The following is a 140,883-nucleotide window of genomic DNA, read 5'->3' as shown; positions in this document are numbered from 1 at the left end:
TTCAGGCATGAATTACAGCCCTGTTCTTCTACTTGCTGCACAAGTACAGACCAGAAAGGATTCTGCTCAGAAACATCAGTACAGATGTTCACTTTGAGAATAAGGCAAGCGGAGCAGACAGACAAACAAGGGGAAACAAGGAAGCAATGAGTCAATAAAAGGGGGAGTTTATGTCTTTTTGATACTGTGTTGAGTGCCTATCTACGTCACAGAATCCTACCTAACTTTCAAGTACCTGTAGGTTTAGGTTGATTCTTTAGCAGCCTTGTCACCCAACTAACCAAACCCAGCTCCCTCCATTGCCCTTCACATTCCATATGTTCAGGCCCACCTTGAATCCCGTTTATTACACTCTCCCCAGTTCCCAGTTTTTCATACTGGGATCCACACACGTGTGGATGCACATGAGATGCAGTGCTGGACAGAAGGGTGTGCTGCCTGCCTTGGACTTGCTGACAGTACTCCTGCTAAAGCAGCCTGGGCTGTGGGGGCTGTCTATCCAGAGCTCCAGGTCTGTGAAAAATGATGGTTGTACAGACACACGGTGACTTAGAAAAATTGTTGTCACATCTCAACTGGATAAGAAGGAGCTACAAGCAGGTCACACCCAGTTTGGGCAGAGAAGGTGTGACGAGGCCTGGCAAACAGCACAGAGCTCAGGGCATGTTATTAGCAAAAGCAATACCATGTTACAGGGCTACATGGTTATAATATGACACACATGTTGATATGAAATTTCCTTTCTTCCTTCCCATCCATCTCCACCTTTCTCAGTCCCGTGACTCTCCCCCAGCAGGATAGTTTTGGAGGGAAAGATGTTAGAAAATGTTTAGACAAATATTTCAGAGGGAAAGCTGTATGTGTTTTTGTGACATTGATTTTCTTGCTGTTTCGTACCTGAACCAAAGTGAGAGTACAGGTGTAATGGGCACTAGGCGAAGCCTTTAGTCAGCAGAGTCTGACAGGTGACCTGGTCACTGCCACGATGTGTGCTTTGTCATGTATTCAAAATACCTTTGACATTGATGACCCTGCAACACAGGAAATCTGCACATTTGTTTTGCAAAACTAAATAACAGCTATGAGTCTTGTCTCCAGCATGTTTTACTGAAGCCATAAAATGCTGCGACAGTCTGCTTCAGAGCAAACGCGAGGTAACACCAAATACCCTTTACACCGCAGAGCCCGAGCCATGAGCACAACCATGCCAGGCAGCCGCAGCGCAGGATTGCCATCTGCAGGGCAGCCTGGCATCGGGCTCTCTGGAGGCTGGCAGGCTTCTGATCCCCATGGATCTCAGAAATACTTATCTTGCTCTTGCAGTGTCTAGGTGTTCAGATACCTGGAGGGATTCCCAGGTTTTGTGCCTGTACTGTTCCTATAAAAATACTTGTATTTACTGCCCTGGAGCTGCAAGTGACATAAAATCAAAGAATTGTTTGTGTGGGAAGGGACCTTCCAGATGACCTAGTTCCAACCCCTCTGCCATGGGCAGGGGTCCCACTGTCCCAGGCTGCTCCAAGCCCCATCCAGCCTGGCCTTGGACACTTCCAGGGATGAGACAGTCACAGCTTCTCTGGGCAACCTGTGCCAGGGCCTCCTCACCCTCACAGGGAAGAATTTCGCCCCACCATCTCATAGGCCACATGCAAAAACACACATAGACTTTACAGCCATAAATGTACATGACACTATTAGCATATCTAACATGGAAAACAGACTTCTTACTTTTTAAGGCTTCAGTGACTCTTATTTGAGTGCATAGCCTTCTTTCAGCTGAAAATGCATGCAAGGGAAGCATTAGAAGAAGACAGTAAATGCAAAGGAATCTGCAAAATCATTAATGTTCTGAAGAGCTCAGGTACTCATTGTTGAAAAATAGATGGAGATAATGACGAATTATTATGAGATTATTATAGGCCATTTTCCCCACTTGGTCTTTACCATTAAATGCACTTACATGAGCACACCCAGCATCACAGACCCACACTGGTGAGAGACCAGCTATCAGGCAATACAAAACCTCACAGAGGTATTCCAGTTCCTCTCTGATGAAGTCAACAAGAAAAAGAACATGACATCAGTGAGTTTTGAAGTTTCTTTTATATTTACTTTTTATTAGCACCTGCAACGTGAAACAGGATGAGAAAAATGGGGACAGAATTTTTCAGTGCTGGAAGGAGAAGATGGAAGTAAAAATCACTGCATGAAGAAATAAAGAGAAAAGCAGAAAGTGCTGGAATGGAGGACAAAAATTAAACAAGCAGTAGTTGTACTTGAGAGGTGGCAAAAATGACCACGCATATGGTGTGCTATCTTCACACAGAGGTCAGCATTCCACAAAAAAAAAATAAGATCTATTAATGCAGAAACCAAATTCAGGAACATGTTACTTAGAAGCAATTGCACATCCCTACAGAAAAACACACTCATGCAAACTGGTGAGTAACAATAGCAGGGAGTGGCAGTGATTTTACATTGCACCTCTCAACCCATGAACTTCTCTGTTTTGTTCTAGATTTTTCAATATGAAGATGCTGGTCATATGATTGCTCTGTACTGCACCTATGTCCATCACATGCAGAAAGCCCAACTTCACACAGTGTGATGGGCAAAAGCCACTGTGGTTGTCTAGCACCAACTACCACAGGCTGCTCCTTTGCAATCATGAGTCAATTACTCCCCACTCAGGTGGACCTCACCCACTACTTCAGCCTCATCGTTTTCACTCCACCTTGTTCCCCCATTTTTTCCATGTGAAGAAGCCAGTTGTGACCAGTTCCCTGGGGCAGATTCCTGTGTGGTCTCAGTCAGAGCTGGCAGGCTGATGTCTGAGCAATCTGCTGAGAGGGACAGTGGAAGCTGCCTCCTGTCAGCATGGGTGCCCAGCAGCCCTGCATCATTTTGCTCATGTACTGAGAACCCAGGGCATACCACAAAATAGGAGACATTTCTCAAGAGACAACAGAAGTAGGCTAGAAGTAGAGCAAGGAACCTGACTGAAGTTCTCTGAGTCAGTGATAACCATACTAAAGATCAGGCAAACTCGACAGGCAGAGCGCACGAACTGGAAAGCCCAATGGAACGCTGTAGTGCACTGCATGGCCAAACATTCCTTTGCTGTCAGATCATGTCAGAGCAGAGGCAAACCCCCCCTGACGACTATGAAAATGCTTCTCTTCTTTCCCCAGTCTATTTCTTGAAAGGAGGAGCATCAAAGCTGCACAGTCTGAGCCTGCTTAATCTTGCAGCACGCCACTGTACTGCATGTCTGAGGCATCTGTCTCAGCAAAACCCTGCCAGTGCTCTGCATCCTGGGGAAGCTGGACCGTAGACAAGTTACAGGTGGCACCAGGCTCTGTTGTATCACCTCACACTCTCTTCCCCACTTGGACTGCTTTCCTAATGTCCTGTGACTCAGAGTTGCTCAGCCTTATTAAATCACAGAGAACTGAAGATATTTATAAACTGACCTACCTCATTGCAAAGCGAATACTGGCCATAAATTATTCTGCACTCCCTTAGCTAAACTGCATGCAAAACCTCACAATGAATTTTACAGTTGCAAGTGCTGGAAAATATCCACGTCCTTCTTGTGCAGGGGTCCCAAAGCTGGATGCAGGACTCCAGGTGGGACCTCACCTGAACAGAGAGAGCAGTAGAATCCCGCCCTCTCGTGCCCACGCTGTGGGGATGCAGTCCATGTCACGGTTGGCTTCTGGGCCACGAAGGCACGCAGCTGGGACACATTCACCCTCAAGCCCACCATCACCTTCAAGTCTTTCTCCTCCTCTGCAAACCTCTGTGGCAGCGATCTGCGTTACTCAGCACCTGGCTTCCTCCAGCACTATACAAACTGGCTGAGCACCGAGCCACATCCTGGGAGCAAAGCAGCACATTCTACTGCAGCCGAGCCTCTGCTGCTCCCCGCGGCGTCCAGAGGCTGCTGCAGGGGCTCTCTCTGCACACTCGTGGGGTTTGACTGGATCTGCAGGAAGGACAGCAGGGCTACACAATGCCCAAGAGGCAGTGGGAAACTTGGCTCTGGCTCTGGTTATCTCCTGCTGACCATGTCAGTCCTTGACTCTGAGTTGCAGGGAGGGGTTGAAACATCAAGGGCTGGGATTCTGGTGAACTGCTCTGCGTTCTTTATTGCTTTCATCTTAATGAATACTGTTTCTCTTTTCCCTGTTTTGTACAGAGGATAAAAAAAGTTAATACTAGTAATAATATATACAACATTATATTTATGAATATATGAATTATGAAAAATAATTCATTTTTTCAGCCAATGTTAATTGAACAAGAATCATAAATATAGATAATATATGTAGCTGAATAATTTAGAAATGCTTGCCATTGTCACTGGTGGCAATCAAGGTGTGTGTCTATGAATATTCATATGGTATCGAGAAAAAATGACGAATAATGAAAATGTTACACTTTGAATGTTAATGACAGAGTCTAATTCTTAGTTTCTAAGGCCTTTATAACTGTGTTGTTAGCCTGGAAATGTCATCATATCCACAGTGCTTAATCTGATAATGTATATTTTTATTTTTACAATGTAATACTGGTCATAAGATAGAACTTTCCAGTGATTTTTATTGTCTTTACTAAAGGGTTAAAGTACAGAGATGATTGTTTAAATGCTGACTTTTGGAATGCATAAACTATTAACAATATTTCCGTAAGATAAAGTTACCATAACATGTTAAAAAAGAAATCTTTTGTATTTTATTTTCAATTCTGTTCAATCTAGATAAATTTAATATGCCTTTTTCTCATCTCTCTGTCACAAGGGATAATGAAGTATTAACTTTGTACATTTTTTGCTCCTTTTAATGAGCTAAAGTGTTTGTCTTCTCTGGTAAAAAGGAGGCTGAAGGCAACCTCATGGCTCCCTACAGCTTTCTGAGAGGGACACATGGAGAGAGAGGGGCTGAACTCTTCCCTCTGCAATTCAGGGACTGGATGCCTGGGAATGGCTCAAAACTGCATGAAGGGAAGCTCAGACCAGACATTAGAAAGCATTTCTTTACTGGGAGAGTGGGTCAAACACTGGAACAGGCTTCCTGGAGAGGCAGTTGATGTTCCAAGCCTGCCCATGCTGAAGAAGCATTTGGACAATATCCTTAACAGCATGCTTAATTTCTGGTCTGCCCTAAAGTGATCAGGCAGTTGGGCCAGATGATCATGGTAGGTTCCTTTCAACTGACCTATCCTATCCTATCCTATCCTATCCTATCCTATCCTATCCTATCCTATCCTATTCTAACAAGGTACACCTTTCTGTCTACACAGGGGAACAGTGGTTGTTCACCTGGACTTCAGCAAAACATTCAACACCATTTTCCACAGATAGCTCCTGGACAAACGGACAAGACATAGGTTGCATGGTTGGTCTCTGAGATGGGTGAGAAATTGCCAAACAGTCTGCACCCAGAGCACTGACCAATGTGTTTTACTCAGGCTGGCAGCCTGTCAGAGGTGAGCTCCCCCAGGGTCTGGTTCTGGGTCCCACATAGCTCAACATCATCATAAATGATTTGGGATGGAAAACACTCTCACCAAGTGTGCTGACACTACACTGTTTGGTGAGGAAGACACATGAGAAGGCAGAGCAGCTCACACAGAGACCTGGACAGGATGGAACACTGGGCTAGCAAGAACTGTGTGAGGTCTAACAAAGTCAGGTGCAAAATTCTCCACCTGGGATCGAATAACACTAGAACCCAGTATAGATGAAGGCCTGAGAGGAGTCTTGATGAAAGGGGTGGTGAGAAGGATCATTCACTGGAACAACCTCCCCAGGGACAGGTTGAGTCCCCATTGTTGGAGGGTTCAACATGCAGCTGGACAGGGTATGGGAAAATGTTTCCAGGCTCCCTTTCCACAAAAGGATGGAGCAAATGATCTTTCATCATCCTTTCCAGCCCAGGATGCTCTGTGATTCTACCCTGCTAAAGTCTTGAATCCCTTCCCTGTTTTTCCAGGAAAATTATGATAAAGCGTAAAGAGCCCTAAAGCTGAAAGATGGGCACAAAGAGCCCAATGGCCATGGTTCTTCACACTGTGGTTCTTTTCCATAATCCAGTATTTTTTAACCTTTTTAACAGCCCTTGCTAACAGAAATGAAACCATTAAAGACATCTTGCCTTTCTTGCATACTTTCTTTTATCAGTGCTAAGTTGTAATTCATGTATTTTTACTAAAAGGCAATTTGGGAGTTAATTCTTCAATGTACTAAATGATAGTTTTCTATCTAAAGTGGACAGTGGCACCACTTCCTTTCTAGTAAGATTTTTAGACTACAACTTCTGGAATATCTAGTATTCTTGAAGTTTGGCTTCCACTTAGGATAAACATATATTAAAAAAACACATGAGTCACAGCAAATCTGCTCTTTGATTTTATGTATTTGAGAGCAGGAAAATGGTTTCACATGAGGTTAAGTGTAGCATCCCATAATAAGCCAAAACACAAATAAGGCAACAAGCTAGAAGTTGATTAATTTGTCATCTGGCACAATAGTCCAAAGCTTAAGCACTCCTTCATTTAGAGGGGAAAAACCCATATGTCTTCCAGAAGGATTGTCCCCTAAGTGAGGAGTAAGAATATCAAATTATTTGCTTCAGTGATAAAAGGTTGCCAAGGAATCCAATCAGAGATCTTTTCAGGAAAAGATCCAGAATTAATTCAAAAGAAAACATGTCAGCTTGTCCCCCTGCTGCATTTTTCAACATCCCTATTTGAATTTGAAGGACATATAGAAGTTATTCTCTCTGCAGCTGTCCCTGAAACAACTGGAGTTCATTTTCAACCACAAACACAGTTTTCACGTCAGGAAGCAGTTTTTACACTTTTTGCAGCTTCATATTAAGTTCACCCAAATGAAGCAAGATATAATCCAAAAATGCTCTGAAATTTGTAGTGGTTTATTAGTTCAGAGGGTTCTCCGTTTGCCTTTAACAAATAGTTGTATGCCTTTAACAGTTTTTAAAATAAGCCAATTTTTAATGACATAAGAGCTGTCAGACACTGAGTGCAGTGAAATACCACTTCACAAGAGCTCTTTGATAAGGTTTTCAGGTGGTCTGTGCATGCGTATGAACACACCTAACAATTTCCCGGACGATTTTTATAATGCAGTCTGCACTCATCTGTTTCCATATTAGCAACACACAATCTAATAGTGCAGTCAAGTATCCAAAATTCAAGAAAACAAGGGTCAGCTGTAAAAAATTCCACATTTTCACAACCACTTGGATACAGTGCAGCCCCTGGCCCTGGACAACCCTGAGACATGCTGTTGGTCCTGCTCAGGAGCAGGCTGCAAGTGTTTCTGTGGAGACCAAACACCCTTTGCCCTGCAGCCACAGCAGTTAGTGGAGGTTTAGTCCTTCATTTTCTTTGTCAATCTTGTGCAACTTTGCAATAAAAGGAGGTCCTTTGTAAGCAGGTGTTTCTGTTTGCCACTTTCAAAACAAGTAATCATATCTAATTTATATATACACTTTTGGAGAGAGAGAGTGTAGACATGTTCTGACCCTGAAGGATGCTCAAGAACACAAAGACATTAAGTATTTTCAGTGTGGTTACAAGAGTAATATTTTGTATCATCTTGAGCAATTGAATTTCCAAGTAAGATAGTATTTATGCCTTGGAATTTTTAAAATCCTGGTGCAACTGACCATAAATAATAGGATAAAATGTCTGTTTTTTAAAATTAAAACAGTAATAGACTATGAGGGAGCCTGGTAGAAGAATGCCAACAGCCCTCGATTGTAACTCATGCCCCGGGGCCGTTGGACAAAGTACTTCTCACAAAACCAGGCACCACTGAGGAAGGTGAGGCTGCATTCTGCTGCTACTGGAGTCACAGTGGGAGGGAAAACTCACACGGAGGAAGGTCCCACATTTGGGAAGTTCAAGAATATGCATGCAGGAGTGGGAAGAAGATTCTTTGGGTGCTGCAGGGTTAGGGTTAATGCAATGTTGGTAATCATGAAAATCTAGCATCTTCCCCTGAGCAACGACTGACACTAGTAAATGCAAACCTACTTGGACTGGCTTGCAGGTAAATATAGGAAGCTATTGCACTCCAGCAGGGCATCTTACTCCCCACGAAAACTTCTTTTTTTTTTTTTTTTTTTTTCTTTTTTCTTTTTTTTTTTTTTTTTTTTTAACAAACCTATTGTTTGTTAACCAGTCAGATCACTCAAGCAGGACAAGTTGTCTTGTAGTGACACTCACTTTTTAGTGAGTCACTTTGGCACCATTTTGGCACCAGGGTTGACACTGGTCTGGCATCTCTCAACTACCAAAAAACATCTTACTTTGAAGTGAGATCTGGAAGATAAGTTCAAGTTCTGAGTGACAGCCATTTACTTTACAGCTATAAAAGCCACAGCACACTTCCACAAAGCAGAAATCTTCCATACATTTTCCTGGAAACCCATGGAGTTTCTTCCATGAGTAGGGACAATCGTTTCACAGTTACTCGCCAGGGGCTGAGTGAAGGAATCAGTGCACATCACGGCCATTTTGGCAGGAAGTTACATTCCACTCCTAATCAGTATTACTTTTTTTCCTAGCTTTAATATGGGTACCTTGATACAGTGCACTGTTCTAAGCGATGCTATGATCTGCTAATAGTTATTTTAGTTTTATACTGTAATATATATAGTAATTTTGATTAAGATCTTTTGCCTGTTTTGTCTGTGAATTTGTTTTAATAAATAATTCATTTTTATATCAATATATCTGATTTGGCATCATCAGAACTTGTGGGACAAAGTGTTTCCTTAAATTTAAACTGTTGCCAAAATCTGAGGCTAAGGAAAGATTTACCTTCATTTAAACCCTTTTCAGTGAAGGAGGTTAAATACACAAAGGAGTTCTTTCTGCCCCTCAGACAAACTTCTCAGACAGCAAAGCTTCTTTAGTAAACTTTGTCTGCAACTCCCACTCTCCCTTTGACATGCACTATTTCAAGTTTTCACATTTGCAGTATTCATCGAGATACAGTGTGGAAATGTGTCAAATATTCTCTCCACCCCATCAGTAAACTGTTCTGCATTGAATTTCTGAAGAGCTGCATAATTGGAATTAATATGACACAAAATATTCTAGCATAAACAATGTACTTCTGAGATAGTCACAACTTGTTCTCCCAGCACCAGTCAGAGAAAAAAAAAAAAAAAAAAGCTCATGCAAAATGAATTCTTTGACAGAAATGTCATTGGAGTCTGGTCAGGATAAATCAAGAAATCTTAGTTTTCTTTTTCATCTCATTTTGTTAAATGGGGATATATAAACAAAATCAGTGTTTGTGTGTGCTATGTAAATAAAGCTGATAAGGTAGTCTTAGTACACTCCATAATCCTGTTTAAACTACCTCATTTTATATTACTTTAAATTCTATTACTTTTCAAAGGAATACAGGAGAACTAGCTCTGATATTTAATAACTGCACTAATATTTGAAACTAGCAACAATATTTAATGACACTTTGAGTATAACATTACCCAGTGGGAAGCATTTTTGTCACACTGGATTACTCAACAGAACAAGTAACACAGGTCTTCAATTAATCACTGTTGAGTTACTACCTAACAGTTTCTCAGTGAGATATTTATACTCTGATTGTTACACTGAAATTGTTATGCAAATTTCTCCATTTGTAAGAGTAAAATGAACACTTGCAGCTCTATCTACTGCCAGCAGAAGCTTTAAACAGAATTTAGCAAGGCCACTCATGTGTTTTCTATTATTCAGATTGACTTCTTTACCAACAGTCACTGTATGAGCATTTCACACTATTAGAAATTTATTTTATTATACAGATTATTACTACACATAATACATACAGATTGTACATAATGTACGTATAAATAATGTCTGTAATATATGATAAAATATAATTAACATTATAATAATGCAATCATATTTTAATGGATTAAATACATGATAGATACTAATTCTCATAATTTATTATTCAAATACAGTTAAACAATATGCTCTCTGGATCTTTGGCTGGGTAAGGGTTTATACTCAGCAGACCAAGACTACAGTGGGCTCATTGATTTCCGGGGATCTCTCCAGCCCTTTTTTGGTTTTTTCCCTCCCTAGAATTCTCTAATATCGTCCTTTCACATGGTCCTGTAAAGCTTATGGTGTTTCTCTTTTGGCTACAACCATATTATTCATTTCTAAATGAACAAATGTCAGGAGTTATCACTGTATATTAAATTAAGATGTAAGAAAACAAATTACATCATATTTTATTTCCTTGGGTTTTTTTCCCTTAGTAAGCTATCTCCTACTTATTTCCAATTTCTGGTCTTCTCTTTTTGATGTTACAGATCTGGTTTTAATTCTAGCAAGGTCTGTAACATGAAAACCAGTCCAAAATAGAGGTGCTTACATTGCAAATGACCAGGATCTGTGAGTTATCCAAGGCAAGTCATGCCTGAGCAGTCTGACTGCTCTCTGTGCTGAGGTCCCTGGCTCTGTGCTGAGCAGTGGACTTTACTAGTTTTGATCTTAGCAAGTCATCTGACATAGCCTCCCATGAAATCCAAATTGTCAAACTGGTAAGAAATGGAAACATTCTGTTCTCATGAACTAGGGAAACACAAATTTAGAGCCAGAATGCTGAGAATAAATAACATTTCAGATTTATCAACTGTACTAATCTAGGAAGGATGGCTCTATGTCAGTTTGCAGAGCTGCCATATGACTAGTTACAATTCTGACCTCTTTTGGTAAGAAGCAGGTACTATATAGTACCTGCTTAAAGAAGCAGATGCAGAAAGAGGAATTAAGGTCCAAAATGTCCGTTTTAAAATGCTGGGATTCAATTTCCTACAGAGAAGAGGGCAGGGTCCTGATAAAATAATGAACTGAAAAGTCTTTGCATTTCCCCTCCCTGCTTTGTCTCATATTCCTGACTGCTGATGGGGTGTGCTGGCATTAGTGCATGCAGCATTTATTTCTTTTACATTAAATATGACAAAGGAAAAATTTTATAGAATGCTTTAATAAGACTGAAAAGGCTGTCTAAGTTTATGTGCAGACTGACAGAAAGAAACCCAATAAAATGTAGTTTGGCTTTGAAGTAACGTCTGTAGATCAGCCGGCACATTTCTGTGACAGAGTTTCATTATTTATTACTGCTGACTGTTACAAAATCTTGAGAGAGATACAGAATTATATGAATGAGATTTTTTTTCTTCAGGTCTCCATTGAAATAAAATGAGTTGAACATAGACTTTGGAAGGAGCACTGAAAAGCAAATTATGTGTTTAGGGATTAAGATATTTTAAGTAGATGGCAAGTCAACAGCAAGCCACCAAAGCAACATGTAGGACATCTGGCAACAGAGCACCAGCCCCAAATTCCAGGTTTGCTGCAAGGCTGTTGTCACCACAAGCAGCAGAAATACCTGTAAATGGCTGGTAGCCTTTGACTAAATCTACTTTATGACTGATAGGGATCAGACACAGAAGACAATCAAACATTAGGATTTCTTCTGTGAGTAACCTGGGCTTTAAAAAGGTTTGACTTTGTGAGAATTTACATTTTCTGCAAACTGTTTTTTAACAGACATGGATTAATGTGCCAGCACTGACTTCATTTCATGTGGATTTGTGAAGCACTTTCATATAAATACTGGAATTCCCATAAGAATCCAAATGCAAGTTACAGACTTTAAAGTAAGTAAAGTTACACATTTATCAATGACTGTTCAGGTTTTTTCCCCTTCTTGGGCTTTTGTTTTCCATCAGTCTACCACCAGTCTCCCAAGGTCCTTTTGTTTCTTATGAAGTTCCTCCTGTTTGGACATTCAGGATTTTGAAGGACAACATCAAATGAAGCCGTTTTTTTCCTAGGTGTCAGCTCTTTCCCCAGACTGTAACAGAATTGTGAGACATAGTTTCTCTCTAAAGGAAGCTTTGTTGCCTCCACTGCTTTATAGTCTGTTCATCCATAGGTGGTGCCATTATTTATTATAATCCCTCTTTACATGGAAGTTAGACTGTCAGGCTTTGACCCTGTCTTTTAAAAAACAGTTTGCAGAAAATGTAAATTCTCACAAAGTCAAATCTTTTTAAAAGCCAGGTAACTCACAGAAGAAATCGTAATGTTTGACTGCCTTCCTCTCTCCTTTCACAATGTGACTAGGCTGCATTTTAGGAATTAGAGGCACTTAATGTCAAAGTGAATAGTGCAAAAGAATGCATCTAGAGAAGGGCAAAACAAATTTCAATTCCTTCAATGCTTTGCAATCAAGTTACCTTCCTGTAGCCTAGCTAGGAGATACTAAATGGTCTAACCACAAACACAATTGCCATGAGGCACTTTGCCATCACTTTCCCTACAAACTGCACCAAGTTCATGCAAAATATCCAAGTTCTTAAACTTCTCTTCTGTGGTAAGGACAGGCTATCATTTTACATTGTTGGTTTTTCTTATATTTGTTATATTTGTTGCCAAAAGCATTTGTTCATGAAGAAAAAAAATCTGCTCGAGAGAAAGAACTAGATTTTTATATTGTCCTGCCAAGTATTTGTAATTAGTTTTAAAAGTATTCTGAGTTTAAAGTAATTAGAACAAATCTTTTAAACTGTCAAAAGGAAGAGCTGGAAGAAGAAGGTAGGAGAGGATGACAAGTCTGAGGATGGACAATGCTTTCAGATATAGGGTTTCACTTCTGTGTTGCCCTCTACGGAGTCAGGAGCGGGACCCCACGATCCTCGCGAGTCCTTCCCAACTTGGGATATTCTATGATGTAAAGTAGCAGCTCACCTGGTAGTTCCCAGGACTGCATCCTCCAACAAGTGGGGAAAAGGGCCCAGGGAAAGCCAAAGGTCACTTAAGCCAGAACAGTAGTTGAGCGTACGTCTTAACCCAACCTTTCCTTGGATTTTGTATCAGCTGAGACACTGCTGGAACCCAGGAGTGACAGCTATATTTGCCCCTTTCTGTATCTTTTCTCTCCTTCTCTCTCTTCTAATTTCCTCTTCTCAGAGTTTTGAGTAACTTAAAATAGGATAGGCTTGGAGTTTGCTAAGTTGAATGGACTAAATTAATGCTCCATTAAGTGTTTTATGTTGATTGAATGCTACTCTAAACCTTTTGTCAAAGTTGTCTGGTTTTCTGAAGTTGCCAGTAAAGTTTTTTGTTGTTTGACTTCTTGAGAATAGCTTGTCAGTATTTTTCCTGTGTGTCTAACTCAGAGTATATTTTTTAAAAAGCCATAAGCCCTTTAAAGAGGCTCTTCGAACCATGTTTTGGTTTTGGGGCCTTACACACTCCAGGTCCCTTTGTTGGATATCTTTGAGGCATATGTCAAAGCATCAGGGGAGGCAGAAGTGGACAGGGCTTGGACACAAGAAAAAGCTGTGAAAGAGGTGATGAATGAAAGTGAAAAGTGATCTCCCTTGTCTAAAAAACAGTTCTTTGGCCAGAGATTTCTCTTTGGAAGGGGCTGCATATCACACTCCATGTTTGTCTGCTCTGGGATGACCAGGAGAAGGATCAGGTACCAGATCAAGCAGGACACACCTGGCCTTCCCAAGGCACCAGTGGTGCTCTCTGCTCCTGCAAGCATAAAGCCATCAAGAGGTTGCCTTCAGAACCATCCTGCACAACGTGCACAACATGCATGCAAAGCTGCAGGAGAGCATCAGCTGCACAACAGCAGCAGCTGCACTGTTCATAGCAGGATGCTGAGCAGCCACCCTAGGATGTCAAGGCTGAATTTAGGCAGTGTTTGAGATGTGTGTTTGGGGCAGTTTGAATAAACAGAATGTATTTTCCAGGAAAAACAAGACAACCATCATATCTCTTAACAGAATGATACTCTCAAAAGCAGCAGAAAGAAAAACTTCACAAAGCTTCAAGAGCCTTATCAAAATGTGAGTGGTGGCAGGTTGAAGCACCACGAAACACAATATGAAAACCCTTTTAATCTTTCTCCCTGTTTCCATGGACAAAAGAAACACTGTTTGTCTAATAGTTGCTAAGCTTATACACTTACGGTCTCACCTGCATTAGAGAAAAATGTTTTTTAAAATAGCATCTCTTTTTGTGAAATGCACCAAAATTGATCAAGGCAATTGGTAAGTTCTCAGCCATTGTTTTGTATTTATTATGTGCATAAAACATTGTAAGCCTAATTTTATACAAGATTTTCTCTGCTTTCTCTCAAAGAAATACCTTGATCACAAAAATGAAATGTTTTTGAAAAATGTTAGTTATTTGAAATAATTGTTTTTTAAGGGCAACAACCTAATTGCCATTCACTCTTTAATGTATTTAGAAATCCTCATGTTCTGATGGTAGACAAGTTATACAAGCTCTCTAAAATGCATTTCAATATTAATTTGAAAAAGCAGTTTATACAACTGAAGTGTACACTTTAGATTTATCTATCACTGAAAGATAAAAAGCAATCTCTTTTATCTCACCCAATCCAACAAAATAATATGTAAACTCTCCTTTCCCCTATTTTTTAAAACCAAAAGTAACCACTTTAGTGACTTCTTTTGGTGGGACAAAAAAAGAGAGGAAGACAAATCAGTTTAAGCAATGCAGTAAATGCAGGCAAATCAACTGCAAAAATGCAAGAAAATGATCCAGATATGCAAATGAAAAATACAAAATGAAGGTAGGTTACTTAAGAAAAATTGTTTGGTCTTGTAATATTATAGTAATTCAATACAGTTTGCACTATTTAGAGTTTGACACAAGCTTTTGCAATTATGTTCTTTGAGCCACAATGTTTGTATTCATTTTACTCAAGGTAGTCTCATTTAAACTGTAAAATCCCTCACTGCCTTTACAATAACGTTAGAACAGGGTGCCCCAAGTTGGATTTGCTGCCATACAGAACCTGGTAGGTTACTGCACACCTTGGAAAGCTGGTGTGCGCACCTGACTCAGAGGACACTGGATCAACACGTATCTCATCTGCAGAAGGCTCTTACACATTTGCTGCAATACTTTCTGTCAGGCTGCTTGGACAAAGTGGGACCTGTGGGGGAGGAGATAGGAGAAGGTGCCATTTCAACTCACAACCCACAGGGATAGAGTTGGATGCTAAAGCCTCTATGATGACCAGTTCACAGTTATTTCTGGGCACTCAGAGGGAGCTCTGCTGTGTCAGATGCCTGCAGATACTGGGACCCCTTTTTAGTGTACAGAGGGAATCAGGCATCACACCAAAGGGCCCCTGAGCAAAAGTGTTGAACCAGGTGGCAGGAATTTGCACAGTGAATTGGAGAGGATTCACTATGCTGGACAGAAGGTGTAAGAGGAAAGCCAGCTGAGAGCTCTAGTGGATATTACCTTAAATAGTGCCAAGATAGTTTAGGAATTTATCAAACAACCCAGAAGAGGATTTTGCAGTATGGAATTGTTGCCAGCCTTGTTAGAATTGCCAGGCAATTCTAACAAGGCTGAGACAGACAGACAAATACAGTATGGGTCAAGGAGGGATAGAGTTGCAAACAGCATCCTCCCCTTTCCAGAACTACCAAAATGTAAGCATTTGGTATCTAGCCCAGATTTTGTTCACGGAGGTCATATGTTTTTCACAATGCACCATAATACTTTTTTTTAAATGCTGTGGATTTTCAGTGAGTAAATAGGACTTAGGACTCAAAAGTCTTGACTGTCTCTCATCAGCTGGATATCCATTGAAAGATCTGTTGATCAGTCCCTACGAAAATCATGAAAACTGCATGAAAGTTTCAGGAAGCAAAATCCAATTTCCACAGTTTAACAGTAAGCAGCTGATACAAAAGTTGTTATAGAAATAACACAGTGCTTACAAATACACTTTTACTTTTGATCTATGAGTCCCTGACAGCATTTAAAAAAAAAGCAGAAATCTAAATTAATGCTGCTTATATTGGCTTAGAATGCACTATGTAAAAATCACAACAGAATTTTAAAATCTCAGGGGAAAACGTACTCTTGCTAATCTCCCATTTAATTAAACTGATCCTTTAGGTTGCAATTGGATCTAGCAGTCAGAAGCCAATTAGCCATGGTTTAGGCTGCACAGGGTGCTCAGGAGGACATGATGTAGCCCTGTAGCTCTCTCAGCCCTATTTTATAATTAGATGTGTGAAAAAAGTGAAGCTGACAACAGTACCCAGAACAGCCTTCTGTTTCTCTTCTCCCGAGAACAAGCATCCACCATAAGGATAAGCAGATGTGGTGGGAGCTATGCCATGAGGGAAAGGCAGTGGCTCAAGGTGTTCAAACTATGGATCTCTCCTTTGATTCCTTGCTGGAGTTAAATAACTCGCACTAGAAATTTACAAACCCTGTCAGGAAAAGTCTAGATACATTTGATTCTCAGCTAATAAAGGCTGCTGCAGATGGTGTCTTACCATCTTTTTTAACTTAAGTGAAATCTCGGCCTACTATAAAGGTAAAAGGACTATATCATTTTTTAGAAACAAGCTAAATTGTTCTTAAATCTTTCCTTTAAACTATCAGCTATTAGAAAACTTAGCCACAGAACAAGAAATCTCAGATGCAAAACAGAATTATGCAATGCTGAAGCACAAGTCCTTTAATTTAATTTAATAATAGTCCTCTTGGGAATGAGAATCTGAACATTTTTCTTGATGGTTAAGTAATCCTATCAGGGAGCTGAGGTTGTCAAAAACTATTTTTGTTTGGCCAGTTGGTCACAGTGGGACCACACTTGCTCTCCCTAAGACCTTGCCCTATCTTCAGCTTGCATTTCCAGTACAATGGTACTTCTTTCTCTTCATACTATGGGAATGAAAGGTTTTGATAGTTGTGCATGATGATCCTACGTTTAGGGTCTGTTTTTCTTAGATGATTAATTAATAACTTCAAATGTATTTTACAACTACGCAGAAACCCATCCCTATCACCACCAACATAAAAGCATCTGTAACATTTTGTCTCAAAGCTTCATCCCATGTATCTCTGGCAGGGACTTAAGTTCTGTCTTACCAGGAATTTAGAAAGCATGGGAATATATGCCTTTCCTAAGTACTTTCACAGCTTTCAGCAATTTGTAGCACAGAGGCTTCTGAGATAGGTTTGGTTAAATATATTACTCAGGGTAAAATTAAATCGTCCAGACTGACAAAGTTGGTTGCTGTTATAACAGCCCTTATTTGAAAGCTTGACTATATCTCCTCCAGAAGCCATCATCATGCTCCTCCACCACATCCTGTCCCACCTCAGTCACAGCAGTAGTAGAAGCAGACTCCTTCCCCTTCAAACACCTGAGCTCCTGCAAAACAAAAGGAAATCACAGACCCTAGTTCAGGACACTGAGTAGGACTTGTCTGAACCCTTGTGATACAAAAAATTTCTATTTGTCCCTTTCCGTTGTGTAGCAGTTGTATAGATATGCTTTTAGATACCCTGGTTATGCCACAACAAATATTTTTATCCCTCTCTAAAGCCTTGATATACACATAAAAAGACAAGAGCAAATGCTGCACTCAGACCAATGTTATGTCAACTTGATCAATCAGGATGCAATATTTTTTGCAATACAACCAATTCTTTTTCTGAGGATCTTACAAGGAGGTGGCTCTTTTTCCTAGTTCTGGTGAAATCAACTCACACCACCTCCTTGTTCCAACTGCTGCTTTATGCTGTAGTCAGAACTATCTCCTTAAATACAAAGAAAATGTTGGTTCCCTTTGTAGAGACAGGGCCATAATACAAACAGGAATCCTCATTCCAGTTATTTTTAGATAGGTTTCATAGAAGGAACTTCCTGTTCTGTTTGCAAGGGTTCAACATTCAGTCTGAATTCACATAAATATTTCCATCATGACCTGTCCTAGGAGTTTTAAAATGTAGGCAAACGATGCAGGTATGAAAGGTGCAATATCCAGCACACAGCACTGAGCTGTGCTCTGCACCAGACAGCCAATGGTTCCTGGCCTATTCCTGGTGGTTCCTGGCCTATCAGAGCAGAATTATAACTGGCACAGTTTGTACTATGTTCCTTCATTGCCCGGTCTTCGGTAGCAAGGACAGGGCAGCATACAATCATATTGCTCCAACTCATGTTTATGCTTTCTTTTAATATTTTTACCATTCTCAAATAAAAGCAAAACAAGGATTAATATGTGTGCATTTTCTCACTTAGCCAGGCATTAATGAAAGGGTCTATCAACAGACCGTGGTTTTGAAGCACTGCTCTATTCCTGTGCATCCATGTCAGCTGCTCTGAGCCATAGAGGAGAACTGAAATAGCTGACTCAGATGGGAAGACTCAGAGGAATGGAGGATCACCCCAATTTGCCATTAGCATGAGAACTTACTTTTATTTGAGTTGAGTCCTGTCTGCAGGGCTGGATCTGCCTGGAAGAAGAAAACAACTTGAAGATACAAATCGCTGACTGTTGGTACACAAATAGGTTTTGCTTGCACAATAAAGATAATAGAACATCTGAGAAATAGAACAGATAAATGTTACAAACATCTGGCAAGCACTGGAACCTCAGGCTTTCAGTTTTGTGCTTTTAGCAAGCAAGTGACTAGAAGGGTGAAAAACACATGAAGCAAATCCCTCTGTCTCTTGCAGGGCAGATGGTAGCCTGGGGAACAGCTGACTTCAGTTTTTCCACCTAATTGAATTCTGGCCTGCCTAGTGCTACTCATTTGTGTTCAAACTAGTGTTTCTCTCCTCTCTCCACCATGCAGCTGCAAGTTGGCATTGCCAGGCTGCAGCAACCACGAGAGTTATTTCACCACTGTTTGTCTGGACTGCAGTAAATGGTGACCACCTCCAGCTGCTCTGGAGATTGAAGATTCCTCCTCCTGCTATCCCTTTCCCCTGTCTTCTCACAGAGGACTTTGAGCCTACCCAAGGTCTCCAGGGCATGGCTTGCTGAGGTGTCCTGCACCTGCCACAATTGGAGTAGTTTGCTATTTATACAGAATACAAAAAATACTATTCTTAACAAGCATTGGTTTAAAACAAAATATTTTTGCTATGCAATAACAGAGGGAATCAAATTGCAGTCATTTTCCACCTTACTGAGGTAATTTTAGAATAATTGAAAATATTAAAGTCATAAAGCCTTTCATGAAAATTCTTTCTTCCTCATGTTTCACAATATTCAGTTGCATTTTGGGTCTAACTTGGAACCAAGAGGTAGACATGACCAGCTGTTATTCATCCCAAGTAACATACTAGACTCTCTAGAGTCCTCAGTCCACAGAATCTTTGACAATGTGCTGCCACTTCCATCCCAATAGAATCAAAAGTTTACTTCTCCTCAGTTCTTTTTCCATTGTATCTTTTATCTCCATTTGTCTCAAAATTCCTTTACAAATTCATTTTAACTAACTCCACCACTTATCTTAGTTTTTATTCTATTATTTTAAATAGTTTTTATTTAAAATAAGAGATAAAATATCTCTTATTTTACTATTTATAATAATAAGAATTATTATTAATAATAATTCTTACTATTAATAATAATATTAATTATTTTATAATTAAAGAATTAATTTAATTCTTATTAATAAAGAATAATAATTCTTTATTATTTATCTTGTTTTGATCAAGAATAAAAAGAAAAAAAAAAAGGGAAACAAACCCACAGATTAAAGTAACAATTTTTGAAGATATACGCTTGTAAAAGAAAGGTTAGAAAATACAAGGTCATGATAGCTGGTTAGAATGCTTATCACTAAGTGAACCATTTTTCCCCTAGTGGCCTGAAGAAGGTACCAGTAACTTACTGATAATTTCATAAAACTTACTGATAACAATCTATTTTTTAAAAAATTACTCCAGTATGCAAATAGAATTATTTCAATAATAATCCAGCCAAAATCAGGATTAGATGTAAAGACAGAAAAGAATTCTTTCAATAATTTAATTCTTTTCCATCCTTATGACAAGAGTCTTCAGCATTTTATGAATAAGTTGAATGGAGTAACTGAAGTTTTTTAATCAATGCTTTGATTACCTTTAGTAGAAAGGATAATTGTGCAGTGTACTCACAGCTGAGGGCACGGGTAACTGCAAACACTCATTCCTCCAGGGAAGCACTAGAATAAGCAATACACAGCTCCGTGGCAATGAGAAGATCCCTGCTCAAAGGTGCAGATGTAGCACTGGATCTGTCCCAGATTGTAGAAGGCACCTGAATAGAAAAAAAAAAAAAAAAAAAGCCAAAAAAAAAAAAAAAAAAAAAAAAAAAAAAGCCAAAAAAAAAAAAAAAAAATCCTGTGGTAGTTAGAGAATCATTCCCATTCATTCCTAAAACCTGCACCACACTGTCCAGCCCTGCACACAGTCACTGGCTACAGCATCCATTTGTTCTATGCTGCCGGTAAGATAATAATCCGCACCAAGAGTTACCACTACAGTCCATTGCACCTGCACAGATGCTCACCCCTCAGCACTTCTGGGCTATGGAAAGCACTTTCCAGACTCTCAGGTCTCTCCCTGGGCCTGTGGCTCATCCAGTGCTGCTTCTCCAACAGCAACAGAGCAACTGCTGCAGCGAGCCCCTTGGGCTGTGCCTGCCTTCCTGCACGTTCCATGTGTTCCCAGGGGCTGCTGGAGCACAGGGAGGTACAGCCATCCCTGGCTCAGCAACCGGGCAACCCGACTTCCTTCTGCCTTGCCCATGTAGATCAGCACACACAGATCAGCGTGCACAGAAAGCAGTCAGTAACCAAACAAGAGCTGTCAGACATCCAGCACGGCTGCGTTCCCTCAGACCGTATCCCTCCCGCTACCCCGGCACGGTGTTTTACACACTGACCGCTTCACTAAGGGTCTCACAAAACACCACGAAAACACTCCTGGCTCCCTGAAGAAATAGGACAACTGTGTGATTCAAATCAAGTTGTACTTTATAAGGCACAGCATGAGAATAATATAAATGATATCCAGGTTTCATTCTTTATCAACTGTAGTTCAGTTGGTTAGAGCAAGGTGCTGATAATGCCAAGGTCACGGATTCAGTCCACGTGTGGGCAATTCACTTCAGAGCTGGGCTTTGACGATCCTTGTCAGTCCATTCCAACTCAAAATATTCCATGAATACATTAATCAGGTTCTTAAGTTTTCCTATTAATGGAAAGAATATTCATCAGCAAAGTTAAGCAAGCTTTTTTTGGCAAATGATACTCACCTACTGAGGTAAGCTTGAAGGAAGTAAAACAAGAGGCATTGGAAGTAAAACAAGAGGCATTGAGATCGCCTAGGTTTATTATCAGTAAAACTGATGAGGCCTTGCACATCTTGAAATAGGATTTTTTGAAAATTTTCAACTGACTTTAGCAGGTCCTTTTTCCTCCTTTCCTTCTTTCACTCATTGCTCCATCCTAAAACTTTTCTTAAAGCTTGTGCAAAAGAGTGTGAAGACCTTTTAGATACTCATTTTTTATTAGGCTAATCAAACAACCTGAAGCAGAATATTTTCACTCATATGCAAGAATTCCAAGCTGGTTTTAGTAAACAAATAGCCAAATTATTATTAGCGTAAAAAATGTTTTTAATATGTAACATTAAACTCAAGTACATGCTTTTATTATAGTTATGTTTGTATTTTACTGGAAGTTCTTCTCAGCAGTATAAGTAAAGGCTTGAAAAGGTTGCCTCTAACATCTTTGAAGTCTGCAACAGAGTTTAGTGTGAGCTGGCTCAAGAATAATCATATTTTATTTAATTTTATTTCTTTTTAAGTCTGACTTTAAAATGCAACTTTTTAAGTTATTTTTTTAAAGAACTTTTGCTTCTTTTTTCAATTTTCTGCTTCTGTTCTAAAACTTTCACACTTGCAAGCCCTCTCAAGACACCATGTCGATTTGCTTTCGAGCAGCAGTTTTCCTGGGAACTGAAGTTCACTGGTCCGTATTTCCATACTCTGTATTTCACCAATTTAGAGTGGCCACAAAGTTAGCTAGGGAAATGAGCCAGAATAAAAACACATGGAGTTTCATGTCAGACCATTCTTAAACTCACTTTCACAGTTATTATTCCTAAACAAACAAACAAACAAACAAAACCAAGAAAACCTAAACAAAAACAAACAAACAAAACCAGATAGAAGAGGACATGGTACATTGAATACTCTCCATGGAAGGAAAGACAGACAAATCAGGGAAAGCATCCTGTGCATCTCCATAAACAAAGTGAAATAAGAATGTCCGGTTTTCTGAACAGCAGAACATTCAGGGGAAGGAAAAAAAAAGATGCTGGAGAGAGGAAAGAAAAGGTTCTATTAGACCTTCCTGGTTTCAACTAAAAAGAAACATGCTGTCCTGAAATGCCACTGTGGATGTTTCTTGCTCAGTTGCCTGGATAACAATAAACAATTGCAAATGGGTCCTGATAAACTTGTCATTACTGAACCATGGCCCGGGAGCCAGCCATGTTTTGAGGACCCACAGCACTTACCAGGAAGTACAAAACATTTTATAGTGCTCAAATAAATGCTTGATGAAAGCAGCACATGCTGTTCAATGGGACACTGAGTGAGCATGTTCTTAACTTCCCATTTCACAAAGGAATTCAGCTGAAGTTTGGAGCCAGACACTCCTCCCTTCTGTCCATGTTCATCCCTTTCAACTCCAATTTTGCTGAGACAATCCCAGAGGTTCTCTGACGATGACACCTGTCCTATGTCTGTGCTAGGCTGGACAGACAGCGGCAGCACATGCAGAGCTGTGTGCATGGTCCCAGACATTCAGGAAAGGAAAAGTACTGGTGTTTCCTTTAAAATGGGTCCTCTCAGGCAACGAGGCCACTATTCCTTCTGTGCTGTGCTGCACACAGGGCATCGAGACAGCCAGGCCCTACAGGGACAGTGATAGTCTCAGTGCTCAGGGTAGTATGCCCCTGACCCTGGCAAGGATCCAGGAAGTCAGAAAGCTTTGCTCTGATCCTCAATCCTTTTGATCAATCTGTATTTTATTAACAATGAATTCTTTATGCCATCCATGGGAAAAAAGAAAACAAAATTCAGTTTTGTGGAGTGCTTGTTTTCAAAAAGAGTGATGGGAGTTTTGTTCCTTTTTTCTTTAAATCAGTCAGCAGTAACTTCAACATGGGCTCTGTGTGCACACCAGGCCCTTCTTGGGGTGCAGCCAGAGAATTTATGGCCCGTGTCTGTAGTTGGTGTGTACCTGAGGATAGAAAGCATGGAAGTCACGTGTGACAACACACAACATGTAGATACAACTGTGGCACAGCAGCTGCCAGTCCTGGGGGCCAGTACAAAATTGCCACTACATAGTGACAGTGCTGGTGACAGCAGGGATGACTGCAGACACAGCGACCACATTGGCCTTTATGCCAGAGGCCACCTCTCTATGAGAGAACCACATTGACTGCCCACTGCTAATTGTCACTTAATTGCAAGAGCCACATTAACCTTCTCCAGGTGCTGGTGATGTGAGATCGGGATGCGTGTGAGCCACGGCAGTTGCCACTGTCACCTAGGTCGTCCTCTCAAAGCAAGGACAAGCAGCTGGCACAAGAGGAAGGGTGATAGCATTGCAGGACTCATGAGTCAACCCCAGAACAAAAACAGTTTTGGCAGGTACCTATTTCCAGTAAGAATACTTATCAGACTCTGCCCATGTGCTTTTCTTTGCTGTTCGTGACTACTGCTGTGAGTAAGACTCATGCACTTTTTGGCCAATATTCCAGAATACTTACCTTTAGCACTCAGTATTCAAACATAAATGTAATCAGTAGCCTTTAAGCAGAGTGCTTTCTATTGTTCTATTTACATGTTTCCTTTGCCATACTCAAGCAAAAAAAAGAGCTCATTAATGACTGAAATAAACCATCAACAATACTAAATAGTAAGAATCAAACTCTTCACACGGACACTAAAATTTGTTCCTGCAAATTGATCATATAATATCTAAATAGATATATTTGTTTGCTTATTAATAGTCAGAAAACTGACAAAAAATGTTAAGCAACTATTTATTCACTGTAAAATATGTACAGTACATTGTTTCCAGGCAATTCCCTAAATGGGAATGACATAGCTCAGAAGCACCATTAATATCTTCTGCAGTTACAACAAGAGAGGAAATTTTATTTAGAAATAACAGTCTGAACTTGTCAGAATGCATATCTATCATCAACCAAACAAACCAAACCAAAATACACAGCAGTGTAAACTCTGAGATCAATTTTCACATTGATGATTTCCCATTAATTTCCCATTAATCTACATGGTTTGCCTGGTCTCTAGTAAATGCATCTTTCCATCTTCCCATAGAGAAGCTGAGTTTACACGTAAGGACTGACTACATGAAAGATGAGCCAAGTATTAGACATGAAACAACCTCTCCTGGCAGGGGAAGGAAGCAAAGCAGCACCACTCCTCTATTAGATTCCCAAGAGTGCTTTCTATTACGTTACAGCTGCATTTGATGGGCATTATTGACTTAAAGTGACTGAGAGTGCAAGCATGACTCAGATGACGCAAGAAGGACTGACATCGATAAAGGCAGATCACAGGCATGCTGCCCAGGCAAAACCGGCAGCAGGGCACTACATTTCCCAGTATTATCTCTATGCTGGCATGCATTTGAATTTAAACCCTGCCCTGCGGCGGCTGAAACATCGAAGTGTTGTACTGGTGACGCTGCCCAGCAGCCACACACAAGCGAGATCTTAAAAAAAACCCACAAAACTCTCAGACTGCAGGAAACCATAAACAAATGCGAGAGCAGCCCAATTTTGCGTGCTAAGGCTCGGGAAAACGCAAGAAGGAGGATTGCTCCGGAGCGCCCGGAGCGGGGCTTTCCGCCCTCCCTTCCCGGCAGCTCCCCGACCCCCGGAGCGGACACGCACGGCCTCTCGGTCCCGCTCCGGCCGAGCCCCGGCCCCGTCGCGCCCGGGAAGGCTCAGGGCACGGCCGAGCCGCAGGGCTCGCAGGGCCGGGCCGCCGCATTCCCGCACGGCGCACCGGGACGGCCTGGCAGCGCCCGCCCCATCCCGCCTGCCGCCCGGGCCCCTGCGGGCCCCCCGAGCCCCGGGCCGGCCCCGCGGTACCGCCATGCTGGCGGGATCCGCCGGGATCCGCTTCCTCCCGGCCCCGCGTCCTTCCGCACTGCGCCGCCCGCCCCGGAGGGGAGGTGCCGGGGGGCGGGCGCTGGGCCGAGGTGGGACGGAGCTGCGGTTTAAACAAACCGAGCCGTGTGCTAAGCGCAGCCAGGCCCAGGTCCCGCTGAGCCGCCTCGCTGGGCAAAGGGCTGCGATACTCACAGCCCTCGGGTCGGGGGGGAGACGTCTGAAGCCGGCGTCTTCCCAGCAGCAGTCACGGAATAGAACCGTGGAACATCCCGAGCTGAAAGGGACCCACAAGGATCATCGGGTCCGGCCCCTGTCCCTGTGGATATTCTCAGTTCAGTCAGAAAAAGAGAGGGTTTTTCTAACCAGGCGAGAGCCTGGGAAGCAGTTGGGAAAGAATGTAAGTAATTCTCTAATCTATCTTGTTCACATTGTTTAGAGATATGTTCTGCCACCGTGCGTCATTCACTGCACACCAATGGTGTGAGATGTTTTTACTCTAAGACCAATGAAATTAGTCTGCACGATGTTCTCTATATATAGAGTGGTGCATTTGAAATAAATCAGAGTTCATTCTCTTTGCCTTCTAACTTGGAGTCATTTCATTCCCGTCCTGCTCAACAGCGACAGTCCCTGCACAGACACCCCAACAATCCCACCCTGTGCATCTCTGACATCACTGTCCAAATGCTCCTGGAGCTCGGGCAGCCTCGGAGCCATTGTCCTGAGGAGCCTGGTCAGTGTCCAGCACCCTCTGGGGGAATAACTTTTCCTGATACTCAGCCTAACCCTCCCTTGACAGAGCTCCAGCCGTTCCCTGGGTTCTACCACTGCTCACAGAGAGCAGAGATCAGAGCTGGCCCTGATCTGCAGACCCCTAGAGTTCTCAGCTCAATCTCTTCTCCAGAGGAACAAGCCCACTACCCTCAGCCGCTCGTGTGGCTCAACAGGGTCTTAGTGAAGAGTGCGCAGTTTCGGAGGCTGACTCCACAGCTGCGCAAGCCAAGGGGGTTTTCCCCGTTCCTGGCACAGCTGCCGCTGGCACGGCAGGACCAGGGCGGCCGAAGAGAGCGACCCCGCGTTCTGCGCTGCAGGCCGCGCTCCGGCGGACACGGGGGCGGGCAGGGGCGGAACCGCAGCCCGCGGTGCCGCGGCGGTCCCGGGGCCCCGCCCGGCGGGTACCGCCCGCAGCTCCCACTCCATGATGCCCGCAATTTCAATTTCATCCTGCACCCCATTCTTCCTTTTCTTCCTGTGTCCTCTCTGTTCCACTCCCTCTTTCTGCCCCTTCCCCTGTGACAGCGAGGCTGGGCAGGAGCTTCAACCCTTCTGGGGGCTGCCCCCCTTTCTTGTTGCGGCAGAGTCCCTTTCGGGGGGATGTACATGTGGAAAGGGATGGAAGCAAGTGCTGGGCTGCTGTCCGGGGCAGTTAGACTCGTTCTGTGCCTTCTTTGGGGGCCAGGAAAAAGGGGTGAAGACTCGGGGCTCTGGTGTCATTTGGGGCACCCTAAGGTCCCTAGGAGAGGGACGCACGCTGCGGCGGAGGAGCAGGTGGGTGGTGAATGAGGGGGGGTCCTGCCGGGTGCCGTCCCCCCGAGGGACCCAAAGCTGCCCCAAAATGCACAGGAAGGGGGGTGTGTAGAATACTACTAAATCCTGACAAATGTTTCGTTTTTATAGGTATTGCTAAAGAATAGGAATTTATTGCTAAATTCATTTGGAAAGAAACCCAGAGCAGCCCCAGGTGTGAGCTTTGAGGATGAGGACGGGGGCGGCTCCTGCCGGCGGCTATTTTAGGGAAAGGGTTTGCCTCAGTTCCCTTTTGCATGGAGCTGCTGGAGCAGAGGGGTTTATGGGGAGCTCCCGGTGCTGTCTCATGGAAGGACGGTGGGAGCTTCTGACAGGGTCTGGGGGATCCCCTGGATACGCACTTGGATACGTGGAGCGTTGCTTAAGGGAGGTGCCGAGAGACAAAGCTTTGTGCCGGGTAGCGGCAGCCAAACAGGTGAGCCCATGTGCATTTGTAGCGGGGACTTTTCTCCTTTCCCTTTCAAATTTCATCTTGCCAATCCTTCCCCGGTGCTCCCAGAAAAAAAAAAAATGGTGTTTATGAGGACAAACGAAATTCAAAGTTCCATTATTGTCTATGTTTGAGCTGGGAGGGATCCCCCTTCACTTGTGGCTTTGAGGGTACTGATTGAAGGCAAACCTGCCTTTTCCACGGTGTTAGGGGTATCACAGGGGTGACTGGGAATCCCTGTCTTCTATTTTAAATGGAAGGGGAAAAATATTGTTGTCGTATGATGGGTTTAATCTGAGGCTAGCCCCTCCATTTTCATCTGCCTAAGTTTTCAACTGAGGGGGCAGCCCTGTTGTCCGTCCTTGTGAAGGGTTTGGATTGAGGTAAAAATCCCCCTTTTACCATCATTTGAGGAAAACCCCTTTTCCTGCTATTCTAGGGAATGAAGTTGAAGGGGAGAACACATTTATTTGCCCTTGTTGAAGTGAGGCGAGCACCTGAGTGTGGCGTAAGTTCCGGGGGTTGAATTGAAGGAGGCTGCAGCTCTCGCAGCGTTTGAAGGGTTGGAATCGGGCTGTGCCGCTGCATTGGAGGGCGCTTCTTCTGCCCCTGGCCCGGCAGCCAAGGCTGTGGCGCGGGAGCTGCTGGCGTTGCCTGGGGAGCTGCCGAGGTGGAAGGGGACTTGGGCGCGGCCGGGCTGGCGCGGGACTGCCGGAGCCGCGCCGGAGCGAGGCGTGCGGAGCCGCGGGGAGCTTTGCCGGGCCGGCGGGCGGGAGAGGCGGCGCGGGCGCTGCGCCGGTGCCGGCCGGTGCCGGCCGCCCCGTCCGCTCCGGGCGCGGGGCTCGGGCGCCGCCGGGGCCCCCTGGGCCCGGTGCCGGCCCCGCCGGGCAGGGGGAGCGGGCGGGGGGCTCCCGGCGCGGCGCCGCCTCTGCCTGCCGCAGGAGCCGCTTTCCTGCCGGGAGCCGCGCTCCGCCCGGTGCCGGCAGCGCGGCTTTTCATTTTCCGAAGGTCCTTGGTGTAGCGGTTTGGAGGTGGTTCTTAGGAATTGGTTGTATCGTTTTATTTTGTTCGTGGTTGGTGTATGCTAAGGGACATGGTGTACTTCTTGAATGTTATGGTTCTTGGTTCAGGTGCTGATGGCAAGGATTTATTTGGATTGAGTTTTGTTGTTGGATTTTATTTTTGTGGAATTTGTTGGATTTTTTTTTTTTTGTTTTGATTTGTTTTGATTTTTTTTGTTGGATTTTTAAATAATATTTTTATATTATAAAAAGATAATTTAAAATTATATATTTTAAGGTTTACAATGTTTTTTATGGGTCGTGGCATGAAGTAGCGGTTAGGTTTTTAATTGGATTGTGGTGGCTTTTATTAGCGTGAGTATGTAGTGTTCGTTTTGGTGGGTTTGAGGCAGTGTCCTGTAGTTAATTAGTGAGGTTTTTGTAATATTGATCATTGCATTATTGTTTATTGTATTATAGAGGTTTTATTCATTTGGTATGTTTGATTGTCGTGTATGTTTTGTTGTTGCAGAGAATCTGGGAGATATTGTTTATGGTTACATTTATCTTTTGGCTTGGTGTTTATTTCCAGGTGGTATTTTAGTTTTGATGATGGTTTGAGGCATTATGGGTTTATTGAGTTAGGAATCATTTTTTTGTTGTTGTTAATTTAAGTTTTTCTATTTTTTTTGTAGTTTGATGTATTTGGTTGCTGGTTTTTATTCGTTTTATTTTTGGGAACATGGTTGTTTATATGGTGGATTTTTTTGGGTACTTATTTTATTTGGGTGGTGATTTTTTTGTTTCTTAGTGGTTTAGATTTTTTTATATCGGTAATTGGTTTGGTGGTTTTTTAAGTTTATTTTATAGCGTATTGGGTTCTCTTTATGAGTTAGTGTTGAGGTAGAGTTTTGGGGTTTGGTTTTTTTTTTGGTTTTTTTTTTTTTTAGTAACGTTCAGGGTCTGTTGTAGGGTTTGGAGTTTAGTAAGTTAGTTGGATTTTTTTTTTTTTTCTTTTTAGTGGTTTTTGTGATTTGCTGTGTGGGATTCTATAGGGTTCTTTTTTCATTTTTGTTTAATTTTTGTGATGTGATAAGAACTGTTAGTGAAAAGAGTGTAGTGTGGGTTTTTTTTGCTGGTAGTTGTTTGGCTGGTGGAGCCATTCTAATATTTTTGGACGGTATGGGTGGGAATTTGTTGCTGTTTGTATTGGCATTTTAGTTTTAGGTATTGGATCTTAAATGCAAAATTATAACTATAACTATAATGTAAGAAAACAAATCTAGAAATATAAAAATGAGAATATAAAACTTCCATTTTAAATATAAATAGAATACATATAAATAGAACATGTAACATAAATAATATTATCTATCACCGTAAGATGTTATAATGTTTGATATAGAGTATTTTATACTCTATAGAGTATTTTAGAGTATGTTTCTATAAGTACATATGAATATAGATTATAAATATAAATCAAATCCATATAAAATATCAATATAGAAATGTATAATTAATACATGTAGATAGATATAAAATACAAAATCATAGAAATTGATACAATACATAATGGATATTATACTGTATATGTCTTATTATACCACGTGACATGTCATATATTTTATATATCTAAATATAGTACATCAATATACTGTAATATAATATGTAAGAAACTATAAATGTAAATATCAAAAGCATAAATAGAAAAATATTCAAATATAGTTTAAAATAAAGGGGTTTTTTAAATTTTCTATTTGGTAGTAGGGAGGGCTTTTATTATAAAAATTAAAAATATAAATAAAATAAATTAGAAAGGGCTTCTTTGGTTTTTATTTGGTTAGAGGCAGGGTTTTTATTTTAAAAAAATATGAATATACATTTTATTTTGATATAATTCTAAAAATAGAAATAGATAATCAATGTATAAAGATAGATAAAAAATAGAAAGTGTAAATAAAAATAAGTAATAGGAAGAGATAGAATATAAATAACACCATACATCAATCTACATTTACAATGCAAATTTCAATATAAATGCGAAAAACATAGATAAATTTAAACACAGTTTAGAAGAAAGGGTTTTTTTTTTTAGGTTTTGACTTGGGTAGAGGCAGGGGTTTTATTATAAACAATATAAACCTTTTAGAAATATTAATCTAAATATAGAAATATGTAATCAATATCTTAAGATATGTATAAAATATAAAATAAAATAAATTATAAGCAATAGGAATGAATGTAAGAAATTATAAAATTATCGTTATACATGAATATACATTCTAAATCAAACTGTGAATATAAATATGAAACATAAGAATAAAATAGATTGAAATATAGCTTAAAAGAAAAGATTTTTTATTTTGGTTATTATTGGGTTAGAGGCAGTTTTTTTTGTTTTTGTTTTTTTTTTTTTTTTTTTGTCGGTGTTTTTTGGTTTCGTGCGGGCTGTTTAGGGGCATTTATTGCAGAGGATGTTTTGAAGGGGGTCGCGCCTGTTCTTCTTTGCGCGCCTTCCCCGCCTGCAGCCCCAGGGCGGGCGGCAGTGCCGCCGCCTTGTGGCCAGAGTGCGGTACTGCAGCCGTCGCCCGAGGTCCTCCCGCGGCCGCCATCTTGGGAGTGGGTTGTCGCGGACTCGCTTGACCTTCCCAATATGGCGGCAAAAAAGGCGGGAAAAACGAGGACCACGGTCTGTTTACTGCACTGCCTGCACGCCACCCTGACGCCGGCGCCGCCCCGCGGGATTTTTTTCGCTTTTTCCCGTGTCGTGGCCACGGACTGTGAGCTCAGCGGCTGCGCGGGCGGTCAGGTTGTGAGCGGGCGCCGACAGGCATCGGCAAAAACGCCTCTCCGTTCCGAGGGCCTCACGCGGCCGCCATCATGAAGGTGTCGCGGCGGCCGGGACACTCTTGACCTTCTCAATATGGCGGATAAAAAAAAAAAAAAAAAAAAAAAAAAAAAAAAGCGCGGGAAAATCGTGGTCCGCGTGCTGCACTGCCCGCGCGCCACGCAGGCGCCGCCCCGCCGGGATTTCCCGCGGCCTTGCCAGTACTGCGGACACGGGCTGTTGCCACACTTGCGCCGCGGGCGGGTGGGTTTCAGGCAGCATTTTTCTTTTAAATAAGAGATCGTTAATATTAATATCATAGAGCTAGAATTTGGTTACAGGCAGGGCTTTTATTTTAAATAACAGAACTATTTTTGCAATAGAAATATAGAAACGTATCATATATATATCTAGATCTATAAAAAGATAAAATAGAAATAAATAGAAGTCATAGGAAGATATTTAATATAGAATCGAAATAACATCATGCATCAATATACATGATAAATGGGAATGTGAAAAGTATAAATATGAAAGATAGTTAGAGAGAGTTTAAAAGAAAAGGATTTTGGAGGGGTTGTATTGGGTTAGAGGCAGTGTGTTTTAGTTTGTGTGCGGATGTTTTTTGGGCCCTTTATTTTTCAGGATTTTTCCAAGGGGATCGCCCCCGTTCTTTTCTGCCTCCCTTCCCTCCGGGCGAGCGGCAGCCCCCGGCTGTGGCCGCCGGCGGTGCTGCCGCCTTGTGGACAGAGAGCGGTACTGCAGCCGCCCCCAGCCAGCGCCCTGCCCCTCGCCGCTGGGTGCCGGCTGAGGGGGGAAGGACGGCTGCCGAGCGTGGGAAGGGCGAGGCGCGGGAGCGAGCGGCAAGCGGGGCGGTGTCTGTAAATAGAGGGGAGGGGTGAAGGAGATTCGGGAGAGCAAAGGGACCCGATGACCGAGAAGAACGGCAGCGGCGAGGGCGGCCCGGCGGGGCCGCTTTCGGCGGGCGGCGGAGGCGCGGTCGCAGCGCTCACGGGCCGGGGGCGGCGGGCGGGGGGCGAGCGGCGTCGGAACAGGGCTGCACTCCCCTTTCCCGATCCCCGCGCGCGTCCCTCTCTAGACGCTGGAAGCGACCGCGTGCCGGAAAATGCCGCCGGGGCGGCGCGCGGGCGGCGGAGCGGGGCCCCGGCTTTCCCCGCCCCTCCTGCCGCCATCTTTGGAAGGTCAAGCGAGTCGTCGCCGTCCCGCCGCGTCCCTGTCTCGTCCCGCCGCGTTCCCGCCGCCTCCCCGTGCTTCCCCGCCGTCTCCACTCTGACACGATCCGCCCCCGTCCCGGACCCCCTCCGCTGCAGGGAAATGCAGGAGAACGCGAAAGCATCGGGGCAGAGCAGCCGCTGGAGGTGCCCGAGCCGTCTCCCCCTTGCCCGCAGGGCCGGAGTTGCCCACCGCCGGGAGCTGACAGGTACGCTGACAGCACGGGCGGCTCCGGCACGCTTTGCCTCGCTGTGTTCCGGTGCCGTGCTGCTGCGGGAGGACGGGGCCAGCGCTCCAAAGGCCAGAGCAGAGCGCTGGCGAATGGGAGGCGAGGAAGGCTTGGGCTAAGGATGGATTGAAACCGGGCTGCCTGTAAGTGCGCAGAGAGACCTTTGTCATCCACGCTGCCAAAAGGAGCACCTGGTACACCCTATAGGTGTGCCTTGTGTTGCACGTGTTTTCATTTCCTGTTTGTGTCATCCCAAAAAGCAGGGACGGAGCAAATGGGACTGGTTCCCACTGTTGCTGTGTGAAGGCTTTTTACAGGCTGCTGTATTGATGTCATCTTTTTTTCACCCCAAGCTTGGCTTCTCCCATCCTTTTCCCGTGGCTGCTGAATTGGGTGTTCCCAGGAGGGCTGGGTTCCTCAGCAGGGGTCTTAGGAGTTGCTGTGGATTCTGATTTTTCTGAAGCTGTATGGAGGCGTGCTAGCGAATCAGCTCTTTTCTCTCCTGAAAAGCTTTCCATCTATGTCCACCCGTGCGTCTCTGTGTTTTAATCACGTAGCCGGACGCACTGAGGTTTTTACTTTCTAAGCCAAAAGCTGAGGCAGATGAGTGTTTGCTTTGTGTGTGTGAGGAGTGGCATTTGTGCTGGAGAGCTGCGGTTGGGAACAAAAGATGGACTTAATGTGCTCTGGGGACGGGCACGGGAGGAAACGCACAGAAAGGCAAGCAGTGATGATTGCGGAGGAGAAATGAGAGGTTGTTGCTTCCGATCCGTGGGGACTTTCCTTGGGAATGATCGATCAGAGAGCATATGGAAGTAGAGAGCATCTTCTGGCTGCTTCTGTTCTGTAAACTTCTCCCTGGCTTCACAGGTCCGTGCTGGAGAGTGGGAGAAAGGTCCCTGCTGTTTGCCGTGTCCTGGGTGGGCACAGAGCTCTGACCTTGGCCAGATGGGCTGGTGAGTATTGAATCAATCCCTGCCTCCTCGTGAACAAGTTGTTTGAAGGAGTTTGAGGCAGGGACGGCTTTTAGCCGGGTGCAGTTCGGTTTCTTTCTCACAGGTTTCCGGGTGTTTTGATCCTGATGTCACCAAACCCTCAGATTTGCTGAACTGGGGCTCTTACCTGTGTGACCCGTGAAATGTCCCGGAAGCTGATCGATGTCTTTGTGCTCCTGCTGTGTTCATTTGGGCTGTGCTTCAGGCTTCTCTCCCGGGGCCCTTGCCGTTGCTGTATCTCTTGGATGCCGTGCAGAACGGAATCAGGCAGCCAAGCCTCAGGTTCACCTTCTCCCTCACCCTCTGCGCTGCTCGTGTGGCACAGCAGATCCTGAAGCCAGGTACTGGAACGTGCTGCGTGGGTCACTGCTGGAGTGAAAAACAGAGCCCTGGGGAGTGTCGATCCCCTCACCTGCTCTGTGCTCGTGCGCTCTTGCCTGAGCTTTTCCTCCTGGGCAAGAGAAGGGGAGGGTGGGCAGCAATGGGAACGCGCCTCAGAGCAAAGGCCTTCTGCAGTTGCCGGGCTGTTCTCCCAGCTCGGAGCGCTGCACGCTCACTGACTGCAGCTTCCACAAATTGTCATCCGTGCTTGTGGATTGGGAGCGCTGTCCTCCTCCACCATGCCAGCTTTTTCTCTTTACAGAGGAGCACGTGTACATAAGGGTAAAGAGATTCCTTCTGTCGCACCGGTATTTGGACCTGAGAAAGGTACCGGGTTTTCTCCAGCTTTTCTACAGTTTTGATCTTGAGGTGAGAGTCCCATTTTAGGTATCCAGTAATTCTTCAGAAATGTATTAAAAGCAGCCATAAAAATACGACGAGACCTCATTCTCCCACGGGTAGTTAATTAGAAGCGTCTTTCTTCTGTTTCATATAGGAATTCAAAATGTTATTTCTGTGGGGTCTTGGTTGTTTTCGTGACACTAACACACAAGGAGTTGTGCTGCGTATGCTCTGTGAGCACGAGAAGAGAATGTTCTGCCCCGGCTAGCTACAGTTCCTCTTTGAGTTTAGGTTAGTAACTTGGAGTTCAACTGAAGTATTTTAGAAACAGCAACTTCTAAAATTCCATTTCCACTGCATGTTTGGGCTGCAGACTGACTGTTCCCAGTGGATGTTAGCGATTAAATTTGGTAGGAATGGAAATGGAGAAGTCCAGAAGAAGCTGTGGTGAGCCCTGAGCTGGCACTCGGAGGGAACCGGGGTTTTGTGCTCTTAGGAGCAGGTATCCTTTGGAAATGTCGGAATGTCCGACAGTGGTGTTTTTCTTTGTGGCTACCCATAGAAAACAGAGCGTGAGTGGATCCTCAGATTTCTTGGGGAAGGGCTGCGTGACAAACATTGCTGTGAGCTTTATGTCTACCAGAGGATTTTCCGGGTCATTCTTGCCTTTTTCAGCAGTCCTTTGTGTGACCAGGGCTCCCAGGTAAGAATTGAAAAAGAACAGTTCCCAAATACCCCAAAACCACAAAAGCTTGTATTGGCCTCGAGATCTCAAGTACCAAACAGAAAGGAATAGCTGATTCTGCCTTGGTCCTCTTGAAAATCTGTTCCTTGTTGGTTTTGTGGATGTGTGGATGGGGAAATAATTTTGCTTGTGTCTAAACCAGTCCCATCCTTATCCCCTGAAACTGGGACCGGTTCCTGCCGTCGTGGAGCCTCACGGGGGTGCCGTGGTTTTGCTCCTGCAGTCGGGGCCTTTTCTTTTTGGGGTCTCTATTTCCCCAGCCAGCACGTTTGTCACCTGCACAGTGCTTCGGCAGGAGGGAACCTCGCCTGCCGGGAGCTCTCAGGTTTGGGAGCATCCACCCTGAGGATTTCAGGTATCAAAACCTCGGACAAAAAGAGAAAATTGTCTTGCTACCTGAATACTTCTTGTAAGAGCAGCACCTGTGGTGCGAAGCGTTGAAGGGAGAATGTCTTTCCTTCTCTGGAGTTGCTGAGAACAGGCGGTGTTCATTTTAGCTGGAAGTTGATGGGGTACCAGCCAAATTGCTCATTTTATTTTAGATAATCAGATCTTGGCTGTAAAAGAACAAGTTGCATTCTCTGTTTCAGCGCCGTATTCTGGAGATATGACAGAGTGCTGCCCGTGTCACCTCTAGAGCTGCCCATGAGCTGATAGAGGATCACAGCCTCCTCTCGGGGGTCCTGCACGGCTTAGAGAAAAGGTAACCAGGGAAGTACGGGAGAAATGGGGACAATTTCCTGTCCACGGCTGAAGAATGACGTGGCTGAGGATGAAAGCAAGGGGGACAGACCTGGAGACGGGGGCACCGAGGGCTGCACTGGCAGAACTTGCTGAACTCTGAGGTGTCCCTTGTGTTTTTGAGAAGAGAATCAAGAGGCTTTCAGGTGGTGGTAGGAGGGACGATGGTGGGGGGGCTGTGTGATTTGGGAATCACTTCCTTGACAAAGCAAAAGGACACCTTGTGCTGGTGTCTTTAGCTTTTAAATTTCAAGCAGCCTCAGTTCCCATCCTGTCACAGGACCTGCTGCACAGGAAGTGGCACAGTAATGGATTTGAGCTGTCTCGAACGTTATTTCTCCTCCCCTTGCCTCTCCCTGACAAAAAAAAAATCTCTTCTGCAGGCACAGAGTGCCCTGACAGGTTCAGGCAAGTGCACCAAAAGTGCCCTAGAATATGGTCCCCTGTAGGAGATGGACCAGCTGCTGGTGAGGATCTGCCTTTCAAATGTGGTTTTCTTTTTTTTTTTTTTTTTTTTTCTTTTTGTTCTGTTTTATTTTGTTTTTCAGGTTTCTGGAGAACAAGGTGATAAATAAAATGATTTCCTTACTCCATCCTCTATGGCTAATAAATTTAGGAGACAAGAGAGAAAACAGGAATCGGTCCCAGATGCTGCTGTTGAGATGGATATATGATCTATCTATCTGTAGATAGATATATGTATATACGTATATCTGTGTAGTGATAATAATGGGATTTTTTATGATACGTTGCTTCACCGTTGTATATTTTTAATAAAGTGAGATTTTAAGTTATTAGTTATGATATTTTATTATAGTTATTGGCTAAAGTAACATTTTCTTGTATTTTATTGGTATCAAGTAATTAATGTTAATCGTTAATTGGTAAGAGTTTGTAATGAATTATTAAGCTATGAATATTGTTCATTAAGGTACGTCTTTTTTAACTGTAGGTATTTTCATGTGTTTATATGGGTTTTTATGTTAATGATTTGGGGTTTTGATGTTATGAATATATTAGTATTTTATTAGGTTTTTCTTGTTAGTTTAGTTGTTTGGTGTGTAGATTATTCATGAAGTATGTTTATCTATAAATGTTTTAAATTTAAGTTATAAATCTACTTGTTAAGGATTTTTGTAGAGTTCTATGTAAAAATTTAAATCGGTAGGGGAGATAAAAAGCGGTAATTATTAATAAGATGAGTATTTTAGTTTTTAATAATGATTTAAGTTATTTAGTGATGTTTTAATTCTTGAAAATATTATTTCGTTATTTTTTATTTATGTGTGATTGATTAATTTAAAATGTTTGTAATGTTTTTGTAAATTGATTTCTTGTGATTTCATCAATTTATATATTTTTTAAATGTTTTATATTTATGATTGTGTGTGAATAATAAAAAATGAACAGTTGTTTTATTTTGTAAGGTAGTATGTTTAAAGATGTTCCTATTTGGCAGTAATTTATTTAATGTTATAGATGTGTTATTGTTTCATTTGGCTAGTTAATAAGTAAGTTCATTTAATGTGGTTCAAGTGTGAGTTGTAGTTATTTTAGGTGTTAAAAGAGATGCAGAAATAATAGAATTAGGTTATTAAAAGGTCGTACTGTTTTGATACTGAGAAGTAAATTTGTGTTGGAGCGATTGGGTATTTTTGGGTGGGTGTTCTTTTTTTTGTTGGTTGTTTGTTTTTTGTTTTTTTTTTGTTTTTTTTTTGTTTTTTTGTTTTTTTTGGTGGTTTTTTATGTCTTATTGTTAAGTTTGGTCTTAGTGGATTAATTGTTTTAAATTGTAGGTTTGCTGTTTTGAGGTAACTTCTTTGTGGTTTTGTGTGGTTTGGGGGTTGTTTTGTAACTAAATATTGTACAAGTATTTGTTTGTAATGATTTGAGTAATTTTACTTTTGGTGGTTTACCTGTAATTTGGGGTATGAGTGTATCAATGTTATTTGAAGAGTTTATGTTATGTGTAAGTTTTTTGATTTGCAATTTAGTGTTTGTAAAGGATAAGGTTAGTTGTGAGGAGGTATACAAACGAGACACGTTGAAAAGAGATTTTTCGGGTTGGTGACTGATAAACAGTGTATTTGGATGCGTGGTTTTAGTTAGTGTTACTTGTTTGTTCTGTTTTGGTTGTGGAACTATTTCTTTTAGGGGGTTTTTTTGTGTGTTTTAAATAAGGCTTGACACAGTGAGTAGGACTCGTGTGTGATTTTTCTTTTTTTAAGTGTGGAAACTTAAGTATAACGTGTTCTTTAGGTTCTGAAATTGACGGGACTACTTTCTCGGCTACTTACTGAGTCTTGTAGTTGAGTAGGTTTTTGTAACTCTGATTTTGAAATCAAAGAAGAAAACTGAGGAGACGAAGGAGGTAGAGAAGTTTATCTCCTTCTAGGACAGAAAGGGTTTAGCGCAGAAACTGCTGGGTCTGATGTGGCGCGGGGGTTTCCGTGCGCCGGCCGGGCCGGGCGCGGGGCTCGGCGGCAGGAGAGCGGCGAGCTGTGCGCGTGCGCGGGAGGCGCGCTGCCGCGGGGAGCCGAGCGGAGCCGAGCGGAGCCGAGCGGAGCCGAGCGGCTCCGAGTTGAGGCGAGCCGAGCTGCGCCGAAGAGGCGAATCCAGCCGAGTCTAGCGGAGAACAGCCCGAGTGTAGGCGAGGAGCCGAGTGGGGCCGAACCGAGCCGAGCTCCGCCGAGCGCAGCATCCCGAGCAGGGCGGACCGCCGGGGCGGGCTCGGGGTGGATCGGCGCTCTCTGAGGCTCCCCCTCTTGTCCCTCTCTCTACCAATCCTTCTTCCTTTCTTCCTCCTTCCCGTATTCCCCTTCTTTCTCTCTCTATCCCTTAGTTCCCTCTCTCCCCAAAGCCGACCCCTTTCTCTCCCTTTTCGGTCTCCCCTCCCGTCCCCCCCTCTACCCTTCCTTCCTCCTCCCCGTATTCCTGTTCTTTGTCCGCGGACCCTCCCCTCCTCTCCCTCGCAAACCCGACCCCCACTGCCCTGTCCCTATCCCGCTCCTCCGTTCTATTCCTCTTCTCTCCCTCCTCTGTGCACCGTCCCTCTTCCCCGCTCCCGGCCTTTCCCTTGCCCTCCCGCTTTCCTCCACAGCCCGACCTCCCTCCCTCCATACGCTGTCTCACGCCCTGCTAGCCCTCCTCTCTTGCCGTCGCCCCGTTCCTTCTTTCCCCGCAGCCGCGGGGCCGGGGGCGCCGGAGAATAAAGCCCAGAGGGCCGGAGCCCGGCGGCCCCGGGCCCTTGCGGGAGTCCCCGCACGGGGCCGGAGGCTCTCGGCGGATCCCCCCGTGCCGGTCAAACCCCGCCCGGCCCCGCCGGACCTGCGGCTTTGCCGGCATCGCGCTGAGAGCGGCCCCCGCTCGGTGCCGCGCCGTCCGTGCCGCGTCCCCGCCGTCTCTGCCGCTCCCTCTCTCTGCCCCTCGCCCGTGACAGCGAGGCTGGGCAGGAGCTTCGACCCTTCTGGGGGCTGCCCCCCTTTCTTGTTGCGGCAGAGTCCCTTTCGGGGGGGATGTACATGTGGAAAGGGATGGAAGCAAGTGCTGGGCTGCTGTCCGGGGCAGTTAGACTCGTTCTGTGCCTTCTTTGGGGGCCAGGAAAAAGGGGTGAAGACTCGGGGCTCTGGTGTCATTTGGGGCACCCTAAGGTCCCTAGGAGAGGGACGCACGCTGCGGCGGAGGAGCAGGTGGGTGGCGAATGAGGGGGGGTCCTGCCGGGTGCCGTCCCCCCGAGGGACCCAAAGCTGCCCCCAAAATGCACAGGAAGGGGGGTGTGTAGAATACTACTAAATCCTGGCAAATGTTTCGTTTTTATAGGTATTGGTAAAAATAGGAACGTATTGCTAAGTTCATTTGGAAAGAAAGCCAGAACAGCCCCAGGTATGCGCTGTGAGGATGTAATGTATAATTAATATACGTGTATATAGAAATAGAAATAGAAAATAGAAAAAAAATACAAAATCACAGAAATCGATACAATACCTAATAGATATTCTAGTGTATATGTCTTATTATACCACATTACATGTAATATATTATATATATCTAAATATAGTACGTCAATATACTGTAATATAATATACAAGAGCATATAGATGTAAATATCAAAAGCATGAATATAGAAATATTCAAATATAGTTTAAAATAAAAGGATTTTTAAAATTTTGTATTTGTTAGTAGGCAGGGTTTTTATTGTAAAAATTAGAAATAGAAATAAATTAGAAATCTATGTATAGAAGTATATCATACGTACATTAAAATCTATATAAAAATTAAAATGTAAGTAAATAGAAGTATTAGCAGTATGTATGAAATATAATATATATAATGTTTTATCTATCTTGTTATCTTATTATATATATTATATACATTTATAAATATAATCCATCCATAGAAAATATAAATGCAAATGTGATTATAATGATGAAAATATGATATAAATATTTAAATATTGTTTAAAGAAAGGGCTTTTTTGGTTTTTATTTGGTTCGAGGCAGGGTTTTTATTTAAAATAATATGAATATACATTTTATTTTGATAGACTTCTAAATATAAAAATATATAATCAATGTATAAAGATAGATATAAAAATATAAAATATAAGTAAAAATAAGTAATAGGAAGAGATAGAATATAAATAACGACATATATCAATCTACCTTTAAAATGCAAATTTGAATATAAATGCGAAAAATATATAGATAAATTTACAAACAGTTTAAAAGAGGTTTTTTTTTTTTAGGTTTTTACTTGGATAGATGCAGGGATTTTATTTTTAAAAATATAAACCTTTTAGAAATATCAATCTAAATATAGAAATATGTAATCAATATATTAAGACATGCATAAAAATATAAAATAAAATAAACTTTAAGTAATATGAATGAATGTAAGAAATTATGAAATGATCATTATACATCAGTATACATTTTAAATCAAAATGTGAATATAAATATAAAAAATATAAAAATAATATAGATTGAAATATAGCTTAAAAGAAAAGATTTTTTATTTTGGTTATTATTGGGTTAGAGGCAGTTTTTTTGGTTTTTTTTTTTTTTTTTTTTTTTGTCGGTGTTTTTTGGTTTCGTGCGGGCTGTTTAGGGGCATTTATTGCAGAGGATGTTTTGAAGGGGGTCGCGCCTGTTCTTCTTTGCGCGCCTTCCCCGCCTGCAGCCCCAGGGCGGGCGGCAGTGCCGCCGCCTTGTGGCCAGAGTGCGGTACTGCAACCCTCGCCCGAGGTCCTCCCGCGGCCGCCATCTTGGGAGTGGGTTGTCGCGGACTCGCTTGACCTTCCCAATATGGCGGCAAAAAAGGCGGGAAAAAGGAGGACCACGGTCTGTTTACTGCACTGCCTGCACGCCACCCTGACGCCGGCGCCGCCCCGCGGGATTTTTTTCGCTTTTTCCCGTGTCGTGGCCACGGACTGTGAGCTCAGTGGCTGCGCGGGCGGTCAGGTTGTGAGCGGGCGCCGACAGGCATCGGCAAAAACGCCTCTCCCTTCCGAGGGCCTCACGCGGCCGCCATCTTGAAAGTGTCGCGGCGGCCGGGACACTCTTGACCTTCTCAATATGGCGGATAAAAAAAAAAAAAAAAAAAAAAAGCGCGGGAAAATCGTGGTCCGCGTGCTGCACTGCCCGCGCGCCACGCAGGCGCCGCCCCGCCGGGATTTCCCGCGGCCTTGCCAGTACTGCGGACACGGGCTGTTGCCACACTTGCGCCGCGGGCGGGTGGGTTTCAGGCAGCATTTTTCTTTTAAATAAGAGATCGTTAATATTAATATCATAGAGCTAGAATTTGGTTACAGGCAGGGCTTTTATTTTAAATAACAGAACTATTTTTGCAATAGAAATATAGAAACGTATCATATATATATCTAGATCTATAAAAAGATAAAATAGAAATAAATAGAAGTCATAGGAAGATATTTAATATAGAATCGAAATAACATCATGCATCAATATACATGATAAATGGGAATGTGAAAAGTATAAATATGAAAGATAGTTAGAGAGAGTTTAAAAGAAAAGGATTTTGGAGGGGTTGTATTGGGTTAGAGGCAGTGTGTTTTAGTTTGTGTGCGGATGTTTTTTGGGCCCTTTATTTTTCAGGATTTTTCCAAGGGGATCGCCCCCGTTCTTTTCTGCCTCCCTTCCCTCCGGGCGAGCGGCAGCCCCCGGCTGTGGCCGCCGGCGGTGCTGCCGCCTTGTGGACAGAGAGCGGTACTGCAGCCGCCCCCAGCCAGCGCCCTGCCCCTCGCCGCTGGGTGCCGGCTGAGGGGGGAAGGACGGCTGCCGAGCGTGGGAAGGGCGAGGCGCGGGAGCGAGCGGCAAGCGGGGCGGTGTCTGTAAATAGAGGGGAGGGGTGAAGGAGATTCGGGAGAGCAAAGGGACCCGATGACCGAGAAGAACGGCAGCGGCGAGGGCGGCCCGGCGGGGCCGCTTTCGGCGGGCGGCGGAGGCGCGGTCGCAGCGCTCACGGGCCGGGGGCGGCGGGCGGGGGGCGAGCGGCGTCGGAACAGGGCTGCACTCCCCTTTCCCGATCCCCGCGCGCGTCCCTCTCTAGACGCTGGAAGCGACCGCGTGCCGGAAAATGCCGCCGGGGCGGCGCGCGGGCGGCGGAGCGGGGCCCCGGCTTTCCCCGCCCCTCCTGCCGCCATCTTTGGAAGGTCAAGCGAGTCGTCGCCGTCCCGCCGCGTCCCTGTCTCGTCCCGCCGCGTTCCCGCCGCCTCCCCGTGCTTCCCCGCCGTCTCCACTCTGACACGATCCGCCCCCGTCCCGGACCCCCTCCGCTGCAGGGAAATGCAGGAGAACGCGAAAGCATCGGGGCAGAGCAGCCGCTGGAGGTGCCCGAGCCGTCTCCCCCTTGCCCGCAGGGCCGGAGTTGCCCACCGCCGGGAGCTGACAGGTACGCTGACAGCACGGGCGGCTCCGGCACGCTTTGCCTCGCTGTGTTCCGGTGCCGTGCTGCTGCGGGAGGACGGGGCCAGCGCTCCAAAGGCCAGAGCAGAGCGCTGGCGAATGGGAGGCGAGGAAGGCTTGGGCTAAGGATGGATTGAAACCGGGCTGCCTGTAAGTGCGCAGAGAGAGACCTTTGTCATCCACGCTGCCAAAAGGAGCACCTGGTACACCCTATAGGTGTGCCTTGTGTTGCACGTGTTTTCATTTCCTGTTTGTGTCATCCCAAAAAGCAGGGACGGAGCAAATGGGACTGGTTCCCACTGTTGCTGTGTGAAGGCTTTTTACAGGCTGCTGTATTGATGTCATCTTTTTTTCACCCCAAGCTTGGCTTCTCCCATCCTTTTCCCGTGGCTGCTGAATTGGGTGTTCCCAGGAGGGCTGGGTTCCTCAGCAGGGGTCTTAGGAGTTGCTGTGGATTCTGATTTTTCTGAAGCTGTATGGAGGCGTGCTAGCGAATCAGCTCTTTTCTCTCCTGAAAAGCTTTCCATCTATGTCCACCCGTGCGTCTCTGTGTTTTAATCACGTAGCCGGACGCGCTGAGGTTTTTACTTTCTAAGCCAAAAGCTGAGGCAGATGAGTGTTTGCTTTGTGTGTGTGAGGAGTGGCATTTGTGCTGGAGAGCTGCGGTTGGGAACAAAAGATGGACTTAATGTGCTCGCACAGAAAGGCAAGCAGTGATGATTGCGGAGGAGAAATGAGAGGTTGTTGCTTCCGATCCGTGGGACTTTCCTTGGGAATGATCGATCAGAGAGCATATGGAAGTAGAGAGCATCTTCTGGCTGCTTCTGTTCTGTAAACTTCTCCCTGGCTTCACAGGTCCGTGCTGGAGAGTGGGAGAAAGGTCCCTGCTGTTTGCCGTGTCCTGGGTGGGCACAGAGCTCTGACCTTGGCCAGATGGGCTGGTGAGTATTGAATCAATCCCTGCCTCCTCGTGAACAAGTTGTTTGAAGGAGTTTGAGGCAGGGGACGGCTTTTAGCCGGGTGCAGTTCAGTTTCTTTCTCACAGGTTTCCGGGTGTTTTGATCCTGATGTCACCAAACCCTCAGATTTGCTGAACTGGGGCTCTTACCTGTGTGACCCGTGAAATGTCCCGGAAGCTGATCGATGTCTTTGTGCTCCTGCTGTGTTCATTTGGGCTGTGCTTCAGGCTTCTCTCCCGGGGCCCTTGCCGTTGCTGTATCTCTTGGATGCCGTGCAGAACGGAATCAGGCAGCCAAGCCTCAGGTTCACCTTCTCCCTCCCCTCTGCGCTGCTCGTGTGGCACAGCAGATCCTGAAGCCAGGTACTGGAACGTGCTGCGTGGGTCACTGCTGGGGTGAAAAAACAGAGCCCTGGGGAGTGTCGATCCCCTCACCTGCTCTGTGCTCGTGCGCTCTTGCCTGAGCTTTTCCTCCTGGGCAAGAGAAGGGGAGGGTGGGCAGCAATGGGAACGCGCCTCAGAGCAAAGGCCTTCTGCAGTTGCCGGGCTGTTCTCCCAGCTCGGAGCGCTGCACGCTCACTGACTGCAGCTTCCACAAATTGTCATCCGTGCTTGTGGATTGGGAGCGCTGTCCTCCTCCACCATGCCAGCTTTTTCTCTTTACAGAGGAGCACGTGTACATAAGGGTAAAGAGATTCCTTCTGTCGCACCGGTATTTGGACCTGAGAAAGGTACCGGGTTTTCTCCAGCTCTTCTACAGTTTTGATCTTGAGGTGAGAGTCCATTTTAGGTATCCAGTAATTCTTCAGAAATGTATTAAAAGCAGCCATAAAATACGACGAGACCTCATTCTCCCACGGGTAGTTAATTAGAAGCGTCTTTCTTCTGTTTCATATAGGAATTCAAAATGTTATTTTCTGTGGGGTCTTGGTTGTTTTCGTGACACTAACACACAAGGAGTTGTGCTGCGTATGCTCTGTGAGCACGAGAAGAGAATGTTTCTGCCCCGGCTAGCTACAGTTTCCTCTTTGAGTTTAGGTTAGTAACTTGGAGTTCAACTGAAGTATTTTAGAAACAGCAACTTCTAAAATTCCATTTCCACTGCATGTTTGGGCTGCAGACTGACTGTTCCCAGTGGATGTTAGCGATTAAATTTGGTAGGAATGGAAATGGAGAAGTCCAGAAGAAGCTGTGGTGAGCCCTGAGCTGGCACTCGGAGGGAACCGGGGTTTTGTGCTCTTAGGAGCAGGTATCCTTTGGAAATGTCGGAATGTCCGACAGTGGTGTTTTTCTTTGTGGCTACCCATAGAAAAACAGAGCGTGAGTGGATCCTCAGATTTCTTGGGGAAGGGCTGCGTGACAAACATTGCTGTGAGCTTTATGTCTACCAGAGGATTTTCCGGGTCATCTTGCCTTTTTCAGCAGTCCTTTGTGTGACCAGGGCTCCCAGGTAAGAATTGAAAAAGAACAGTTCCCAATACCCCAAAACCACAAAAGCTTGTATTGGCCTCGAGATCTCAGTACCAAACAGAAAGGAATAGCTGATTCTGCCTTGGTCCTCTTGAAAATCTGTTCCTTGTTGGTTTTGTGGATGTGTGGATGGGGAAATAATTTTGCTTGTGTCTAAACCAGTCCATCCTTATCCCCTGAAACTGGGACCGGTTCCTGCCGTCGTGGAGCCTCACGGGGGTGCCGTGGTTTTGCTCCTGCAGTCGGGGCCTTTTCTTTTTGGGGTCTCTATTTCCCCAGCCAGCACGTTTGTCACCTGCACAGTGCTTCGGCAGGAGGGAACCTCGCCTGCCGGGAGCTCTCAGGTTTGGGAGCATCCACCCTGAGGATTTCAGGTATCAAAACCTCTGGACAAAAAGAGAAAATTGTCTTGCTACCTGAATACTTCTTGTAAGAGCAGCACTGTGGTGCGAAGCGTTGAAGGGAGAATGTCTTTCCTTCTCTGGAGTTGCTGAGAACAGGCGGTGTTCATTTTAGCTGGAAGTTGATGGGGTACCAGCCAAATTGCTCATTTTATTTTAGATAATCAGATCTTGGCTGTAAAAGAAACAAGTTGCATTCTCTGTTTCAGCGCCGTATTCTGGAGATATGACAGAGTGCTGCCCGTGTCACCTCTAGAGCTGCCCATGAGCTGATAGAGGATCACAGCCTCCTCTCGGGGGTCCTGCACGGCTTAGAGAAAAGGTAACCAGGGAAGTACGGGAGAAATGGGGACAATTTCCTGTCCACGGCTGAAGAATGACGTGGCTGAGGATGGAAAGCAAGGGGGACAGACCTGGAGACGGGGGCACCGAGGGCTGCACTGGCAGAACTTGCTGAACTCTGAGGTGTCCCTTGTGTTTTTGAGAAGAGAATCAAGAGGCTTTCAGGTGGTGGTAGGAGGGACGATGGTGGGGGGGCTGTGTGATTTGGGAATCACTTCCTTGACAAAGCAAAAGGACACCTTGTGCTGGTGTCTTTAGCTTTTAAATTTCAAGCAGCCTCAGTTCCCATCCTGTCACAGGACCTGCTGCACAGGAAGTGGCACAGTAATGGATTTGAGCTGTCTCGAACGTTATTTCTCCTCCCCTTGCCTCTCCCTGACAAAAAAAAAATCTCTTCTGCAGGCACAGAGTGCCCTGACAGGTTCAGGCAAGTGCACCAAAAGTGCCCTAGAATATGGTCCCCTGTAGGAGATGGACCAGCTGCTGGTGAGGATCTGCCTTTCAAATGTGGTTTTCTTTTTTTTTTTTTTTTTTTTTTTCTTTTTGTTCTGTTTTATTTTGTTTTTCAGGTTTCTGGAGAACAAGGTGATAAATAAAATGATTTCCTTACTCCATCCTCTATGGCTAATAAATTTAGGAGACAAGAGAGAAAACAGGAATCGGTCCCAGATGCTGCTGTTGAGATGGATATATGATCTATCTATCTGTAGATAGATATATGTATATACGTATATCTGTGTAGTGATAATAATGGGATTTTTTATGATACGTTGCTTCACCGTTGTATATTTTTAATAAAGTGAGATTTTAAGTTATTAGTTATGATATTTTATTATAGTTATTGGCTAAAGTAACATTTTCTTGTATTTTATTGGTATCAAGTAATTAATGTTAATCGTTAATTGGTAAGAGTTTGTAATGAATTATTAAGCTATGAATATGTTCATTAAGGTACGTCTTTTTTAACTGTAGGTATTTTCATGTGTTTATATGGGTTTTTATGTTAATGATTTGGGGTTTTGATGTTATGAAATATATTAGTATTTTATTAGGTTTTTCTTGTTAGTTTAGTTGTTTGGTGTGTAGATTATTCATGAAGTATGTTTATCTATAAATGTTTTAAATTTAAGTTATAAATCTACTTGTTAAGGATTTTTGTAGAGTTCTATGTAAAAATTTAAATCGGTAGGGGAGATAAAAAGCGGTAATTATTAATAAGATGAGTATTTTAGTTTTTAATAATGATTTAAGTTATTTAGTGATGTTTTAATTCTTGAAAATATTATTTCGTTATTTTTTATTTATGTGTGATTGATTAATTTAAAATGTTTGTAATGTTTTTGTAAATTGATTTCTTGTGATTTCATCAATTTATATATTTTTTAAATGTTTTATATTTATGATTGTGTGTGAATAATAAAAAATGAACAGTTGTTTTATTTTGTAAGGTAGTATGTTTAAAGATGTTCCTATTTGGCAGTAATTTATTTAATGTTATAGATGTGTTATTGTTTCATTTGGCTAGTTAATAAGTAAGTTCATTTAATGTGGTTCAAGTGTGAGTTGTAGTTATTTTAGGTGTTAAAAGAGATGCAGAAATAATAGAATTAGGTTATTAAAAGGTCGTACTGTTTTGATACTGAGAAGTAAATTTGTGTTGGAGCGATTGGGTATTTTTGGGTGGGTGTTCTTTTTTTTGTTGGTTGTTTGTTTTTTTTTTTTTGTTTTTTTTTTGTTTTGTTTTGTTTTTTTTGGTGGTTTTTTATGTCTTATTGTTAAGTTTGGTCTTAGTGGATTAATTGTTTTAAATTGTAGGTTTGCTGTTTTGAGGTAACTTCTTTGTGGTTTTGTGTGGTTTGGGGGTTGTTTTGTAACTAAATATTGTACAAGTATTTGTTTGTAATGATTTGAGTAATTTTACTTTTGGTGGTTTACCTGTAATTTGGGGTATGAGTGTATCAATGTTATTTGAAGAGTTTATGTTATGTGTAAGTTTTTTGATTTGCAATTTAGTGTTTGTAAAGGATAAGGTTAGTTGTGAGGAGGTATACAAACGAGACACGTTGAAAAGAGATTTTTCGGGTTGGTGACTGATAAACAGTGTATTTGGATGCGTGGTTTTAGTTAGTGTTACTTGTTTGTTCTGTTTTGGTTGTGGAACTATTTCTTTTAGGGGTTTTTTTTGTGTGTTTTAAATAAGGCTTGACACAGTGAGTAGGACTCGTGTGTGATTTTTCTTTTTTTAAGTGTGGAAACTTAAGTATAACGTGTTCTTTAGGTTCTGAAATTGACGGGACTACTTTCTCGGCTACTTACTGAGTCTTGTAGTTGAGTAGGTTTTTGTAACTCTGATTTTGAAATCAAAGAAGAAAACTGAGGAGACGAAGGAGGTAGAGAAGTTTATCTCCTTCTAGGACAGAAAGGCTTTAGCGCAGAAACTGCTGGCTCTGATGTGGCGCGGGGGTTTCCGTGCGCCGGCCGGGCCGGGCGCGGGGCTCGGCGGCAGGAGAGCGGCGAGCTGTGCGCGCCGCGCGGGAGGCGCGCTGCCGCGGGGAGCCGAGCGGAGCCGAACGGAGCCGAGCGGAGCCGAGCGGCTCCGAGTTGAGGCGAGCCGAGCTGCGCCGAAGAGGCGAATCCAGCCGAGTCTAGCGGAGAACAGCCCGAGTGTAGGCGAGGAGCCGAGTGGGGCCGAACCGAGCCGAGCTCCGCCGAGCGCAGCATCCCGAGCAGGGCGGGCCGCCGGGGCGGGCTCGGGGTGGATCGGCGCTCTCTGAGGCTCCCCCTCTTGTCCCTCTCTCTACCAATCCTTCTTCCTTTCTTCCTCCTTCCCGTATTCCCCTTCTTTCTCTCTCTATCCCTTAGTTCCCTCTCTCCCCAAAGCCGACCCCTTTCTCTCCCTTTTCGGTCTCCCCTCCCGTCCCCCCCTCTACCCTTCCTTCCTCCTCCCCGTATTCCTGTTCTTTGTCCGCGGACCCTCCCCTCCTCTCCCTCGCAAACCCGACCCCCACTGCCCTGTCCCTATCCCGCTCCTCCGTTCTATTCCTCTTCTCTCCCTCCTCTGTGCACCGTCCCTCTTCCCCGCTCCCGGCCTTTCCCTTGCCCTCCCGCTTTCCTCCACAGCCCGACCTCCCTCCCTCCATACGCTGTCTCACGCCCTGCTAGCCCTCCTCTCTTGCCGTCGCCCCGTTCCTTCTTTCCCCGCAGCCGCGGGGCCGGGGGCGCCGGAGAATAAAGCCCAGAGGGCCGGAGCCCGGCGCCCCCGGGCCCTTGCGGGAGTCCCCGCACGGGGCCGGAGGCTCTCGGCGGATCCCCCCGTGCCGGTCAAACCCCGCCCGGCCCCGCCGGACCTGCGGCTTTGCCGGCATCGCGCTGAGAGCGGCCCCCGCTCGGTGCCGCGCCGTCCGTGCCGCGTCCCCGCCGTCTCTGCCGCTCCCTCTCTCTGCCCCTCGCCCGTGACAGCGAGGCTGGGCAGGAGCTTCGACCCTTCTGGGGGCTGCCCCCCTTTCTCGTTGCGGCAGAGTCCCTTTCGGGGGGGATGTACATGTGGAAAGGGATGGAAGCAAGTGCTGGGCTGCTGTCCGGGGCAGTTAGACTCGTTCTGTGCCTTCTTTGGGGGCCAGGAAAAAGGGGTGAAGACTCGGGGCTCTGGTGTCATTTGGGGCACCCTAAGGTCCCTAGGAGAGGGACGCACGCTGCGGCGGAGGAGCAGGTGGGTGGCGAATGAGGGGGGGTCCTGCCGGGTGCCGTCCCCCCGAGGGACCCAAAGCTGCCCCAAAATGCACAGGGAAGGGGGTGTGTAGAATACTACTAAATCCCGGCAAATGTTTCGTTTTTATAGGTCTTGGTAAAAATAGGAACGTATTGCTAAATTCATTTGGAAAGAAAGCCAGAACAGCCCCAGGTATGCGCTGTGAGGATGTAATGTATAATTAATATACGTGTATATAGAAATAGAAAATAGAAAAAAAATACAAAATCACAGAAATCGATACAATACCTAATAGATATTCTAGTGTATATGTCTTATTATACCACATTACATGTAATATATTATATATATCTAAATATAGTACGTCAATATACTGTAATATAATATACAAGAGCATATAGATGTAAATATCAAAAGCATGAATATAGAAATATTCAAATATAGTTTAAAATAAAAGGATTTTTAAAATTTTGTATTTGTTAGTAGGCAGGGTTTTTATTGTAAAAATTAGAAATAGAAATAAATTAGAAATCTATGTATAGAAGTATATCATACGTACATTAAAATCTATATAAAAATTAAAATGTAAGTAAATAGAAGTATTAGCAGTATGTATGAAATATAATATATATAATGTTTTATCTATCTTGTTATCTTATTATATATATTATATACATTTATAAATATAATCCATCCATAGAAAGTATAAATGCAAATGTGATTATAATGATGAAAATATGATATAAATATTTAAATATTGTTTAAAGAAAGGGCTTTTTTGGTTTTTATTTGGTTCGAGGCAGGGTTTTTATTTAAAATAATATGAATATACATTTTATTTTGATAGACTTCTAAATATAAAAATATATAATCAATGTATAAAGATAGATATAAAAATATAAAATATAAGTAAAAATAAGTAATAGGAAGAGATAGAATATAAATAACGACATATATCAATCTACCTTTAAAATGCAAATTTGAATATAAATGCGAAAAATATATAGATAAATTTACAAACAGTTTAAAAGAGGTTTTTTTTTTTTAGGTTTTTACTTGGATAGATGCAGGGATTTTATTTTTAAAAATATAAACCTTTTAGAAATCTCAATCTAAATATAGAAATATGTAATCAATATATTAAGACATGCATAAAAATATAAAATAAAATAAACTTTAAGTAATATGAATGAATGTAAGAAATTATGAAATGATCATTATACATCAGTATACATTTTAAATCAAAATGTGAATATAAATATAAAAAATATAAAAATAATATAGATTGAAATATAGCTTAAAAGAAAAGATTTTTTATTTTGGTTATTATTGGGTTAGAGGCAGGTTTTTTTGGTTTTTTTTTTTTTTTTTTTTTTTTTTTTTTTTGTCGGTGTTTTTTGGTTTCGTGCGGGCTGTTTAGGGGCATTTATTGCAGAGGATGTTTTGAAGGGGGTCGCGCCTGTTCTTCTTTGCGCGCCTTCCCCGCCTGCAGCCCCAGGGCGGGCGGCAGTGCCGCCGCCTTGTGGCCAGAGTGCGGTACTGCAGCCGTCGCCCGAGGTCCTCCCGCGGCCGCCATCTTGGGAGTGGGTTGTCGCGGACTCGCTTGACCTTCCCAATATGGCGGCAAAAAAGGCGGGAAAAACGAGGACCACGGTCTGTTTACTGCACTGCCTGCACGCCACCCTGACGCCGGCGCCGCCCCGCGGGATTTTTTTCGCTTTTTCCCGTGTCGTGGCCACGGACTGTGAGCTCAGCGGCTGCGCGGGCGGTCAGGTTGTGAGCGGGCGCCGACAGGCATCGGCAAAAACGCCTCTCCCTTCCGAGGGCCTCACGCGGCCGCCATCTTGAAAGTGTCGCGGCGGCCGGGACACTCTTGACCTTCTCAATATGGCGGATAAAAAAAAAAAAAAAAAAAAAAAAAAAAAAAAAAAAAAAAAAAGCGCGGGAAAATCGTGGTCCGCGTGCTGCACTGCCCGCGCGCCACGCAGGCGCCGCCCCGCCGGGATTTCCCGCGGCCTTGCCAGTACTGCGGACACGGGCTGTTGCCACACTTGCGCCGCGGGCGGGTGGGTTTCAGGCAGCATTTTTCTTTTAAATAAGAGATCGTTAATATTAATATCATAGAGCTAGAATTTGGTTACAGGCAGGGCTTTTATTTTAAATAACAGAACTATTTTTGCAATAGAAATATAGAAATGTATCATATATATATCTAGATCTATAAAAAGATAAAATAGAAATAAATAGAAGTCATAGGAAGATATTTAATATAGAATCGAAATAACATCATGCATCAATATACATGATAAATGGGAATGTGAAAAGTATAAATATGAAAGATAGTTAGAGAGAGTTTAAAAGAAAAGGATTTTGGAGGGGTTGTATTGGGTTAGAGGCAGTGTGTTTTAGTTTGTGTGCGGATGTTTTTTGGGCCCTTTATTTTTCAGGATTTTTCCAAGGGGATCGCCCCCGTTCTTTTCTGCCTCCCTTCCCTCCGGGCGAGCGGCAGCCCCCGGCTGTGGCCGCCGGCGGTGCTGCCGCCTTGTGGACAGAGAGCGGTACTGCAGCCCCCCCCCAGCCAGCGCCCTGCCCCTCGCCGCTGGGTGCCGGCTGAGGGGGGAAGGACGGCTGCCGAGCGTGGGAAGGGCGAGGCGCGGGAGCGAGCGGCAAGCGGGGCGGTGTCTGTAAATAGAGGGGAGGGGTGAAGGAGATTCGGGAGAGCAAAGGGACCCGATGACCGAGAAGAACGGCAGCGGCGAGGGCGGCCCGGCGGGGCCGCTTTCGGCGGGCGGCGGAGGCGCGGTCGCAGCGCTCACGGGCCGGGGGCGGCGGGCGGGGGGCGAGCGGCGTCGGAACAGGGCTGCACTCCCCTTTCCCGATCCCCGCGCGCGTCCCTCTCTAGACGCTGGAAGCGACCGCGTGCCGGAAAATGCCGCCGGGGCGGCGCGCGGGCGGCGGAGCGGGGCCCCGGCTTTCCCCGCCCCTCCTGCCGCCATCTTTGGAAGGTCAAGCGAGTCGTCGCCGTCCCGCCGCGTCCCTGTCTCGTCCCGCCGCGTTCCCGCCGCCTCCCCGTGCTTCCCCGCCGTCTCCACTCTGACACGATCCGCCCCCGTCCCGGACCCCCTCCGCTGCAGGGAAATGCAGGAGAACGCGAAAGCATCGGGGCAGAGCAGCCGCTGGAGGTGCCCGAGCCGTCTCCCCCTTGCCCGCAGGGCCGGAGTTGCCCACCGCCGGGAGCTGACAGGTACGCTGACAGCACGGGCGGCTCCGGCACGCTTTGCCTCGCTGTGTTCCGGTGCCGTGCTGCTGCGGGAGGACGGGGCCAGCGCTCCAAAGGCCAGCGCAGAGCGCTGGCGAATGGGAGGCGAGGAAGGCTTGGGCTAAGGATGGATTGAAACCGGGCTGCCTGTAAGTGCGCAGAGAGACCTTTGTCGTCCACGCTGCCAAAAGGAGCACCTGGTACACCCTATAGGTGTGCCTTGTGTTGCACGTGTTTTCATTTCCTGTTTGTGTCATCGCAAAAAGCAGGGACGGAGCAAATGGGACTGGTTCCCACTGTTGCTGTGTGAAGGCTTTTTACAGGCTGCTGTATTGATGTCATCTTTTTTTCACCCCAAGCTTGGCTTCTCCCATCCTTTTCCCGTGGCTGCTGAATTGGGTGTTCCCAGGAGGGCTGGGTTCCTCAGCAGGGGGTCTTAGGAGTTGCTGTGGATTCTGATTTTTCTGAAGCTGTATGGAGGCGTGCTAGCGAATCATCTCTTTTCTCTCCTGAAAAGCTTTCCATCTATGTCCACCCGTGCGTCTCTGTGTTTTAATCACGTAGGCGGACGCGTTGAGGTTTTTGCTTTCTAGGCCAAAAGCTGAGGCAGATGAGTGTTTGCTTTGTGTGTGTGAGGAGTGGCATTTGTGCTGGAGAGCTGCGGTTGGGAACAAAAGATGGACTTAATGTGCTCTGGGGACGGGCACGGGAGGAAACGCACAGAAAGGCAAGCAGTGATGATTGCGGAGGAGAAATGAGAGGTTGTTGCTTCCGATCCGTGGGGACTTTCCTTGGGAATGATCGATCAGAGAGCATATGGAAGTAGAGAGCATCTTCTGGCTGCTTCTGTTCTGTAAACTTCTCCCTGGCTTCACAGGTCCGTGCTGGAGAGTGGGAGAAAGGTCCCTGCTGTTTGCCGTGTCCTGGGTGGGCACAGAGCTCTGACCTTGGCCAGATGGGCTGGTGAGTATTGAATCAATCCCTGCCTCCTCGTGAACAAGTTGTTTGAAGGAGTTTGAGGCAGGGACGGCTTTTAGCCGGGTGCAGTTCAGTTTCTTTCTCACAGGTTTCCGGGTGTTTTGATCCTGATGTCACCAAACCCTCAGATTTGCTGAACTGGGGCTCTTACCTGTGTGACCCGTGAAATGTCCCGGAAGCTGATCGATGTCTTTGTGCTCCTGCTGTGTTCATTTGGGCTGTGCTTCAGGCTTCTCTCCCGGGGCCCTTGCCGTTGCTGTATCTCTTGGATGCCGTGCAGAACGGAATCAGGCAGCCAAGCCTCAGGTTCACCTTCTCCCTCACCCTCTGCGCTGCTCGTGTGGCACAGCAGATCCTGAAGCCAGGTACTGGAACGTGCTGCGTGGGTCACTGCTGGGGTGAAAAACAGAGCCCTGGGGAGTGTCGATCCCCTCACCTGCTCTGTGCTCGTGCGCTCTTGCCTGAGCTTTTCCTCCTGGGCAAGAGAAGGGGAGGGTGGGCAGCAATGGGAACGCGCCTCAGAGCAAAGGCCTTCTGCAGTTGCCGGGCTGTTCTCCCAGCTCGGAGCGCTGCACGCTCACTGACTGCAGCTTCCACAAATTGTCATCCGTGCTTGTGGATTGGGAGCGCTGTCCTCCTCCACCATGCCAGCTTTTTCTCTTTACAGAGGAGCACGTGTACATAAGGGTAAAGAGATTCCTTCTGTCGCACCGGTATTTGGACCTGAGAAAGGTACCGGGTTTTCTCCAGCTTTTCTACAGTTTTGATCTTGAGGTGAGAGTCCCATTTTAGGTATCCAGTAATTCTTCAGAAATGTATTAAAAGCAGCCATAAAAATACGACGAGACCTCATTCTCCCACGGGTAGTTAATTAGAAGCGTCTTTCTTCTGTTTCATATAGGAATTCAAAATGTTATTTCTGTGGGGTCTTGGTTGTTTTCGTGACACTAACACACAAGGAGTTGTGCTGCGTATGCTCTGTGAGCACGAGAAGAGAATGTTCTGCCCCGGCTAGCTACAGTTCCTCTTTGAGTTTAGGTTAGTAACTTGGAGTTCAACTGAAGTATTTTAGAAACAGCAACTTCTAAAATTCCATTTCCACTGCATGTTTGGGCTGCAGACTGACTGTTCCCAGTGGATGTTAGCGATTAAATTTGGTAGGAATGGAAATGGAGAAGTCCAGAAGAAGCTGTGGTGAGCCCTGAGCTGGCACTCGGAGGGAACCGGGGTTTTGTGCTCTTAGGAGCAGGTATCCTTTGGAAATGTCGGAATGTCCGACAGTGGTGTTTTTCTTTGTGGCTACCCATAGAAAACAGAGCGTGAGTGGATCCTCAGATTTCTTGGGGAAGGGCTGCGTGACAAACATTGCTGTGAGCTTTATGTCTACCAGAGGATTTTCCGGGTCATTCTTGCCTTTTTCAGCAGTCCTTTGTGTGACCAGGGCTCCCAGGTAAGAATTGAAAAAGAACAGTTCCCAAATACCCCAAAACCACAAAAGCTTGTATTGGCCTCGAGATCTCAAGTACCAAACAGAAAGGAATAGCTGATTCTGCCTTGGTCCTCTTGAAAATCTGTTCCTTGTTGGTTTTGTGGATGTGTGGATGGGGAAATAATTTTGCTTGTGTCTAAACCAGTCCCATCCTTATCCCCTGAAACTGGGACCGGTTCCTGCCGTCGTGGAGCCTCACGGGGGTGCCGTGGTTTTGCTCCTGCAGTCGGGGCCTTTTCTTTTTGGGGTCTCTATTTCCCCAGCCAGCACGTTTGTCACCTGCACAGTGCTTCGGCAGGAGGGAACCTCGCCTGCCGGGAGCTCTCAGGTTTGGGAGCATCCACCCTGAGGATTTCAGGTATCAAAACCTCGGACAAAAAGAGAAAATTGTCTTGCTACCTGAATACTTCTTGTAAGAGCAGCACCTGTGGTGCGAAGCGTTGAAGGGAGAATGTCTTTCCTTCTCTGGAGTTGCTGAGAACAGGCGGTGTTCATTTTAGCTGGAAGTTGATGGGGTACCAGCCAAATTGCTCATTTTATTTTAGATAATCAGATCTTGGCTGTAAAAGAACAAGTTGCATTCTCTGTTTCAGCGCCGTATTCTGGAGATATGACAGAGTGCTGCCCGTGTCACCTCTAGAGCTGCCCATGAGCTGATAGAGGATCACAGCCTCCTCTCGGGGGTCCTGCACGGCTTAGAGAAAAGGTAACCAGGGAAGTACGGGAGAAATGGGGACAATTTCCTGTCCACGGCTGAAGAATGACGTGGCTGAGGATGAAAGCAAGGGGGACAGACCTGGAGACGGGGGCACCGAGGGCTGCACTGGCAGAACTTGCTGAACTCTGAGGTGTCCCTTGTGTTTTTGAGAAGAGAATCAAGAGGCTTTCAGGTGGTGGTAGGAGGGACGATGGTGGGGGGGCTGTGTGATTTGGGAATCACTTCCTTGACAAAGCAAAAGGACACCTTGTGCTGGTGTCTTTAGCTTTTAAATTTCAAGCAGCCTCAGTTCCCATCCTGTCACAGGACCTGCTGCACAGGAAGTGGCACAGTAATGGATTTGAGCTGTCTCGAACGTTATTTCTCCTCCCCTTGCCTCTCCCTGACAAAAAAAAAATCTCTTCTGCAGGCACAGAGTGCCCTGACAGGTTCAGGCAAGTGCACCAAAAGTGCCCTAGAATATGGTCCCCTGTAGGAGATGGACCAGCTGCTGGTGAGGATCTGCCTTTCAAATGTGGTTTTCTTTTTTTTTTTTTTTTTTTTTTTTCTTTTTGTTCTGTTTTATTTTGTTTTTCAGGTTTCTGGAGAACAAGGTGATAAATAAAATGATTTCCTTACTCCATCCTCTATGGCTAATAAATTTAGGAGACAAGAGAGAAAACAGGAATCGGTCCCAGATGCTGCTGTTGAGATGGATATATGATCTATCTATCTGTAGATAGATATATGTATATACGTATATCTGTGTAGTGATAATAATGGGATTTTTTATGATACGTTGCTTCACCGTTGTATATTTTTAATAAAGTGAGATTTTAAGTTATTAGTTATGATATTTTATTATAGTTATTGGCTAAAGTAACATTTTCTTGTATTTTATTGGTATCAAGTAATTAATGTTAATCGTTAATTGGTAAGAGTTTGTAATGAATTATTAAGCTATGAATATTGTTCATTAAGGTACGTCTTTTTTAACTGTAGGTATTTTCATGTGTTTATATGGGTTTTTATGTTAATGATTTGGGGTTTTGATGTTATGAATATATTAGTATTTTATTAGGTTTTTCTTGTTAGTTTAGTTGTTTGGTGTGTAGATTATTCATGAAGTATGTTTATCTATAAATGTTTTAAATTTAAGTTATAAATCTACTTGTTAAGGATTTTTGTAGAGTTCTATGTAAAAATTTAAATCGGTAGGGGAGATAAAAAGCGGTAATTATTAATAAGATGAGTATTTTAGTTTTTAATAATGATTTAAGTTATTTAGTGATGTTTTAATTCTTGAAAATATTATTTCGTTATTTTTTATTTATGTGTGATTGATTAATTTAAAATGTTTGTAATGTTTTTGTAAATTGATTTCTTGTGATTTCATCAATTTATATATTTTTTAAATGTTTTATATTTATGATTGTGTGTGAATAATAAAAAATGAACAGTTGTTTTATTTTGTAAGGTAGTATGTTTAAAGATGTTCCTATTTGGCAGTAATTTATTTAATGTTATAGATGTGTTATTGTTTCATTTGGCTAGTTAATAAGTAAGTTCATTTAATGTGGTTCAAGTGTGAGTTGTAGTTATTTTAGGTGTTAAAAGAGATGCAGAAATAATAGAATTAGGTTATTAAAAGGTCGTACTGTTTTGATACTGAGAAGTAAATTTGTGTTGGAGCGATTGGGTATTTTTGGGTGGGTGTTCTTTTTTTTGTTGGTTGTTTGTTTTTTTTTTTTTGTTTTTTTTTTGTTTTGTTTTGTTTTTTTTGGTGGTTTTTTATGTCTTATTGTTAAGTTTGGTCTTAGTGGATTAATTGTTTTAAATTGTAGGTTTGCTGTTTTGAGGTAACTTCTTTGTGGTTTTGTGTGGTTTGGGGGTTGTTTTGTAACTAAATATTGTACAAGTATTTGTTTGTAATGATTTGAGTAATTTTACTTTTGGTGGTTTACCTGTAATTTGGGGTATGAGTGTATCAATGTTATTTGAAGAGTTTATGTTATGTGTAAGTTTTTTGATTTGCAATTTAGTGTTTGTAAAGGATAAGGTTAGTTGTGAGGAGGTATACAAACGAGACACGTTGAAAAGAGATTTTTCGGGTTGGTGACTGATAAACAGTGTATTTGGATGCGTGGTTTTAGTTAGTGTTACTTGTTTGTTCTGTTTTGGTTGTGGAACTATTTCTTTTAGGGGTTTTTTTTGTGTGTTTTAAATAAGGCTTGACACAGTGAGTAGGACTCGTGTGTGATTTTTCTTTTTTTAAGTGTGGAAACTTAAGTATAACGTGTTCTTTAGGTTCTGAAATTGACGGGACTACTTTCTCGGCTACTTACTGAGTCTTGTAGTTGAGTAGGTTTTTGTAACTCTGATTTTGAAATCAAAGAAGAAAACTGAGGAGACGAAGGAGGTAGAGAAGTTTATCTCCTTCTAGGACAGAAAGGCTTTAGCGCAGAAACTGCTGGCTCTGATGTGGCGCGGGGGTTTCCGTGCGCCGGCCGGGCCGGGCCGGGCGCGGGGCTCGGCGGCAGGAGAGCGGCGAGCTGTGCGCGCCGCGCGGGAGGCGCGCTGCCGCGGGGAGCCGAGCGAAGCCGAACGGAGCCGAGCGGAGCCGAGCGGCTCCGAGTTGAGGCGAGCCGAGCTGCGCCGAAGAGGCGAATCCAGCCGAGTCTAGCGGAGAACAGCCCGAGTGTAGGCGAGGAGCCGAGTGGGGCCGAACCGAGCCGAGCTCCGCCGAGCGCAGCATCCCGAGCAGGGCGGGCCGCCGGGGCGGGCTCGGGGTGGATCGGCGCTCTCTGAGGCTCCCCCTCTTGTCCCTCTCTCTACCAATCCTTCTTCCTTTCTTCCTCCTTCCCGTATTCCCCTTCTTTCTCTCTCTATCCCTTAGTTCCCTCTCTCCCCAAAGCCGACCCCTTTCTCTCCCTTTTCGGTCTCCCCTCCCGTCCCCCCCTCTACCCTTCCTTCCTCCTCCCCGTATTCCTGTTCTTTGTCCGCGGACCCTCCCCTCCTCTCCCTCGCAAACCCGACCCCCACTGCCCTGTCCCTATCCCGCTCCTCCGTTCTATTCCTCTTCTCTCCCTCCTCTGTGCACCGTCCCTCTTCCCCGCTCCCGGCCTTTCCCTTGCCCTCCCGCTTTCCTCCACAGCCCGACCTCCCTCCCTCCATACGCTGTCTCACGCCCTGCTAGCCCTCCTCTCTTGCCGTCGCCCCGTTCCTTCTTTCCCCGCAGCCGCGGGGCCGGGGGCGCCGGAGAATAAAGCCCAGAGGGCCGGAGCCCGGCGCCCCCGGGCCCTTGCGGGAGTCCCCGCACGGGGCCGGAGGCTCTCGGCGGATCCCCCCGTGCCGGTCAAACCCCGCCCGGCCCCGCCGGACCTGCGGCTTTGCCGGCATCGCGCTGAGAGCGGCCCCCGCTCGGTGCCGCGCCGTCCGTGCCGCGTCCCCGCCGTCTCTGCCGCTCCCTCTCTCTGCCCCTCGCCCGTGACAGCGAGGCTGGGCAGGAGCTTCGACCCTTCTGGGGGCTGCCCCCCTTTCTCGTTGCGGCAGAGTCCCTTTCGGGGGGGATGTACATGTGGAAAGGGATGGAAGCAAGTGCTGGGCTGCTGTCCGGGGCAGTTAGACTCGTTCTGTGCCTTCTTTGGGGGCCAGGAAAAAGGGGTGAAGACTCGGGGCTCTGGTGTCATTTGGGGCACCCTAAGGTCCCTAGGAGAGGGACGCACGCTGCGGCGGAGGAGCAGGTGGGTGGCGAATGAGGGGGGGTCCTGCCGGGTGCCGTCCCCCCGAGGGACCCAAAGCTGCCCCAAAATGCACAGGGAAGGGGGTGTGTAGAATACTACTAAATCCCGGCAAATGTTTCGTTTTTATAGGTCTTGGTAAAAATAGGAACGTATTGCTAAATTCATTTGGAAAGAAAGCCAGAACAGCCCCAGGTATGCGCTGTGAGGATGTAATGTATAATTAATATACGTGTATATAGAAATAGAAAATAGAAAAAAAATACAAAATCACAGAAATCGATACAATACCTAATAGATATTCTAGTGTATATGTCTTATTATACCACATTACATGTAATATATTATATATATCTAAATATAGTACGTCAATATACTGTAATATAATATACAAGAGCATATAGATGTAAATATCAAAAGCATGAATATAGAAATATTCAAATATAGTTTAAAATAAAAGGATTTTTAAAATTTTGTATTTGTTAGTAGGCAGGGTTTTTATTGTAAAAATTAGAAATAGAAATAAATTAGAAATCTATGTATAGAAGTATATCATACGTACATTAAAATCTATATAAAAATTAAAATGTAAGTAAATAGAAGTATTAGCAGTATGTATGAAATATAATATATATAATGTTTTATCTATCTTGTTATCTTATTATATATATTATATACATTTATAAATATAATCCATCCATAGAAAGTATAAATGCAAATGTGATTATAATGATGAAAATATGATATAAATATTTAAATATTGTTTAAAGAAAGGGCTTTTTTGGTTTTTATTTGGTTCGAGGCAGGGTTTTTATTTAAAATAATATGAATATACATTTTATTTTGATAGACTTCTAAATATAAAAATATATAATCAATGTATAAAGATAGATATAAAAATATAAAATATAAGTAAAAATAAGTAATAGGAAGAGATAGAATATAAATAACGACATATATCAATCTACCTTTAAAATGCAAATTTGAATATAAATGCGAAAAATATATAGATAAATTTACAAACAGTTTAAAAGAGGTTTTTTTTTTTTAGGTTTTTACTTGGATAGATGCAGGGATTTTATTTTTAAAAATATAAACCTTTTAGAAATCTCAATCTAAATATAGAAATATGTAATCAATATATTAAGACATGCATAAAAATATAAAATAAAATAAACTTTAAGTAATATGAATGAATGTAAGAAATTATGAAATGATCATTATACATCAGTATACATTTTAAATCAAAATGTGAATATAAATATAAAAAATATAAAAATAATATAGATTGAAATATAGCTTAAAAGAAAAGATTTTTTATTTTGGTTATTATTGGGTTAGAGGCAGGTTTTTTTGGTTTTTTTTTTTTTTTTTTTTTTTTTTTTTTGTCGGTGTTTTTTGGTTTCGTGCGGGCTGTTTAGGGGCATTTATTGCAGAGGATGTTTTGAAGGGGGTCGCGCCTGTTCTTCTTTGCGCGCCTTCCCCGCCTGCAGCCCCAGGGCGGGCGGCAGTGCCGCCGCCTTGTGGCCAGAGTGCGGTACTGCAGCCGTCGCCCGAGGTCCTCCCGCGGCCGCCATCTTGGGAGTGGGTTGTCGCGGACTCGCTTGACCTTCCCAATATGGCGGCAAAAAAGGCGGGAAAAACGAGGACCACGGTCTGTTTACTGCACTGCCTGCACGCCACCCTGACGCCGGCGCCGCCCCGCGGGATTTTTTTCGCTTTTTCCCGTGTCGTGGCCACGGACTGTGAGCTCAGCGGCTGCGCGGGCGGTCAGGTTGTGAGCGGGCGCCGACAGGCATCGGCAAAAACGCCTCTCCCTTCCGAGGGCCTCACGCGGCCGCCATCTTGAAAGTGTCGCGGCGGCCGGGACACTCTTGACCTTCTCAATATGGCGGATAAAAAAAAAAAAAAAAAAAAAAAAAAAAAAAAGCGCGGGAAAATCGTGGTCCGCGTGCTGCACTGCCCGCGCGCCACGCAGGCGCCGCCCCGCCGGGATTTCCCGCGGCCTTGCCAGTACTGCGGACACGGGCTGTTGCCACACTTGCGCCGCGGGCGGGTGGGTTTCAGGCAGCATTTTTCTTTTAAATAAGAGATCGTTAATATTAATATCATAGAGCTAGAATTTGGTTACAGGCAGGGCTTTTATTTTAAATAACAGAACTATTTTTGCAATAGAAATATAGAAATGTATCATATATATATCTAGATCTATAAAAAGATAAAATAGAAATAAATAGAAGTCATAGGAAGATATTTAATATAGAATCGAAATAACATCATGCATCAATATACATGATAAATGGGAATGTGAAAAGTATAAATATGAAAGATAGTTAGAGAGAGTTTAAAAGAAAAGGATTTTGGAGGGGTTGTATTGGGTTAGAGGCAGTGTGTTTTAGTTTGTGTGCGGATGTTTTTTGGGCCCTTTATTTTTCAGGATTTTTCCAAGGGGATCGCCCCCGTTCTTTTCTGCCTCCCTTCCCTCCGGGCGAGCGGCAGCCCCCGGCTGTGGCCGCCGGCGGTGCTGCCGCCTTGTGGACAGAGAGCGGTACTGCAGCCCCCCCCCAGCCAGCGCCCTGCCCCTCGCCGCTGGGTGCCGGCTGAGGGGGGAAGGACGGCTGCCGAGCGTGGGAAGGGCGAGGCGCGGGAGCGAGCGGCAAGCGGGGCGGTGTCTGTAAATAGAGGGGAGGGGTGAAGGAGATTCGGGAGAGCAAAGGGACCCGATGACCGAGAAGAACGGCAGCGGCGAGGGCGGCCCGGCGGGGCCGCTTTCGGCGGGCGGCGGAGGCGCGGTCGCAGCGCTCACGGGCCGGGGGCGGCGGGCGGGGGGCGAGCGGCGTCGGAACAGGGCTGCACTCCCCTTTCCCGATCCCCGCGCGCGTCCCTCTCTAGACGCTGGAAGCGACCGCGTGCCGGAAAATGCCGCCGGGGCGGCGCGCGGGCGGCGGAGCGGGGCCCCGGCTTTCCCCGCCCCTCCTGCCGCCATCTTTGGAAGGTCAAGCGAGTCGTCGCCGTCCCGCCGCGTCCCTGTCTCGTCCCGCCGCGTTCCCGCCGCCTCCCCGAGCTTCCCCGCCGTCTCCACTCTGACACGATCCGCCCCCGTCCCGGACCCCCTCCGCTGCAGGGAAATGCAGGAGAACGCGAAAGCATCGGGGCAGAGCAGCCGCTGGAGGTGCCCGAGCCGTCTCCCCCTTGCCCGCAGGGCCGGAGTTGCCCACCGCCGGGAGCTGACAGGTACGCTGACAGCACGGGCGGCTCCGGCACGCTTTGCCTCGCTGTGTTCCGGTGCCGTGCTGCTGCGGGAGGACGGGGCCAGCGCTCCAAAGGCCAGCGCAGAGCGCTGGCGAATGGGAGGCGAGGAAGGCTTGGGCTAAGGATGGATTGAAACCGGGCTGCCTGTAAGTGCGCAGAGAGACCTTTGTCGTCCACGCTGCCAAAAGGAGCACCTGGTACACCCTATAGGTGTGCCTTGTGTTGCACGTGTTTTCATTTCCTGTTTGTGTCATCGCAAAAAGCAGGGACGGAGCAAATGGGACTGGTTCCCACTGTTGCTGTGTGAAGGCTTTTTACAGGCTGCTGTATTGATGTCATCTTTTTTTCACCCCAAGCTTGGCTTCTCCCATCCTTTTCCCGTGGCTGCTGAATTGGGTGTTCCCAGGAGGGCTGGGTTCCTCAGCAGGGGGTCTTAGGAGTTGCTGTGGATTCTGATTTTTCTGAAGCTGTATGGAGGCGTGCTAGCGAATCATCTCTTTTCTCTCCTGAAAAGCTTTCCATCTATGTCCACCCGTGCGTCTCTGTGTTTTAATCACGTAGGCGGACGCGTTGAGGTTTTTGCTTTCTAGGCCAAAAGCTGAGGCAGATGAGTGTTTGCTTTGTGTGTGTGAGGAGTGGCATTTGTGCTGGAGAGCTGCGGTTGGGAACAAAAGATGGACTTAATGTGCTCTGGGGACGGGCACGGGAGGAAACGCACAGAAAGGCAAGCAGTGATGATTGCGGAGGAGAAATGAGAGGTTGTTGCTTCCGATCCGTGGGGACTTTCCTTGGGAATGATCGATCAGAGAGCATATGGAAGTAGAGAGCATCTTCTGGCTGCTTCTGTTCTGTAAACTTCTCCCTGGCTTCACAGGTCCGTGCTGGAGAGTGGGAGAAAGGTCCCTGCTGTTTGCCGTGTCCTGGGTGGGCACAGAGCTCTGACCTTGGCCAGATGGGCTGGTGAGTATTGAATCAATCCCTGCCTCCTCGTGAACAAGTTGTTTGAAGGAGTTTGAGGCAGGGACGGCTTTTAGCCGGGTGCAGTTCAGTTTCTTTCTCACAGGTTTCCGGGTGTTTTGATCCTGATGTCACCAAACCCTCAGATTTGCTGAACTGGGGCTCTTACCTGTGTGACCCGTGAAATGTCCCGGAAGCTGATCGATGTCTTTGTGCTCCTGCTGTGTTCATTTGGGCTGTGCTTCAGGCTTCTCTCCCGGGGCCCTTGCCGTTGCTGTATCTCTTGGATGCCGTGCAGAACGGAATCAGGCAGCCAAGCCTCAGGTTCACCTTCTCCCTCACCCTCTGCGCTGCTCGTGTGGCACAGCAGATCCTGAAGCCAGGTACTGGAACGTGCTGCGTGGGTCACTGCTGGGGTGAAAAACAGAGCCCTGGGGAGTGTCGATCCCCTCACCTGCTCTGTGCTCGTGCGCTCTTGCCTGAGCTTTTCCTCCTGGGCAAGAGAAGGGGAGGGTGGGCAGCAATGGGAACGCGCCTCAGAGCAAAGGCCTTCTGCAGTTGCCGGGCTGTTCTCCCAGCTCGGAGCGCTGCACGCTCACTGACTGCAGCTTCCACAAATTGTCATCCGTGCTTGTGGATTGGGAGCGCTGTCCTCCTCCACCATGCCAGCTTTTTCTCTTTACAGAGGGGCACGTGTACATAAGGGTAAAGAGATTCCTTCTGTCGCACCGGTATTTGGACCTGAGAAAGGTACCGGGTTTTCTCCAGCTTTTCTACAGTTTTGATCTTGAGGTGAGAGTCCCATTTTAGGTATCCAGTAATTCTTCAGAAATGTATTAAAAGCAGCCATAAAAATACGACGAGACCTCATTCTCCCACGGGTAGTTAATTAGAAGCGTCTTTCTTCTGTTTCATATAGGAATTCAAAATGTTATTTCTGTGGGGTCTTGGTTGTTTTCGTGACACTAACACACAAGGAGTTGTGCTGCGTATGCTCTGTGAGCACGAGAAGAGAATGTTCTGCCCCGGCTAGCTACAGTTCCTCTTTGAGTTTAGGTTAGTAACTTGGAGTTCAACTGAAGTATTTTAGAAACAGCAACTTCTAAAATTCCATTTCCACTGCATGTTTGGGCTGCAGACTGACTGTTCCCAGTGGATGTTAGCGATTAAATTTGGTAGGAATGGAAATGGAGAAGTCCAGAAGAAGCTGTGGTGAGCCCTGAGCTGGCACTCGGAGGGAACCGGGGTTTTGTGCTCTTAGGAGCAGGTATCCTTTGGAAATGTCGGAATGTCTGACAGTGGTGTTTTTCTTTGTGGCTACCCATAGAAAACAGAGCGTGAGTGGATCCTCAGATTTCTTGGGGAAGGGCTGCGTGACAAACATTGCTGTGAGCTTTATGTCTACCAGAGGATTTTCCGGGTCATTCTTGCCTTTTTCAGCAGTCCTTTGTGTGACCAGGGCTCCCAGGTAAGAATTGAAAAAGAACAGTTCCCAAATACCCCAAAACCACAAAAGCTTGTATTGGCCTCGAGATCTCAAGTACCAAACAGAAAGGAATAGCTGATTCTGCCTTGGTCCTCTTGAAAATCTGTTCCTTGTTGGTTTTGTGGATGTGTGGATGGGGAAATAATTTTGCTTGTGTCTAAACCAGTCCCATCCTTATCCCCTGAAACTGGGACCGGTTCCTGCCGTCGTGGAGCCTCACGGGGGTGCCGTGGTTTTGCTCCTGCAGTCGGGGCCTTTTCTTTTTGGGGTCTCTATTTCCCCAGCCAGCACGTTTGTCACCTGCACAGTGCTTCGGCAGGAGGGAACCTCGCCTGCCGGGAGCTCTCAGGTTTGGGAGCATCCACCCTGAGGATTTCAGGTATCAAAACCTCGGACAAAAAGAGAAAATTGTCTTGCTACCTGAATACTTCTTGTAAGAGCAGCACCTGTGGTGCGAAGCGTTGAAGGGAGAATGTCTTTCCTTCTCTGGAGTTGCTGAGAACAGGCGGTGTTCATTTTAGCTGGAAGTTGATGGGGTACCAGCCAAATTGCTCATTTTATTTTAGATAATCAGATCTTGGCTGTAAAAGAACAAGTTGCATTCTCTGTTTCAGCGCCGTATTCTGGAGATATGACAGAGTGCTGCCCGTGTCACCTCTAGAGCTGCCCATGAGCTGATAGAGGATCACAGCCTCCTCTCGGGGGTCCTGCACGGCTTAGAGAAAAGGTAACCAGGGAAGTACGGGAGAAATGGGGACAATTTCCTGTCCACGGCTGAAGAATGACGTGGCTGAGGATGAAAGCAAGGGGGACAGACCTGGAGACGGGGGCACCGAGGGCTGCACTGGCAGAACTTGCTGAACTCTGAGGTGTCCCTTGTGTTTTTGAGAAGAGAATCAAGAGGCTTTCAGGTGGTGGTAGGAGGGACGATGGTGGGGGGGCTGTGTGATTTGGGAATCACTTCCTTGACAAAGCAAAAGGACACCTTGTGCTGGTGTCTTTAGCTTTTAAATTTCAAGCAGCCTCAGTTCCCATCCTGTCACAGGACCTGCTGCACAGGAAGTGGCACAGTAATGGATTTGAGCTGTCTCGAACGTTATTTCTCCTCCCCTTGCCTCTCCCTGACAAAAAAAAAATCTCTTCTGCAGGCACAGAGTGCCCTGACAGGTTCAGGCAAGTGCACCAAAAGTGCCCTAGAATATGGTCCCCTGTAGGAGATGGACCAGCTGCTGGTGAGGATCTGCCTTTCAAATGTGGTTTTCTTTTTTTTTTTTTTTTTTTTTTTCTTTTTGTTCTGTTTTATTTTGTTTTTCAGGTTTCTGGAGAACAAGGTGATAAATAAAATGATTTCCTTACTCCATCCTCTATGGCTAATAAATTTAGGAGACAAGAGAGAAAACAGGAATCGGTCCCAGATGCTGCTGTTGAGATGGATATATGATCTATCTATCTGTAGATAGATATATGTATATACGTATATCTGTGTAGTGATAATAATGGGATTTTTTATGATACGTTGCTTCACCGTTGTATATTTTTAATAAAGTGAGATTTTAAGTTATTAGTTATGATATTTTATTATAGTTATTGGCTAAAGTAACATTTTCTTGTATTTTATTGGTATCAAGTAATTAATGTTAATCGTTAATTGGTAAGAGTTTGTAATGAATTATTAAGCTATGAATATTGTTCATTAAGGTACGTCTTTTTTAACTGTAGGTATTTTCATGTGTTTATATGGGTTTTTATGTTAATGATTTGGGGTTTTGATGTTATGAATATATTAGTATTTTATTAGGTTTTTCTTGTTAGTTTAGTTGTTTGGTGTGTAGATTATTCATGAAGTATGTTTATCTATAAATGTTTTAAATTTAAGTTATAAATCTACTTGTTAAGGATTTTTGTAGAGTTCTATGTAAAAATTTAAATCGGTAGGGGAGATAAAAAGCGGTAATTATTAATAAGATGAGTATTTTAGTTTTTAATAATGATTTAAGTTATTTAGTGATGTTTTAATTCTTGAAAATATTATTTCGTTATTTTTTATTTATGTGTGATTGATTAATTTAAAATGTTTGTAATGTTTTTGTAAATTGATTTCTTGTGATTTCATCAATTTATATATTTTTTAAATGTTTTATATTTATGATTGTGTGTGAATAATAAAAAATGAACAGTTGTTTTATTTTGTAAGGTAGTATGTTTAAAGATGTTCCTATTTGGCAGTAATTTATTTAATGTTATAGATGTGTTATTGTTTCATTTGGCTAGTTAATAAGTAAGTTCATTTAATGTGGTTCAAGTGTGAGTTGTAGTTATTTTAGGTGTTAAAAGAGATGCAGAAATAATAGAATTAGGTTATTAAAAGGTCGTACTGTTTTGATACTGAGAAGTAAATTTGTGTTGGAGCGATTGGGTATTTTTGGGTGGGTGTTCTTTTTTTTGTTGGTTGTTTGTTTTTTGTTTTTTTTTGTTTTTTTTTTTTGTTTTTTTGGTTTTTTTGGTGGTTTTTTATGTCTTATTGTTAAGTTTGGTCTTAGTGGATTAATTGTTTTAAATTGTAGGTTTGCTGTTTTGAGGTAACTTCTTTGTGGTTTTGTGTGGTTTGGGGGTTGTTTTGTAACTAAATATTGTACAAGTATTTGTTTGTAATGATTTGAGTAATTTTACTTTTGGTGGTTTACCTGTAATTTGGGGTATGAGTGTATCAATGTTATTTGAAGAGTTTATGTTATGTGTAAGTTTTTTGATTTGCAATTTAGTGTTTGTAAAGGATAAGGTTAGTTGTGAGGAGGTATACAAACGAGACACGTTGAAAAGAGATTTTTCGGGTTGGTGACTGATAAACAGTGTATTTGGATGCGTGGTTTTAGTTAGTGTTACTTGTTTGTTCTGTTTTGGTTGTGGAACTATTTCTTTTAGGGGTTTTTTTTGTGTGTTTTAAATAAGGCTTGACACAGTGAGTAGGACTCGTGTGTGATTTTTCTTTTTTTAAGTGTGGAAACTTAAGTATAACGTGTTCTTTAGGTTCTGAAATTGACGGGACTACTTTCTCGGCTACTTACTGAGTCTTGTAGTTGAGTAGGTTTTTGTAACTCTGATTTTGAAATCAAAGAAGAAAACTGAGGAGACGAAGGAGGTAGAGAAGTTTATCTCCTTCTAGGACAGAAAGGCTTTAGCGCAGAAACTGCTGGCTCTGATGTGGCGCGGGGGTTTCCGTGCGCCGGCCGGGCCGGGCCGGGCGCGGGGCTCGGCGGCAGGAGAGCGGCGAGCTGTGCGCGCCGCGCGGGAGGCGCGCTGCCGCGGGGAGCCGAACGGAGCCGAGCGGAGCCGAGCGGAGCCGAGCGGCTCCGAGTTGAGGCGAGCCGAGCTGCGCCGAAGAGGCGAATCCAGCCGAGTCTAGCGGAGAACAGCCCGAGTGTAGGCGAGGAGCCGAGTGGGGCCGGACCGAGCCGAGCTCCGCCGAGCGCAGCATCCCGAGCAGGGCGGACCGCCGGGGCGGGCTCGGGGTGGATCGGCGCTCTCTGAGGCTCCCCCTCTTGTCCCTCTCTCTACCAATCCTTCTTCCTTTCTTCCTCCTTCCCGTATTCCCCTTCTTTCTCTCTCTATCCCTTAGTTCCCTCTCTCCCCAAAGCCGACCCCTTTCTCTCCCTTTTCGGTCTCCCCTCCCGTCCCCCCCTCTACCCTTCCTTCCTCCTCCCCGTATTCCTGTTCTTTGTCCGCGGACCCTCCCCTCCTCTCCCTCGCAAACCCGACCCCCACTGCCCTGTCCCTATCCCGCTCCTCCGTTCTATTCCTCTTCTCTCCCTCCTCTGTGCACCGTCCCTCTTCCCCGCTCCCGGCCTTTCCCTTGCCCTCCCGCTTTCCTCCACAGCCCGACCTCCCTCCCTCCATACGCTGTCTCACGCCCTGCTAGCCCTCCTCTCTTGCCGTCGCCCCGTTCCTTCTTTCCCCGCAGCCGCGGGGCCGGGGGCGCCGGAGAATAAAGCCCAGAGGGCCGGAGCCCGGCGCCCCCGGGCCCTTGCGGGAGTCCCCGCACGGGGCCGGAGGCTCTCGGCGGATCCCCCCGTGCCGGTCAAACCCCGCCCGGCCCCGCCGGACCTGCGGCTTTGCCGGCATCGCGCTGAGAGCGGCCCCCGCTCGGTGCCGCGCCGTCCGTGCCGCGTCCCCGCCGTCTCTGCCGCTCCCTCTCTCTGCCCCTCGCCCGTGACAGCGAGGCTGGGCAGGAGCTTCGACCCTTCTGGGGGCTGCCCCCCTTTCTCGTTGCGGCAGAGTCCCTTTCGGGGGGGATGTACATGTGGAAAGGGATGGAAGCAAGTGCTGGGCTGCTGTCCGGGGCAGTTAGACTCGTTCTGTGCCTTCTTTGGGGGCCAGGAAAAAGGGGTGAAGACTCGGGGCTCTGGTGTCATTTGGGGCACCCTAAGGTCCCTAGGAGAGGGACGCACGCTGCGGCGGAGGAGCAGGTGGGTGGCGAATGAGGGGGGGTCCTGCCGGGTGCCGTCCCCCCGAGGGACCCAAAGCTGCCCCAAAATGCACAGGGAAGGGGGTGTGTAGAATACTACTAAATCCCGGCAAATGTTTCGTTTTTATAGGTCTTGGTAAAAATAGGAACGTATTGCTAAATTCATTTGGAAAGAAAGCCAGAACAGCCCCAGGTATGCGCTGTGAGGATGTAATGTATAATTAATATACGTGTATATAGAAATAGAAATAGAAAATAGAAAAAAAATACAAAATCACAGAAATCGATACAATACCTAATAGATATTCTAGTGTATATGTCTTATTATACCACATTACATGTAATATATTATATATATCTAAATATAGTACGTCAATATACTGTAATATAATATACAAGAGCATATAGATGTAAATATCAAAAGCATGAATATAGAAATATTCAAATATAGTTTAAAATAAAAGGATTTTTAAAATTTTGTATTTGTTAGTAGGCAGGGTTTTTATTGTAAAAATTAGAAATAGAAATAAATTAGAAATCTATGTATAGAAGTATATCATACGTACATTAAAATCTATATAAAAATTAAAATGTAAGTAAATAGAAGTATTAGCAGTATGTATGAAATATAATATATATAATGTTTTATCTATCTTGTTATCTTATTATATATATTATATACATTTATAAATATAATCCATCCATAGAAAGTATAAATGCAAATGTGATTATAATGATGAAAATATGATATAAATATTTAAATATTGTTTAAAGAAAGGGCTTTTTTGGTTTTTATTTGGTTCGAGGCAGGGTTTTTATTTAAAATAATATGAATATACATTTTATTTTGATAGACTTCTAAATATAAAAATATATAATCAATGTATAAAGATAGATATAAAAATATAAAATATAAGTAAAAATAAGTAATAGGAAGAGATAGAATATAAATAACGACATATATCAATCTACCTTTAAAATGCAAATTTGAATATAAATGCGAAAAATATATAGATAAATTTACAAACAGTTTAAAAGAGGTTTTTTTTTTTTAGGTTTTTACTTGGATAGATGCAGGGATTTTATTTTTAAAAATATAAACCTTTTAGAAATCTCAATCTAAATATAGAAATATGTAATCAATATATTAAGACATGCATAAAAATATAAAATAAAATAAACTTTAAGTAATATGAATGAATGTAAGAAATTATGAAATGATCATTATACATCAGTATACATTTTAAATCAAAATGTGAATATAAATATAAAAAATATAAAAATAATATAGATTGAAATATAGCTTAAAAGAAAAGATTTTTTATTTTGGTTATTATTGGGTTAGAGGCAGGTTTTTTTGGTTTTTTTTTTTTTTTTTTTTTTTGTCGGTGTTTTTTGGTTTCGTGCGGGCTGTTTAGGGGCATTTATTGCAGAGGATGTTTTGAAGGGGGTCGCGCCTGTTCTTCTTTGCGCGCCTTCCCCGCCTGCAGCCCCAGGGCGGGCGGCAGTGCCGCCGCCTTGTGGCCAGAGTGCGGTACTGCAACCCTCGCCCGAGGTCCTCCCGCGGCCGCCATCTTGGGAGTGGGTTGTCGCGGACTCGCTTGACCTTCCCAATATGGCGGCAAAAAAGGCGGGAAAAACGAGGACCACGGTCTGTTTACTGCACTGCCTGCACGCCACCCTGACGCCGGCGCCGCCCCGCGGGATTTTTTTCGCTTTTTCCCGTGTCGTGGCCACGGACTGTGAGCTCAGTGGCTGCGCGGGCGGTCAGGTTGTGAGCGGGCGCCGACAGGCATCGGCAAAAACGCCTCTCCCTTCCGAGGGCCTCACGCGGCCGCCATCTTGAAAGTGTCGCGGCGGCCGGGACACTCTTGACCTTCTCAATATGGCGGATTAAAAAAAAAAAAAAAAAAAAAAAAAGCGCGGGAAAATCGTGGTCCGCGTGCTGCACTGCCCGCGCGCCACGCAGGCGCCGCCCCGCCGGGATTTCCCGCGGCCTTGCCAGTACTGCGGACACGGGCTGTTGCCACACTTGCGCCGCGGGCGGGTGGGTTTCAGGCAGCATTTTTCTTTTAAATAAGAGATCGTTAATATTAATATCATAGAGCTAGAATTTGGTTACAGGCAGGGCTTTTATTTTAAATAACAGAACTATTTTTGCAATAGAAATATAGAAACGTATCATATATATATCTAGATCTATAAAAAGATAAAATAGAAATAAATAGAAGTCATAGGAAGATATTTAATATAGAATCGAAATAACATCATGCATCAATATACATGATAAATGGGAATGTGAAAAGTATAAATATGAAAGATAGTTAGAGAGAGTTTAAAAGAAAAGGATTTTGGAGGGGTTGTATTGGGTTAGAGGCAGTGTGTTTTAGTTTGTGTGCGGATGTTTTTTGGGCCCTTTATTTTTCAGGATTTTTCCAAGGGGATCGCCCCCGTTCTTTTCTGCCTCCCTTCCCTCCGGGCGAGCGGCAGCCCCCGGCTGTGGCCGCCGGCGGTGCTGCCGCCTTGTGGACAGAGAGCGGTACTGCAGCCGCCCCCAGCCAGCGCCCTGCCCCTCGCCGCTGGGTGCCGGCTGAGGGGGGAAGGACGGCTGCCGAGCGTGGGAAGGGCGAGGCGCGGGAGCGAGCGGCAAGCGGGGCGGTGTCTGTAAATAGAGGGGAGGGGTGAAGGAGATTCGGGAGAGCAAAGGGACCCGATGACCGAGAAGAACGGCAGCGGCGAGGGCGGCCCGGCGGGGCCGCTTTCGGCGGGCGGCGGAGGCGCGGTCGCAGCGCTCACGGGCCGGGGGCGGCGGGCGGGGGGCGAGCGGCGTCGGAACAGGGCTGCACTCCCCTTTCCCGATCCCCGCGCGCGTCCCTCTCTAGACGCTGGAAGCGACCGCGTGCCGGAAAATGCCGCCGGGGCGGCGCGCGGGCGGCGGAGCGGGGCCCCGGCTTTCCCCGCCCCTCCTGCCGCCATCTTTGGAAGGTCAAGCGAGTCGTCGCCGTCCCGCCGCGTCCCTGTCTCGTCCCGCCGCGTTCCCGCCGCCTCCCCGAGCTTCCCCGCCGTCTCCACTCTGACACGATCCGCCCCCGTCCCGGACCCCCTCCGCTGCAGGGAAATGCAGGAGAACGCGAAAGCATCGGGGCAGAGCAGCCGCTGGAGGTGCCCGAGCCGTCTCCCCCTTGCCCGCAGGGCCGGAGTTGCCCACCGCCGGGAGCTGACAGGTACGCTGACAGCACGGGCTTGTGGATTGGGAGCGCTGTCCTCCTCCACCATGCCAGCCTTTTCTCTTTACAGAGGAGCACGTGTACATAAGGGTAAAGAGATTCCTTCTGTCGCACCGGTGTTTGGACCTGAGGAAGGTACCGGGTTTTCTCCAGCTTTTCTACAGTTTTGATTTTGAGGTGAGAGTCCCATTTTAGGTACCCCGTAATTCTTCAGAAATGTATTAGAAACAGCCGCAAAAATACAATGAGACCTCATTCTCCCACAGGTAGTTAATTAGAAGCGTCTTTCTTATGTTTCATGTAGGAATTCAAAATGTTATTATTTCTGTGAGGTTTTTGTTGTCTTCTTAATACTAAACGCACAAGGAGTTGTGCTGCGTATGCTCTGTGAGCACGAGAAGAGAATGTTCTGCCCCGGCTAGCTACAATTCCTCTTTGAGTTTAGGTTAGTAACTTTGAGTTCAACTGAAGTATTTTAGAAACAGCAACTTCTAAAATTCCATTTCCACTGCATGTTTGGGCTGCAGACTGACTGTTCCCAATGGATGTTAGCGATTAAATTTGATAGGAATGGAAAATTGAGAAGTCCAGAACAAGCTGTGGTAATTCCTGAGCTGGCACTCGGAGGGAACCGGGGTTTTGTGCTCTTAGGAGCAGGTATCCTTAGGAAATGTCGGAATGTCTGACGGTGGTATTTTTCTTTGTGGCTTCCAGTACAAAACAGCACGAGTGGATCCTCAGATTTCTTGGGGAAGGGCTGCGTGACAAACATTGCTGTGAGCTCTATGTCTACCAGAGGATTTTCCGGGTCATTCTTGCCTTTCTCAGCAGTCCTTTGTGTGACCAGGGCTCCCAGGTAAGAATTGAAAAAGAACAGTTCCCAAATACCCCAAAACCACAACAGCTTGTATTGGCCTCGAGATCTCAAGTACCAAACAGAAAGGAATAGCTGATTCTGCCTTGGTCCTCTTGAAAATCTGTTCCTTGTTGGTTTTGTGGATGTGTGGATGGGGAAATAATTTTGCTTGTGTCTAAACCAGTCCCATCCTTATCCCCTGAAACTGGGACCGGTTCCTGCCGTCGTGGAGCCTCACGGGGGTGCCGTGGTTTTGCTCCTGCAGTCGGGGCCTTTTCTTTTTGGGGTCTCTATTCCTCCAGCCAGCACGTTTGTCACCTGCACAGTGCTTCGGCAGGAGGGAACCTCGCCTGCCGGGAACTCTCAGGTTTGGGAGCATCCACCCTGAGGATTTCAGGTATCAAAACCTCGGACAAAAAGAGAAAACTGTCTTGCTACCTGAATACTTCTTGTAAGAGCAGCACCTGTGGTGCGAAGCGTTGAAGGGAGAATGTCTTTCCTTCTCTGGAGTTGCTGAGAACAGGCGGTGTTCGTTTTAGCTGGAAGTTGATGGGGTACCAGCCAAATTGCTCATTTTATTTTAGATAATCAGATCTTGGCTGTAAAAGAACAAGTTGCATTGTCTGTTTCAGAGTCGTATTCTGGAGGTACGACAGAGTGCTGCCCGTGTCACCTCTAGAGCTGCCCATGAGCTGATAGAGGATCACAGCCTCCACTCGTGGGTCCTGCACGGCTTAGAGAAAAGGTAACCAGGGAAGTACGGGAGAAATGGGGACAATTTCCTGTCCACGGCTGAAGAATGACGTGGCTGAGGATGAAAGCAAGGGGGACAGACCTGGAGACGGGGGCACCCCGAGGGCTGCACTGGCAGAACTTGCTGAACTCTGAGGTGTCCCTTGTGTTTTTGAGAAGAGAATCAAGAGGCTTTCAGGTGGTGGTGGGAGGGACGATGGTGGGGGGGCTGTGTGATTTGGGAATCACTTCCTTGACAAAGCAAAAGGACACCTTGTGCTGATGTCTTTAGCTTTTAAATTTCAAGCAGCCTCAGTTCCCATCCTGTCACAGGACCTGCTGCACAGGAAGTGGCACAGTAATGGATTTGAGCTGTCTCGAACGTTATTTCTCCTCCCCTTGCCTCTCCCTGACAAAAAAAATCTCTTCTGCAGGCACAGAGTGCCCTGACAGGTTCAGGCAAGTGCACCAAAAGTGCCCTAGAATATGGTCCCCCGTAGGAGATGGACCAGCTGCTGGTGAGGATCTGCCTTTCAAATGTGGTTTTCTTTTTTTTCTTTTTGTTCTGTTTTCTTTTGTTTTTCAGGTTTCTGGAGAACAAGGTGATAAATAAAATGATTTCCTTACTCCATCCTCTATGGCTAATAAATTTAGGAGACAAGAGAGAAAACAGGAATCGGTCCCAGATGCTGCTGTTGAGATGGATATATGATCTATCTATCTGTATATAGATATATGTATATACGTATATCTGTGTAGTGATAATAATGGGATTTTTTATGATACGTTGCTTCACCGTTTTATATTTTTAATAAAGTGTGATTTTAAGTTATTAGTTATGATATTTTATTATAGTTATTGGCTAAAGTAACATTTTCTTGTATTTTATTGGTATCAAGTAATTAATGTTAATCATTAATTGGTTGGTAAGAGTTTGTAATGAATTATTAAGGTGTGAATATGTTCATTAAGGTACGTCTTTTTTAACTGTAGGTATTTTCATGTGTTTATATGGGTTTTTATGTTAATGATTTGGGGTTTTGATGTTATGAATATATTAGTATTTTATTAGGTTTTTCTTGTTAGTTTAGTTGTTTGGTGTGTAGATTATTCATGAAGTATGTTTATCTATAAATGTTTTAAGTTATAAATCTACTTGTTAAGGATTTTTGTAGAGTTCTATGTAAAAATTTAAATCGGTAGGGGAGATAAAAAGCGGTAATTATTAATAAGATGAGTATTTTAGTTTTTAATAATGATTTAAGTTATTTAGTGATGTTTTAATTCTTGAAAATATTATTTCGTTATTTTTTATTTATGTGTGATTGATTAATTTAAAATTTTTGTAATGTTTTTGTAAATTGATTTCTTGTGATTTCATCAATTTATATATTTTTTAAATGTTTTATATTTATGATTGTGTGTGAATAATCCAAAATGAACAGTTGTTTTATTTTGTAAGGTAGTATGTTTAAAGATGTTCCTATTTGGCAGTAATTTATTTAATGTTATAGATGTGTTATTGTTTCATTTGGCTAGTTAATAAGTAAGTTCATTTAATGTGGTTCAAGTGTGAGTTGTAGTTATTTTAGGTGTTAAAAGAGATGCAGAAATAATAGAATTAGGTTATTAAAAGGTCGTACTGTTTTGATACTGAGAAGTAAATTTGTGTTGGAGCGATTGGGTATTTTTGGGTGGGTGTTCTTTTTTTTTGGGTTTTTTTTTTTTTTTTGGGGTTTTTTTTTTTTTGTTTTTTTTGGTGTTTTTTTAATGTATTATTGTTAAGTTTGGTCTTAGTGGATTAATTGTTTTAAATTGTAGGTTTGCTGTTTTGAGGTAACTTCTTTGTGGTTTTGTGTGGTTTGGGGGTTGTTTTGTAACTAAATATTGTACAAGTATTTGTTTGTAATGATTTGAGTAATTTTACTTTTGGTGGTTTACCTGTCATTTGGGGTATGAGTGTATAAATGTTATTTGAAGAGTTTATGTTACGTGTAAGTTTTTTGATTTGCAATTTAGTGTTTGTAAAGGATAAGGTTAGTTGTGAGGAGGTATACAAACGAGACACGTTGAAAAGAGATTTTTCGGGTTGGTGACTGATAAACAGTGTATTTGGATGCGTGGTTTTAGTTAGTGTTACTTGTTTGTTCTGTTTTGATTGTGGAACTATTTCTTTTAGGTGTGTTTTAAATAAGGCTTGACACAGTGAGTAGGACTCGTGTGTGATTTTTCTTTTTTTGAAGTGTGGAAACTTAAGTATAACGTGTTCTTTAGGTTATGAAATTGACGGGACTACTTTATCGGCTACTTACTGAGTCTTGAGTAGGTTTTTGTAACTCTGATTTTGAAATCAAAGAAGAAAACTGAGGATACGAAGGAGGTAGAGAAGTTGATCTCCTTCTAGGACAGAAAGGGTTTAGCGCAGAAAGTGCTGGGTCTGATGTGGCGCGGGGGTTTCCGTGCGCCGGCCGGGCCGGGCGCGGGGCTCGGCGGCAGGAGAGCGGCGAGCTGTGCGCGTGCGCGGGAGGCGCGCTGCCGCGGGGAGCCGAGCGGAGCCGAACGGAGCCGAGCGGAGCGAGCGGCTCCGAGTTGAGGCGAGCCGAGCTGCGCCGAAGAGGCGAATCCAGCCGAGTCTAGCGGAGAACAGCCCGAGTGTAGGCGAGGAGCCGAGTGGGGCCGAACCGAGCCGAGCTCCGCCGAGCGCAGCATCCCGAGCAGGGCGGGCCGCCGGGGCGGGCTCGGGGTGGATCGGCGCTCTCTGAGGCTCCCCCTCTTGTCCCTCTCTCTACCAATCCTTCTTCCTTTCTTCCTCCTTCCCGTATTCCCCTTCTTTCTCTCTCTATCCCTTAGTTCCCTCTCTCCCCAAAGCCGACCCCTTTCTCTCCCTTTTCGGTCTCCCCTCCCGTCCCCCCCTCTACCCTTCCTTCCTCCTCCCCGTATTCCTGTTCTTTGTCCCCCAGACCCTCCCCTCCCTCGCAAACCCGACCCCCACTGCCCTGTCCCTATCCCGCTCCTCCGTTCTATTCCTCTTCTCTCCCTCCTCTGTGCACCGTCCCTCTTCCCCGCTCCCGGCCTTTCCCTTGCCCTCCCGCTTTCCTCCACAGCCCGACCTCCCTCCCTCCATACGCTGTCTCACGCCCTGCTAGCCCTCCTCTCTTGCCGTCGCCCCGTTCCTTCTTTGCCCGCAGCCGCGGGGCCGGGGGCGCCGGAGAATAAAGCCCAGAGGGCCGGAGCCCGGCGGCCCCGGGCCCTTGCGGGAGTCCCCCCGCACGGGGCCGGAGGCTCTCGGCGGATCCCCCCGTGCCGGTCAAACCCCGCCCGGCCCCGCCGGACCTGCGGCTTTGCCGGCATCGCGCTGAGAGCGGCCCCCGCTCGGTGCCGTGCCGTCCGTGCCGCGTCCCCGCCGTCTCTGCCGCTCCCTCTCTCTGCCCCTCGCCCGTGACAGCGAGGCTGGGCAGGAGCTTCGACCCTTCTGGGGGCTGCCCCCCTTTCTTGTTGCGGCAGAGTCCCTTTCGGGGAGGATGTACATGTGGAAAGGGATGGAAGCAAGTGCTGGGCTGCTGGCCGGGGCAGTTAGACTCCTTCTGTGCCTTCTTTGGGGGCCAGGAAAAAGGGGTGAAGACTCGGGGCTCTGGTGTCATTTGGGGCACCCCAAGGTCCCTAGGAGAGGGACGCACGCTGCGGCGGAGGAGCAGGTGGGTGGCGAATGAGGGGGGGTCCTGCCGGGTGCCGTCCCCCCGAGGGACCCAAAGCTGCCCCCAAAATGCACAGGAAGGGGGGTGTGTGTAGAATACTACTAAATCCTGGCAAATGTTTCGTTTTTATAGGTATTGGTAAAAATAGGAAAGTATTGCTAAATTCATTTGGAAAGAAAGCCAGAACAGCCCCAGGTATGCGCTGTGAGGATGTAATGTATAATTAATATACGTGTATATATAAATATAAAATAGAAAAAAATACAAAATCACAGAAATCGATACAATACCTAATAGATATTCTAGTGTATATGTCTTATTATACCACATTACATGTAATATATTATATATATCTAAATATAGTACGTCAATATACTGTAATATAATATACAAGAGCATATAAATGTAAATATCAAAAGCATGAATATAGAAACATTCAAATATAGTTTAAAATAAAAGGATTTTTAAAATTTTGTATTTGTTAGTAGGCAGGGTTTTTATTGTAAAAATTAGAAATAGAAATAAATTAGAAATCTATGTATAGACGTATATCATACGTACATTAAAATCTATATAAAAATTAAAATGTAAGTAAATAGAAGTATTAGCAGTATGTATGAAATATAATATATATAATATTTTATCTATCTTGTTATCTTATTATATATATTATATAGATTTATAAATATAATCCATCCATAGAAAGTATAAATGCAAATGTGATTATAATGATGAAAATATGCTATAAATATTTAAATATTGTTTAAAGAAAGGGCTTTTTTGGTTTTTATTTGGTTCGAGGCAGGGTTTTTATTTAAAAAAATATGAATATACATTTTATTTTGATAGACTTCTAAATATAAAAATATATAATCAATGTATAAAGATAGATATAAAAATATAAAATATAAGTAAAAATAAGTAATAGGAAGAGATAGAATATAAATAACGACATCTATCAATCTACCTTTAAAATGCAAATTTGAATATAAATGCGAAAAATATATAGATAAATTTACAAACAGTTTAAAAGAAAGTGGGGTTTTTTTTAGGTTTTTACTTGGATAGATGCAGGGATTTTATTTTTAAAAATATAAACCTTTTAGAAATATCAATCTAAATATAGAAATATGTAATCAATATATTAAGACATGCATAAAAATATAAAATAAAATAAACTTTAAGTAATATGAATGAATGTAAGAAATTATAAAATTATCATTATACATCAGTATACATTTTAAATCAAAATGTGAATATAAATATAAAAAATATAAAAATAATATAGATTGAAATATAGCTTAAAAGAAAAGATTTTTTTATTTTGGTTATTATTGGGTTAGAGGCAGGTGTTTTTTTTTTTTTTTTGTCGGTGTTTTTTGGTTTCGTGCGGGCTGTTTAGGGGCATTTATTGCAGAGGATGTTTTGAAGGGGGTCGCGCCTGTTCTTCTTTGCGCGCCTTCCCCGCCTGCAGCCCCAGGGCGGGCGGCAGTGCCGCCGCCTTGTGGCCAGAGTGCGGGACTGCAGCCCTCGCCCGAGGTCCTCCCGCGGCCGCCATCTTGGGAGTGGGTTGTCGCGGACTCGCTTGACCTTCCCAATATGGCGGCAAAAAGGCGGGAAAAACGAGGACCACGGTCTGTTTACTGCACAGCCTGCACGCCACCCTGACGCCGGCGCCGCCCCGCGGGATTTTTTTCGCTTTTTCCCGTGTCGTGGCCACGGACCGTGAGCTCAGCGGCTGCGCGGGCGGTCAGGTTGTGAGCGGGCACCGACAGGCATCGGCAAAATCGCCTCTCCCTTCCGAGGGCCTCACCCGGCCGCCATCTTGGAAGTGTCGCGGCGGCCGGGACATTCTTGACCTTCTCAATATGGCGGATAGAAAAAAAAAAAAAAAAAAAAAAAAAAGCGCGGGAAAATCGTGGTCCGCGTGCTGCACTGCCCGCGCGCCACGCAGGCGCCGCCCCGCCGGGATTTCCCGCGGCCTTGACCGAGAAGAACCGAGAAGAACCGAGAAGAACCGAGAAGAACGGCAGCGGCGAGGGCGGCCCGGACCGAGAAGAACCGAGAAGAACGGCAGCGGCGAGGGCGGCCCGGCGGGGCCGGTTTCGGCGGGCGGCGGAGGCGCGGTCGCAGCGCTCACGGGCCGGGGGCGGCGGGCGGGGGGCGAGCGGCGTCGGAACAGGGCTGCACTCCCCTTTCCCGATCCCCGCGCGCGTCCCTCTCTAGACGCTGGAAGCGACCGCGTGCCGGAAAATGCCGCCGGGGCGGCGCGCGGGCGGCGGAGCGGGGCCCCGGCTTTCCCCGCCCCTCCTGCCGCCATCTTTGGAAGGTCAAGCGAGTCGTCGCCGTCCCGCCGCGTCCCTGTCTCGTCCCGCCGCGTTCCCGCCGCCTCCCCGTGCTTCCCCGCCGTCTCCACTCTGACACGATCCGCCCCCGTCCCGGACCCCCTCCGCTGCAGGGAAATGCAGGAGAACGCGAAAGCATCGGGGCAGAGCAGCCGCTGGAGGTGCCCGAGCCGTCTCCCCCTTGCCCGCAGGGCCGGAGTTGCCCACCGCCGGGAGCTGACAGGTACGCTGACAGCACGGGCGGCTCCGGCACGCTTTGCCTCGCTGTGTTCCGGTGCCGTGCTGCTGCGGGAGGACGGGGCCAGCGCTCCAAAGGCCAGAGCAGAGCGCTGGCGAATGGGAGGCGAGGAAGGCTTGGGCTAAGGATGGATTGCAACCGGGCTGCCTGTAAGTGCGCAGAGAGACCTTTGTCATCCACGCTGCCAAAAGGAGCACCTGGTACGCCCTATAGGTGTGCCTTGTGTTGCACGTGTTTTCATTTCCTGTTTGTGTCATCCCAAAAAGCAGGGACGGAGCAAATGGGACTGGTTCCCACTGTTGCTGTGTGAAGGCTTTTTACAGGCTGCTGTATTGATGTCATCTTTTTTTCACCCCAAGCTTGGCTTCTCCCATGCTTTTCCCGTGGCTGCTGAATTGGGTGTTCCCAGGAGGGCTGGGTTCCTCAGCAGGGGTCTTAGGAGTTGCTGTGGATTCTGATTTTTCTGAAGCTGTATGGAGGCGTGCTAGCGAATCAGCTCTTTTCTCTCCTGAAAAGCTTTCCATCTATGTCCACCCGTGCGTCTCTGTGTTTTAATCACGTAGGCGGAGGCGTTGAGGTTTTTACTTTCTAGGCCAAAAGCTGAGGCAGATGAGTGTTTGCTTTGTCTGTGTGAGGAGTGGCATTTGTGCTGGAGAGCTGCGGTTGGGAGGAAAAGATGGACTAAAGGTGCTCTGGGGACGGGCACGGGAGGAAACGCTTGCAGAGAAAGGCAAGGCAGTGATGATTGCGGAGGAGAAATGAGAGGTGGTTGCTTCCGATCCGTGGGGACTTTCCTTGGGAGTGATGGATCAGAGAGCGTACGGAAGCAGAGAGCATCTTCTGGCTGTTGCTGCTCCGTAAACTTCTCCCTGGCTTCACAGGTCCGTGCTGGAGAGTGGGAGAAGGGTCCCTGCTGGCTGCCGTGTCCTGGGTGGGCACAGAGCTCTGACCTTGGCCAGATGGGCTGGTGAGTATTGAATCAATCCCTGCCTCCTCGTGAACAAGTTGTTTGAAGGAGTTTAGGTTAGTAACTTTGAGATCAACTGAAGTATTTTAGAAACAGGTACTTCTAAAATTCCATTTCCACTGCATGTTTGGGCTGCAGACTGACTGTTCCCAGTGGATGTTAGCGATTAAATTTGGTAGGAATGGAAATGGAGAAGTCCAGAAGAAGCTGTGGTGAGCCCTGAGCTGGCACTCGGAGGGAACCGGGGTTTTGTGCTCTTAGGAGCAGGTATCCTTTGGAAATGTCGGAATGTCTGACAGTGGTGTTTTTCTTTGTGGCTTCCCGTAGAAAACAGAGCGCGAGTGGATCCTCAGATTTCTTGGGGAAGGGCTGCGTGACAAACATTGCTGTGAGCTTTATGTCTACCAGAGGATTTTCCGGGTCATTCTTGCCTTTTTCAGCAGTCCTTTGTGTGACCAGGGCTCCCAGGTAAGAATTGAAAAAGAACAGTTCCCAAATACCCCAAAACCACAAAAGCTTGTATTGGCCTCGAGATCTCAAGTACCAAACAGAAAGGAATAGCTGATTCTGCCTTGGTCCTCTTGAAAATCTGTTCCTTGTTGGTTTTGTGGATGTGTGGATGGGGAAATAATTTTGCTTGTGTCTAAACCGGTCCCATCCTTATCCCCTGAAACTGGGACCGGTTCCTGCCGTCGTGGAGCCTCACGGGGGTGCCGTGGTTTTGCTCCTGCAGTCGGGGCCTTTTCTTTTTGGGGTCTCTATTTCCCCAGCCAGCACGTTTGTCACCTGCACAGTGCTTCGGCAGGAGGGAAACTCGCCTGCCGGGAGCTCTCAGGTTTGGGAGCATCCACCCTGAGGATTTCAGGTATCAAAACCTCGGACAAAAAGAGAAAATTGTCTTGCTACCTGAATACTTCTTGTAAGAGCAGCACCTGTGGTGCGAAGCGTTGAAGGGAGAATGTCTTTCCTTCTCTGGAGTTGCTGAGAACAGGCGGTGTTCATTTTAGCTGGAAGTTGATCGGGTACCAGCCAAATTGCTCATTTTATTTTAGATAATCAGATCTTGGCTGTAAAAGAACAAGTTGCATTCTCTGTTTCAGCGTCGTATTCTGGAGATATGACAGAGTGCTGCCCGTGTCACCTCTAGAGCTGCCCATGAGCTGATAGAGGATCACAGCCTCCTCTCGTGGGTCCTGCACGGCTTAGAGAAAAGGTAACCAGGGAAGTACGGGAGAAATGGGGACAATTTCCTGTCCACGGCTGAAGAATGACGTGGCAGAGGATGAAAGCAAGGGGGACAGACCTGGAGACGGGGGCACCGAGGGCTGCACTGGCAGAACTTGCTGAACTCTGAGGTGTCCCTTGTGTTTTTGAGAAGAGAATCAAGAGGCTTTCAGGTGGTGGTAGGAGGGACGATGGTGGGGGGGCTGTGTGATTTGGGAATCACTTCCTTGACAAAGCAAAAGGACACCTTGTGCTGGTGTCTTTAGCTTTTAAATTTCAAGCAGCCTCAGTTCCCATCCTGTCACAGGACCTGCTGCACAGGAAGTGGCACAGTAATGGATTTGAGCTGTCTAGAACGTTATTTCTCCTCCCCTTGCCTCTCCCTGACAAAAAAAAATCTCTTCTGCAGGCACAGAGTGCCCTGACAGGTTCAGGCAAGTGCACCAAAAGTGCCCTAGAATATGGTCCCCTGTAGGAGATGGACCAGCTGCTGGTGAGGATCTGCCTTTCAAATGTGGTTTTCTTTTATTTTTTTTCTTTTTGTTCTGTTTTATTTTGTTTTTCAGGTTTCTGGAGAACAAGGTGATAAATAAAATGATTTCCTTACTCCATCCTCTATGGCTAATAAATTTAGGAGACAAGAGAGAAAACAGGAATCGGTCCCAGATGCTGCTGTTGAGATGGATATATGATCTATCTATCTGTATATAGATATATGTATATACGTATAGCTGTGTAGTGATAATAATGGGATTTTTGATGATACGTTGCTTCACCGTTTTATATTTTTAATAAAGTGAGATTTTAAGTTATTAGTTTTGAGATTTTATTATAGTTATTGGCTAAAGTAACATTTTCTTGTATTTTATTGGTATCAAGTAATTAATGTTAATCGTTAATTGGTAAGAGTTTGTAATGAATTATTAAGCTATGAATATTGTTCATTAAGGTACGTCTTTTTTAACTGTAGGTATTTTCATGTGTTTATATGGGGTTTTATGTTAATGATTTGGGGTTTTGATGTTATGAATATATTAGTATTTTATTAGGTTTTTCTTGTTAGTTTAGTTGTTTGGTGTGTAGATTATTCATGAAGTATGTTTATCTATAAATGTTTTAAATTTAAGTTATAAATCTACTTGTTAAGGATTTTTGTAGAGTTCTATGTAAAAATTTAAATCGGTAGGGGAGATAAAAAGCGGTAATTATTAATAAGATTAGTATTTTAGTTTTTAATAATGATTTAAGTTATTTAGTGATGTTTTAATTCTTGAAAATATTATTTCGTTATTTTTTATTTATGTGTGATTGATTAATTTAAAATTTTTGTAATGTTTTTGTAAATTGATTTCTTGTGATTTCATCAATTTATATATTTTTTAAATGTTTTATATTTATGATTGTGTGTGAATAATCAAAAATGAACAGTTGTTTTATTTTGTAAGGTAGTATGTTTAAAGATGTTCCTATTTGGCAGTAATTTATTTAATGTTATAGATGTGTTATTGTTTCATTTGGCTAGTTAATAAGTAAGTTCATTTAATGTGGTTCAAGTGTGAGTTGTAGTTATTTTAGGTGTTAAAAGAGATGCAGAAATAATAGAATTAGGTTATTAAAAGGTCGTACTGTTTTGATACTGAGAAGTAAATTTGTGTTGGAGCGATTGGGTATTTTTGGGTGGGTGTTCTTTTTTTTTTGGTTGTTTGTGGTTTTTTTGGGGTTTTTTTTGGTGTTTTTTTAATGTATTATTGTTAAGTTTGGTCTTAGTGGATTAATTGTTTTAAATTGTAGGTTTGCTGTTTTGAGGTAACTTCTTTGTGGTTTTGTGTGGTTTGGGGGTTGTTTTGTAACTAAATATTGTACAAGTATTTGTTTGTAATGATTTGAGTAATTTTACTTTTGGTGGTTTACCTGTAATTTGGGGTATGAGTGTATAAATGTTATTTGAAGAGTTTATGTTATGTGTAAGTTTTTTGATTTGCAATTTAGTGTTTGTAAAGGATAAGGTTAGTTGTGAGGAGGTATACAAACGAGACACGTTGAAAAGAGATTTTTCGGGTTGGTGACTGATAAACAGTGTATTTGGATGCGTGGTTTTAGTTAGTGTTACTTGTTCTGTTTTGGTTGTGGAACTATTTCTTTTAGGGGTTTTTTTGTGTGTTTTAAATAAGGCTTGACACAGTGAGTAGGACTCGTGTGTGATTTTTCTTTTTTGAAGTGTGGAAACTTAAGTATAACGTGTTCTTTAGGTTCTGAAATTGACGGGACTACTTTCTCGGCTACTTACTGAGTCTTGTAGTTGAGTAGGTTTTTGTAACTCTGCTTTTGAAATCAAAGAAGAAAACTGAGGAGACGAAGGAGGTAGAGGAGTTGATCTCCTTCTAGGACAGAAAGGGTTTAGCGCAGAAACTGCTGGCTCTGATGTGGCGCGGGGGTTTCCGTGCGCCGGCCGGGCCGGGCGCGGGGCTCGGCGGCAGGAGAGCGGCGAGCTGTGCGCGTGCGCGGGAGGCGCGCTGCCGCGGGGAGCCGAGCGGAGCCGAACGGAGCCGAGCGGAGCGAGCGGCTCCGAGTTGAGGCGAGCCGAGCTGCGCCGAAGAGGCGAATCCAGCCGAGTCTAGCGGAGAACAGCCCGAGTGTAGGCGAGGAGCCGAGTGGGGCCGAACCGAGCCGAGCTCCGCCGAGCGCAGCATCCCGAGCAGGGCGGGCCGCCGGGGCGGGCTCGGGGTGGATCGGCGCTCTCTGAGGCTCCCCCTCTTGTCCCTCTCTCTACCAATCCTTCTTCCTTTCTTCCTCCTTCCCGTATTCCCCTTCTTTCTCTCTCTATCCCTTAGTTCCCTCTCTCCCCAAAGCCGACCCCTTTCTCTCCCTTTTCGGTCTCCCCTCCCGTCCCCCCCTCTACCCTTCCTTCCTCCTCCCCGTATTCCTGTTCTTTGTCCCCCAGACCCTCCCCTCCCTCGCAAACCCGACCCCCACTGCCCTGTCCCTATCCCGCTCCTCCGTTCTATTCCTCTTCTCTCCCTCCTCTGTGCACCGTCCCTCTTCCCCGCTCCCGGCCTTTCCCTTGCCCTCCCGCTTTCCTCCACAGCCCGACCTCCCTCCCTCCATACGCTGTCTCACGCCCTGCTAGCCCTCCTCTCTTGCCGTCGCCCCGTTCCTTCTTTGCCCGCAGCCGCGGGGCCGGGGGCGCCGGAGAATAAAGCCCAGAGGGCCGGAGCCCGGCGCCCCCGGGCCCTTGCGGGAGTCCCCGCACGGGGCCGGAGGCTCTCGGCGGATCCCCCCGTGCCGGTCAAACCCCGCCCGGCCCCGCCGGACCTGCGGCTTTGCCGGCATCGCGCTGAGAGCGGCCCCCGCTCGGTGCCGTGCCGTCCGTGCCGCGTCCCCGCCGTCTCTGCCGCTCTCTCTCTCTGCCCCTCGCCCGTGACAGCGAGGCTGGGCAGGAGCTTCGACCCTTCTGGGGGCTGCCCCCCTTTCTTGTTGCGGCAGAGTCCCTTTCGGGGGGGATGTACATGTGGAAAGGGATGGAAGCAAGTGCTGGGCTGCTGTCCGGGGCAGTTAAGACTCGTTCTGTGCCTTCTTTGGGGGCCAGGAAAAAGGGGTGAAGACTCGGGGCTCTGGTGTCATTTGGGGCACCCCAAGGTCCCTAGGAGAGGGACGCACGCTGCGGCGGAGGAGCAGGTGGGTGGTGAATGAGGGGGGGTCCTGCCGGGTGCCGTCCTCCCGAGGGACCCAAAGCTGCCCCAAAATGCACAGGGAGGGGGGTGTGTAGAATACTACTAAATCCTGGCAAATGTTTCTATAGGTATTGGTAAAAATAGGAAAGTATTGATAAATTCATTTGGAAAGAAACCCTCTCTCTATCCACTCATTTGTATCCAGGAATGTAGGAAACTCTGACTGGGCATGGGTAGTAGTTTTGAAAATAATGCCATAACGTTTTGATCTAGGAATGAACCAAGCAAGTGCCCTGAAACCATCAGAACAGCTGCAGGGGCTGAAGGGAATAGAAAGGGCGCTCTGGCACCTTTTGCCTCCATTCTCTGCCAGTCCCCAAAACGTGTCGCAGTCCCGTAAGAGGCGTTTGTCATCCAGACTGCCAAAATGAAGACCTGTAAAATCCTAGCTCTGCCTTTTGTTTAACGTGTTTTTACTTCATATTTATGTCATCACAGAAAGCAAGGAAAGGAGAAATGTGACTGGTTCCCACTATTGCTGTGTGCAGGCATTTTGAAAGGCTGGTGTACTTATGTTCTCTTTTTCCACTCCAAGCTTGACTTTTCCCCTCCTTTTTCGAGGTCTGCTGCTTTGGGTGTCCCAAGGAGGGCTGGGTTCCTCAGCAAGGGTCTTAGGAGCTGGTGCTGATTCTGCTTTTTCTGAAGGTGTATCAAAGTGTGCTTCCAAAATGACTATTTTGTCCACTGGAAAGCTTTCCCTCAATGACCATCAATGCATGTGCGTGTTTTAATCGTCTAACCAGACGGACTAAGAAAAGCCAACACCCCTAGTGGATTTCTGCTTGGTGTGTGTCTGTGAGAAGTGGGCTGTGTGCTGGACAGGGAGAGGCGCTGTTGGAGAGTGGCAACAGCGCCAGGTGTGAGCTGTGAGGATGATGAGGGCTCAGAGCAGCCCCAGGTGTGAGCTGTGAGGATGATGAGGGCTCAGAGCAGCCCCAGGTGTGAGCTGTGAGGATGATGAGGGCTCAGAGCAGCCCCAGGTGTGAGCTGTGAGGATGATGAGGGGGCGGCTCCTGCCGGCGGCTGTTTTAGGGGGTTTGCCTCAGCTCACTCTTGCATGGAGCTGTTGGGGAAGAGGAGTTTGGGGGGGGGGGCTCCCGGGGTTGTCTCATGGAAGGACGGTGAGAGCTTCAGACAGGGTCTGGGGGATCGCTTGGATACCTGGAGCATTGCTCAAAGGAGGTGCCGAGGGACAAACCTTTGTGCCGGGAAACAGCAGCCAAACAGGTGAGACGGTGTGCCTTTGTAGCAGGGACTTTTCTCCTTTCCCTTTTAAATTTCGTTTTGCCAATCCCTCCCCATTGCTCCCCGAAAAAAAAAAAAAAACAAAAAAACAAAAAAACCAAAAAACCCCAAAACCAAAAAAAAAACCAAAAAAAAAAACAAAAAACAAAAAAAAACCCAAAAACCCAAACAAACTAGGGTTTATTAAGACAAAAGAAATTCAAAATGAGGGAAGCAACTTCTCTTCCGTTATTGCCTGTGTTTGAACTGGGTGGGATTCCCGTGCACTCGTGGTTTTGAGGGTCTTGATTGAAGGAAAACATGCCTTTTCCAGGGTGTTAGGGGTATCCCGGGGTGGCAGCGAATCCCTGTGTTCTATTTCAAATAGAAGGGGAAAAATATTGTTGTTGTATGCTGGGTTTTGACTTGAGGGTAGCCCCCCCCCCATTTTCATCATCCTGAGGTTTAAATGGAGGGGGTAGTTGGTAGGGGACGTGTTGTCCGTCCTTGTAAAGGGTTTGGATTGCGGTAAAAATCCCCCTTTTACCATCATTTGAGGAAAGTACTTTCTTTTCTGCTCTTACAGGGGATGAAACTGAAGGGGAGAACACATTTATTTGCCCTTGTTGAAGTGAGGCGAGCACCTGAGTGTGGCGTAAGTTCCGGGGGTTGAATTGAAGGAGGCTGCAGCTCTCGCAGCGTTTGAAGGGTTGGAATCGGGCTGTGCCGCTGCATTGGAGGGCGCTTCTTCTGCCCCTGGCCCGGCAGCCAAGGCTGTGGCGCGGGAGCTGCTGGCGTTGCCTGGGGAGCTGCCGAGGTGGAAGGGGACTTGGGCGCGGCCGGGCTGGCGCGGGACTGCCGGAGCCGCGCCGGAGCGAGGCGTGCGGAGCCGCGGGGAGCTTTGCCGGGCCGGCGGGCGGGAGAGGCGGCGCGGGCGCTGCGCCGGTGCCGGCCGGTGCCGGCCGCTCCGTCCGCTCCGGGCGCGGGGCTCGGGCGCCGCCGGGGCCCCCTGCAGCCCTCAGGAGCCGCCGGAGGAGCCGCTTTCTTACCGGAAGCCGCCTTCCGCCCGGTGCTGGGACCGCGGCTTTTAATTTTCCAAAGTTCCTTGATGTTGTGACTTTGAGGTGGTTTTTAGGAATTGATTGTATCGTTTTATTTCGTTCGTAGTTGATGTATGATAACGGACATGGTGTACTTCTTGAATGTTATGGTTCTTGTTTCAGGTGCTGATGGCAAGGGTTTTTTGGGATTGAGTTTTGTTGAATATTTTTTGTTGTGGAATTTGCTAGATTTTTTTGTTTTAATTTTTTTTTTTTTACTATGTAGTAATATTTTTATGCTATAAAAATATAATTAAAACAGTACAATTTTAAGAGGATCTGTTGTTTAAGGTCTACAAAAGTCTATATGGGTCATACCATGAAGTAGAGGGTAGGTTTATAATTCTGCTGGAGTGGGTTTTATAAGTGTGAGTATGTAGTGTTCATTTTGATGGGTTTTAGGTACTGTCCTGTAGTTAATCAGTGAGGTATTTATAATATTGGAAATTGCATTATTATTTATTGTATAATAGAGGTTTTATTCATTTAGTTTGTTTGATTGTCGTGTATGTTTTGTTTGTTGTTGCAGAGAATCTGTGAAATACTGATTATGGTAACAGGTTTCTTTGGTGTTCTTGATTGTAGCTGAGCAAGGGGCCACAGTCGGTGAGTCTAGGAAACTGCCAGCGGGCGAGGCGACCTTCCTCGGCACCGGACGTGGATTCTCGTCCCCGGACATCCGAGAGATAAGTCGAGGGCTGGGACCCTGAGAGGGGATGGGAGCGAGGCGCTGGGAGGGCTTTTGGAGGCAGCTTTGGAGATGGGGGTGGCCCTTTAGGCCACATAAAGGAAAAGCCTCACAGTGCTGAAGTGCTCAGGGCAGAGCAGTGCCGGTGCACGGTGTGTCACTTGTCTGTCGTGCCTTCTGTGTCTTTTGCCTTAGTCCTTTGAGGGGCTTATCGGAAGCCCGGGCGTCCATCTTTGCATCTTTCATCTCTGTGTTCCTCGGCCCCGTGCTGATTCCTTCTTGCCTTTGGCTCGGGAGCCCGGACAGGCATCAGAGTAGCATCCGGTCAGATGTCTTTTGAGGTCTTGTTCTGGGCTGTTCTCGACAGCTGTGATTTGTGACAATAGTGACGGCAAGGATGCGTTCTAGCAGATTAGGACTCGTAGCGATGCGGAGATCCGTAGAGCATTCTGACGCTAGGGTTCTCGGGCATCCTTCTCTGCCTTGCTTGGAATAGGTCATTCAGTTAGCATCTTGTTCCTGCAGGGTTCTCTGAGCCTTAGAGGCTCGCCATCAGTCTCAGCTAGGTCATCTCATTCTGCAGTCTCTGGCTCCCTGAGGGCATTCTTCTCGCTCAGAGCTTTCTCCCCGTGTTGTGTCCCCTTGTTTGTCTTGTTCTGTGTCACGGGTGTCTGGGTATTTGGCCTGGAGCTGCTCTGCCCTGCTGCATAGCCTGGTGTAGGTCTAGAATGGGGCGTGTCCTGGGGCCTGGAAATTTGTAATGTGGGGTGTATTTGGACTCTAGATGGGATCTGTAGATTGATGAAGGCTATCTGGAGCTGTTAAGTTATCCTGCAGTGCTCTGACTTTTGTGCTAACGTTCTTTCAGACGCAGCCAGATGGAATCCGTGGCAGAGGGCCCCGTCCCGGGTGAGGGGGGTCCCCCGAGAAGGTCAGTCACCGTTTGTCTTTGCAGGGGGAGTAGAAATGGTGCCTCTGTATTACAGCTATTTTCTTTGTTGTTATTTTTAGGAACTAAAGCCAGATACTAGCAGTCAAGGTAAGTGGGTAAGGTGAGCAGTGAGCGGTGGCAGGCAGCAGTTGTTCTTGCTCCGGTCTCAATTCCCGGTGCAGCTCTTAGGCTCCGTTCTTGTTTGCGTGCTCTAGGCGGTCCGCTCGTATTACGCCGAGACCCCCCTCAGCAACGGGGCCGCAGACCCCCGCTTGGTCACTCTCGTGGGAATTCGGGAAGCAGTGCACGGAACTGTAATGAAGCCTTGATCTTTGTCATTTGAAGGTGTCACCTGGGGAGCCTTCAGGAGCGGCCGAGGAGTTGCTGTAAGTCGGGGAGCTAGGGAGGAGGAGCCAGGGTCCACTCGAGTTTCAGCAATGCCACGTCACCTCGTCTCCTCTTCACCCAGGCAGACCCTGCCGCGAGGGCATCGGCCTCCGGGCGCGGCCAGATGAGGCGGACGTTCTTAGGAGAACGGTGAGTAGCAGAATTGTTATTGGTTATTGGCCGCTGTGCAGCTAAGATCCTGCAGTGATGTTTGGTGTTCTTGATTGTAGCTGAGCAAGGGGCCACAGTCGCTGACTCTAGGAGACTGCCAGCGGGCGAGGCGGCCTTCCTCGGCACCGGACGTGGATTCTCGTCCCCGGACGTCCGAGAGATAAGTCGAGGGCTGGGACCCTGAGAGGGGATGGAAGCGAGGCGCTGGGAGGGCTTTTGGAGGCAGCTTTGGAGATGGGGGTGGCCCTTTAGGCCACATAAAGGAAAAGCCTCACAGTGCTGAAGTGCTCAGGGCAGAGCAGTGCCGGTGCACGGTGTGTCACTTGTCTGTCGTGCCTTCTGTGTCTTTTGCCTTAGTCCTTTGAGGGGCTTATCGGAAGCCCGGGCGTCCATCTTTGCATCTTTCATCTCTGTGTTCCTCGGCCCCGTGCCGATTCCTTCTTGCCTTTGGCTCGGGAGCCCGGACAGGCATCAGAGTAGCATCCGGTCAGATGTCTTTTGAGGTCTTGTTCTGGGCTGTTCTCGACAGCTGTGGTTTGTGACAATAGTGACGGCAAGGATGCGTTCTAGCAGATTAGGACTCGTAGCGATGCGGAGATCCGTAGAGCATTCTGACGCTAGGGTTCTCGGGCATCCTTCTCTGCCTTGCTTGGAATAGGTCATTCAGTTAGCATCTTGTTCCTGCAGGGTTCTCTGAGCCTTAGAGGCTCGCCATCAGTCTCAGCTAGGTCATCTCATTCTGCAGTCTCTGGCTCCCTGAGGGCATTCTTCTCGCTCAGAGCTTTCTCCCCCTGTTGTGTCCCCTTGTTTGTCTTGTTCTGTGTCACGGGTGTCTGGGTATTTGGCCTGGAGCTGCTCTGCCCTGCTGCATAGCCTGGTGTAGGTCTAGAATGGGGCGTGTCCTGGGGCCTGGAAATTTGTAATGTGGGGTGTATTTGGACTCTAGATGGGATCTGTAGATTGATCAAGGCTATCTGGAGCTGTTAAGTTACCCTGCAGTGCTCTGACTTTTGTGCTAACGTTCTTTCAGACGCAGCCAGATGGAATCCGTGGCAGAGGGCCCCGTCCCGGGTGAGGGGGGTCCCCCGAGAAGGTCAGTCACCGTTTGTCTTTGCAGGGGGAGTAGAAATGGTGCCTCTGTATTACAGCTATTTTCTTTGTTGTTATTTTTAGGAACTAAAGCCAGATACTAGCGGTCAAGGTAAGTGGGTAAGGTGAGCAGTGAGCGGTGGCAGGCAGCAGTTGTTCTTGCTCCGGTCTCAATTCCCGGTGCAGCTCTTAGGCTCCGTTCTTGTTTGCGTGCTCTAGGCGGTCCGCTCGTATTACGCCGAGACCCCCCTCAGCAACGGGGCCGCAGACCCCCGCTTCGTCACTCTCGTGGGAATTCGGGAAGCAGTGCACGGAACTGTAATGAAGCCTTGATCTTTGTCATTTGAAGGTGTCACCCGGGGAGCCTTCAGGAGCGGCCGAGGAGTTGCTGTAAGTCGGGGAGCTAGGGAGGAGGAGCCGGGGTCCACTCGAGTTTCAGCAATGCCACGTCACCTCGTCTCCTCTTCACCCAGGCAGACCCTGCCGCGAGGGCATCGGCCTCCGGGCGCGGCCAGATGAGGCGGATGTTCTTAGGAGAATGGTGAGTAGCAGAATTGTTATTGGTTATTGGCCGCTGTGCAGCTAAGATCCTGCAGTGATGTTTGGTGTTCTTGATTGTAGCTGAGCAAGGGGCCACAGTCGCTGACTCTAGGAGACTGCCAGCGGGCGAGGCGGCCTTCCTCGGCACCGGACGTGGATTCTCGTCCCCGGACGTCCGAGAGATAAGTCGAGGGCTGGGACCCTGAGAGGGGATGGAAGCGAGGCGCTGGGAGGGCTTTTGGAGGCAGCTTTGGAGATGGGGGTGGCCCTTTAGGCCACATAAAGGAAAAGCCTCACAGTGCTGAAGTGCTCAGGGCAGAGCAGTGCCGGTGCACGGTGTGTCACTTGTCTGTCGTGCCTTCTGTGTCTTTTGCCTTAGTCCTTTGAGGGGCTTATCGGAAGCCCGGGCGTCCATCTTTGCATCTTTCATCTCTGTGTTCCTCGGCCCCGTGCTGATTCCTTCTTGCCTTTGGCTCGGGAGCCCGGACAGGCATCAGAGTAGCATCCGGTCAGATGTCTTTTGAGGTCTTGTTCTGGGCTGTTCTCGACAGCTGTGATTTGTGACAATAGTGACTGCAAGGATGCGTTCTAGCAGATTAGGACTCGTAGCGATGCGGAGATCCGTAGAGCATTCTGACGCTAGGGTTCTCGGGCATCCTTCTCTGCCTTGCTTGGAATAGGTCATTCAGTTAGCATCTTGTTCCTGCAGGGTTCTCTGAGCCTTAGAGGCTCGCCATCAGTCTCAGCTAGGTCATCTCATTCTGCAGTCTCTGGCTCCCTGAGGGCATTCTTCTCGCTCAGAGCTTTCTCCCCCTGTTGTGTCCCCTTGTTTGTCTTGTTCTGTGTCACGGGTGTCTGGGTATTTGGCCTGGAGCTGCTCTGCCCTGCTGCATAGCCTGGTGTAGGTCTAGAATGGGGCGTGTCCTGGGGCCTGGAAATTTGTAATGTGGGGTGTATTTGGACTCTAGATGGGATCTGTAGATTGATCAAGGCTATCTGGAGCTGTTAAGTTACCCTGCAGTGCTCTGACTTTTGTGCTAACGTTCTTTCAGACGCAGCCAGATGGAATCCGTGGCAGAGGGCCCCGTCCCGGGTGAGGGGGGTCCCCCGAGAAGGTCAGTCACCATTTGTCTTTGCAGGGGGAGTAGAAATGGTGCCTCTGTATTACAGCTATTTTCTTTGTTGTTATTTTTAGGAACTAAAGCCAGATACTAGCAGTCAAGGTAAGTGGGCAAGGTGAGCAGTGAGCGGTGGCAGGCAGCAGTTGTTCTTGCTCCGGTCTCAATTCCCGGTGCAGCTCTTAGGCTCCGTTCTTGTTTGCGTGCTCTAGGCGGTCCGCTCGTATTACGCCGAGACCCCCCTCAGCAACGGGGCCGCAGACCCCCGCTTCGTCACTCTCGTGGGAATTCGGGAAGCAGTGCACGGATCTGTGATGAAGGCTTGATCTTTGTCATTTGAAGGTGTCACCTGGGGAGCCTTCAGGAGCGGCCGAGGAGTTGCTGTAAGTCGGGGAGCTAGGGAGGAGGAGCCGGGGTCCACTCGAGTTTCAGCAATGCCACGTCACCTCGTCTCCTCTTCACCCAGGCAGACCCTGCCGCGAGGGCATCGGCCTCCGGGCGCGGCCAGATGAGGCGGACGTTCTTAGGAGAACGGTGAGTAGCAGAATTGTTATTGGTTATTGGCCGCTGTGCAGCTAAGATCCTGCAGTGATGTTTGGTGTTCTTGATTGTAGCTGAGCAAGGGGCCACAGTCGCTGACTCTAGGAGACTGCCAGCGGGCGAGGCGGCCTTCCTCGGCACCGGACGTGGATTCTCGTCCCCGGACGTCCGAGAGATAAGTCGAGGGCTGGGACCCTGAGAGGGGATGGAAGCGAGGCGCTGGGAGGGCTTTTGGAGGCAGCTTTGGAGATGGGGGTGGCCCTTTAGGCCACATAAAGGAAAAGCCTCACAGTGCTGAAGTGCTCAGGGCAGAGCAGTGCCGGTGCACGGTGTGTCACTTGTCTGTCGTGCCTTCTGTGTCTTTTGCCTTAGTCCTTTGAGGGGCTTATCGGAAGCCCGGGCGTCCATCTTTGCATCTTTCATCTCTGTGTTCCTCGGCCCCGTGCCGATTCCTTCTTGCCTTTGGCTCGGGAGCCCGGACAGGCATCAGAGTAGCATCCGGTCAGATGTCTTTTGAGGTCTTGTTCTGGGCTGTTCTCGACAGCTGTGGTTTGTGACAATAGTGACGGCAAGGATGCGTTCTAGCAGATTAGGACTCGTAGCGATGCGGAGATCCGTAGAGCATTCTGACGCTAGGGTTCTCGGGCATCCTTCTCTGCCTTGCTTGGAATAGGTCATTCAGTTAGCATCTTGTTCCTGCAGGGTTCTCTGAGCCTTAGAGGCTCGCCATCAGTCTCAGCTAGGTCATCTCATTCTGCAGTCTCTGGCTCCCTGAGGGCATTCTTCTCGCTCAGAGCTTTCTCCCCCTGTTGTGTCCCCTTGTTTGTCTTGTTCTGTGTCACGGGTGTCTGGGTATTTGGCCTGGAGCTGCTCTGCCCTGCTGCATAGCCTGGTGTAGGTCTAGAATGGGGCGTGTCCTGGGGCCTGGAAATTTGTAATGTGGGGTGTATTTGGACTCTAGATGGGATCTGTAGATTGATCAAGGCTATCTGGAGCTGTTAAGTTACCCTGCAGTGCTCTGACTTTTGTGCTAACGTTCTTTCAGACGCAGCCAGATGGAATCCGTGGCAGAGGGCCCCGTCCCGGGTGAGGGGGGTCCCCCGAGAAGGTCAGTCACCGTTTGTCTTTGCAGGGGGAGTAGAAATGGTGCCTCTGTATTACAGCTATTTTCTTTGTTGTTATTTTTAGGAACTAAAGCCAGATACTAGCGGTCAAGGTAAGTGGGTAAGGTGAGCAGTGAGCGGTGGCAGGCAGCAGTTGTTCTTGCTCCGGTCTCAATTCCCGGTGCAGCTCTTAGGCTCCGTTCTTGTTTGCGTGCTCTAGGCGGTCCGCTCGTATTACGCCGAGACCCCCCTCAGCAACGGGGCCGCAGACCCCCGCTTCGTCACTCTCGTGGGAATTCGGGAAGCAGTGCACGGAACTGTAATGAAGCCTTGATCTTTGTCATTTGAAGGTGTCACCCGGGGAGCCTTCAGGAGCGGCCGAGGAGTTGCTGTAAGTCGGGGAGCTAGGGAGGAGGAGCCGGGGTCCACTCGAGTTTCAGCAATGCCACGTCACCTCGTCTCCTCTTCACCCAGGCAGACCCTGCCGCGAGGGCATCGGCCTCCGGGCGCGGCCAGATGAGGCGGATGTTCTTAGGAGAATGGTGAGTAGCAGAATTGTTATTGGTTATTGGCCGCTGTGCAGCTAAGATCCTGCAGTGATGTTTGGTGTTCTTGATTGTAGCTGAGCAAGGGGCCACAGTCGCTGACTCTAGGAGACTGCCAGCGGGCGAGGCGGCCTTCCTCGGCACCGGACGTGGATTCTCGTCCCCGGACGTCCGAGAGATAAGTCGAGGGCTGGGACCCTGAGAGGGGATGGAAGCGAGGCGCTGGGAGGGCTTTTGGAGGCAGCTTTGGAGATGGGGGTGGCCCTTTAGGCCACATAAAGGAAAAGCCTCACAGTGCTGAAGTGCTCAGGGCAGAGCAGTGCCGGTGCACGGTGTGTCACTTGTCTGTCGTGCCTTCTGTGTCTTTTGCCTTAGTCCTTTGAGGGGCTTATCGGAAGCCCGGGCGTCCATCTTTGCATCTTTCATCTCTGTGTTCCTCGGCCCCGTGCTGATTCCTTCTTGCCTTTGGCTCGGGAGCCCGGACAGGCATCAGAGTAGCATCCGGTCAGATGTCTTTTGAGGTCTTGTTCTGGGCTGTTCTCGACAGCTGTGATTTGTGACAATAGTGACTGCAAGGATGCGTTCTAGCAGATTAGGACTCGTAGCGATGCGGAGATCCGTAGAGCATTCTGACGCTAGGGTTCTCGGGCATCCTTCTCTGCCTTGCTTGGAATAGGTCATTCAGTTAGCATCTTGTTCCTGCAGGGTTCTCTGAGCCTTAGAGGCTCGCCATCAGTCTCAGCTAGGTCATCTCATTCTGCAGTCTCTGGCTCCCTGAGGGCATTCTTCTCGCTCAGAGCTTTCTCCCCCTGTTGTGTCCCCTTGTTTGTCTTGTTCTGTGTCACGGGTGTCTGGGTATTTGGCCTGGAGCTGCTCTGCCCTGCTGCATAGCCTGGTGTAGGTCTAGAATGGGGCGTGTCCTGGGGCCTGGAAATTTGTAATGTGGGGTGTATTTGGACTCTAGATGGGATCTGTAGATTGATCAAGGCTATCTGGAGCTGTTAAGTTACCCTGCAGTGCTCTGACTTTTGTGCTAACGTTCTTTCAGACGCAGCCAGATGGAATCCGTGGCAGAGGGCCCCGTCCCGGGTGAGGGGGGTCCCCCGAGAAGGTCAGTCACCATTTGTCTTTGCAGGGGGAGTAGAAATGGTGCCTCTGTATTACAGCTATTTTCTTTGTTGTTATTTTTAGGAACTAAAGCCAGATACTAGCAGTCAAGGTAAGTGGGCAAGGTGAGCAGTGAGCGGTGGCAGGCAGCAGTTGTTCTTGCTCCGGTCTCAATTCCCGGTGCAGCTCTTAGGCTCCGTTCTTGTTTGCGTGCTCTAGGCGGTCCGCTCGTATTACGCCGAGACCCCCCTCAGCAACGGGGCCGCAGACCCCCGCTTCGTCACTCTCGTGGGAATTCGGGAAGCAGTGCACGGATCTGTGATGAAGGCTTGATCTTTGTCATTTGAAGGTGTCACCTGGGGAGCCTTCAGGAGCGGCCGAGGAGTTGCTGTAAGTCGGGGAGCTAGGGAGGAGGAGCCGGGGTCCACTCGAGTTTCAGCAATGCCACGTCACCTCGTCTCCTCTTCACCCAGGCAGACCCTGCCGCGAGGGCATCGGCCTCCGGGCGCGGCCAGATGAGGCGGACGTTCTTAGGAGAACGGTGAGTAGCAGAATTGTTATTGGTTATTGGCCGCTGTGCAGCTAAGATCCTGCAGTGATGTTTGGTGTTCTTGATTGTAGCTGAGCAAGGGGCCACAGTCGCTGACTCTAGGAGACTGCCAGCGGGCGAGGCGGCCTTCCTCGGCACCGGACGTGGATTCTCGTCCCCGGACGTCCGAGAGATAAGTCGAGGGCTGGGACCCTGAGAGGGGATGGAAGCGAGGCGCTGGGAGGGCTTTTGGAGGCAGCTTTGGAGATGGGGGTGGCCCTTTAGGCCACATAAAGGAAAAGCCTCACAGTGCTGAAGTGCTCAGGGCAGAGCAGTGCCGGTGCACGGTGTGTCACTTGTCTGTCGTGCCTTCTGTGTCTTTTGCCTTAGTCCTTTGAGGGGCTTATCGGAAGCCCGGGCGTCCATCTTTGCATCTTTCATCTCTGTGTTCCTCGGCCCCGTGCCGATTCCTTCTTGCCTTTGGCTCGGGAGCCCGGACAGGCATCAGAGTAGCATCCGGTCAGATGTCTTTTGAGGTCTTGTTCTGGGCTGTTCTCGACAGCTGTGGTTTGTGACAATAGTGACGGCAAGGATGCGTTCTAGCAGATTAGGACTCGTAGCGATGCGGAGATCCGTAGAGCATTCTGACGCTAGGGTTCTCGGGCATCCTTCTCTGCCTTGCTTGGAATAGGTCATTCAGTTAGCATCTTGTTCCTGCAGGGTTCTCTGAGCCTTAGAGGCTCGCCATCAGTCTCAGCTAGGTCATCTCATTCTGCAGTCTCTGGCTCCCTGAGGGCATTCTTCTCGCTCAGAGCTTTCTCCCCCTGTTGTGTCCCCTTGTTTGTCTTGTTCTGTGTCACGGGTGTCTGGGTATTTGGCCTGGAGCTGCTCTGCCCTGCTGCATAGCCTGGTGTAGGTCTAGAATGGGGCGTGTCCTGGGGCCTGGAAATTTGTAATGTGGGGTGTATTTGGACTCTAGATGGGATCTGTAGATTGATCAAGGCTATCTGGAGCTGTTAAGTTACCCTGCAGTGCTCTGACTTTTGTGCTAACGTTCTTTCAGACGCAGCCAGATGGAATCCGTGGCAGAGGGCCCCGTCCCGGGTGAGGGGGGTCCCCCGAGAAGGTCAGTCACCGTTTGTCTTTGCAGGGGGAGTAGAAATGGTGCCTCTGTATTACAGCTATTTTCTTTGTTGTTATTTTTAGGAACTAAAGCCAGATACTAGCGGTCAAGGTAAGTGGGTAAGGTGAGCAGTGAGCGGTGGCAGGCAGCAGTTGTTCTTGCTCCGGTCTCAATTCCCGGTGCAGCTCTTAGGCTCCGTTCTTGTTTGCGTGCTCTAGGCGGTCCGCTCGTATGACGCCGAGACCCCCCTCAGCAACGGGGCCGCAGACCCCCGCTTGGTCACTCTCGTGGGAATTCGGGAAGCAGTGCACGGATCTGTGATGAAGCCTTGATCTTTGTCATTTGGAGGTGTAACCCGGGGAGCCTTCAGGAGCGGCCGAGGAGTTGCTGTAAGTCGGGGAGCTAGGGAGGAGGAGCCAGGGTCCACTCGAGTTTCAGCAATGCCACGTCACCTCGTCTCCTCTTCACCCAGGCAGACCCTGCCGCGAGGGCATCGGCCTCCGGGCGCGGCCAGATGAGGCGGACGTTCTTAGGAGAATGGTGAGTAGCAGAATTGTTATTGGTTATTGGCCGCTGTGCAGCTAAGATCCTGCAGTGATGTTTGGTGTTCTTGATTGTAGCTGAGCAAGGGGCCACAGTCGCTGACTCTAGGAGACTGCCAGCGGGCGAGGCGGCCTTCCTCGGCACCGGACGTGGATTCTCGTCCCCGGACGTCCGAGAGATAAGTCGAGGGCTGGGACCCTGAGAGGGGATGGAAGCGAGGCGCTGGGAGGGCTTTTGGAGGCAGCTTTGGAGATGGGGGTGGCCCTTTAGGCCACATAAAGGAAAAGCCTCACAGTGCTGAAGTGCTCAGGGCAGAGCAGTGCCGGTGCACGGTGTGTCACTTGTCTGTCGTGCCTTCTGTGTCTTTTGCCTTAGTCCTTTGAGGGGCTTATCGGAAGCCCGGGCGTCCATCTTTGCATCTTTCATCTCTGTGTTCCTCGGCCCCGTGCCGATTCCTTCTTGCCTTTGGCTCGGGAGCCCGGACAGGCATCAGAGTAGCATCCGGTCAGATGTCTTTTGAGGTCTTGTTCTGGGCTGTTCTCGACAGCTGTGGTTTGTGACAATAGTGACGGCAAGGATGCGTTCTAGCAGATTAGGACTCGTAGCGATGCGGAGATCCGTAGAGCATTCTGACGCTAGGGTTCTCGGGCATCCTTCTCTGCCTTGCTTGGAATAGGTCATTCAGTTAGCATCTTGTTCCTGCAGGGTTCTCTGAGCCTTAGAGGCTCGCCATCAGTCTCAGCTAGGTCATCTCATTCTGCAGTCTCTGGCTCCCTGAGGGCATTCTTCTCGCTCAGAGCTTTCTCCCCCTGTTGTGTCCCCTTGTTTGTCTTGTTCTGTGTCACGGGTGTCTGGGTATTTGGCCTGGAGCTGCTCTGCCCTGCTGCATAGCCTGGTGTAGGTCTAGAATGGGGCGTGTCCTGGGGCCTGGAAATTTGTAATGTGGGGTGTATTTGGACTCTAGATGGGATCTGTAGATTGATCAAGGCTATCTGGAGCTGTTAAGTTACCCTGCAGTGCTCTGACTTTTGTGCTAACGTTCTTTCAGACGCAGCCAGATGGAATCCGTGGCAGAGGGCCCCGTCCCGGGTGAGGGGGGTCCCCCGAGAAGGTCAGTCACCGTTTGTCTTTGCAGGGGGAGTAGAAATGGTGCCTCTGTATTACAGCTATTTTCTTTGTTGTTATTTTTAGGAACTAAAGCCAGATACTAGCGGTCAAGGTAAGTGGGTAAGGTGAGCAGTGAGCGGTGGCAGGCAGCAGTTGTTCTTGCTCCGGTCTCAATTCCCGGTGCAGCTCTTAGGCTCCGTTCTTGTTTGCGTGCTCTAGGCGGTCCGCTCGTATTACGCCGAGACCCCCCTCAGCAACGGGGCCGCAGACCCCCGCTTCGTCACTCTCGTGGGAATTCGGGAAGCAGTGCACGGAACTGTAATGAAGCCTTGATCTTTGTCATTTGAAGGTGTCACCCGGGGAGCCTTCAGGAGCGGCCGAGGAGTTGCTGTAAGTCGGGGAGCTAGGGAGGAGGAGCCGGGGTCCACTCGAGTTTCAGCAATGCCACGTCACCTCGTCTCCTCTTCACCCAGGCAGACCCTGCCGCGAGGGCATCGGCCTCCGGGCGCGGCCAGATGAGGCGGACGTTCTTAGGAGAATGGTGAGTAGCAGAATTGTTATTGGTTATTGGCCGCTGTGCAGCTAAGATCCTGCAGTGATGTTTGGTGTTCTTGATTGTAGCTGAGCAAGGGGCCACAGTCGGTGACTCTAGGAGACTGCCAGCGGGCGAGGCGGCCTTCCTCGGCACCGGACGTGGATTCTCGTCCCCGGACGTCCGAGAGATAAGTCGAGGGCTGGGACCCTGAGAGGGGATGGAAGCGAGGCGCTGGGAGGGCTTTTGGAGGCAGCTTTGGAGATGGGGGTGGCCCTTTAGGCCACATAAAGGAAAAGCCTCACAGTGCTGAAGTGCTCAGGGCAGAGCAGTGCCGGTGCACGGTGTGTCACTTGTCTGTCGTGCCTTCTGTGTCTTTTGCCTTAGTCCTTTGAGGGGCTTATCGGAAGCCCGGGCGTCCATCTTTGCATCTTTCATCTCTGTGTTCCTCGGCCCCGTGCCGATTCCTTCTTGCCTTTGGCTCGGGAGCCCGGACAGGCATCAGAGTAGCATCCGGTCAGATGTCTTTTGAGGTCTTGTTCTGGGCTGTTCTCGACAGCTGTGGTTTGTGACAATAGTGACGGCAAGGATGCGTTCTAGCAGATTAGGACTCGTAGCGATGCGGAGATCCGTAGAGCATTCTGACGCTAGGGTTCTCGGGCATCCTTCTCTGCCTTGCTTGGAATAGGTCATTCAGTTAGCATCTTGTTCCTGCAGGGTTCTCTGAGCCTTAGAGGCTCGCCATCAGTCTCAGCTAGGTCATCTCATTCTGCAGTCTCTGGCTCCCTGAGGGCATTCTTCTCGCTCAGAGCTTTCTCCCCCTGTTGTGTCCCCTTGTTTGTCTTGTTCTGTGTCACGGGTGTCTGGGTATTTGGCTGGAGCTGCTCTGCCCTGCTGCATAGCCTGGTGTAGGTCTAGAATGGGGCGTGTCCTGGGGCCTGGAAATTTGTAATGTGGGGTGTATTTGGACTCTAGATGGGATCTGTAGATTGATGAAGGCTATCTGGAGCTGTTAAGTTATCCTGCAGTGCTCTGACTTTTGTGCTAACGTTCTTTCAGACGCAGCCAGATGGAATCCGTGGCAGAGGGCCCCGTCCCGGGTGAGGGGGGTCCCCCGAGAAGGTCAGTCACCGTTTGTCTTTGCAGGGGGAGTAGAAATGGTGCCTCTGTATTACAGCTATTTTCTTTGTTGTTATTTTTAGGAACTAAAGCCAGATACTAGCAGTCAAGGTAAGTGGGCAAGGTGAGCAGTGAGCGGTGGCAGGCAGCAGTTGTTCTTGCTCCGGTCTCAATTCCCGGTGCAGCTCTTAGGCTCCGTTCTTGTTTGCGTGCTCTAGGCGGTCCGCTCGTATTACGCCGAGACCCCCCTCAGCAACGGGGCCGCAGACCCCCGCTTCGTCACTCTCGTGGGAATTCGGGAAGCAGTGCACGGATCTGTGATGAAGGCTTGATCTTTGTCATTTGAAGGTGTCACCTGGGGAGCCTTCAGGAGCGGCCGAGGAGTTGCTGTAAGTCGGGGAGCTAGGGAGGAGGAGCCGGGGTCCACTCGAGTTTCAGCAATGCCACGTCACCTCGTCTCCTCTTCACCCAGGCAGACCCTGCCGCGAGGGCATCGGCCTCCGGGCGCGGCCAGATGAGGCGGACGTTCTTAGGAGAACGGTGAGTAGCAGAATTGTTATTGGTTATTGGCCGCTGTGCAGCTAAGATCCTGCAGTGATGTTTGGTGTTCTTGATTGTAGCTGAGCAAGGGGCCACAGTCGCTGACTCTAGGAGACTGCCAGCGGGCGAGGCGGCCTTCCTCGGCACCGGACGTGGATTCTCGTCCCCGGACATCCGAGAGATAAGTCGAGGGCTGGGACCCTGAGAGGGGATGGAAGCGAGGCGCTGGGAGGGCTTTTGGAGGCAGCTTTGGAGATGGGGGTGGCCCTTTAGGCCACATAAAGGAAAAGCCTCACAGTGCTGAAGTGCTCAGGGCAGAGCAGTGCCGGTGCACGGTGTGTCACTTGTCTGTCGTGCCTTCTGTGTCTTTTGCCTTAGTCCTTTGAGGGGCTTATCGGAAGCCCGGGCGTCCATCTTTGCATCTTTCATCTCTGTGTTCCTCGGCCCCGTGCCGATTCCTTCTTGCCTTTGGCTCGGGAGCCCGGACAGGCATCAGAGTAGCATCCGGTCAGATGTCTTTTGAGGTCTTGTTCTGGGCTGTTCTCGACAGCTGTGGTTTGTGACAATAGTGACGGCAAGGATGCGTTCTAGCAGATTAGGACTCGTAGCGATGCGGAGATCCGTAGAGCATTCTGACGCTAGGGTTCTCGGGCATCCTTCTCTGCCTTGCTTGGAATAGGTCATTCAGTTAGCATCTTGTTCCTGCAGGGTTCTCTGAGCCTTAGAGGCTCGCCATCAGTCTCAGCTAGGTCATCTCATTCTGCAGTCTCTGGCTCCCTGAGGGCATTCTTCTCGCTCAGAGCTTTCTCCCCCTGTTGTGTCCCCTTGTTTGTCTTGTTCTGTGTCACGGGTGTCTGGGTATTTGGCCTGGAGCTGCTCTGCCCTGCTGCATAGCCTGGTGTAGGTCTAGAATGGGGCGTGTCCTGGGGCCTGGAAATTTGTAATGTGGGGTGTATTTGGACTCTAGATGGGATCTGTAGATTGATGAAGGCTATCTGGAGCTGTTAAGTTATCCTGCAGTGCTCTGACTTTTGTGCTAACGTTCTTTCAGACGCAGCCAGATGGAATCCGTGGCAGAGGGCCCCGTCCCGGGTGAGGGGGGGTCCCCCGAGAAGGTCAGTCACCATTTGTCTTTGCAGGGGGAGTAGAAATGGTGCCTCTGTATTACAGCTATTTTCTTTGTTGTTATTTTTAGGAACTAAAGCCAGATACTAGCGGTCAAGGTAAGTGGGTAAGGTGAGCGGTGGCAGGCAGCAGTTGTTCTTGCTCCGGTCTCAATTCCCGGTGCAGCTCTTAGGCTCCGTTCTTGTTTGCGTGCTCTAGGCGGTCCGCTCGTATGACGCCGAGACCCCCCTCAGCAACGGGGCCGCAGACCCCCGCTTCGTCACTCTCGTGGGAATTCGGGAAGCAGTGCACGGATCTGTGATGAAGCCTTGATCTTTGTCATTTGGAGGTGTAACCCGGGGAGCCTTCAGGAGCGGCCGAGGAGTTGCTGTAAGTCGGGGAGCTAGGGAGGAGGAGCCAGGGTCCACTCGAGTTTCAGCAATGCCACGTCACCTCGTCTCCTCTTCACCCAGGCAGACCCTGCCGCGAGGGCATCGGCCTCCGGGCGCGGCCGGATGAGGCGGACGTTCTTAGGAGAATGGTGAGTAGCAGAATTGTTATTGGTTATTGGCCGCTGTGCAGCTAAGATCCTGCAGTGATGTTTGGTGTTCTTGATTGTAGCTGAGCAAGGGGCCACAGTCGGTGACTCTAGGAGACTGCCAGCGGGCGAGGCGGCCTTCCTCGGCACCGGACGTGGATTCTCGTCCCCGGACGTCCGAGAGATAAGTCGAGGGCTGGGACCCTGAGAGGGGATGGAAGCGAGGCGCTGGGAGGGCTTTTGGAGGCAGCTTTGGAGATGGGGGTGGCCCTTTAGGCCACATAAAGGAAAAGCCTCACAGTGCTGAAGTGCTCAGGGCAGAGCAGTGCCGGTGCACGGTGTGTCACTTGTCTGTCGTGCCTTCTGTGTCTTTTGCCTTAGTCCTTTGAGGGGCTTATCGGAAGCCCGGGCGTCCATCTTTGCATCTTTCATCTCTGTGTTCCTCGGCCCCGTGCCGATTCCTTCTTGCCTTTGGCTCGGGAGCCCGGACAGGCATCAGAGTAGCATCCGGTCAGATGTCTTTTGAGGTCTTGTTCTGGGCTGTTCTCGACAGCTGTGGTTTGTGACAATAGTGACGGCAAGGATGCGTTCTAGCAGATTAGGACTCGTAGCGATGCGGAGATCCGTAGAGCATTCTGACGCTAGGGTTCTCGGGCATCCTTCTCTGCCTTGCTTGGAATAGGTCATTCAGTTAGCATCTTGTTCCTGCAGGGTTCTCTGAGCCTTAGAGGCTCGCCATCAGTCTCAGCTAGGTCATCTCATTCTGCAGTCTCTGGCTCCCTGAGGGCATTCTTCTCGCTCAGAGCTTTCTCCCCCTGTTGTGTCCCCTTGTTTGTCTTGTTCTGTGTCACGGGTGTCTGGGTATTTGGCCTGGAGCTGCTCTGCCCTGCTGCATAGCCTGGTGTAGGTCTAGAATGGGGCGTGTCCTGGGGCCTGGAAATTTGTAATGTGGGGTGTATTTGGACTCTAGATGGGATCTGTAGATTGATCAAGGCTATCTGGAGCTGTTAAGTTACCCTGCAGTGCTCTGACTTTTGTGCTAACGTTCTTTCAGACGCAGCCAGATGGAATCCGTGGCAGAGGGCCCCGTCCCGGGTGAGGGGGGTCCCCCGAGAAGGTCAGTCACCGTTTGTCTTTGCAGGGGGAGTAGAAATGGTGCCTCTGTATTACAGCTATTTTCTTTGTTGTTATTTTTAGGAACTAAAGCCAGATACTAGCAGTCAAGGTAAGTGGGCAAGGTGAGCAGTGAGCGGTGGCAGGCAGCAGTTGTTCTTGCTCCGGTCTCAATTCCCGGTGCAGCTCTTAGGCTCCGTTCTTGTTTGCGTGCTCTAGGCGGTCCGCTCGTATGACGCCGAGACCCCCCTCAGCAACGGGGCCGCAGACCCCCGCTTGGTCACTCTCGTGGGAATTCGGGAAGCAGTGCACGGATCTGTGATGAAGGCTTGATCTTTGTCATTTGAAGGTGTCACCTGGGGAGCCTTCAGGAGCGGCCGAGGAGTTGCTGTAAGTCGGGGAGCTAGGGAGGAGGAGCTGGGGTCCACTCGAGTTTCAGCAATGCCACGTCACCTCGTCTCCTCTTCACCCAGGCAGACCCTGCCGCGAGGGCATCGGCCTCCGGGCGCGGCCAGATGAGGCGGACGTTCTTAGGAGAACGGTGAGTAGCAGAATTGTTATTGGTTATTGGCCGCTGTGCAGCTAAGATCCTGCAGTGATGTTTGGTGTTCTTGATTGTAGCTGAGCAAGGGGCCACAGTCGCTGACTCTAGGAGACTGCCAGCGGGCGAGGCGGCCTTCCTCGGCACCGGACGTGGATTCTCGTCCCCGGACGTCCGAGAGATAAGTCGAGGGCTGGGACCCTGAGAGGGGATGGAAGCGAGGCGCTGGGAGGGCTTTTGGAGGCAGCTTTGGAGATGGGGGTGGCCCTTTAGGCCACATAAAGGAAAAGCCTCACAGTGCTGAAGTGCTCAGGGCAGAGCAGTGCCGGTGCACGGTGTGTCACTTGTCTGTCGTGCCTTCTGTGTCTTTTGCCTTAGTCCTTTGAGGGGCTTATCGGAAGCCCGGGCGTCCATCTTTGCATCTTTCATCTCTGTGTTCCTCGGCCCCGTGCCGATTCCTTCTTGCCTTTGGCTCGGGAGCCCGGACAGGCATCAGAGTAGCATCCGGTCAGATGTCTTTTGAGGTCTTGTTCTGGGCTGTTCTCGACAGCTGTGGTTTGTGACAATAGTGACGGCAAGGATGCGTTCTAGCAGATTAGGACTCGTAGCGATGCGGAGATCCGTAGAGCATTCTGACGCTAGGGTTCTCGGGCATCCTTCTCTGCCTTGCTTGGAATAGGTCATTCAGTTAGCATCTTGTTCCTGCAGGGTTCTCTGAGCCTTAGAGGCTCGCCATCAGTCTCAGCTAGGTCATCTCATTCTGCAGTCTCTGGCTCCCTGAGGGCATTCTTCTCGCTCAGAGCTTTCTCCCCCTGTTGTGTCCCCTTGTTTGTCTTGTTCTGTGTCACGGGTGTCTGGGTATTTGGCCTGGAGCTGCTCTGCCCTGCTGCATAGCCTGGTGTAGGTCTAGAATGGGGCGTGTCCTGGGGCCTGGAAATTTGTAATGTGGGGTGTATTTGGACTCTAGATGGGATCTGTAGATTGATCAAGGCTATCTGGAGCTGTTAAGTTACCCTGCAGTGCTCTGACTTTTGTGCTAACGTTCTTTCAGACGCAGCCAGATGGAATCCGTGGCAGAGGGCCCCGTCCCGGGTGAGGGGGGTCCCCCGAGAAGGTCAGTCACCGTTTGTCTTTGCAGGGGGAGTAGAAATGGTGCCTCTGTATTACAGCTATTTTCTTTGTTGTTATTTTTAGGAACTAAAGCCAGATACTAGCGGTCAAGGTAAGTGGGTAAGGTGAGCAGTGAGCGGTGGCAGGCAGCAGTTGTTCTTGCTCCGGTCTCAATTCCCGGTGCAGCTCTTAGGCTCCGTTCTTGTTTGCGTGCTCTAGGCGGTCCGCTCGTATGACGCCGAGACCCCCCTCAGCAACGGGGCCGCAGACCCCCGCTTGGTCACTCTCGTGGGAATTCGGGAAGCAGTGCACGGATCTGTGATGAAGCCTTGATCTTTGTCATTTGGAGGTGTAACCCGGGGAGCCTTCAGGAGCGGCCGAGGAGTTGCTGTAAGTCGGGGAGCTAGGGAGGAGGAGCCAGGGTCCACTCGAGTTTCAGCAATGCCACGTCACCTCGTCTCCTCTTCACCCAGGCAGACCCTGCCGCGAGGGCATCGGCCTCCGGGCGCGGCCAGATGAGGCGGACGTTCTTAGGAGAATGGTGAGTAGCAGAATTGTTATTGGTTATTGGCCGCTGTGCAGCTAAGATCCTGCAGTGATGTTTGGTGTTCTTGATTGTAGCTGAGCAAGGGGCCACAGTCGGTGACTCTAGGAGACTGCCAGCGGGCGAGGCGGCCTTCCTCGGCACCGGACGTGGATTCTCGTCCCCGGACGTCCGAGAGATAAGTCGAGGGCTGGGACCCTGAGAGGGGATGGAAGCGAGGCGCTGGGAGGGCTTTTGGAGGCAGCTTTGGAGATGGGGGTGGCCCTTTAGGCCACATAAAGGAAAAGCCTCACAGTGCTGAAGTGCTCAGGGCAGAGCAGTGCCGGTGCACGGTGTGTCACTTGTCTGTTGTGCCTTCTGTGTCTTTTGCCTTAGTCCTTTGAGGGGCTTATCGGAAGCCCGGGCGTCCATCTTTGCATCTTTCATCTCTGTGTTCCTCGGCCCCGTGCCGATTCCTTCTTGCCTTTGGCTCGGGAGCCCGGACAGGCATCAGAGTAGCATCCGGTCAGATGTCTTTTGAGGTCTTGTTCTGGGCTGTTCTCGACAGCTGTGGTTTGTGACAATAGTGACGGCAAGGATGCGTTCTAGCAGATTAGGACTCGTAGCGATGCGGAGATCCGTAGAGCATTCTGACGCTAGGGTTCTCGGGCATCCTTCTCTGCCTTGCTTGGAATAGGTCATTCAGTTAGCATCTTGTTCCTGCAGGGTTCTCTGAGCCTTAGAGGCTCGCCATCAGTCTCAGCTAGGTCATCTCATTCTGCAGTCTCTGGCTCCCTGAGGGCATTCTTCTCGCTCAGAGCTTTCTCCCCCTGTTGTGTCCCCTTGTTTGTCTTGTTCTGTGTCACGGGTGTCTGGGTATTTGGCTGGAGCTGCTCTGCCCTGCTGCATAGCCTGGTGTAGGTCTAGAATGGGGCGTGTCCTGGGGCCTGGAAATTTGTAATGTGGGGTGTATTTGGACTCTAGATGGGATCTGTAGATTGATGAAGGCTATCTGGAGCTGTTAAGTTATCCTGCAGTGCTCTGACTTTTGTGCTAACGTTCTTTCAGACGCAGCCAGATGGAATCCGTGGCAGAGGGCCCCGTCCCGGGTGAGGGGGGTCCCCCGAGAAGGTCAGTCACCGTTTGTCTTTGCAGGGGGAGTAGAAATGGTGCCTCTGTATTACAGCTATTTTCTTTGTTGTTATTTTTAGGAACTAAAGCCAGATACTAGCAGTCAAGGTAAGTGGGCAAGGTGAGCAGTGAGCGGTGGCAGGCAGCAGTTGTTCTTGCTCCGGTCTCAATTCCCGGTGCAGCTCTTAGGCTCCGTTCTTGTTTGCGTGCTCTAGGCGGTCCGCTCGTATTACGCCGAGACCCCCCTCAGCAACGGGGCCGCAGACCCCCGCTTCGTCACTCTCGTGGGAATTCGGGAAGCAGTGCACGGATCTGTGATGAAGGCTTGATCTTTGTCATTTGAAGGTGTCACCTGGGGAGCCTTCAGGAGCGGCTGAGGAGTTGCTGTAAGTCGGGGAGCTAGGGAGGAGGAGCCGGGGTCCACTCGAGTTTCAGCAATGCCACGTCACCTCGTCTCCTCTTCACCCAGGCAGACCCTGCCGCGAGGGCATCGGCCTCCGGGCGCGGCCAGATGAGGCGGACGTTCTTAGGAGAACGGTGAGTAGCAGAATTGTTATTGGTTATTGGCCGCTGTGCAGCTAAGATCCTGCAGTGATGTTTGGTGTTCTTGATTGTAGCTGAGCAAGGGGCCACAGTCGCTGACTCTAGGAGACTGCCAGCGGGCGAGGCGGCCTTCCTCGGCACCGGACGTGGATTCTCGTCCCCGGACATCCGAGAGATAAGTCGAGGGCTGGGACCCTGAGAGGGGATGGAAGCGAGGCGCTGGGAGGGCTTTTGGAGGCAGCTTTGGAGATGGGGGTGGCCCTTTAGGCCACATAAAGGAAAAGCCTCACAGTGCTGAAGTGCTCAGGGCAGAGCAGTGCCGGTGCACAGTGTGTCACTTGTCTGTCGTGCCTTCTGTGTCTTTTGCCTTAGTCCTTTGAGGGGCTTATCGGAAGCCCGGGCGTCCATCTTTGCATCTTTCATCTCTGTGTTCCTCGGCCCCGTGCCGATTCCTTCTTGCCTTTGGCTCGGGAGCCCGGACAGGCATCAGAGTAGCATCCGGTCAGATGTCTTTTGAGGTCTTGTTCTGGGCTGTTCTCGACAGCTGTGGTTTGTGACAATAGTGACGGCAAGGATGCGTTCTAGCAGATTAGGACTCGTAGCGATGCGGAGATCCGTAGAGCATTCTGACGCTAGGGTTCTCGGGCATCCTTCTCTGCCTTGCTTGGAATAGGTCATTCAGTTAGCATCTTGTTCCTGCAGGGTTCTCTGAGCCTTAGAGGCTCGCCATCAGTCTCAGCTAGGTCATCTCATTCTGCAGTCTCTGGCTCCCTGAGGGCATTCTTCTCGCTCAGAGCTTTCTCCCCCTGTTGTGTCCCCTTGTTTGTCTTGTTCTGTGTCACGGGTGTCTGGGTATTTGGCCTGGAGCTGCTCTGCCCTGCTGCATAGCCTGGTGTAGGTCTAGAATGGGGCGTGTCCTGGGGCCTGGAAATTTGTAATGTGGGGTGTATTTGGACTCTAGATGGGATCTGTAGATTGATGAAGGCTATCTGGAGCTGTTAAGTTATCCTGCAGTGCTCTGACTTTTGTGCTAACGTTCTTTCAGACGCAGCCAGATGGAATCCGTGGCAGAGGGCCCCGTCCCGGGTGAGGGGGGGTCCCCCGAGAAGGTCAGGCACCGTTTGTCTTTGCAGGGGGAGTAGAAATGGTGCCTCTGTATTACAGCTATTTTCTTTGTTGTTATTTTTAGGAACTAAAGCCAGATACTAGCGGTCAAGGTAAGTGGGTAAGGTGAGCGGTGGCAGGCAGCAGTTGTTCTTGCTCCGGTCTCAATTCCCGGTGCAGCTCTTAGGCTCCGTTCTTGTTTGCGTGCTCTAGGCGGTCCGCTCGTATGACGCCGAGACCCCCCTCAGCAACGGGGCCGCAGACCCCCGCTTCGTCACTCTCGTGGGAATTCGGGAAGCAGTGCACGGATCTGTGATGAAGGCTTGATCTTTGTCATTTGAAGGTGTCACCTGGGGAGCCTTCAGGAGCGGCCGAGGAGTTGCTGTAAGTCGGGGAGCTAGGGAGGAGGAGCCGGGGTCCACTCGAGTTTCAGCAATGCCACGTCACCTCGTCTCCTCTTCACCCAGGCAGACCCTGCCGCGAGGGCATCGGCCTCCGGGCGCGGCCGGATGAGGCGGACGTTCTTAGGAGAACGGTGAGTAGCAGAATTGTTATTGGTTATTGGCCGCTGTGCAGCTAAGATCCTGCAGTGATGTTTGGTGTTCTTGATTGTAGCTGAGCAAGGGGCCACAGTCGGTGACTCTAGGAGACTGCCAGCGGGCGAGGCGGCCTTCCTCGGCACCGGACGTGGATTCTCGTCCCCGGACGTCCGAGAGATAAGTCGAGGGCTGGGACCCTGAGAGGGGATGGAAGCGAGGCGCTGGGAGGGCTTTTGGAGGCAGCTTTGGAGATGGGGGTGGCCCTTTAGGCCACATAAAGGAAAAGCCTCACAGTGCTGAAGTGCTCAGGGCAGAGCAGTGCCGGTGCACGGTGTGTCACTTGTCTGTCGTGCCTTCTGTGTCTTTTGCCTTAGTCCTTTGAGGGGCTTATCGGAAGCCCGGGCGTCCATCTTTGCATCTTTCATCTCTGTGTTCCTCGGCCCCGTGCCGATTCCTTCTTGCCTTTGGCTCGGGAGCCCGGACAGGCATCAGAGTAGCATCCGGTCAGATGTCTTTTGAGGTCTTGTTCTGGGCTGTTCTCGACAGCTGTGGTTTGTGACAATAGTGACGGCAAGGATGCGTTCTAGCAGATTAGGACTCGTAGCGATGCGGAGATCCGTAGAGCATTCTGACGCTAGGGTTCTCGGGCATCCTTCTCTGCCTTGCTTGGAATAGGTCATTCAGTTAGCATCTTGTTCCTGCAGGGTTCTCTGAGCCTTAGAGGCTCGCCATCAGTCTCAGCTAGGTCATCTCATTCTGCAGTCTCTGGCTCCCTGAGGGCATTCTTCTCGCTCAGAGCTTTCTCCCCCTGTTGTGTCCCCTTGTTTGTCTTGTTCTGTGTCACGGGTGTCTGGGTATTTGGCCTGGAGCTGCTCTGCCCTGCTGCATAGCCTGGTGTAGGTCTAGAATGGGGCGTGTCCTGGGGCCTGGAAATTTGTAATGTGGGGTGTATTTGGACTCTAGATGGGATCTGTAGATTGATGAAGGCTATCTGGAGCTGTTAAGTTATCCTGCAGTGCTCTGACTTTTGTGCTAACGTTCTTTCAGACGCAGCCAGATGGAATCCGTGGCAGAGGGCCCCGTCCCGGGTGAGGGGGGGTCCCCCGAGAAGGTCAGTCACCATTTGTCTTTGCAGGGGGAGTAGAAATGGTGCCTCTGTATTACAGCTATTTTCTTTGTTGTTATTTTTAGGAACTAAAGCCAGATACTAGCGGTCAAGGTAAGTGGGTAAGGTGAGCGGTGGCAGGCAGCAGTTGTTCTTGCTCCGGTCTCAATTCCCGGTGCAGCTCTTAGGCTCCGTTCTTGTTTGCGTGCTCTAGGCGGTCCGCTCGTATGACGCCGAGACCCCCCTCAGCAACGGGGCCGCAGACCCCCGCTTCGTCACTCTCGTGGGAATTCGGGAAGCAGTGCACGGATCTGTGATGAAGCCTTGATCTTTGTCATTTGGAGGTGTCACCTGGGGAGCCTTCAGGAGCGGCCGAGGAGTTGCTGTAAGTCGGGGAGCTAGGGAGGAGGAGCCGGGGTCCACTCGAGTTTCAGCAATGCCACGTCACCTCGTCTCCTCTTCACCCAGGCAGACCCTGCCGCGAGGGCATCGGCCTCCGGGCGCGGCCAGATGAGGCGGACGTTCTTAGGAGAACGGTGAGTAGCAGAATTGTTATTGGTTATTGGCCGCTGTGCAGCTAAGATCCTGCAGTGATGTTTGGTGTTCTTGATTGTAGCTGAGCAAGGGGCCACAGTCGGTGACTCTAGGAGACTGCCAGCGGGCGAGGCGGCCTTCCTCGGCACCGGACGTGGATTCTCGTCCCCGGACGTCCGAGAGATAAGTCGAGGGCTGGGACCCTGAGAGGGGATGGAAGCGAGGCGCTGGGAGGGCTTTTGGAGGCAGCTTTGGAGATGGGGGTGGCCCTTTAGGCCACATAAAGGAAAAGCCTCACAGTGCTGAAGTGCTCAGGGCAGAGCAGTGCCGGTGCACGGTGTGTCACTTGTCTGTCGTGCCTTCTGTGTCTTTTGCCTTAGTCCTTTGAGGGGCTTATCGGAAGCCCGGGCGTCCATCTTTGCATCTTTCATCTCTGTGTTCCTCGGCCCCGTGCTGATTCCTTCTCACCTTTGGCTCGGGAGCCCGGACAGGCATCAGAGTAGCATCCGGTCAGATGTCTTTTGAGGTCTTGTTCTGGGCTGTTCTCGACAGCTGTGGTTTGTGACAATAGTGACGGCAAGGATGCGTTCTAGCAGATTAGGACTCGTAGCGATGCGGAGATCCGTAGAGCATTCTGACGCTAGGGTTCTCGGGCATCCTTCTCTGCCTTGCTTGGAATAGGTCATTCAGTTAGCATCTTGTTCCTGCAGGGTTCTCTGAGCCTTAGAGGCTCGCCATCAGTCTCAGCTAGGTCATCTCATTCTGCAGTCTCTGGCTCCCTGAGGGCATTCTTCTCGCTCAGAGCTTTCTCCCCCTGTTGTGTCCCCTTGTTTGTCTTGTTCTGTGTCACGGGTGTCTGGGTATTTGGCCTGGAGCTGCTCTGCCCTGCTGCATAGCCTGGTGTAGGTCTAGAATGGGGCGTGTCCTGGGGCCTGGAAATTTGTAATGTGGGGTGTATTTGGACTCTAGATGGGATCTGTAGATTGATCAAGGCTATCTGGAGCTGTTAAGTTACCCTGCAGTGCTCTGACTTTTGTGCTAACGTTCTTTCAGACGCAGCCAGATGGAATCCGTGGCAGAGGGCCCCGTCCCGGGTGAGGGGGGTCCCCCGAGAAGGTCAGTCACCGTTTGTCTTTGCAGGGGGAGTAGAAATGGTGCCTCTGTATTACAGCTATTTTCTTTGTTGTTATTTTTAGGAACTAAAGCCAGATACTAGCGGTCAAGGTAAGTGGGTAAGGTGAGCGGTGGCAGGCAGCAGTTGTTCTTGCTCCGGTCTCAATTCCCGGTGCAGCTCTTAGGCTCCGTTCTTGTTTGCGTGCTCTAGGCGGTCCGCTCGTATGACGCCGAGACCCCCCTCAGCAACGGGGCCGCAGACCCCCGCTTGGTCACTCTCGTGGGAATTCGGGAAGCAGTGCACGGATCTGTGATGAAGCCTTGATCTTTGTCATTTGGAGGTGTAACCCGGGGAGCCTTCAGGAGCGGCCGAGGAGTTGCTGTAAGTCGGGGAGCTAGGGAGGAGGAGCCAGGGTCCACTCGAGTTTCAGCAATGCCACGTCACCTCGTCTCCTCTTCACCCAGGCAGACCCTGCCGCGAGGGCATCGGCCTCCGGGCGCGGCCAGATGAGGCGGACGTTCTTAGGAGAATGGTGAGTAGCAGAATTGTTATTGGTTATTGGCCGCTGTGCAGCTAAGATCCTGCAGTGATGTTTGGTGTTCTTGATTGTAGCTGAGCAAGGGGCCACAGTCGGTGACTCTAGGAGACTGCCAGCGGGCGAGGCGGCCTTCCTCGGCACCGGACGTGGATTCTCGTCCCCGGACGTCCGAGAGATAAGTCGAGGGCTGGGACCCTGAGAGGGGATGGAAGCGAGGCGCTGGGAGGGCTTTTGGAGGCAGCTTTGGAGATGGGGGTGGCCCTTTAGGCCACATAAAGGAAAAGCCTCACAGTGCTGAAGTGCTCAGGGCAGAGCAGTGCCGGTGCACGGTGTGTCACTTGTCTGTCGTGCCTTCTGTGTCTTTTGCCTTAGTCCTTTGAGGGGCTTATCGGAAGCCCGGGCGTCCATCTTTGCATCTTTCATCTCTGTGTTCCTCGGCCCCGTGCTGATTCCTTCTTGCCTTTGGCTCGGGAGCCCGGACAGGCATCAGAGTAGCATCCGGTCAGATGTCTTTTGAGGTCTTGTTCTGGGCTGTTCTCGACAGCTGTGATTTGTGACAATAGTGACTGCAAGGATGCGTTCTAGCAGATTAGGACTCGTAGCGATGCGGAGATCCGTAGAGCATTCTGACGCTAGGGTTCTCGGGCATCCTTCTCTGCCTTGCTTGGAATAGGTCATTCAGTTAGCATCTTGTTCCTGCAGGGTTCTCTGAGCCTTAGAGGCTCGCCATCAGTCTCAGCTAGGTCATCTCATTCTGCAGTCTCTGGCTCCCTGAGGGCATTCTTCTCGCTCAGAGCTTTCTCCCCCTGTTGTGTCCCCTTGTTTGTCTTGTTCTGTGTCACGGGTGTCTGGGTATTTGGCCTGGAGCTGCTCTGCCCTGCTGCATAGCCTGGTGTAGGTCTAGAATGGGGCGTGTCCTGGGGCCTGGAAATTTGTAATGTGGGGTGTATTTGGACTCTAGATGGGATCTGTAGATTGATCAAGGCTATCTGGAGCTGTTAAGTTATCCTGCAGTGCTCTGACTTTTGTGCTAACGTTCTTTCAGACGCAGCCAGATGGAATCCGTGGCAGAGGACCCCGTCCCGGGTGAGGGGGGTCCCCCGAGAAGGTCAGTCACCGTTTGTCTTTGCAGGGGGAGTAGAAATGGTGCCTCTGTATTACAGCTATTTTCTTTGTTGTTATTTTTAGGAACTAAAGCCAGATACTAGCGGTCAAGGTAAGTGGGCAAGGTGAGCAGTGAGCGGTGGCAGGCAGCAGTTGTTCTTGCTCCGGTCTCAATTCCCGGTGCAGCTCTTAGGCTCCGTTCTTGTTTGCGTGCTCTAGGCGGTCCGCTCCTGTTACAGTGAGTCCACGTCCGCAAGTGGCCAATGGACCCCCGGTTTCGCTTCTATGGGAATTGATATTGTGAACTAAATTTTTGTTGTAGTTTTTGGGTATTTTTGGTTATTTTTGATGTATTATTGTTTTAAATTGTAGGTGTTATATTTTGAGATAACTTCCTTGTGGTTTCTTTTTGTTAAGTTTTTCTTTTTTTTTTTTTTGAATGTAAGTGTTATACTTGGATTTTTTTAAATGTTTTTTGTAATTTGTAGTTTTGTAGTTTAGTTGTAATTTGGTATAAGAGTGTATAGCTGTTATTTTAAATGTATGTTATGTGGAGGAATTTTTGTATTTACTCTGTGAATTCTGTGAGGGATAAAGGTTAGTTGTGAAGAGGTATACTTAACACGGCATTTAGAAAATAGATTTTTAGGATTGGTGACCAATAAACATATTGTATTTGGATGGGTGGTTTTAGTGTTGCTTATGTTTTGTTTTGGTTGTGGAACTCTTTATCTTGGTGGTGTTATTTTTTTTTTTTTTTTGGTTTGCTTTTTTTTTTTTTTACTACTTTACATAAGGTTTGACATAGTGAGTAGGACACTTGTGTGGTCTATTTTTTGTAGAAACCTAAGTATATCTTCAGGTTATAAAGTTTACAGGACTACTTTCTTGACTTCTTACCAAATCTTTTTTAGGGGAACTTTTTTATACTCTGATTTTGAAATCAATGAAGAAAAATGAGAAAACGCAAGAGGTAGATAAGTTTTTTTCTTCTAGGACAAAAAAGGGTTTAACATAGAAACTGCTTGGTCTAATCTGGCGTGGGGGGTTTCCGTGCGACGGTCCGGCCGGCCGCGGGGTTCGGCATCAGGAGAGCCCCGAGCTGTGCGCGCTGCACGGGAGGCAGCGCCGCCCCCAGGGAGAGGAACCGATCCAAGCTGAGCCTGACCGAGCCGAGTTGATCCGAACGCAGCGAGCGGCAGCGAGTTCAGCCGAGCCGAGCTAAGCCGAAGAGGCGAATCCAGCCGAGTTTGGCCAATAATAGCCGAGTCTAACCGAGCCGAGCTCTGCCGAGCGCAGCACTCCGAGCAGGGCTGGGCGCCGGGGCGGGCTCGTGGTGGACAGGCGATCTGTGAGGCTTCCCCTCCTATCCCTCTCTCTACTCCTCCTTCCTCCTCCCCGTATTTCTCCTCTTCTCTCTCTCTTTCCCCCATTTCCCGCTCTGCCCAAAGCCAGCTCCTTTCTCTTCCTTTTTGGCATCCCCTCTCCCTTTCCCGCTACGCTTCCCTCTTTCTCCCCATATTACTGTTCTTTGTCCCCCAGACCCTCCCCTCCTCTCCCTCCTAAACTCCACCCCCCACTGCCTTCACGTCCTTCCTGTCCCGTCCCTATCCCGCTCCTCCGTTCTATTCCTCTTCTCTCCCTCCTCTGTGCACCGTCCCTGTTCCCCGCTCCCGGCCTTTCCCTTGCCCTCCCGCTTTCCTCCACAGCCCGACCTCCCTCCCTCCCTACCCTTTCTCATGCCCTGCTAGCCCTCCTCTCTTGCCGTCGCCCCGTTCCTTCTTTCCCCGCAGCCGCGGGGCCGGGGGCGCCGGAGAATAAAGCCCAGAGGGCCGGAGCCCGGCGCCCCCGGGCCCTTGCGGGAGTCTCCGCACGGGGCCGGAGGCTCTCGGCGGATCCCCCCGTGCCGGTCAAACCCCGCCCGGCCCCGCCGGACCTGCGGCTTTGCCGGCATCGCGCTGAGAGCGGCCCCCGCTCGGTGCCGTGCCGTCCGTGCCGCGTCCCCGCCGTCTCTGCCGCTCCCTCTCTCTGCCCCGCGCCCGTGACAGCGAGGCTGGGCAGGAGCTTCGACCCTTCTGGGGGCTGCCCCCCTTTCTCGTTGCGGCAGAGTCCCTTTCGGGGGGGATGTACATGTGGAAAGGGATGGAAGCAAGTGCTGGGCTGCTGTCCAGGGCAGTTAGACTCGTTCTGTGCCTTCTTTGGCGGCCAGGAAAAGGGGGTGAAGATTCGGGGCTCTGGTGTCATTTGGGGCACCCCAAGGTCCCTAGGAGGGGGAGGCATACTGCGGTGGAGGAGCAGGTGGGTGGCGAATGAGGGGGGGTCATGCCGGGTGCCGTCCCCCAGAGGGACCCAAAGCTGCCCCAAAATGCACAGGGAGGGGGGTGTGTAGAATACTAAATTCTGGCAAGTGTTTCGTTTTTATAGGTATTGCTAAAGAATAGGAATTTATTGCTAAATTCATTTGGAAAGAAACCCAGAGCAGCCCCAGGTGTGAGCTTTGAGAATGAGGACGGGGGCGGCTCCTACCGCAGGCTATTTTAGGGAAAGGGTTTGCCTCAGGTCCCTTTTGCATGGAGCTGCTGGAGCAGAGGGGTTTATGGGGAGCTCCGGGGGCTGTCTCATGGAAGGACGGTGGGAGCTTCTGACAGGGTCTGGGGGAGCACCTGGATACGTGGAGCATTGCTCAAGGGAGGTGCCGAGGGACAAACCTTTGTGTCGGGAAGTTGCAGCCAAACACGTAAGCCGGTGTGGATTTGTAGCAGGGACTTTTCTCCTTTCCCTTTTAAGTTTCATCTTGCAATCACTTTCTGCTGCCCCGGAAAAAAAAAAAAAAAAAAGGGCTTTTGAGGACAAAAGAAATTCAAATTGAGAGAAGCGACTTCTCTTCCATTATTGTCTGTTTGAACTGGGAGGGATCCTCCTTCACTTGTGCTTTTGAGGGTACTGATTGAAGGAAAACCTGCCTTTTCCACGGTGTTAGGGGTATCACAGGGGTGACTGGGGATCCTTGTGTTGTATTTTAAATGGAAGGGGAAAAATATTGTTGTCGTATGATGGGTTTAATCTGAGGCTAGCCCCTCCATTTTCATCTGCCTAAGTTTTCAACTGAGGGGGCAGCCCTGTTGTCCGTCCTTGTAAAGGGTTTGGATTGAGGTTAAAATCCCCCTTTTACCATCATTTGAGTAAAACCCCTTTTCCTGCTATTATAGGGGATGAAATTGATGGGGAGAACTCATTTATTTGCCCTTGTTGAAGTGAGGTGAGCACTTGAGTGTGGCGTCAGTTTTGCGGGTTCAGTTGAAGGAAGCTGCAGCTCTCGCAGTGTTTGAAGGGTTGATATCGGGGTGTGCCGCTGCATTTGAGGGCGCTTCTTCTGCCCCTGGCCCGGCACCAAAGGTTCCGGCGCGGGAGCTGCTGGCGTTGCCTGGGGAGCTGCCGAGGTGGAAGGGGACTTGGGCGCGGCCGGGCTGGCGCGGGACTGCCGGAGCCGCGCCGGAGCGAGGCGTGCGGAGCCGAGGGGAGCTTTGCCGGGCCGGCGGGCGGGAGAGGCGGCGCGGGCGCTGCGCCGATGCCGGCCGGTGCCGGCCGGTGCCGGCCGCCCCGTCCGCTCAGGGCGCGGGGCTCGGGCGCCGCCGGGGCCCCCTGGGCCCGGTGCCGGCCCCGCCGGGCAGGGGGAGCGGGCGGGGGTCTCCCGGCGCGGCGCCGCCTCTGCCTGCCGCAGGAGCCGCTTTCCTGCCGGGAGCCGCGCTCCGCCCGGTGCTGGGAGCGCGGCTTTTCATTTTCCGAAGGTCCTTGGTGTAGCGGTTTGGAGGTGGTTCTTAGGAATTGATTGTATCGTTTTATTTTTTTTGTAGTTGGCGTATGATAAGGAATACGGTCTACTTCTTGAATGTTATGGTTCTTGGTTCATGTGTTGATGATAAGGGTTTTCTTTGAATTGAGTTTTGCTGTTGGATTTTTTTTTTTTTTTTTTTGATGGTGTATTATGTTTTTAAAGGACGTGTTTTTTAAGGTTCACAATGTTTTTTATGGGTCGTTGCATGAAGTAGAGGGTAAGTTTTTAATTCTCTTGTAATGGCTCTTATTAGCGTATGTAGTGTTTGTTTTGGTGGGTTTGAGGTAGTGTCCTATAGTTAATTGGTGAGGTTTTTAAAATATTGTTAACTACATTACCGTTTATTATAGGGATTTTATTTCTTTGGTTTGTTTGATTGTACTGTATGTTTTATGGTTATGGATCCTTTGGGAGATATTGTTTATGGCTACATTTATCTTTTGGCATCGTGTTTATTTCTAGGTGGTATTTTTGTTTTGATGGTTTGAGACATTATGGGTTCATTGAGTTAGGAATAATTTTTGTGTTGTTGTTAATGTAAGGGGTTTTTTTTTGTAATTTGATGTATTTGGTGGTTGTTTTTTATTAGTTTTATTTTGGGAACATGGGTATTTTTATGGTGGATTTTTTAAGGTAGTTTTATTTTGGTAGTGATTTTTTATTTCTTGGTGGTTTAGATTTTTTTATATCGTTAATTAGGTTGGTGGGTTTTTTTTGTAAGTTTTATAGAGTATTGGTTGCTCTTTATGAGTTAGTGTAGAGACAGAGTTTTAGTAAGTTGGTTGGATTTATTTTTTTAGTGTTTGTTGTGATTTGCTCTGTGGGTTTCTATATGGTTGTTTTTTATTTCTGTTTCATTTTTGTGATGTGATAAGAATTGTTAGTGAAAAGAGCGTAGTGTGTTTTTTTGCTGGTAGTTGGTTCTATGGTGGAGTTTTTTAAATTAGCGTTATTTGGTTTTGGGGTTTTTTGTTTGTTAGAGATTAGGTTTTTTTGTTAGAGATTAAAGTTTTTATTTTGGGGTTAATTTGTAATGATTTTTAAGGTTTTAGGGCAATTAGAGTTTTGACAGGGGTGTACTGTATGATGAGAGTAATTTCTTTGTTTTATGTGGAGTTGATGGCAGGGTAGAGAACATTTTTGCATAGAATATGTGTTCTAATCACGGTAGTTGGGATGGTATGAGTTGTTGTTTTTTAATTGGATGAACCAAGGTATTGAGCAAGCTGGTTGCTGTTGGAGACCACCCAAAAAGCACATTCCACCAATGATGGAATTGGCCTTTTTCCAATAATTTAAATACCTTCCGTATAGTCTCCATGTCATGGTATATTGTAATCAGAGTTCTCTTTCCTTCATCTTGAATTTCTTTAAGAATTTCCTTTAATTCATGATGTTTCAAACATTGGGTAACCAAAGTTGTTCATCCCTATAGGCACAGGCAATATTTCTTTGACAGTAATTAAGTTTGCCTTTATATGTTGGTATGATACCCCAGGTACCTGACAGGAATAATGAATTTTGACAAAGTTCTAAATGCACAAGTTAAATTGAGTTTTTTTCACAGTGATCTCATCCACTATTATAGCGGGGCGTGCTATTCGAGGCAGACACAGCCTTGTCCTGTATACATGAGCAAGGTTGTCTGGTTAATGGGATGCATTTCAAAGTGATAAATACTTTGCTCTGTATCCAGAGCCTAAATTCAGAGCAGTTTGTTAAGCATTTGTATCAGTATTTGGGATTCTTGATGAGATTCATGAAATCCATCCTGGATGTACACACATTTATATCTTTACACATTTTTTCCTCCTTATACAGTTGCATTTGTAATTTGTAGCGTTTGATCCAGAGACTTACAGGAGTCAAAATCATAGGCTTTCCCTTGGCACTTATATACCAGTCACATTATATATAAGCAGTACCGTATTAGCTGCGGTTATAGCAATAAGTATAAATGCCATAACTCTCTAAGCTACACCTACCTGATTATCTATTACAACTACAAGCTTTTCTATTCTTTGGGAGGATTATATCACTATGCTTATCATTTTACTCACACTCTAGTTATTTCCTCTAGAAAGTTTTAATTTTAGTTTATAAAATAACTGGTATAACTTTCTCAAGTCCCTCAGGAGTTTCTTCACTTGGGAAATACGGATCCAGGCGTTTTGTTCCTTAATCTTGATTGCAGTAAAGGTGGTGAGGAGCATTTGGAATGGTCCCTCTCACTGCAGTTCCAGAGTCTTCTCTGCAACAGACTTAAGATATACATAATCCCCAGGCTGTACACTATGTACTGGTTCATAACAATTCTTTGGTCACCTCTTGTGCTTTGGTAGTTCTAGTAGGGAAAGCTTCTGGCCACCCTGAAAAGGTATCTGTTAACATCAATAGGTATCAATACCCCCCTCTCCTGGGTACTTCTGAAAAATTAATTTGCCGTTGTTGTCCAGGTTCAAGTTTTGTTTTAGGAATATTTTTGGGAGTAGTTTGGAGGCAAAGGCTACATTGGCGAGTCACCCGAAACACTGTATTTTGCAAGTTTCTGGCTAGGATTCTCTTTTTCAAGTAATTATACAAGGCATCTATTCCCTAATGTGTTCTCTCACGTTCATCTTTCACTTATGACTATAGCACGTAAGAGGAGATCACCAGCTTTCCTTTCTCCGCATCTGTAACAGCCTACCCCTCTCGATTATAACTTCTACTTTTTCAGCAAGCCTTTTTTCTTTTTTACCGTATCTTGGCTTACTTTCAATAGAAATTTGTCCATCTGGGATTAAGGCTGCCTCAACTGTCTCAACAATTACCTCACCTTTAACTGCTTCTTTTGTCTCTCTGTCTGCCAGCTCATTCCCTTCTTCTAATTCAGAGCTCACTTTTTTGTGTGCCTCGATGTGCGCGACAGCTGGACTGCCTCCAACGGCTTTATTATCTCTTGTGCACGTTTAATGCTTTTTCTTTGCGAGTTCAACAGTTCTCTTTCCTTCCAGATGGCTCCACGCACACGGACTACCCCAAACGTATACCTCGAGTCCATAAATATTGATTTTCTTTCCTTTTGCCAGCTCTAAAGCCCCGGTTAAGGCAATTATTTCAGCCTTCTGTGCCAAGGTGTCGGTCAGTAACGATCTAGACTCTATTACCTCTCGGCTCGTGCTAACCGCATACCCAGCATATCTTTTTCTGCTGATGACATAGCTACTTCCATCAGTAAACCAGGTCTCAGTGTCCTCGAGAGGGTTGTCCTTCAGATCCGGGCAACTGGAGTAGGTAGCTTTGATAGTCTCCAGGCCATCCTGGATCACCGGTTCTCCCATACTACCACTGAGGAAAGAAGCTGGGTTCACAATGTTAGTCACCACAATTTCTACATCATCTCGGTCCACCATTATGACTTGGTATTTCAAGAATTTCTGTGGAGAGAGCCAACGTCCCTTTTACTTCCAGCCTTTCCTTCCAACATTGCAGACATCGCGCGGGACACCAGCAGAGTCATCTTCTGGCCCGGGGCGAAGCCGCGTGCTTCTCGGACGTTCGCCCCCACCGCCGCAAAGCTCCAAGGCGTCCCGGCCATCCCTTAGCCGCCACATCCAGCCGCTTAGAGAGGCAGGCGACCGCCCCGCGGCACGGGTCCAGATCTCGCGCTAACATTCCCAAAGCAATTCCCTGCTTTTCACGAGAAAACAGGAACTGTTTACTCACATCTGGAAGTCTTAGTGCTCGAGGTGACACGAGGGCCTTCCTTAGCTGGCCAAAGGGTCGTACTGATTCTGTCGTCCATCGGAGATATCCGTTTCCTTCCCTGATCACAGCATACAGGGGTTTAATTAACAGTTTATAATTATACACTTGTTATAAATAGAGGCGAATAATTTGTTCAGCCTTTCAAGAGTCAATCAGAAATTTATTGATTACAGCGAGTGACGGCTAGCAAACGGCGCCGGGTGCAGCCGGGGAGTCCCCGCTCCGCCTACGGCTCACACACCGTTTTCCCCCTTCCCACAGTCTTTTTATACTTTTTTTTTTCCCGGGGCCGCGGTATCTCTGGGTGTACTCTGCGCTTGCACCTTCTGTTGCCAGGGGGTCGTCCTCTACTCTCCGGTGGTCGTTTGACGAAGGCTCTTCTCTTCTTCCTTGGTGGAAGTCCACGGCCCTGTAATGGTCTTTTCCATATAAGGTTATATGTTATATGCACCTAAGTTCTAATTACACAACTAGCTTAAGTAAGCAACATATTAGCTAGTTTCTGTCTGGCAGTTTTCTGTTATCTACACAAGGCTTCTCCTTTGGCTCTCTGTTATCTTACACAAGGCTTCTCCTTTGATTTTCTGTTATCTACACAAGGCTTCTCCTTTCTGTCTTGATGAACAAAGAGTCTTTTCTACCTTATTACAATCCCCCCTTTTCTTTTTCTTTCTTTTGTTCATCAAACTTTTTTAGTTATTTTAACAGTGTTATAAAATGGGGGTTTAACATCAAAACAAAGCTAACCACGTTTTGTAATCTGGGGGTTAGGCACGCTCTCTCTACTAGCTTCTAAAGGGTGTTAAATAGAGAATCTTTGCTAGTGGGTATTATTGTCTGGTTATCACTTGTTGAATTTTCTATTCCTGAGTTACTTTGATTACTGATTATTTCAACATAACCTGGCTCTCTATCTTTGGCTATTACCAGGTTAGGGCCTACTGGCCGGGTATCTGGTGGGATAGGCTCTTTCTTACTGGGTTCTATGTACTGAAAACCCCACGTTCGTCTTACTGTCTATCTCGGATCTGACGGTTTAGTTACATTCATATACACAAATTGACAATTCCCCGGATTGACCATGCCGCTCGACCAGTCCTTCTGCGGAGCTTTACAGCCATGGGGTCTTTAAGAAACAGTAAGCCATTGATCTCCTCCTACTGACCAATCCGATGCTATTGTTTCACAGCCCCAATACCCACAGAAGTATTCCCCGGGGTAATTGCAATATCCCTTTCCTGGATTTGATGCTGGACACATCGATGGGGGCCAATGTGCATAATGACGATGTAAAACTAGGAGATCTGGACAATAGCTGAGTTTGAATTTCCTTCCTATCTACTCGGGGTAATATCTATTTAAAGGGTCGATGTGAAAATTGAGAATATCTTGCTGGTAATAACATCATCAGAATTACAATAACGATAACTTGCCAAGGAGGACAGAGTCCAGGTTTTGTACTTAACTCATAATTTCCTACCATTTCCCTTTTAGCTTGTTGCCCTTTTTGTTTACCCAGGGTGGTTGAGTCAGTACCTTTTGGGGAGATTATCAATACCCAGTCGGTAATATTTGGAGTATCTCTGCATTATTCCACTTGGGATCGGGAAGAGCCTGGTTCTTGCCCCTCTGCCTCGCCCGCCGACTCTGGTGCTTCAAGCCGCGGGGATTACCATCTTCTCGGCAGCAGCGGTACTCTCCAGCGCATCCGTTACCTTTTCCCCTTCTAGCCGTATACCGCTCCCAGTTCTTATCCTTGACCGGGGATGAGTCACACGGGATTTCTTTCAGCTCTTTCCGACAACAGCGGTTTACAATATGGGCAGCAAGGGGGGGACAGGTTCATTCAGGTGGAAAAAAATTCTCAGGGTTAACCCCTTTTCTGTAAACCTCCCACCACTCTTCTGATTTGAACCTTACCCACTTATTCTCCAATTCCCCTAACTCTAATATGATTCTTGTTAATCCTTGCTCTAGCTTGTAGCAGCTGGAGCAAATCCCAGTAGGTGGCTTTCCTTTGCGGCAACGGACTCACCACCGTTCTTGGCAAGCTTTACAAACAAAGCACACAAAAGGATAACAATCACAACGTATTTCTTTACACACTACTCCATAATCATCAGCCAAGGGGTAAGTGTATCTTTTCCGTTCCCCTTCTTGGTCTATCTGGATTACCCAGACTGAGTCCGACAGTTTTTCTTCGAGGTGACCTTCAGGTTTCCGGGTCGGCTCGTTACTCTCCAACGGTCAGCTGTAGTCCTTTTGTCTATCGGATCGTAACCTGCATCTGTGGGTCACACTAGGGGAGCACAGTGAGGCTTCCTAACAGGGTAGGATGCATACGTATACTTTTATTCGTCCACATTACCTTAACTTTATTTTTCACTTACTCTCACGCACAACAAAACAATCACAACAACAAGGTACCTTTTATTTTTCAACACACTTTTTACACTTTTAGGTTTCCCTGGCCAGTCTCAGTGTTCTCGGATACCCCTCAATCCAGCTGTGTTGTTCCTAACTCCAGATCCTCTCCGATTTATCTTCAAACTGGCAAAATTTTTATTCAATTCTGGGTGCTCTCGAATATTAATATCTCAACCCAGCAAACTTAATTCTGGGTGCTCTCAGAATGTTAATCCCTCAACCCAGCAGGTTTGAAGCAACCCTGGATGCTCTTGGAATATTAATCCCTAAACCCAGCAGGTTTGAATCAACCCTGGATGCTCTTGGAATATTAATCCCTCAACCCAGCAGGTTTGAAGCAACCCTGGATGCTCTTGTAACATTAGTCCCTCAATCCAGCAGGTTTAATCAAGCCTGAATGCTCTTGGAATATTAATCTGTCAATCCAGCAGGTTTAATCAACCGTGGATGTTCTTGGGCATTCTTATCCCTCAATCCAGCAGAATTTTTAGGGGCCCCTCCTACACATTTTACCTTTTATTTTTCCCCAATAGATTATGCCAAGAAAACCCTCTTTTTACCTTTTAATAATTTTTTTTTCTAATTAATTACCTTTTATTCCCCCCCCCCACCAAGGGGTCCCCACTCTTTCTCTGAGACCCAGTCCCGGGGGGGGTTCTCTCACTCTTTTTATCACTCACTTCATCTCTTTACTGGCCGCTTTTCTTGCGAAAAAGACGGAAACGCAGCATGGGAGACTACCGCTCTCGCTTAGCAGGTCTGGGGTAACCAGCCCGCCTCTCATTCACACACATTCATCCCCCCTTTATTCGCCCTGTAATGCAAAGGATCTCCCAATGACAGCTTTTAACACTGAAGGGCAGTGCTATTGTATAACGAACACTTAACTCTTAGCCCAGCCGGGCTCGCTGGCTACTTTTGCAAGCTCTTTACCAACTAGCGATGCTTGTAAGCGGTGCTTGTAACTCCTAGCTTGTACCACGCTCCCACTAGCTGCGCTATCAGCTAGCGGCGTTCAAAGCAGCTCCTCAAACCGCGGCTTGTGCCCGCGCGCCCGCTGCGCTATCAGCTGGGCCGCGCCTAAAGCACCTTTGCAAGCCCCGACTTAAGTCCCGCGCCGCGCTCCGCCCGCTCACCAGAGACAGCCCGTGCCGCGCATGCGCACCACCAGCTCCATCAGGGAGTGTAGCTGAACTGCCCCGCGCATGCGCTCTTCGGCACCGCCGCGCCGCGTCTCTGTATCTTAGTAAAGCCGCACCGCGCTTCACAGACACACACACACACACACAGGCACGCACGTCCGGATGTAACAGACACACCACACCGAAACTGGGGCACACCACACTGCAATCGGGACACAACACACTGAAATCGCGATTTCTCCCTCCCCGAGCCGCGCTATCAGCTGGGGAGGTCCTCTTGCCTTTTCCTAGTCTGGATTCTAGTTACCCGCTGGTTATTGCCCTGGAGCTCAACATTCACCTCATTCTCACCTCATCCCCCTCCGAACCGGGGCAGAGGGACGTTGTGGTGAATGCGGAGGTAGGGGTGGAGGGGGAGGAGGTATGTAGGGTGGAGGGGTGGAGTCGGGTAGGTCTGTATCCTACCTCGTCCTTTCCTGGAGGGGAAGGCATCCTAATTTTTAATCATTAGTCCTTATGGACTATCTGGAGGAATTTGGGGAAGCTTTACAGGGTTTCCCCTACCCATGGGACCAGAGGGCTTGCTTTTCCTCTGTCCCATCTTCCGGAGCGCCTTCTCACACACACCTCTACGCTTCCCTCAATTCGTGGCCCAGCCCGTCGCCGGGTGTGGGAAACGCACTACTACGAGGTCCACACTCACGTCGTCTCACAGAGACGTCTCACTCATCACACTCCGGGATCCCAACCCTGACAGAGCGGGCCCCGCTGCCTCCGAACGGGGCAACCTCAGTAGCCCCGAAGGACCACTGAAAGGTACTTACACAGTCCTGTGTCTTCGCCCGGGACTTTGTGCACAAAGATTAAGGGGTTGCCGGCTATTCTTTGCTTGCCACCGAATTTGGGTTCGTCGGTAAGGGTCCCAGGAGGAGGTCTCCTGAACGGGGCTCGCTGCCAAGGCAGCGAGGGCGCCTCCCCGTGAGGAGCTTCCAACGGATAGCCCTTATCCGAGTCATGGCACCAGATTGTTATAAATAGAGGCGAATAATTTGTTCAGCCTTTCAAGAGTCAATCAGAAATTTATTGATTACAGCGAGCGATGGCAAGCAAACGGCGCCGGGTGCAGCCGGGGAGTCCCCGCTCCGCCTACGGCTCACACACCGTTTTCCCCCTTCCCCCAGTCTTTTTATACTTTTTTTTTTCCCGGGGCCGCGGTATCTCTGGGCGTACTCTGCGCTTGCACCTTCTGTTGCCAGGGGGTCGTCCTCTACTCTCTGGTGGTCGTTTGACAAAGGCTCTTCTCTTCTTCCTTGGTGAAAGTCCACGGCCCTGTAATGGTCTTTTCCATATAAGGTTATATGTTATATGCACCTAAGTTCTAATTACACAACTAGCTTAAGTAAGCAACATATTAGCTAGTTTCTGTCTGGCAGTTTCCTGTTATCTACACAAGGCTTCTCCTTTGGCTCTCTGTTATCTTACACAAGGCTTCTCCTTAGATTTTCTGTTATCTACACAAGGCTTCTCCTTTCTGTCTTGATGAACAAAGAGTCTTCTCTAACTTATCACACACTTACAGTCCTTTATCGTCTGGGGTTTTGGGGTTTGGCATATCGCTTCCTTGTCATTTTGCATTAGAGTCTTTGTCCAGCACTGCCCTCATAACTCAAGGAGACGACTGTTTGTTTTACTACCTGAGCCTTTTTCTGAAGTACTCTATATTTTTGTAAACCCAGAAAGTTCAGGAGGCTTACCGTCCACTCCACGTACGCCTCTTGGGTTCCGGTAGTTATCCGGAGGCCGTCTACTCGCTGCAGCAGCTGTCCTTCCTCTGATGAAGCTGCCCAGGACTCTAGATCTCTTGTAGGTTGCTCTCCGAATATCCCGGGGCTGTTATTAATACCGTCCACGTGAGCCGAGTCTTACGCCCACTTTTGGGATTTTCCCATTCGAAGGCAAAAATGTTCTGGCTGGCTTCACGAGGAGGGAGGCAAAAGAAGGCACCCTTCCAATCAGAAATGGTAAATTAGGTTAATTCGGCTGTTAAACAGGCCAACAAAGCGCAGGGGTTGGCAACCACCGGGTATAAATCCTCGGTTATCTTATTAACAGCTCTTAAATCTTGTACTATTCAGTAAGATCCATCAGGCTTTTTAACATGTAAAATAGGAGTATTGCACTCAGACCGACACTCTTTTAATAGCCCTACATATAAAAAATTCTCAATTACGGACTAATCCCTTCTTTCTTTCTTCTTTAAGGGATATTGTTTAACTCTAACTGGTTGTTTCCTTTCTTTAAGATTAACTTGCACCGAGGGTGCACTCTTTGCTCTTCCTGGTATGTTAGAAGCCCACACCTCAGAAGATACCTGATCCATCATTTTCCTTTACCTCCAAAATAATCTCCCCATCTTTTGCTTTTAACTGCTACACAAACCTATAAATGCCCACTTGTTTTCCAAATTTACAAAAATACGCTTTTTCAGATTGGCCAGTTGCTCCCCTTCCCATAACATAATTATCTGTTATAGACATTAAGGCTTTACTTAATACCGAGTAGGTTTCCCCCACGTCTACTATAAATTCTATTTTCTTCATTGCCATTTTTCTCCAAGAACTTGCTGTTATTTCCTTGCTCCTCACGACCAGCGGCTACTAAAATCCTTATAGCTCTCCGAGTAGCCTTTGTTTCTTTAAGATGATAAAGCGCCAGTCTCGCCCTTCTCTACCGAAACGTCTGCGTATACCACAACGTTTTACACCGAACACAGCAAAAACAAACCCAGGGTTCACAAGGGTAGCTTTTTGAATGAGCAACCTCTACCAAATTCTGTCTCTTCTGATTTCTGATTTTATTTATAGGACACCCGAGCTACTTATTGTTATGCACTGTACCTAAATGTTATTTCACAAAATTTTACAGTCCTTTCCTAGTTTTTCCTGCATAATCCAATCTTCATGTACTAAGTATGACTTTGAACACAGTAACTTTAAAATCTCTGGTTCAAAATCTGCTCAACTAAAGTTTTGTTTCTATTGATACAGGGCACACTCAATTTGCTGCCTCGTGGAATAACAATAATATTGTTTTGCACACATTCCCCAAGATCAAGTCCAAAGCAGTGAGGTAAAGGGACTCCTTTGATCCGTTTCACCACGATTAAAACAAACGAAAAGGCCGTGCCTGTTACAGCAAAAGCTCTGATACGCCTACAAACACAAATGGGGGGGGGGGGGGGGGGGGCAATTCCTGCAATTCTTTTAATTTATTTTAAACGTATATAAATTCCCACACTAGTTTTTCCACATAAAATGCTGCACTTGTTGCAAACAAAATCTTAAAATCTCTACAGACACAACTATACGGTCTCGAGAATCAAATTACCACAATGCGGGGGAAAAAACCACACAACTCCCCTGTACCTGAAATTTAGGGAATCAACTTAGAATATGCTCTCTCTATTACAGCTCTGCTAGCCCACAAACACCGGCTCAAGTTAAAACTTTTCGAAAAGGGTTGCTTAACCCCTTCAACTCAGGCTCAACCTTAATGTACAGCTTAACAACACAGTTCACACGAAGTATTTCAGAACCATTTCTGCCCAGTTTCAAACTGAAACCGACAAAATTCCTTGCCGTTCAGAATTTCAGGAGGTACCGGCCCACTTAGGGCCACGGGCCCCTGGACACGAATGCCGGCCCTTTTCCCTGTGACACAAAAGTCATCACCCTGGGTTCCTGATGTCAGTTTGTAGGAGGCACTTTGAACTGCCAGAGCAGTTCAAATCGGAGGTGGCAGCAGGTTGGGTTCGGGAGACATCCCGCACCATTCGGAATTTCCACAGGCGTCCACCCACTCAAGGCCACGGGCCCCTAGTCACGAATGCCGGCCCTCTCCTCCGTGCAACAAAACTCACCACCCCGCGTTCCTGGCGTCAGTTTGCAAGAGGCGCTCGGCACTGCCAGGGTAGCCCGAGTAGCAGGTGGAGGCCGGTTGCCTTTTGGAGACATCCTGTGCCGTTTAGAGCTTTAGGAGGCAGCAGCCCGCTCAGGGCCGCAGGGCCCCGGACCCGAACGCCGTCCATTTTCCGTGGGAACGAAAACTCACCACCCCAGGTTCCTGACGCCAGTTTGCAGGAGGCGCTCGGCACTGCCAGGGCAGCCCGAGTCGGAGGCGGCGGCAGGTCGGGTACGGGAGACACCCCGCGCCGTTCGCAATTTCAGGAGGCGCCTGGCCACTCAGGGTCACTGGCCCCCGAACACGAACGCCAGCGCGTTTCCTTGTGAAACAAAACTCACCACCCTGGGTTCCTGAAGTCAATTTGTAGGAGGTACTTGGCACTGCCAGGGTAGCCTGAGCTGGAGGCAGTACCAAGTTGGGTCTGGGAGACATCCTGCGCCTTTTGGAATTTTAGGAGGCAGCAGCCCACTCGGGGCCACAGTGTGAATGCCCTGTGAAACAAAACTTGCCACTCCCGTGTGTTGATATCAGTTTAGAGGAGGTATTTGAGACTTCAAGGGCTGCCCGAGTCCTTGGCGCAGGCAGCTTCGCTCCGGGAAAAATCCCGTCGTGTTCGGACTTGGAGGAGGCAGAAGGCCACTCGGGGCCACAGGCCCCCGGACACATCTTCTGCCCCTTTTCCCCGTGAAACCAAACTCACCCTCCCTGCGCATCGTCCGTTCGCAGGAGGCGTGCGGCACTCCGAGGGCATCGAGAGTTCTCAGCGTCGGCAGCTGCGGTCTCTCAGGAATCGTTCACCGTCTGCAGTTTTGGAGGTCGAATCCCAGTTTTGGCCACGGGCACGGAGAGAGGATATACGCTTAATTTCCTCGGAAAGTAAAGTTCATCGTTCACAGGGTAAACGAAGGGTTTTGTAGGGGAGGGAACTGCCCACGGGACCTTTCTTCACGTCATCCCCCACTCCACGGCGTAGCAGTTCCCCGTGTGACCGGCCGCTTTTAGAGGGTTACCCGGCGTCACGGTTTCGAACGGGAGGAAATTCAGGGAAGCGATACAAAGCTTTGTGCGTAACTGACAGCTCGTAAAGGTGCCGGTGTCGGAGTAGCGGTCGCCGCTGCCTAAAATCCGTCCCCCACGAGCCTCTCCCGTGGAAAAGCAAATTGAGATAACCTTCAGGCGACGCGGTCAGACCCTCAGCCAACACTCACTGCAGGCGGCTCAGCGATAAAGGCAAGAAAGGCTCTTTTTACATGGTTTTATTCTGGCGGAGGATATCACACGCGGCTGAAGGGAACCCAGCGAGGTAAAAAAAGAGACTCCACGTGGAGAAGACAGCTTAAGGGGAAGGGGGCAGAGCTAAGGGCTGGGGAGAGGGGTTTGGTCTCCAGGGAAAGGGGGGTGGCCACCAGGGATACCAATCCAGCGAGAGGACAGGGAAAGGAGAAACCAGGGGAAGTTACACGCGGGAAGTTGCGGCCGAAGCCCAAAGGGCAGACTGTTTTTCTCCTCAGGAGGACTAACTCTACGGTGAGTAGTTACTGCCGTTGCCAGGGGTGAGGACTTGGGAATTGACTGAGGTGGGAGAGTTCATGGGATGCTATAAGCTTGTTGAACCACTGCGAAGCTGGACACCCCTCAGTGAAACAGACACGTTAAAGACGAAAAAACCCGGGAACTCTCTCTTTCCTTTCGGTCGGTGAGGAGGTGGCGGGCCCCGGCCCCCCATGTCAGCCAGGCCGGTCCGGGCGGTCCCGCTGCGGGCCGGGCCCCTTCTCCCCTCCCCGGGCCGTCCGCCGGCTCCCCCATCGGCTCCGGTCTGGCCGGGCCCCAGCAGCTGCCGGGCGGGAAGGCGGGGGAGGCTGCGGAGCCCTGGCCGGAGCGGCGCTGGCCGCGGCTGTGAAGCGCTTACCGTCAGGGCCCGTCCCCCTCAGCGTGGCTGACATCAGAGACCCCTGCGGCTCGCGTCCAAAACCAAAACCTGCCGCGAAGCCAGTCCCGACACAGCCCAGTCGCAGATCCTCGCCGCGAGTTACCGGCGGGTCAGGTGGGCCTCGGGCGTAATGGTAACCCTTTCAATACTTCAGTCGTCTCTCGAGTAAGAGAAAAAACCAAAATGCAAGCACGTAAAAGAACAACATAAAGGCATCGAAGTCAGTAAAGAAGAAGTTAAGTCCCGAATGGGAGGGAGGAGGAGATGCCTTGTTTTTAGAGCTAAAATCCTCTTACGAGTTATTAAAAGAAGGACTCTTTTTCCTTATAATGCATGAAACTATAAAGAGATGAAAGTGTTCAAATTGATATCAAGGAAAAGCCTCCGTGCTAAAAGAAACAAATGTTAAAATAACTGTAATCCCATAAGAAGTTTAAACAGAAAAAGAAAAAGATTTCTGTTACCAGAGATAAAAGTAATTTTAGAGATGAATAATAGAAACTTTTGCCTTTAAACAGCTCATCTTTAAAACAATCCCCCATAAGTCAACAAAGCCCATCAACAAGGTGTGGGAAGGCTCGTAAAAATGAAAAAAAATTCACAATAGCAGAATTCCCCAGACAACCGTTATTCATAACGGAATAAAGCACCACAAGAAAACGGTTTTTTCCCTCTTGTAAAGAAATCTCCATCACCCTAACAACACAGCTTTCTCTCGCTAAGTGGAAAAAAACTATTATAAAAGTAATAAACGGTCTACAAATCTTACCTTTAGTTTCTTTATATTATCAGTGGGAAAGAAAAAGTTGTGGGGGAAGAGAAGTGTTCTAAAAGGTTTGTTTTAATTCTTACTATCTTTTTTTTATCTTCTAGTTACTTTTACTAAAATTTTCTTTATACCCTTTTAAAGTTTTCAATCTACTTTACTTTTCTCCTATCTGCCAGCAAGAAGCAAGTGTTTTAGTAATTAACCAACACCAAACCCGCCACACCCGGGCACACCCGCACAGGGAGTTGTTACTCCAGAGGCGCTAACGAGGCTATCCCACTGTCCTTCTAGGAACCATCCTTGAGGGCCCGGGGGGCAGCCGGACGCGTCCGTTCACGGAACATCCATTCGAGAAAACGCCGAGGGAAAAGCCCTCTTACCGAGGGGCAGCACCTGAGCCAGCAGGGCAGCGTGCGGGGTTCCAGGGGAGAGCTTTCAACTGTCCGCTTTTATCGTGTCAATCCCTCCCTAGAGTCCTGTGTCCTTCTGCAGCACCTCCAGAAAACCGAGGGGTTATTCAGAGATAAGGGGTTTAAATTGATGGAAAAAGCTTCCTTTTCCATTATTTTTTGTGTTCACATTGTGAGGGAATCCCATTCTCTTGCAGTTTTAACGGTCTCAGCTGAAAGGATTCCTGCTTCTTTTATGCTGTTAGGGGTGTTAATTAACAGGCAATTCCCATTTTTCATTATTTTCCACTTTAAATAGAAGGGGAAAACCTTGGCAGAGCTTACTTGCGGGTTTGAATTAAGGGTCACTGCCCCTTTTTGTTGTCCTAAGGCTCAAATTGAGGGGGAAGCCAGCCGTACCTACTTTGTTTCATCGCCGGAGAGATTTAAAGCGAGGAACACCCCTCTTTTCCCAATATTTTATGGGACTAAATTAAAGGAGAGAAGCCATTTATTTGCCATTGTATCAGTTTCAGTAGACCGGTAACTAAAGACGTAACCGCCTAATTTCCTTGTTTTGAGGGGTTCACCTGATGGAAGCTCTGTCTTTTTCAGCAATTTAATGGTTTCAAAGTACATTTCAGGGCACTTGTATCTGTGCCCTGGGACTGAATACCTCAGACAAGGGCAAGCCAGGCCTGTACTTAACCCTAATGCTGCCCAGGAGTCTATTATTTTTCTTATTTTTATATATAATATAGATAGCCCTAATTAGAGGTCCTAAGGAGACTTGGGCCATTTATATAATCAGTATTGTTCTCCACCCTACTTAGTCACATGTGGAATACTACTTAGCAGTTACTAAAGAATAATTATGTGAGCTAATAACAAGTTACCAAACTTACTTAACTGTGCTACCTAAACATAAAGTTTTATTTCTTACCGGTTTTCTGTCCTTTTGCTCAAAGCAGTTATAGAAGGGGAAAAAAAAAAAAAAAAAAAAAAAAAAAAAAAACAAAACAAAAGCATTGTCATTTCCCTGAGGATCAAGCCCTTTACTCACCTTGAATTCAAGTCAGAGGAGCCAAACAGCTGTAGCTCCTGGGAGGGCTTTTATACCCGGTGGGATTTGCCCCGCCTCCCTTTTCCCGGGCATTGTGGGAACGAGAGGCGGGCCCAATCAGGGGTATATTAACCCCAGCCTTCGCTAAGGGGCTTCATTCCCTCTTTGGGATCCATTGAGGTAAGAGGTCTCCTCTCATTTCAGTGAAGAGGCTCTTTCAGCTTATCTCAGCTTGTTTTCAGCAGGTGCTTTTCAGCCTCTGAAGCAATAGGGGCTTTGAACATACTGCAAAGAATACAGAAATGAGCACAGGGAGTATTTAAATTCATGATTTTGGGTTGTGTGTTCAGGGGCGATTAGGTGCTTTTGTAGTTTCTGGGTTTGTTTTTTTTTTATTTTCTTTTTTACAAGGAGGCCAACTTCCAGAAATTCTGGGCTGTGTCAAGTGTGACACTTCAGATTTTTTTCAGCAAATTCATCATATCACAAGAGGGATCTGCTCCGTGTTGAAGATGATGTTTGAGATTGAGGCTTCGGGTGAGTCAAGCTGAGGATTGTGACCAGGAGAGGGAGGGTGAGTAGATGTCTGGTTAGGAGTTACTGGGGGAGGGGAGCAGCAGGGTGAGAAATGGTGTCTATTTGAGGGCCCCCCAAGGTTTTTAGCAAGCGTGGCAGAGGCATTCACGTGTCTTAGAGCACCCCAGCTCATCTACAGCACTCGCAGAAATACTATGTAACTTTGGATCTCTCTAACCCAGGTGCTAGTCATAACAGCTATGGCCTTGGACCCAGGGTGAAGCTGGAGCCTTGAGGACCTAGGCATACTTAGGAGAGGTCAAGGAGCTGACTGGCTGGGATTTGGCCCACATAGCGCTACAGTCACGCATTGATTTTGGTGTTCTTTATTGTAGCTCACTAAGAGGATAACCGGCGATCACGGGGCCTTCCGAGGCCTGACTCATTTCAGGTCCAACGTGGATTCACATCGCCAGTCATCCGAAAGATAAGTCACAGGCCACGGCCTGGAGATGGCATGATCGTCGGGTAGTGGACTGGAAATTCCTGGGACAGATTTAAAAATTAGCAGAGGGTAAAGGGATGTCCTCTAAGGGGCTTTTAGGACAGCTCAAGGGAGAGGCCCTACTTTTGACTGCAGCTGTAGGGTGTGCAGTGCAGAACAGTTTCGGTCTGTGTCGTGTTGTGTCGTGTACCGTGTTTCGTAGCGTATCATTGGGGTGCCTCGGATCAGGTATCTGCCTTTTCCCCTCGAGGGCCTTACCGCAAGCATCGGCCACGATCTCTAGGTTCTCGAACGCTCGCGCTTCTCGGCACGACGCCGATACAGTTTGTTCTTTTCCCGGCGGCCTCGGCCACGTCTCCGAGTCCCAGTTCAGAAGCATCGAGTCAGATGACTTTTGAGGTCTTGCTCCCAGCAATATCACCGTCCATCCTTTCCAGCCATGAGTTGTAACGTCCTGGAGCTTATAAGATTGTAGGGATACAGAGAGCATTCTAAATGTAGCATTGTCTCATGGTCAACTCGATCATTGTGACCAACAGTTCTTCTAACAGGTCACTATGTCAGTCTTTTCTTTTGCTCCCTAGAGCTTCCGCCATCCACCGTTGCCATAGCATCAGGCAACTCTTTCGGCATCCTCTCGGTCCTTGCCATTATTCTTCTTGCCAGGAAGATTTCTATCATCCTTCTGTCACAATCTTATTAACATAATGCGTTGTTTGTCTTTAGCGTCCCTTCGTTTGTCACGTCCTGTCCTGTGTCACGGGTGTAAGCACCTATTTGTCCCGAAGCTGTTCTGCCCTGCTGCATTGCCTGGTGTAATAGGACAAGTCCCAGGGACTTGAAATTTGTAATGCAGGGTATAGTTGGACTCTAGATGGTATTCTTAGATTAACGTAAGGTGTCTGGAGCTGTTAAGTTATGCTGCAGCTATTTGACTTTTGTCCTTAACTTTCTTTCAGATGCGGGCGGATTAAATCCGTGGCAGAGCGCCCCATCCCTGGAGAGGTGGTTCCCTGGGTGGGTCAGTCACCATTTCTCTCTGCAGTGGAAGTGTAAATGGCGACTGTGTGTTAGAGCACTGTTTTCTGTCTTTATATTTAGGTATTAAATCCGGATGTCAGCAATCAAGGTGAGCAGGTTGCAGAAGCAGTTGTTCTCGCTCAGGTCTTAATTTCCGGTGCAACTCTAAGCCTCCCTTCTCATTTGTGCGTTTTAGGCGATCTACTCGGAGTATGCCAAACCCCCATCACCATCTGGCTGATGGACCAGGTTTCTTGTGCTTGTGAGCCATCTGGAAATATTTCAGGACTCTGTGATGAAGCCTTGAAATCTTGTATTTCAAGGTGACATCCAGGTAGCCTTTGGCAATGGCTGAGGATTTGCGGTGAGTTAGGGAGATCGGGAGGAGGAGCCAGGGTCCACTTAGGTTTCAGCAATGGCACATCACTTTGTCTCTTCTTCACCTAGGCATACCCCGTGATGACTGCGTCAGCCTCCGAGCACGGCCGAAGCGTGCGGCCCGAGCACCCGGGTGTTCTTAGGAGAACGGTGAGTAGCGGACTTGGTGGGTTTTGTCTGTCGTGCAGCTAAGATCACGCAGCGCTGTTTGGTTTTCTCGATTGTAGCTGAGCAAGGGACCACAGCCCGGAGATTGCAGGAAATTCCCAGGAGGCGAGGCAGCCTTCCTTTGCACCCAATGTGGATTCTCATCCCCGGACATCCTAGAGATAAGTCAAGGGCTACGAACAATAGAGGGGATGAAAGCGAGGCGCTGGGAGGGCTTTTTGAGTCAGCTTTGGTGGCGGGGATGTCCAAGAAGCGTCCCCTTAGGCCACCTAAAGGGAAAGTGTTTCTTTTGATCACAGTGCTGAGGTGCTCAGGGCAGAGCAATCCTGGTGTGTGTTGTGTCACGTGTCTCTTGTGCATTCTGTGTGTTTGGGTATATCATGTCATATGGCTTTTACCTTAGCGCTTGGAGGGGCCTATCAGAAACCTGGCCTCATGGCATCTGTGATCTCTGCGTTCCTTGGACAGGCACCAATGCAATAGGACTCTTGATTCGGTAGGTCAGACAGGCATCTGAATCGCATCTCTCAAATGTCTTTTAAAGTCTTGTTCTGAACGGTGTTGACAGCTGCGCACCGCAACGATCCATTAGAGCAGATTAGGACTTGTGAGAATGCAAAGCTAGCTAGAGCCTTCTTTACATAAGATCCTTGGGCATTCATCTTTGTGATTCTCTGAAGAAATCATTCCGTTAGCATCTTGTTCCTCCAGGGTTCTCTGACCCACGCCGGCTTGCCGTCAATCTCACCTAGGTCATCTCGTTCTGCAATCTCTCGGTCCTCGCAGGCATTCTTCTCTCCGAGAGCTCTCTCTCCCTGTCGTGTCCCCTCATTTGTCACGTCTCGTCCTGTGTCACGGGTGTCTGCACGTCTTTGTTCCGGACCTGCTCTACCCTGCTGCATAGCCTGTAATAGGACAAGTTCGGGGGACTTGAAATTTGTAATGCAGGGTGTAGTTGGGCTCCAGATTGTATTTGTAGATTGACATCACATGATCGGTGCTGTAAAGTTATCCTGTAGCCCTATGACATTAGTTGTAACTGTCTTTCAGATGCAGATGGATTAAATCTGTGGCAGAGTCCCCCAATCCCAGGTCAAGGGGGTTCTCATGAGCAGGTGAGTCACTATTTGTGTTTGCAGGGGAAGCATAAATGGTGACTATGTGACAGCACTCTTCTTTGTCTTTAGTTTTAGGAAGTCAAGGCAGATAGCAGCAGACAAGGTCAAGCGTGCCAGGTGAGCAGCGGACAGAAGCGGTTGTTCTTGCTCGCGTCACAATTTTTGGTGCAACTCTAAGCATCCATTCTCATTTGTGTGCTTTAGGGAATCCACCCGGAGTATGCCAAGCGCCGTCACCAACTGGCCGATGGACCGGGTTTCCTGCGCTTTTGAGCCCTCTGGAAGTAGTACAGGACCCTGTGATGAAGCCTTCAAATTTTGTATTTCAAGGTCCCCTCTGGGTAGCCCACGGGAATGGCCAAGGAGTCGCCGTGAGTCGGGGAGGTAGGGAGGAGGAACGAGGGTCCACTCAAGTTTCAGGAATGCCCAGTCACCTTGTCTCCACTTAACCTAGGCGTACCTTGCGACAATGGCGTCGGCCTCCGAGCGTGGCCGAAGAGCGCGGCCTGAGCACCGGCGCTTCTTAGGAGAAGGTGAGTAGCAGAATTGTCAGGTTTTGGCCAATGTGCTGTTAAGATTGCGCACTGATGTTTGGTTTTCTTTCTCTTGGCAGACTAAGAGCCAACAGCCTGGTGACGGCTGGAACTTCCCAGACAGGGAGGCGGCCTTCTTTTGCACCTGACAGGGATTTGCATCCCCAGATGCGTGCAAGATAAGTCGTGGGCTACAGGGGGGATGGAAGCGGGGTGCTGGGTTGGGACTCCCCGGGAGGGGTTTTTGTCTGCGTTTTAGCGATGGAGATGTCCAAGAAATGTTCCCTTAACCCACCTAAAGGGAAAGCGTCTCTTTTGATCGCAGTGCTGAGGTGCGCCGGGCAGAGCAGTTCCCGTGTGTGTCGTGTCACTTGTCTCTCGTGCATTCTGTGTTGTTTGGGTCCCTCATGTCCTATATCTTTTTTACCTTAGCCCTTTGAGGAGCATATGGGTCACCTTGGCCTCATTCTTGGCATCTGTGATCTTTGCATTCCTTGGCCTGGCACCAGCGCCTTAGGACTTTTGTCTCGGGAGCCCTGACAGACATTGGAATCGCATCTCTCTTTAGAAGCATCCGGTCAGATGTCTTTTAAGGTCTTGCTCTGAGCTGTGTCGACAGCCACACACCGCAATGATCCATTATAGCCGATTAGGACCGATAAGAACGCGAAGTTAGCTAGAGCCTTCGGACCGTAAGATTGTTGGACATTCATCTCTGCGGTTCTCTTAAGAAATCATTCCGTTAGCATCTTGTTCCTGCAGGGTTCCCTGAGCCTCATCGGCTCCGAGCCGTCCGTCTCGGGTCTCTAGGTCATCTCGTTCCGCATTCTCCCGGCGCTCGCCGGCATTCTTCTCGCCGAGATCTCTCTCTCCCTGTCGCGTCCCCTCGTTCGTCACGTTCCGTCTCGTGTCACGGGTGTCTGCACGTATTTGTCCCGGACCTGCTCTGCCCTGCTGCATAGCCTGTAACAGGACAAGTCCCAGGAGTTGAAATTTCTGATGCAGGGTGTAGTTGGGCTCTAGATTGTATTTGTAGATTGACATGTTTGGTGCTGTTAAGTTATCCTGCAGCCATTTGACATTACTCCTACCTTTCTTTCAGATGCAGATGGATTAAATCTGTGGCAGAGCCCCCAATCCCAGGTCAAGGGGTTTTCCCTGAGAAGGTCGGTCACTGTTTGTGTTTGCAGGAGAAGCATAAATGGTGACTATGTGACAGCACTCTTCTTTGTCTTTATTTTTAGGAAGTCAAGGCAGATAGCAGCAGACAAGGTCAAGCGTGCAAGGTCAGTGAGCAGCGGACAGAAGCGGTTGTTCTCGCACAGGTCTCAATTTCTGGTGCACCTCTAACCATCCGTTCTCATTTGCGTGCTTTAGACCATCCACTCGGCGTACGCTGAGCCCCTGTCATCAGGCGGCGGACGGACCGGGTTTCCTGCACTCGTGAGCCCTCCGGAAGTATGAGGGGACCCCGTGATGAAGCCCACACATCTTGTATTTCAAGGTCCCGTCTGGGTAGCTCACGGGAACGGCCGAGGAGCTGCGGTGAGTCGGGGAGGTAGGGAGGAGGAGCGGGGGTCCGCTCCAGTTTCAGCCGTGCCCAGTCACCTTGTCTCCATTTAACCTAGGCATACCTCGTGACGGCAGCGTCGGCCTCGGAGCACGGCCGAAGCGTGCGGCCCGAGCGCCAGGGCCCTCTTAGGAGAAGGTGAGTAGCAGAATTGTCAGGTTTTGGCCCATGTGCCGTTAAGATTGCGCACTGATGTTTCCTTTTCTTTGTCTTGGCAGACGACGAGATAAGAGCCTGGTGACAGCTGGAACTTCCCAGACAGGGAGGCGGCCTTCTTTTGCACTCGACAGGGATTTGCATGCCCAGAAATGTGCAAGATAAGTCCAGGGCTACGACCCACTGAGGGGAGGGAAGCGGGGTGCTGGCTTGGGACTGCCCGGAAGGGATTTTGGAGTCT

General features: G+C 47.8%; 9 long non-coding RNA genes across 9 annotated transcripts; all 9 read left to right on the top strand.

Moving 5' to 3' along the window:
* Nucleotides 1–33,609: 33,609 nt before the first annotated feature.
* On the top strand, nt 33,610–34,799 carry LOC128809347 (uncharacterized). Its single transcript, XR_008437691.1, has 3 exons — nt 33,610–33,727; nt 34,030–34,136; nt 34,672–34,799. It is a non-coding gene; the product is annotated as an uncharacterized LOC128809347 (long non-coding RNA).
* A 19,083-nt stretch (nt 34,800–53,882) lies between these two features.
* Nucleotides 53,883–55,072, top strand: LOC128809331 (uncharacterized). Its single transcript, XR_008437684.1, has 3 exons — nt 53,883–54,000; nt 54,303–54,409; nt 54,945–55,072. It is a non-coding gene; the product is annotated as an uncharacterized LOC128809331 (long non-coding RNA).
* Nucleotides 55,073–72,949: 17,877 nt separating this feature from the next.
* Nucleotides 72,950–82,893, top strand: LOC128808979 (uncharacterized). Its single transcript, XR_008437588.1, has 3 exons — nt 72,950–73,122; nt 73,660–73,801; nt 82,879–82,893. It is a non-coding gene; the product is annotated as an uncharacterized LOC128808979 (long non-coding RNA).
* An 8,137-nt stretch (nt 82,894–91,030) lies between these two features.
* Nucleotides 91,031–91,314, top strand: LOC128809143 (uncharacterized). The gene is made up of 3 exons (XR_008437631.1): nt 91,031–91,062; nt 91,146–91,213; nt 91,294–91,314. It is a non-coding gene; the product is annotated as an uncharacterized LOC128809143 (long non-coding RNA).
* A 3,018-nt stretch (nt 91,315–94,332) lies between these two features.
* Nucleotides 94,333–94,616, top strand: LOC128809142 (uncharacterized). Its single transcript, XR_008437630.1, has 3 exons — nt 94,333–94,364; nt 94,448–94,515; nt 94,596–94,616. It is a non-coding gene; the product is annotated as an uncharacterized LOC128809142 (long non-coding RNA).
* Nucleotides 94,617–97,634: 3,018 nt separating this feature from the next.
* LOC128809141 (uncharacterized) lies at nt 97,635–97,918 on the top strand. Its single transcript, XR_008437629.1, has 3 exons — nt 97,635–97,666; nt 97,750–97,817; nt 97,898–97,918. It is a non-coding gene; the product is annotated as an uncharacterized LOC128809141 (long non-coding RNA).
* Nucleotides 97,919–102,586: 4,668 nt separating this feature from the next.
* LOC128809140 (uncharacterized) lies at nt 102,587–102,870 on the top strand. The gene is made up of 3 exons (XR_008437628.1): nt 102,587–102,618; nt 102,702–102,769; nt 102,850–102,870. It is a non-coding gene; the product is annotated as an uncharacterized LOC128809140 (long non-coding RNA).
* Nucleotides 102,871–105,882: 3,012 nt separating this feature from the next.
* Nucleotides 105,883–106,166, top strand: LOC128809139 (uncharacterized). The gene is made up of 3 exons (XR_008437627.1): nt 105,883–105,914; nt 105,998–106,065; nt 106,146–106,166. It is a non-coding gene; the product is annotated as an uncharacterized LOC128809139 (long non-coding RNA).
* A 6,307-nt stretch (nt 106,167–112,473) lies between these two features.
* On the top strand, nt 112,474–112,836 carry LOC128809138 (uncharacterized). Its single transcript, XR_008437626.1, has 3 exons — nt 112,474–112,505; nt 112,589–112,656; nt 112,737–112,836. It is a non-coding gene; the product is annotated as an uncharacterized LOC128809138 (long non-coding RNA).
* Nucleotides 112,837–140,883: the final 28,047 nt, after the last annotated feature.

The sequence above is a fragment of the Vidua macroura genome, chromosome 6 (genome assembly GCF_024509145.1).
Source record: "Vidua macroura isolate BioBank_ID:100142 chromosome 6, ASM2450914v1, whole genome shotgun sequence".
NCBI classification, from domain to species: Eukaryota; Metazoa; Chordata; class Aves; order Passeriformes; family Viduidae; genus Vidua; species Vidua macroura.
The sequence above is the reverse complement of the archived record's forward strand: the minus strand, read 5'-3'. Positions and strand labels throughout refer to the sequence as shown.